Source organism: Chionomys nivalis, chromosome 18 (assembly GCF_950005125.1).
Source record: "Chionomys nivalis chromosome 18, mChiNiv1.1, whole genome shotgun sequence".
Classification (NCBI taxonomy): domain Eukaryota; kingdom Metazoa; phylum Chordata; class Mammalia; order Rodentia; family Cricetidae; genus Chionomys; species Chionomys nivalis.
Window position 1 is genome coordinate 15,232,823 of NC_080103.1, and position 101,116 is coordinate 15,333,938.

General features: G+C 46.1%; 2 protein-coding genes across 4 annotated transcripts; one reads left to right on the forward strand and one right to left on the reverse strand.

The window, feature by feature from the left end:
* Positions 1-25,970: 25,970 nt before the first annotated feature.
* On the forward strand, positions 25,971-35,020 carry Trim45 (tripartite motif containing 45). The gene is made up of 6 exons (XM_057793484.1): positions 25,971-26,788; positions 28,499-29,232; positions 30,802-30,931; positions 31,713-31,827; positions 33,633-33,759; positions 34,770-35,020. The coding sequence occupies exons 1-6, from the start codon at positions 26,301-26,303 to the stop codon at positions 34,916-34,918; spliced, it is 1,743 nt and encodes a 580-aa protein (XP_057649467.1). The 5' UTR covers positions 25,971-26,300; the 3' UTR covers positions 34,919-35,020.
* A 6,827-nt stretch (positions 35,021-41,847) lies between these two features.
* On the reverse strand, positions 41,848-74,603 carry Ttf2 (transcription termination factor 2). 3 transcript variants are annotated; one of them, XR_009058694.1, is made up of 24 exons: positions 74,573-74,603; positions 74,377-74,479; positions 72,101-72,187; positions 68,989-69,055; positions 67,397-68,326; positions 66,570-66,684; positions 66,135-66,317; positions 63,866-63,993; positions 62,826-62,907; positions 61,116-61,235; positions 59,731-59,881; positions 57,449-57,554; positions 55,722-55,903; positions 54,942-55,095; positions 54,598-54,689; positions 53,803-53,885; positions 53,112-53,245; positions 52,112-52,282; positions 49,575-49,633; positions 48,382-48,532; positions 47,182-47,264; positions 45,343-45,417; positions 42,918-43,199; positions 41,848-41,886 (listed from the first exon to the last, which is right to left on the reverse strand). XR_009058694.1 is itself a non-coding variant. In XM_057794228.1 (23 exons), the coding sequence occupies exons 1-23, from the start codon at positions 74,598-74,600 to the stop codon at positions 43,055-43,057; spliced, it is 3,429 nt and encodes a 1,142-aa protein (XP_057650211.1). In that variant the 5' UTR covers positions 74,601-74,603; the 3' UTR covers positions 41,903-43,054. The 3 variants fall into 3 exon arrangements, 2 of the variants coding, with proteins under 2 accessions (XP_057650211.1, XP_057650212.1); XM_057794228.1 differs by lacking the exon at positions 41,848-41,886 and having other exon boundaries at positions 41,903-43,199; XM_057794229.1 differs by lacking the exons at positions 41,848-41,886; positions 74,573-74,603 and adding an exon at positions 73,853-73,993 and having other exon boundaries at positions 41,903-43,199; positions 74,377-74,440.
* Between the last annotated feature and the right edge of the window lie 26,513 nt (positions 74,604-101,116).

Sequence of the window (101,116 nt, forward strand, 5' to 3'; positions counted from 1 at the left end):
ACAGTGGGCATCGGCTGCTGTCTCTGGATCCTGCACAGAGAGCCCGATCTCTGCACTGTGACATCATTCAGTGAACAGTTGGCAAGCAGTGTGAGAGACTCTCCACGGGATTATCTTCAGTCACGGTACTGCTGCGGCCTCTCCCTTCATTCCGCCACACAGTAAGTTTGGCTCAAAGGCTGCCTGATTTCCATTTCAAGTTTTCTGTCTCTGGATTTCCATCTCATGATCATGTCTGGACAAAACACAAGTTAAGGCAACAGAAATAAATCTTCCTCGAAACACACAGAGACTTCTGGGCTTTGGGAGTTCCGTTTGTTTTTAGGGTGCTAGAGATCAAATCACTGAGCTATACCCTAGCCGACACAGAGACTTTTAAGAGAAAAATGAGGCAATGTTCTTTGAAATGAAGACTTAAGAAACAAAGCTTGGATGGACAGAGAACACTTTTTGCCAACTCTCTCCCCATGCTCATGTGTTGATCACTATCTCCCTGGACTTTGGATCATGATGTCTGTATTACATTTTTGTTACAGAAAGCTTGAGACCATTCTAGAGAATTATTAAATACACATGCCCTACACTGCTGTCTGCCTGGTCTGTCACAGAAGGTGAAAACAGAGAGATGGATGAAAAGTCTATAGGACGTGATCTAAAGATCAGCACCTCCCACAGATGCTAATTGGTTAAATAGGAGAGGGTGGGAGTCTGTGTGGACTGAGTGTTCTGGGGAGTTACTTAAGGAAAATTCTACAGGCTTACACCAGCCTAACCTGTGTCTATCGGGGAAAATAGTCGTGGCTCTTGATTTGAAGTAGATAAATTCAGAGCACACACACACACATGTGCGTGCATGTGTGTATACATATCAATTGCACTAGCATCACAAAAGACAGCTCCTTTTTGTGAGATGGGGTCTCTTCATGTAGCTCTGGCTCTCCTAGAACTCACTATACAGACCAAGCTGGCCTCAAATTCAGAGATCTGTCTGCCTCTGCCTCTCAATTGCAGGGATTAAGGGTGTACATGACCATTCCAAGCAAGACAATGCTTACTATTGAGAAACTGCGCAATTGGTAAAAACAAAAACAAACAAAAAAAAAAAACAAAAAAAAAAAAGTATCAATGGAGGGGAAATTTCCAAAGGAAACCTAGACATGGATATTTATCCCTTTTTGTAATCGCAGCTGAGTCCCAACATACCTTGTGTAGAAAAGGACGATAGGCTTCTGTCACTAACAGAACAGCTGAGACGAGTTAGGAAGGATGTATCTTGTTCAGTTTTAGGAGCCTTGGCACGTGGTTGGTTGACACTGTTGCTTTGGGCCCGTGGGGATATGAGTTTGTTGCAGGGAGCAGACAATGAAGCAAAACAACTCACCTCATAATGACTGTGAAGCAGAGAAAGGCTCAGGCAAGTGACCTTTTAAGGTCACACTTCCAAGGGCCTAAATTCCTCTCTCGGCCCTACCTCCTTAGGCGTCACTATCTCTACTGGCTTCAAATACTGAAAATTCAGTCTTTATTTAACACATGGACTTGTGGTTATATTTCAGAATCAGAGACCAAAGGTGAATCAAAGTGTGAAAGTAAACACTCCCATGGTCTTGTCTACATTCAAACAGCACATGCAGTAGACAACAGATAATATAGACCACAAACCAGAATATGGTATAGACTACAACCACCTGAAACTGTTCAAACCTAAATGAGCTAAAGCCAAAACACATTTAAAGGAATAAACCATTCTACCCTCAAAGTGAGTCATGAGGGTTAAGTTTGGAAATCAAGTGGCCTCAAACGCTCAGGTGCTGAAGGTGTGGACCCCACCTGGTGGCACTACTGAGTCGTAGTTAGACCATGAAGAGGCGTTCATCTATCCATGCGCTAGTGCTGAAGGGGATATTAGGAACTAGGATCTAGCTGGAGGAAGCAGATTCCAGGGAGCCTGCCCTTATAGGGTATGTTTTACCCCCTTCTTCCTTCCTATCTTGCCATCTCCGCATTCTTCTGGGAGGTCAGCTGTGATGTTTGACCAGTCGCAGGTTCAAAGCAATAGGGCCTGGAGCTAGAGAGATGACTCAGCAGTTATGAGCACAGGCTGTTTTTCCAGAGAACCTGGATTTAACTCCCAGCTCCCACAAGGCTTTACAGCCTTTGGTAACTCAGTCCCCCTGGGTCTGATGCCCTCTTTCTGGTCTTCTGGTCTCTGCAGGCACCATGCCCACATGCCTTGCATAGACACACAAGCGGGCAAAATGTCCAAATAAAATGATACTTAAAAAAAAAAAATCACTGATCTTGGGCCACCCAGGTGCCTCAGTGGTAAAGAGACTTCCAGCAAGCCCAAGAACTTGAGTTCAATCCCTGGGACCCATGTGGTAGAAGGACAAGGAGCAAGTGGTCTTTTTACCTCCACGCGCATACCTCTGACTATGCATGGGTACTCCCACACGCATACAAACACATTCATTAACTAATTAAATTTTTAAACAATGGGACTGAGTGACCAAGGGATGAACTCTCTGAAATTATGAGTCAAAATAATCCTTCCTCTTCTTAAAATGTTTATGCCAAGTATTTGTTACAGGAGCAAAAGGATGAGCACCTACGTGAGCTGCCCACCATGCCCGGGTTACAAGAAGACTCAGGTTACGTGCATAACAACTCAGATCTGTGCATTGAGAAATGTGTGCAGGTCATAATGAGGTCATAATAAGACCTTTGCTTGCGTGGATGGTGATACCTGTAATTCCTACAGTCCCCCAATCATGCATCAGAGCACTAGATGTGCTAATTCAAGCTGTCTTATTTTGTGCCTGAACTGCTTTTGCTGCATCGTTCCCATACATTTCAATGTGGGAGGGATCTGTAGAAATAAATAGACTATTCTTTCTTCCATCTTTAAATTTCACCTACCCTCAAGGAGCAGCAAAAACTCTTTCTTCATGATTCAGAGCAGGGCAACACGCGCTGTCACCCACCCTCTGGTCTGTGTCATGTCACACAAAAACAGCATCTGTTCCTTTCATCCTTCTGCACACAGGCTCCCTTGGCTATGATGACAAAATAAGCACAGGGGACCAGGCAACCTTTGGAGGGGTTGTGACATAAACAAGGTCAGACAAACATTCCCTGGGAAGGCTCGCGAACTTTCAGACGCTGGAGCACAGTAGCTGGGTCAGAGCCTGGAAAGGGAGGTCTGCAGCTATTACTCCAGGAATCCCGCCTACCAGAAGACATCACTACTCCAGAGGATGTCAATCATCTGACTGTTTCTTCAATTTTTTTTCTTTTACATTTTTCTGTTTGCTGGGATTGGAGAAAACGTATGTGCCACTAACACACGGAAGTCATGGGCAGGAATTTTCTCCTTCCACTATGCGGGTTCCAGGGATCACGAGACTTAGAGGCATGACCTTTACTCCGTGAGCCATCTCACCTGTCCTTTGTCTGACTGTCTATAAAACACAATTTTGGGGGCCAGGAGAGATAGCCCTGAGGTTCAGAGTAGTTGTCGCTCTTGCAGAAGACCAGAGTTTGGTTCCAGCTGCCTGTAACTACACATCCAGAGGATCTGACACCCTCCTTGAGACTTCATAGACATGCACACGTTGGCACACACACACGTTAATTAATATAATAAAAAATTATGTCTTGACTTTGACCCTCACTTGGGTCATTCCAGTTCAAATCCGATTGCCTAGTCTAAACATTATTCTATTTTCAACCACAGTGTCCTTTACTCAGAACTCCAAACATAACCATTTCATGGGCACTTTGGTCCCCTACAATTTTCCCTGAACAAGAGAAAAGTGCTATTTAATGAAACTAGTCTGTTGCTGTTCAAGGTACACCAGGACCATGGCCATTCTCACTGGTCTTTTATACTAGCAATTATCCAGGTTCCTTTGTAACCATCCACATCCACAGGGTAGGGAGAATTATTTCATGATTGACAGAGAAATTTCTAGAACTTTATGGTATTTGATATGATGAGTGAAGTATTTCAGGTTGTCATATATGACTCCAGTCAGAAGAGCCAGGACCCTTGAGTAGGTGAGACTGAACATGTGTCAGGGTTGGGACAAGAAGACAGAAGTGTCAAGTGAGAGGCAGCATGTGTTCCCAGGGGATCCATCACATCCTGCTAAATAAGGCTCCATGAGAAACCACAACCTTGTTCCGCTTCTTCCACCTTCTCTCTTAAAACATTTTCCCGATCTACTGCTCTCTAGATCCGGCCTACTCTGTCTTTCCACTGTTCTTTCTATTATCCCCTTATTCAGACCCCCAAAAGATGCCCCCTGATTCCCAGTTACACAGGAGAAGGCGTTGGAACACTCTTTGGGTCGCTTCGCGTACCACACTCCCTCAAACATCATTTCTCTTCATTGAAATCGAGTGATGAGAATGAATGGTAGACATCACAAGGCTTTCAGCTAGTCCGGGATGCTCGAGGGCATCACAGCTAGGGAACTTTGATTCTCAGCAGGGAGATCTGGGACGCTTCCAACTGTGTGTGCGTGCACCACAGAGTTAAGAATCACCGTGTAGCATGAGGTACACTCAAAAAGACTGTGTCTCCTGCATAAACATGGAGTTGTTATGGAAACCAGACACAAATAACCATCTCTACAGGAGGAAAGGAAAGCAGCTACCTGCTATACGCCAGCATCGTATTTCTCCCATCCCATCTTTACCATTCGGTCCTAGTAATTATCTCCATCACCCTTTCACTCAGGATAACAAGCCCTGAGAATGTAAGTACCACCATGATTCCACAGTCAACAGGCTAGCCAGAATTCAAACCGCTATCATCACAACCTAGTTCTGAACGAGTTTAAGAATGTACAGAGGGCCTGGTAAAGTCTCAGATGTCATATAAATACTGGACTTCCATATAGTTGTTTGCTGTAAAGTGTGGGGAGCTGTTGAAAGTTCTCAGTTTTATTCTCAAGATAAAGAGAATGGCTTTATCTGGAGCTGTCTGTAAGTGCATGCCGAAAGGACTCCGCATCCTAGCACGGGGATGCTCATCTACAACATCATGAAAGAGCTGCGTTTCTCACAGTAGGATGTAGGGAAATAGAACCAGCCAGATGTCCGTCAGCCCATGAGTGGGTGATGAAAAAGTAATATGAATGCGCAAGGGAATGTTATTCAGAAGTGAGGAAAAACACAGTGTGCTGGAACACCCATAGATCTAGAAAATACATTAAGTGAAGTGACCCAGACTCAGAGAGGCAAACATTGCATGTTCTTGTTCATATGTGGATCCTAACTTTTAATGATTGTATGTATGTAGATATGGGATGTGAGCATGAATATTGACTGTGAGGCTGGATTAGAGACCACGAGAAGGAGAAAGAACTATTGAGAATGGTGGGAAGGGCAAAATGACAGAATATTAAAGAAGAGAGGCTACTGGGGGGGGGGTAGGTGTAAGGGTGTGGGGGTGCAGGATATGGAGAAGGAGGAAGAAGAACCCACAAAAACAGATTCAACGTGACTGTTCTTTATTTAAACGCTGTGGGTATGCCTGAGTACCTGTGAACGCCCATGGAAGCCAGAAGGAATTCTGTTGGATTCCCTGGAACTGGAGTTACAGGCAGTTGTGAGCCCGGTGTGACTGCTAGAAACCAAATCCTGGTCCTCTGCAAGAACAGCCTGTGCTCTTAACTAGAGACCCATCTTTCCAGAACCCAAAACAGATTCTCTTTGGAAAATACCATAATGAAACCTAAAACTGTGTATGTTATTTATTTTTTTAATTGAGAGAAAGAAAAGAGGGCCTCTCTCTCTGAAGGAGGCTGCGCTGGTTCCCAAATCATGCCCACTGCTCCCCCGCTTCACAAAAGGGTTCTCTGTGAACCTACAAGATGCTCCTGACTCCCTCTAAGACAGTGATTCTCAGCCTTCGTGATGCTGTGACCCTTTACACAGTTCCTCATGTTGTGGTGAGCCCCATCCATAAAATTATTTTTGTTGCTGCTTCATAACTGTAATTTTTGCTACAGTTACGAATTGTATTGTAAACATCTGTTTTCTGATGGTCTTAGGTGACCCTGTGAACAGGTCATTCACCGTCCAAAGGAGGAACCACCCACAGGTTGAGAGCCATTGCCCCCAGGACCGCCTGTCACATTTTCCTCGCTGTAATGGGTAAGGACGCACACAGCGAGCCAGATTCTGCGTAAAGATCCTTAGCCTCAATGAATCATTTTGCTTAGTCTACCAAGCAGAGTGTGATAAACTAGGTGGCTTAAACAACAGAAATGTGTTTTTCTACAGTTTCAGAGTTCAGGATCAGGGTATGGGAAGCCTCTCTTTGTCTTGCTGTCATCTGCCTTCTTACTGTGTCCCCAGTGGTCTTTTCTCTCTTGGGGTGCACCCCATACCTCTTCTGACCGTTTTTTTTAAGACTATGTGTTGCAAGGTATCCCCAGACTTGTGGGCATTACAGGTGTGTGCCTCCCTCCCTCCCTGGCTCTCGCTCTTCTCACGAGAATGTCAGACACCCTGGACTAGGGACAACATATATGCCACCATTTAACTCAATTGGCTAGTTAAAGGCTTTTAAAGTTTAAAGTCACATACTGTGGTATTCTGGGAGCTAAGAATTCAGCGAATAAATTTAGGGAAACAATTTAGTCAGTAACATTCATGCAAGTGTGTGTGTGTGTACTAATAAAATCAACCATTATAAAGTGTTTGAACTGAACAAGATAAATGAGTATTAGGAATTAGGCCAGCAAGCATATGAACAACCTTACTATATTTCCTCTGTTAGACCAAGAATAAATGATTAGTGTTTGAACAGTCGGCAACAGCAGAGAGCCTGGTCTACCAGCCACAGACTCCAAGAAGGTCAGGGGACATCTGAGGAAGAGAGCACAATGACTCAGCAGGCAGACACAGCTGAGGGAGCTAAGTGGATTAATGGCCTTCCCACACCACTGGTTACTATTTTCAATGCGACAAAAGACCACTGGTCATGAAAAGATGAAAATACAACCCGTGTACCTCCAATTTCAGAGCAAAAGAGCTGTGTTGCAGGAGAAGTTGGGTTCCATGTGGGCAAACCAAATTGCAGTTCTAAGGCTGTCTTTGGATAACAATGTTTCTTTCTTGGGCTCTCAGAAAGGAAACTGACTTTTGTTACTGCTGTTAGGTTTGTTTTATCTTTTTATCCTTTCTTTACTCACTAAGTCCTTGAAGATGAAGAACATGTAAGGTCAAAGTCATACAAATGAGACACAAACACACGGACCAGAGTGTGGGGCACAGTGAAGTAATAAAAGAGCTGAGCTTGCAGCAAGGAAGATGGCCCAGAGGCAAAGGCGCTTTCCATACAAGCCCAATAACCCGAGTTCAATCCCCAGAACCCATGTACAAAGCCAGATGTAGTGGCGTGCATCTGGAATCTCAGCAGATGGAAGGTAAGATAACAGACAGACAGGAGAATCAGCCCAACGCTCCCCAGGGAGAACCCTCAGTCTGTCAACACTGAGACCAGCAAGGAAGACCTTGTGAGAACAAAGCAGAAAGTGAGAACCTCCTGAAAGTTGTCCTCTGACCTCCACACACATGCCGTGGCACCTGAACTCACACACACACGTGCACACACACACACACACACACACAAGTGTGGTTTTTAAATAAAGGAAAAGCTACTAGGAGGGAAAACTCACAACTAAATGGGAAGGTCCAGGGCAACTCTGTGGCACTTGGGTTGGACGTTGGAAGAGGGCAACTGAGCTAAGTGATTTGTGTAACCACCCTGGCACGAATGAAGATCTCCTAGAGAGACTCATGCCCTCCCTTTGGCTACTAGACTATGGAAACAATGAACCCCAAGGAAGTGGAATTTCCTTCAGGGATCCCATGCTGGGAAAAGGAGAAGGCTGACATCAGAGGAGAAAGGCACACCATGGTGACAACTTGTCAGACAAAGTGAAATAAAGGCAGCTGTGGAAGGGACTTGACCAGGACTGTTCCTATGTCTGCTTTCTGCCGTCTGTTTAAACTAAAACTTGTATCGGAACCCCAGATGGACTTGGAATGGTCACTGGACCTCTTTATCACACCCAGTGCGAACACACTAAAATCTTTCAGTTTCTAATATTACTTGACTTTTTGTTAACAAATGTTTTTTGGTTTGTGGCTGTACATATTTGTATGTGCGTTCACATGTGCACACAGCTGTGCATGCATGTGATTTGGGATCCAAGGCCATGTACTTGAGTTACAGTGGGATCATAAGGAACTTGTTTCAAGAAGAGAACAGCAAGCATTCACTAGACTTGGCTCAAAATGAATGAATGAAGAATTCTCAGCCTGGCACAGGACTTAGTCTGATCCAGTACTTCTGCCTGGTCCTCTGTATGGCCCTAAGAGGAAACAGGAAGACTTCCCTGGTTAGTTTTGTTTTTGGTTTTTTTTTTTGGTTTTTTTTTTTTTTTAGCTTTATTTATTATGTATACAGTGTTCTGTCTGCATCTATCTCTGCAGGCCAGAAGAGGGCGCCAGATCTCATTACAGATGGTTGTGAGCCACCATGTGGTTGCTGGGAATTAAACTCAGGACCTCTGGAAGAATAGCCAGTGCTCTTAACCTCTGAGCCAGTTCTCCAACCCCCCTGGTTAGTTTTTATTACCAACTTGATACAACTAGAGTCACCTGGGAAGAGGGAACCTCAACAGAAGAATTGCCCCCATCAGATTAGCCTATGGCCATGTCTGTGAGAGACTGGCTTCATTAACCAATGAATTAATATGGGAGGGCCCAGTCCACTGTGGGAGGCACCACCCCTAGGCGAGTGGCCTGGCCTATGTAAGAAAGCTAGTTGAACACAAGCCAATACACGTCATTCCTCCCCGGGTTTTGCTTGAGTTCCTGCCTTGACACCCTCCCCCCCCCCATGATGAATTGTGAAGTGTAAGACTTTATTGACCCTCTGCCCCTACACTGTCTTTTGTCAGAGGACTTTGTCAAGCAACAGAAAAACAAAGTAGATGTTTGTGACTGCAACTAGGAAATGGAAGAAATCGCTACTCTTCTAGGTGGCCCCCCCAAAAAAATCTATCAGGGCTCAAGACAGGTGAACCTCAACTTCTCTTAATGTGCAAAGAAACTTGAGTGTGTATTTTGGCAATTTATATCGTAGAGAAAAAAATACAATTCTTCAATTAACCTCCCTAACCGCAGTTACTTGTGTGTGCCCAACTCCTCAGCCATTAGTCTTCCTCTTGAGTAAATACAGGATGTTGTACCTGAGGTATATCAGGAAAGCAATGGACTTCACCTCGCCTCACTGATTTCATCTGAGGAATGGTGAGCCTGGAATCCTGCTGGTGAAAAATGAAAATGCAGCCCGAGTTCTGCCTCTATCTTCACACACAGGGCGTGAGATCTGGGAAATTGTACACTTGAGTTTCGTGGGCCCTAAATAGGATGGATATGTCTAAAAGTCTAGAAAACAAAAAAGAGCGGCTCTTACTTTACCAGTGCATTCGGGTTTTTCTTTACGTTGCTCTGTTAGCAGGCTATGGTGATTTGGACACAGGTCTGGTTGCTGTCTGTGTACAGGAAGGTTGTGAGACCTCTCTGGATTGAGGCCTGGTAGAAGGAAGCCAGGCAACTGCAGACTTGGTCAATATTGGCTCTTTAACTCCTCCCTCTCCCTCACCCAGCTTCCTAGCTGCCACCAGGTAAAAAGACTTTCTCTGACACACACTCCTGACGTGAAGCGTTGGCCACCACAGGCCAAAGGAGACGAAACCAGGGACCACAGACTGAAACCTCTGAACGGGAGAAGCCAAAGAAGCGTTTCTCCTTGGCTATCTCAGACCTTTGGCTAGAGTGGTGGAAATCTAATGTGTGGAGCTAATACTATCAACCTTACAGTAACCATGAATATGTCTTTTTATATATTCACAGTTCTGTATCTTTATTGGCTTCATGTAAGTGTCTCTTTCACTGACCTCCCAGTTCTGTATCTTTATTGGCTTCATGTAAGTGTCTCTTTCACTGACCTCCCAAGTCCTGAGGCAGAATTACCTAGCGTTCTGTCTCTGTAGCCTCCACCCCCTCTTCCCCTCCTCCCCACTGGCGCTCCTGCAGAGACTGCAGTACAGAGAGGCCTGAGCAGAGCTTTGCCGGGGTAGGAGCCCTGGGTCTTCCTGGCATTGGCAGGCATATTTCACAGAGACTTTTACAAGGATAATAATGGGGAGCTATTTTTAATATTTTATAAAAGTCTAATGTGAAATACTGTTATCAGCAGTAAAGCTTTACAAAGCAAATAAAAGAGTTTTTTCTTATTTTGTCCTTTGGAATGGAATTATATAAAACAACCATGCATTTCATAGAGAAATTATTTTGGTTTTTTTTTAAAAAAATGAAGTCATGAAATCCCGTGGTGAGCCGCTAAGGTCAGAGATGAATAAACCATAGCCTTTGCCTTGTAGACGCTCACAACGCAGTGAAGTTAGACAAACTGATGTGTAAGTGTGACGTTGAAGGGAGGTTGCTTGTTGGTTCCCGGCTGCCCGGCAAGTTTAGACCCAAAATAATCACACAGAAGCTGTATTAATTAAATCACTGCTTGGCTTATTAGCTCTAACTTCTTATTGGTTAACTCTTATATTAATTGAACCCATTTCTATTAATCTGTATATTGCCATGTGGCAGTGGCTTACCGGCAAAGTTTCAGCATGTCTGACTCTGGCGGTGGCTCCATGGCTTCTCTCTGACTCCGCCTTTCTTTTTCCCAGCATTCAGTCTAGCTTTCCCTGCCTACCTAAGTTCTGCCTTGCTATTGGTCCAAAGCAGTTTCTTTATTCATTAATGGTAATCACAGCACACAGAGGGGACTCCCACATCAGTGTGATGATGTAGGGTAGTTACAATAACTGAAATAGCTTTGGGAGCATAAGTTAGACATGCGTGGGGTTGGGTGGTCATGGAAGACTTCCTGGAGGAAAGGGAAATAAAAGATTTCTGGGAAACACCCAGGCAAAGGGTGTATGAAGGCCAGATGGGAGGTTCCATTTACACGGAAGCAAGTGTGCGATGCTGGAGTGTGAGAGAAGTTGTGTCCCGCGGGGCCCCAGACAGAGCAGGGCAGGGGTGAGGGAGAGGTAAGTATGCGATAGCATTTTACATCAACTTTATCTGAGAGGCCATCTGAGGGTGCGCACCCAGGACTCGGGAGCCTGAGGCAGACGATGGCATGTTTGAAGCCAGCCTGGATTGCACAGTGAAACCCTGTTTCAAGGTAAACAAAGAAAACATTTGGTGAAAGAGTGCAATAAAACCCTACATAGGTTTTACCAAGCTACTACAGGAGAGAGAATATAAGTGAGCTGGCCGTGATAACTATGTTTGGTGAGACTTTGACCACCCATCATCGCTCCCTCTTCCTCACGGCTACTCCAACAGGAGCCCAGAGCAGAACTGCAGTGCAGAGTTCAGAGAACTAGGGCACAGTACAAATGTAAATGTTTCCATATATTTTCTCTGTTCTATACTCTTTCCTCTTCTTGGGAATTTTGGGGTATTAACTGGTTTAAATGACAGGGCACAGCTGTTCTCTGCATGCCCCAGGAATGTCTCTGAGGAGCATAGGAAGCCGTGCCTGTCAGCGTATCATCATCAACCCCCAGGAACACTGACCTCAGCATAGGACAGTGTATCTAAGATATGCTGTATCTGTGTTTGTACTGTGGATGTGTATAAAGGCACAGATATATATATATATATATATATATATATATGCTTTATACACTGAGAGAATAGATCTGTTTCCACCACCTGCAAAAAACCACCTTTTGCTCATTTGGGCACAAAGTTGTCCCACTGAGAGCATAGGAGATAAACGGATTGAAGGCGAAAGAAGAATAAATCAGATTATAATGGAATGAACTCCTAGTCCAGGCAATTTCTAGAGGCAATACTAATATAAACTATGTAAGATTTATTCTAAGAGCTCTAGCGCATGTCTTTATCTGCGAACACTGTTTCATCTCTTCCCTTTAAGAGTGTTCTCCTGAACACAGTCACAAGGGCATATTTCTGTGTCCCCAAAGACCCAGTGCAAGGAGATGGGATCAGTCAATGACCACCTAACCCCAATGCAACAATTTAACTGCCTTAAGTGTCACTGGGGAGGTGGGAGCTGGAAGATGGGGAAACACACCCATCAATTAGGGGCAGCAGAGGAAACAAAGCAAGCAAGACAAGTCCTTAGAACAATGCCCTGTGTAGGGGACAACAGAATCCAGGCAGGTGTTAAAATGGAATGTTGTTTTGAAGCTAACTCTACTGATTGTGTGGTTTTGCCGAAGCCCAGGCCAGAACTGCCCAAAGAAGAATTTGTTGGAATTTATTGTGGGTTTGTTTTAGTAACCACCTTTAAAGTAAAGCAGAACAAGAAGAAACGATTTAAATATTGATTTTATTTAGTAGAATTTTATTAAAATCTTACCACTTTTCGATACACTCATATAAAGAAACATCCTTTGGAACAAGACAAAAAAAAAGGGGGGTGGGGCAGGTATGGAGGTGCATCTCTTTAATCCCGGCACTTCTGGGTCAGAGCCTGAGAGGGGTCTCATCCAGGTCAGGCTGGTCTACAGAGTGAGTTCCAGAAAGGGGAAAAGAGGAGGGGGGCGGGAGATGGAGGCTGGAGAGAAGAAGGGAGAAGGAAGGAGAAGGTAGTCATCAAGCCATGAGATTACCAAGCTGTGAAACAGCGTGAAGGATCCGAGGACACGAGGACAATAGAGCGGAGGCCATCAGAGTGAAAGGCTGTCTATTTGATTCCCACTGCATAAAACTCTGAAGAAAAAAAAAAGGCAAATCAGCAGAGCAGGTGGTTGAAGAGCCCAGTGGTTGCCAGGAGTCTGAAAAGAGGTCGCAAAAAAAGAGATGCAGCACAGGGGGCTTCGGAGACAGACACTGTGCTGGCTGAGACACGGGGTGCATTTGTCAAAACCTGTGGAAGGTGCAGCACCAATGTGAACCCTAATGCAAACTGTGAAGTTCAAGTGACAGCACAGTGACTTCAGTTCACAGACAGCTGCTAACGCACGACCATGGTGCAGGACACGGATGGGCTGTAGTTAACGCACTACCGTGGTGCAGGACGCTGATGGGCTGTAGCTAACACACCACCGTGGTGCAGGACGCTGATGGGCTGTAGCTAACACACCACCGTGGTGCAGGACGCTGATGGGCTGTAGCTAACACACCACTGTGGTGCAGGACGCTGATGGGCTGTAGGTAACGCACTACCGTGGTGCAGGATGCTGATGGGTTCCGGTTCACAGACAGTAGCTAACAGCACTACCCACTACCGTAGTGCAGGGCGCTGATTGGCTGTAGCTAAAGGACCACCGTGGTGCAGGACGCTGATGGGGTGAGGGGAGAGCGTTCTTATGTGGGGAGAAATATAGAATCCGCTCCAGCTCTTTGAAAATGTTATGACTCAGGAGATGGCTCAGTGGGTAAAGTGCTTACCTTGTAAATGTGAGGCCCAGAGTTTGGGTCTCCAGCACTTACATAAATGCTGGGTGGATGGGGAGCCTGCTTGGCTGGATGGGTGAACTGTGGGTTCAAGCAAGAGACATTGCCTCCGTACATAAGATAGAAAGAGAGCGAAGACAACATGGGAACGCCCTAACGCTTGTACACACACATGCAATCATGCACACACAGACAAGTTTATACTGGAAAATTATGAAAATAAACATAAATATGTATCATTTCAACATGCAATCAATGACATACTTTACATCCTCTTTTTCCATTACAAATCTCTGAAAGTCAGCACTTACTTTATACTGTGTATCTGAATTTGGAATAACCACATTTCAAGTGATTAACAGCTGCATGAGGCAACTGCTTCCCACATGTTCCCACATCCGAAAGCGCGGGACTGGGATGCGGCTGTGTGGAGGAGATGCTGCAAGGATGACTGTGTGGAGATGCTGCAAGGGTGGCTGTGTGGAGATGCTGCAAGGGTGGCCGTGTGGAGATGCTACAAGGGTGGCCGAGTGGAGATGCTGCAAGGGTGGCCGTGTGGAGATGCTGCAAGGGTGGCCGTGTGCAGATGCTGCAAGGACCGCAGCTATTCCTCCCAACTCTCTGACTCTAACAGCATTGCTCCAGGCCACATACAAAACAGAGAAAGTGCTATTTGTTCAACAAAAGTAGCTTCCAAACCAGCCTGTAACCCTTTCCACCAAGACTGCTGCCTCTCAGCCCCTCAAATATGCGGCAGTACCAGCCGGTATCTCACCCCAGGTCAGCACTATCACAATCTACACCAAACATTTTCTTAGGAGATTTTCAACAGAGCACCATGGAGCCCTGAAGGAGAGACAAGCTCTGTCACAACAGAATTTCTGCGAAGTGGCATGTATTGCTCGTTAAATAAGAGAAGAAAATGGGAGACGCTGCCTCCGTACAAAAGACAGAAAGTCCTTCCAAGTCCTACATACTGTGCAAATAAATGACCATTTTATTAAAACGCGGCGCGGATTTAAATGCTTCCTAGGAAATAGGTACTTAAGAAAAAAATAGCTGCCGTCAATCTAGAATACATAACTAGGCTTTGCCTCAGCAGGTGAAGGGGATTTATATTTTCTTGCAGCTGGGAACATTATTTATATTTCCCACCGACACCCCTGGAACTAATGTATAAACGTCTCCCTGTACCGTGATGTATTATAATCTACTCATGCCGTAAATGCTGTTCCTGAGCTGTGGGCGACGGGCACTCGGAAAAGTTAGCTGTCATTTGTATGAGAAGAGACACAGTATTCCATCACAGCCTGGCCTGTTATAGTCATTCTCGGGTCTCATCGCTCAGAGAAATGAGGGGGAAAGACACGCATTTGCTAACCATTTTAATAACTCTTCCAAAGGAAGGGGGGAAGAACCAGAAGGGGGTTCAAGTGTAAAATCAAAAGCAGCGCAGTCTCACAAATCCTGCAGAGACAGCAGCGTGGCGTGAATGGCGTGCTGTGGCCCTTGTGTGGGCGTGTAGGCCTGCACATACATTTGGCTTATAGTCAGAGAATCCTTATGGAATGCCTTACCCTCACCTGAGCCCTCCTCTTTCAAATGAAGGACATTTTAAAAATTAAACAAAATGTTAGGTGCACAGTTCGTTTAAGTGAAGATGTCTTTGTGGAAATTTCAAAAATATTTTCCATTTAACCTTTACAAATTTAATATTGATGTATATATTACTTAATATAATATTGATATAATTGAATAAAATGACATATATTGGATTTGCTTTACCTTTTTTTCTAGCAAAGAAGCAAAACAAAAGATGGGGTTGTATACTAAGCAAGAGGGACAGAATTTTATTAGCCAGTAAAGCTGAGCACTGGGAACTTTATTTATGAGTTCATTATGCTTTTCCTTAGAAAATTTAGAAATCATTCATGGTAAGTTTTTACAGTATGTGGATTTTGTTTTGTTTTATCAAGACAGGGTTTCTCTGTGTAGTCCTGACTGTCCTGGAACTCAATCTGTAGAGCAGGCTTGTCTCAAACCCAGAGATCCACCTGCCTCCACCTCCTGAGTCCTGGGACTAAAGGCTTGTGAGATCACTGCCTGGCTAATATATGAATATTTTTAATAAAGAAAAAAGTTAACTAATTTCTCAGATTTCAGACTTGGCGTAAGAGATATGTTAGTCATATGTATTCTTTTACATTGTTGGCTTGCTTAGCAAACATACATATTTTCTCAATAACAATGTATACTATTCACATACACACATACATACATACATACTCACATACACACACACATGTGCACACACGACAATACACATATGCCTATCCTTTGGTATTGTGAAAAACTGGTTCCAGGACATCCTGCAGATACCAAGAGCTGCACACGCTCAAGTCCCTTGGATAGAGTGATGCAGTGTTTGCATATCACGTGTGCAGCCTCCTGTGTAGTTTTAGACTTCTCTAAATTATTTATAATATCACACAAACAATATAAATGCTAAGTGGTCGTTGAATTGTTTAGAAAATACGAAACAGCTATATATGTTTAGTAAGACTGAATAATTTTTTTAAATTTTAATTTATTTTTACTTATACCAGTTTTTGTCTACGGATATATTTATGTTCACCATGTGTATGCCTGGAAGCAAGAAGAAGGTGTCAGATCCCCTGGAACAGGGTTTACAGATGGTTGTGAGCTGCCATGTGGGTGCTGGAACCAAATCCAGGTCCTTTGGAAGAGCAACAAGAGCTCCTCACCACTGACCCACCTCTTCAGCCAGAGTGATTATTGTATTGATTGTAGAGCATAAAGTTTTCAGTACGACAATTACATACATGTGTTTTGTTAATATTCATCTCTTCTATCAACTCTTTATCCTGCCTTCTCCTTCCCTCATTCCTTCTTCATATTTCTCTAGTCATGTCTGTTTTTTTCTGTCTTCCACATATGAGGGAAAGCATACAATATTTGTTTGTTTTTTCTTTTGAGATATACTCCCAGAAGTGGTACGATTGGATTATATGAAACTTTTGCATTAAATTTTTCAAGGAGCCTCTGTACTGATTTCCACAGTGACTGAACTAAATTACATCTCCGCCAGCAGTGAACAGAGTTCCTTTTGTTTCCGTTTGTTTGTTCGTTTGTTTGTCGAGACAGGGTTTCTCTGTTTAACAGTCCTGGCTGTCCTGGAATTCACTCTGTAGACCAGGCTAGCCTCAAACTCACAAAGATCCCCTTGCCTCTGCCCCGAGTACTGGGATTAAAGGCATGTGCCATCACCACCTGGCCAAAGATTTATTTATGTATTTTATACATACGAGCGCTCTACTTGCATGCGTGCCTGCATGCGTGCCAGAGAAGGGCATTGGATCCCATTATAGGTGGTTTTTAGCGGCTGTGTGGAGCAAGCTCTTTTGCCAGCACCCAAAAAACAACATGGAGACTTCTTACAATTAATTCTATTGGCCTTAGTTTAGGCTTATTCTCAACTAGCTCTTGATTAACCTGCTTCTCCTAATCTATGTCTGCTATGTGGTTTTTACCCTTTTCCTCAGTATGGAACATCTGAGTTGCTCTGAGTCTACCGGTGAAATCCCCCACCTAGATTCCTCCTCCTCTTCCTCTCTTTCCCTGGAAATCCCACCTATCCTCTCCTGCCTCGTTATGGACCATTCGGCACTTTATTACCCAACCACAGCAACACATCCTCACACACAATATCCCACAACACATGTGGGTGCCGGAATTGAACCCAGGTCCTCTGGAAGAGCAGCCATCTCTTCTCCAGTCCCCTTGTTTTCTTAATGATTAGCCATTGTGACGGGGATGAGACCCCCATCTCAATGTAGTTGGTCTGTATTTCCCTGATAGCTGAAGGTGTTGGACAGTGTTCATGCATTTGCATATAACATGGGTGCCTGTGTGCATCAGTGTGCATATCTTCATTTAAGAAGCTCCCGTTCAGTTCAACTGCTCATCTATTGACTGAACTAATTGGTGTGCTGTCTCTTTTTAGTTCTTTATATATTATGGCCATGACTCCCAATAGATAAATACTTGGCAAAGATTTTTCTCTTATTTTATGGGCTGTCTCTTCACTCCATTGATTGTTCTTTTGCTGAAGAGAGGCATTTTAATTTACTATACCTTTGTCAGCTCTTGCTCTTATTTCTTGAACTATTGGAGAATCCTATTCAGAAAGCCATTGCTTACCCCTAGATCTGGAATAATTTCCAAAGTTTCAAGTCTTGCGTTAAGGCCCTTGGATTATTTGAGTCGATTTGTGTACAGGGTGAGTGACAGGGATCTAGTTTGGATACCTAGACTTCATTACCACCACTTTTGCTGGAGGCCATCCCTTTTCCGATGCATGTTTGGTGCCTTTCTCGAGAACCAGCTGGTTGCAAGCGCATGTGCTTCTATCAAGGTCGTGCATCTCTGCAGCAGTACCAGGCTGCTTTTGCCACCTTGACTGTAGTAGAGTTTGAAGTCAGGTCTCGTGTCACCTCCGACATTACAATCTTTCATCAGGGTTGACTTGGGTGTTTGAGATCTCTTATTTTAGGATTAAATATTCTCTTTAGGTGAAGAATGTCACTGGAATTTTCAAGAGAACTACATTGACTATATGGCTTTTTGGAAAGGCAGCCGTTTTAACAATATCAATTCTGCCAACCTATGAGCATAGGAGGTCGTCTTTGCCCATATTGACTTGCCTTCCTGGTGACAGAACTGGGGGAGTGCTCCTACCAGCCTCTCCTAGTAGCCTGACAGAAATCTAAGCCTTAGTTTCAGTTCACTAGAATGGGACAGAGCTGAGCAGGCAGGCCTCAGGAAAACCACAACTTATGGGTGACCATCAGCAAGCACCCCCACAGGCCCTTCTACTGGCTCAGCAAGCCCCCAAAGTCCTTCTGCTGGCTAAGCAAGCCCCCAAAGTCCCTCTGCTAGCTCAGCAGACAGTTAGCTCTCACCAATCATCTCCCAGACCAATCTTTCCACCACCAATTCAACTCCAGATTAATCCCTCCTCTCTGGAGTTCCCCTAAGTCCACTTAAAAGGAGCTTGTGACCTCTGGGGGGTCACCAAGTGCCACCCCAATGTTGAAATTAATAAAGCATTCTTGTTATTACATAGGTGGCTATTGGTCTTCTTTGAGGGCTTCTCTCCGATCCTAACAATGGCAAGGAGCAAGCCATAAAACTAGTCATCTCTAGACAGATAGCTTAGTGGTTAAGAGCAATGGCTGCTCTCCCAGAGGCCCTGAGTTCAATTCCCAGCACTCACATGGTGGCTCACAGCCATCTATATTGGGATCTGATGCCCTCTTCTGGAATAAAGTCGTACATACAGAGCACTAATATCTAAAATAAATAAATAAATCTTTAAATCAAACAAAAAAACCTAACCAGGGCAAATGTGTACCACACCAAAGGTACAATTTAAACCGCTAGTTTTGAAACTAACCTTGAAAGTTGGCATATTTATTAAAGTCAAGAGCTGAAGGGATCCTAAAAGGGGAAGCTGTGTTAAGTTAGGATGTGGTATTTACTAGGAGCACAAAGCACGCTTTTGTGCCCAGTTTTCAACATAACAGCAGGAGCGCTCCAATCTTGATGAACAGCATCATCGCCACATGCAGCATGAAACCTGACTTCTACATGCAGTGTCATCTTTATACTGCCCGATTTAGTCAATTATATATATACTGCATGGAAGATAAACGTCTGTGCAGCTAATATAATAAAAGAGCATTTGCTCGTGTTAAAAGAAAATACATAATATCCTAGATACCTTTTAAAAACATTTATTTCCAAGAAAGGTGGATAATGGGCTCCAGTTGTGATAAACATATGAAGCTGAGCTCAGAGACAGGCATGAACAAGTTTACAATAAAGTGCACATGGTCTAAGGATCACTTACGATGGACACTTTCTGACTATGTCAGCTATAGGCTAGTGGGGGCCATGATAGACACCTGTCAAAGGAGACAGGAACAAAGGATGAAGTGTCATAGACAAGACAGTAAAGACTCTTTCTGTAAGGGCAGCTAGATATGTAACATGGAGCTGGTGTCTTGTGTGCTTTAATCCAATCCTCTCCTCTGGGGAGAGCCTGAAAAGTGACATCATTCTAGGTAGCTCATCATCACCTTCTCAAAGTGGAACCGCTGCCCATTTATCACCAAGTGTCTGAAACGGGGGACTGTTTATACTCGCTGCCTCTCATAATTACATCACCTCCTCGTCTAGTCCTTCCTTCGTCTCGTCCCTCTTTCCTTCCTTTCTTTAATGACCTTGAAATGCTGGTATTCCTGCCCCCACCTCCCGAGTGCTGGGACTATTGTCAAATGCCATACCCAGCTCAGCACAGTGAATTTTTAAGTAAAAGCCAAATCATCTGGAGCTCACTGTGTCCTGGAGCCTATTCGACCCTTCCCTTCTCTCAGTTAAAAAAATAAAATAAAAAGAGCCAGGTGAGCGTTACCAAATTTATTGGTGCTTTTATAGAAGCTACTTCCACTAGATGGCGTTGAAGAGTTGCATGTTAGGAATTAGGCCGCGCTAACAACTTCAGAAAGCTGAAACCGATCTAGCTGAAATCAGCAATACACTTCCCGATGGTGTTTGTCCTGATATTATGAGTTTCTAGGTATGAACCACGAGTCTCAGCCACTTATTTTATTCACTTATTGGACATGTTGTGTTTCGGGCACTGTAGCCTATGTTTGCAATGCAGCAGTGAGACAGGAGCCCATGTGGTTAGAAGTTTGCTTAGCAGTCCAGAGAATCTGAGTTCAGTTCACGGCCCCTACACTGGGTGGCTTCCCAGTAACACCAACTCCAGGGGCTCAGATGCCTCATGTGTACGTACCCAGACACACACATCACTTTAAAATAAGAATAAAGTCTTTTTAAAAGGCAGAGAGGCACAGTGGTGGCAGCAGGTAGCATCAGGGGAGGGGATAGAAAACGTGATGCAGCTGGCAGTGGCGGTGCACACCTTTAAACCCAGCAGCGAGGCAAGTGGATTCCAGAGAGTCTAAGGCCAGCTGATCTACATAGCAAGGTCCGGACCAGCCAGGGCTAGATAAGAAAAAAAAAAAAGAAAAGAAAAAGAAGGAAATTGGGTGCATACTGTCTAGTGTGGTTTCCTGATGCTGTGATAAAACACACACACACAAAAAAAACAAAAACAAACAAACAAACAAAAACACGGTGGGAGGTCAGGTCAGGACAGGAGCCGGAGCAGAGACAGAGGCAGAAGCCATGGAGGAACAACGCTGCTTCCTGGGCTTACTGGCTTCTTCTCCAGGCTCACATTCAGACACCATTCTTAGACCTCCCAGGTACCCCCAGGACCACCTGCCCAGGAGATGCGCCACTTGCAGTGATCTGGGAACTCCCGAATCAATCACTTATCAATGTTTCAGACTCACCCACAGGCCAGTCTGGTGGCGGCATTTTCTCAGCTGAGGGTCTCTCTTCCCAGATGACCCAGTTTGTGTCCCGCTGACATAAATCTCTCCAGCACACACGGGTAGCACACAGCAAAGACGCCATGAATGGAAGGTTCCTGGGGAAGTAGATGTCCAGAGACGTGGGCAAGCTACATAACCAGAGTAGGGAGACCGGTACAGCTACTTTAAAAGTTTGAGGCTCAGGTACATGCTGTGTGGGGCAGGGGCAGGACAAGAATGAAGTTGACTGCCCAGGTAAGGCCATGATAAAATCCCGACTCTGGCCCTCTACTATGATAAAATCCCGACTCTGGCCCTCCACTATGATAAAATCCCGACTCTGGCCCTCCACTATGATAAAATCCCAACTCTGGCCCTCCACTATGATAAAATCCCGACTCTGGCCCTCCACTATGATAAAATCCCGACTCTGGCCCTCCACTATGATAAAATCCCGACTCTGGCCCTCCACTATGATAAAATCCCGACTCTGGCCCTCCACTATGATAAAATCCCGACTCTGGCCCTCCACTATGATAAAATCCCGACTCTGGCCCTCTACTATGATAAAATCCCGACTCTGGCCCTCTACTATGATAAAATCCCGACTCTGGCCCTCCACTATGATAAAATCCCGACTCTGGCCCTCCACTAGTTCCTTCATGCCACCCCTAGTGCCCCAGCCTTCTGCTGTTATGTAAACACACCAAGTATGTGCCTCTCGGTAAGCAGACGCTTCCCTGGTCTGAAATACTCTCCTTTCAGTCACGTGTCCATGTCACTCCTTCACCATTGAGTCTCTGAATTCACAAGTGGATGGTGGTACCATTAAAAACAAAACAAAACAAACAAACAAACAAACAAAAAACCGGTCCACATGAAAGAACTAGACTAACGCTTTTTCTATATTCCCCCCTCCTATAACAATCAAGGGAGAATGAGGAGGCTTTAGGGTGAGGGTGGGGCTAACAACTTAAATAACAACACTGAAGGGCTAAGCAGAAGAAAATACACTGTGGGTGAAGACAGGATGGTCAGAGGGCAAGGGAGGGGGAGGGAAAGCTTCAGAAAGTTGCGTTTTAACCGACAGCAAAGTCAGGCAAAGAAGAACTGAAGAGAAGCACACGGCATGTTGCCAATGCCATTTGTAAAAGGGCCGTTTCTGAGGAACGTTGACAGCAAATGCCAGCCTGCTCAACATTGGGGGTAAGAATGAAGGAGAAGAACTCGAGGAGCAAGCGTAGACCGTGTTTATGTTACCTTTCTCACTGCGGCAAGCGCACAGGAAGCAAGCATTTGCTTGGGCTCACAGTTTGAGATGCAGTCCATCGTGGTGGGGAAATATGGCAGCCTAGCGGCTCTCAGCCCCGGTAGGGATACAGACTGCTTCTCACATCTGGGCAAATCAAGAAGCAGAGAGTGTGGTGGAAGTGGGTCAGCTATAAAACCTCGAAGCACCCTGCACTGCCCCACCCCACCTTGCCCATAGAAAGATCCACCAGGAAGGAAGGGATGAAGACAGAAGCGGATGGGGCTGGGCTTCAGACTGGAGGTCTCAGGACAAATCAAGGAGGTAAAGGGATAGTGACTGATGGAGGCAGGTGTAATGGCGAAAGGCATGTCCACCAGAACCTGTTTCCCTGTCTACACGTTCACTGTATGTGTTGGATGAACCAAGTAGCCTCAGACCCAGAATTCCTGCTCCTCCAATAGCCCATCTCCTTCCCTGACCTTCCTGATCTCCTGATAGGTCATCTTCTCTTCTTGGCTTTCTGACTTCAGTACACAAAGCTTCAGTCAACAAGGCTTAGCATGGCTTTACAATTAACCTGGAAGAGCAGATTAGCTATTCTAAAAGAGGAAGTCAAGAATGATCCCGAAACTAATGTGGTACTTGAAGTGAGAGTGATATGCAGTAAGGTGTTGGCAATGGGAATGGAAAGAAACTGATGCCTGCCTGGATCTGGGAAATGAGAAAGGAGGCCAAGAGGACGATAAGATTTCAGGCTGGGAGGATGAGCGTCCCCTCGGAGAATGACGTGTGACAATTTGGAGGGCGGAATGTAATGAAGAGAGAAGCCCAGAGTAGAGAAGTCCAGAGACATTCAAAGTGGGGACTAAGGGATGGGAACATACTTTGGAGCAGACACATAAGTTCCAACAGACACTTAGGACAAACACTTGGGGGAGAGATCGGCCAGCACTGGACTTAGAGGTCTGGGACTCAACTCTTTAAGAGGAGATATGGACGGGAAAGCTACAGAACAAAGTGGAGGGGTGGGGTTAACAGCGGAGAGTATGGAAGCCATCCCACCACACAGCACGGCAAACACTAAAATGATCGAGTACTGAGAAATGTCTGACAATATCGTCCCTTATGATCTGCACACGAGGAGAAAGAAGAAATTGATGATGAGACCCAAGGTTGCACTTGAAGAAATGCACCTAAGTTAACTAGCTGAGGGGTCCTGGACCGAGGGACGAGTTTTCCTGCAGAACTCGGTAGAGAGAACATGAAAGGGACTGCCCGAGGGCGGGATCAAAACAACAACCAGTGTCGTGAGAGAGGCAGAGCAGAGGCATAGACTTTTAGTAGACCATGAAGATGTTCTCCAGTTGGCCCCATTTTCTCCCTCCCCAGGAGGCAGGTAGGTGCTCCGCGTGAGGGATTTGATGTGTAAGAAGTTGAGAAGGTAGAGGTGACTGCAGCAGAATCTTAGACATGACATCATGTGTCTCCGTCCCAGATGTTAGCGCAGGTGGACCATTAGACCTCTTCCAGGCTGTTCTCTCAGAAGCTGTTAGAAGATTAAATGAGACAATGCATATAAATTATAAAGCAGTTCTCAAAGAAGAGAAGTTAGAATGCCCACTGTGGGAAGTGTGACCCGGCATGAATAAGAGATGAAACCAAGTATAGCCAAGCATCAAGGAGGGCAAAGGTCAGAGCAAGAGGACACAGCAAAGCCAAGTCCACAAGACTTCTTGTCATTTGCTTCAGGATACTGGAGGGGAGCAAGAAGATTCAGCCAGGGCAGTGCAGAGGACGGAAGGCTGGCAAGCCTAGGTAAGGGCCATTTTCATTTCTAGGACCTACATAGGCATCTTACTTTGGGGGGTCACGTGACTTTTATATAAAAGTGGCTTTTGATAGCCGGGCAGTGGTGGTGCCTGCCTTTAATCTCAGCACTTGGGAGGCAGAGGCAGGCAGATCTCTGTGAGTTCAAGACCAGCCTGGTTTACAAGAGCTAGTTCCAGGACATGCTCCAAAGATACAGAGAAACCCTGTCTTGAAAAACAAAAAAAAAAAACAAAAAACAAAAAACAAAACAAAAAAAAAACAAATAAAAAAGTGGCTTATGAGTCATTCACAGATATATTTTACTTACTGTAAAGTTAGAGCCAGATCTCAAGATTACCACGATAAAGACAAAACCAGACAATTTTTGGTTGTGTGTCTGTGTTTCTGTGTTCACACACATGTGTTAGAGAGAGAATCCAGAGCCTCACACATACTGAGCAAACACTCTTATAAGTGAGCTACAGCTCCAACCCAACATATTTCAGAAATAGCCAGATGATCTTTCTTTTTTAAATTTCATATTCCCACAGTTTGGGACCCTTTCTAGAGTCCACACTTCATAAAAGCATAGGTTCCGACGGCAGGAATACAGTATTTATCTCTAATAAAGAGGTCCCTGAAACCAAGGGAAGGTTGTAAACAAGGAAAGCAGCGAAGCAGACAGAGGCTTACACTACTAAAGAATGAGAACAGTAGCTGTTAACGAGTCCTGTCATTACCATTTTTAGAATTCAGAGATCAAGGTCTCAGTGCCCACGTGTAGGAGGCAGCTACCACATGAATGATTCTTCAAGGAGACAAAGAAATAATAATGGTCAGGTACAGGTGTATTCATCTTCCTAACTACAAAGTTGTCGGGCCTCACTGACATGCTCCACTGTCCCATTGTGACCAGTCAGGAGGCCCCTTGATTGTAAAACCAGCTGCCAAACTTGCTCTGCTTGTCGTCTTCCCACACCCTCTTCCGTTACTATGGAATTCTGAATAAGAAGTATCTAAACTCTTAGGACATGCTCCCTCCCACCTTGGACCGGTGAATTAAAAGCGGCTAGCACCCGGGAAACTCAGTTGAGCTCCAAAGGGCAGCCGTTCCATAAACTTTTCGTTTAGTCTTTCGGACCAGAGCCGGAGGTTCCCTTGCTATGGAAAATGCCAGAAGCTAGCCAGCTGCGGGGGTCCTGGTACCCAGCACGCTAGACCTGAGGGATCCCAGGACAGAAGAAAAAAAAAAAATGCTCAGAAGACTGCGCAAGAGACCTAGCAGGGTAACCCCTGCTTCGCGGAAGCCTCTGTAGCCAAGGAGAGGCCGCCTACAAGTTCCAGCATGCTTCGGGCTACACCTCGGCGGACTGACAGTACCGTGCACCAATGGGAGAACCCTATATGAGGTTGGGGCGGATCCCGTTCTGCGGCACTCAGCGAGGCTTTTTCAAAGGTCCTGAGGCCGCTCTGGTGGCCAGAACTCATCTTCGTGACATGGTGACGCCGACCACACTACGCCGCTCACTCCCAGACTCCTCTTCCTAGCCCTTCCTGCTGCCATCCCTTGGTCCCTCTCATGCCGCCGCGCGAGTGGCCAGGCGAGGATGTGGAACTTGCTAAGCTTATTGGATAGCAGTGGTGTCACTCTGGAGGGCCGCGTGGGTCCGAGCGGCGAGGCCCGCCCCTCTCGAACGGTGATTGGACTCTTCGGAGCCTACCTGGGCTGGGATTGGTGCGAGGTGGGGCGACGGCTCTGGGGCCTTCTGGGCAGCCTAGGGAGGCGGCAGCACCAAGCGCCGCACCCTGGGAGAGCCGGAGGACCCTCTACCTCATCGCCCGGGGCGAGGGCGCTTGTCGCGTGGTGGGGGTGGGACCAGTGGGGCGGGAGGGGGGTGGCCGTGGAGGACACGAAATGCAGGGGTCTGGGTGGTGGTTGCAGGACTAGCTGGGGACTAGATCTAGAAACGCTTGCGAGGGGAACGTCTTGGGTGATTGAGGAGGGCGTGGACGTGTCTGGTGTGGGATGCAGTGGAAAGGAAGGGCTCAGCCACAAATCCCGAGTAGCTCTGTGGATGGTTCCTCAGAGACACCCTCTTCCCGGTTGCCCTTTTATTTGGCAACACGAGAGCCCACATGCTCTCTGTTCAAATTCTGGGAACTCTGTCTCTGGGTGAATTTACCCTGCATTATAGGACTCCCCAGGGCCTTTTCTGATACTGGGTACAGACGTGGGAAAGATGTCAGAAAACAGGAAGCCGCTTCTGGGTTTCGTGCACAAACTCCCCGATGCGAACGCACCTGGGAACTCAGGCAAGACTCACTGCCCTTCGTGTCTGGGGCTTTTCAAAGCCCCCAGGCTCTTGCCTTGCTTGCACACGGTGTGCACCACGTGTCTGGAAAAGCTGGAACCGTTCTCAGTAGTGGACATCCGTGGGGGTGACTCAGACACCAGCTCCGAGGGGTCCCTCTTCCAGGAACCCAAGCCACGCAGCTTGCAGCCGCAGGTTGGCATCCTCTGTCCGGTATGTGATGCTCAGGTGGACCTGCCCTTGGGTGGAGTGAAGGCGTTAACGATAGACCACCTGGCCATGAATGACGTGATGCTGGAGAGTCTGCGCGGGGAAGGCCAGGGCCTGGTGTGTGACCTGTGTAGCGACCGAGAAGTAGAGAAGAGGTGTCAGACCTGCAAGGCCAATCTCTGCCACTTCTGCTGCCAGGCTCATAGGTAAAGAGGGAACACCCCACCTGTTGTGGCTTAAGAGTGGAGTGCAAAGGTATCAAGGCACAAATCCCGTGGTGGGCAGGTCAAAAGGAAGGCTTTCTCAGACACTGTCAAAGGGCAAAAACGACACAATCACAAGCTCTAGCGTGCAAGTTAGTACAGCCTCACGGGTTTCAGTTTACAGAGCACATTGGGGTTCCAGCACCAGCTGCTCCTCTGTTGAATACGCAATGGGTGCTGGAGAGACAGGATTACCGTGCTGGCATGGACCTTGCCCTCCACCTCATCTGATCATTGTAAGATCTCTTTTACAGAAGGACAGACACTTATTTCACCCCTATTTATTAAAACAGAAACTCAGCAATATTTTGTGCTTTGCCAAGTTCCCATAGCTGATAAGAGCATAAGTGAATTGAGTCCTCAATTCAGACCTGGCTCTTCTGTGCTCTTTTTCCTAAAGGCATGCCACCTTCTCGCCATAGGTATTGACCCACTGTGCGTTACCTCATACCTCTGTACCCGGAGAGCAGGCTGATAGATGCTAATTGGGGTATTTTGTCGTTTATCACACGCAATGAATTTTGTTAGATCATTTGCTCTCTGTCCCCCTTTCTCCATCCCACTCTAGTGCATCAGAATGGAAAAACAAAACAAAACCCTAAACAGGGTTTTCAGATTAACCTAGCGCAGTTTTGTTTTCCGGCCCTACCAACACAACAGCTGTCTTTGCTCCCTATTTTGAACTTGTGCGATCATCCCCCACGACTGTCGCGTTGCCAGCTCAGCAGCTGACACATCTCTGCAGCCACACTCGGACCAGAATAGGCATGGACGCTTGAAGTTGACGGGAATGTCACCAAGAAACTCGACAAGCAGTCAATGCGTGGTCCTAGGGAATTCCCTGCGTCCCCTAGGAGGCTATAGAAAAGAGGAATTAAAGAGCGCTTTGATTTTAGTGCCCATTGATTTCACTTCCTCCTAATGCTCATGACTCTGGAGGGAACACCTGGCCTGTCAATGTACGTGATGTAGGCGCTGACCAATGGAAGTGCTTTACTGAAATGTTACTTAAACATAAAGCGTGGCCTTGTCAGTGCTAGCCGCCTGCTTTCCTTGCAACGTAGATCCATCTGGCATGGTTGTCACTTGGTGCTAGCCTTCCAGCGTGCTTTAGGAAGTGGGCTGTGGCTCTTCAGACTTAGCACCAAATTAACTTTTTTTTCTTATTGTTTTTTTAAAATATTTTTTATTTATTTATTTATTATGTATACAATATTCTGTCTGTGTGTATGCCTGCAGGCCAGAAGAGGGCACCAGACCTCATTACAGATGGTTGTGAGCCACCATGTGGTTGGTTGCTGGGAATTGAACTCAGGACCTTTGGAAGAGTAGGCAATGCTCTTAACCTCTGAGCCATCTCTCCAGCCCCCACTCCCCGAATTAACTCGTGAGAGTTTCTCAGAACATAGTCTCAGCATTGTACCTTTTGAATATTTATCCCAAGCCAAGTCCAAGTATGTATGTATTGTGTTCTAAACGACCACCCGTAGATAGGCACGGGGCTCAGTATAAAAAAATAATGAAGCAAAGAGGATCCTATAGTTTGATATTAGACGTTCTAAGTGATATGACTCAAATCTATTTAACTCCTAGAACCTCTTTGCCACACTGTCCCCCTCTAGAGTGATTCCCTCATGTCCCGCTTCTTCCCAGGCGGCAGAAGAAGACGATGTATCATACCATGGTGGATCTGAAAGACCTGAAAGGCTGCAGTCGGGTTGGAAAGCCCATCCTGTGTCCTGCTCACCCTGCGGAGGAGCTGAGGCTGTTCTGTGAACTCTGTGACCAGCCGGTGTGTCGGGACTGTGTGGTTGGGGAGCACCGGGAGCACCCCTATGACTTCACCAGCAACGTCATCCACAAGCATGGAGATTCCGTGCGGGAGCTCCTGAGAGGCACGCAGCCCCACGTGGAGGCCCTGGAGGAAGCCCTGGCGCAGATCGAAAGCATGAATCGTGGCCTCCAGGAGCGAGTGGAGGCCGTGGCGGGCGACGTCCGAATATTCTCTGAGGGCTACATCAAAGCCATCGAGGAACACCGGGACAGGCTGCTCAAGCAGCTGGATGACATACGGGTCCAGAAGGAAAACTCTTTGCAGTTGCAGAAGGCCCAGCTGGAACAGCTGCTGGCTGATATGCGGACTGGGGTGGAGTTCACCGAGCACCTGCTGACCAGCGGCTCGGACCTAGAAATCCTCATCACCAAGGGGGTGGTGGTCGAACGGCTCCGGAAGCTGAACAAAGTTGAGTACAGCACCCGTCCGGGAGTGAACGATAAGATCTGCTTCTCTCCTCAGGAGAAGGCCGGCCAGTGCCGGGGCTATGAAGTCTACGGGGCCATTAACACCAAAGAAGTTGATCCAGCTAAATGTGTCCTTCAGGGAGAAGGTAGGGACGCGTTGCCCACTGACTTTGAGAGGACAGTGCCCAGGGATATGATCCTTAGAGGCTGGTGAACTGTGGCTTGCTGTCTGGGGGTGTAGCTCAGTTGGCAGAATGCTTGCCTACCTTGCACACAGCCTGGGTTTGATCACCAGCACCACATAAAACTGTGATTACACATCCCTCTAATCCCAGCTCTTGGCAGGTGGAGGCAGGCGCATCAGAAGTTTGAGGACATCTTTGGATGCATAGCCGCTTTGTAGCCTGCCTGGGCTATATGAGACTATGTGTCATAAAGAAAAAAGAATGAGCTTGTTGTGCTGGGAGTACTCTGTTTCTGACCACTGACCAAGAGAGGCATACTCATTTGAAAGGCAGCAGCTCCCTGCCTTGTTATTCCTTCTTGGTCTGGAGTGGGCTGCGGTTAATACTGGGGTGAGGTTTGAGCCTGTTTCATTCCAAAAGAGCAGAAGCTCCCGAGAACCGTAAGGACCATGCTTTGGGGTGGTAGAGCTTGACCACACCCACCGGAGATAACAGCACCGACCAGGCCGAGGCGAAATCTGCCTGTGTATAGACACACATGGCGGCTCCTGGTGCCTGGGTGCAATGCTGAGGGTCACAGAGCAACGAGGAAAACAAAGTCACGCCGTCCTTTCTTCCTTACCATTTTAGATCACACAAACTTTTTATCATTGGTATTTCAAGGAATTTGATAGGTCGAGGTCTTTTGTTTGTTTGAGACAGGGTTACTGGGTAGCGCTGACTAACCTGGAGCTATGTGGAACAGGCTGTCTCACAGAAGTCCACCTGCCTCTGAGTGCTGGGCTTAAAGGGGTACATCACTAGGCCCAGCTAGAAACGGTTCCTTTCTACCAGTGTCCTGTTCCTACGGGAAGTGTGTTATTTAGACATATTCCACAGATCAATCCTGATGGGAAATTTGTATTCAAGAGTTGCCTTTACTTTAGCAAGGAATTTCTAGCTCTTTAGAAGTCACAGATCCCCCTGAGAATGGCCTTTCCCAGAAGGACCCACCAAGAAGGGCACACATACAAGTTCAGGAGTTTCCTAGACCCTCCATCGGCCCCTCCACAATGCCTGGTAGTTCACAACCTGGGACTGTGAAACCTGTTTCCTCTGCATGCTGGCCTTCAGACTGTAGCCAGTAGGTGGCCCCCGACGCCTTGGCAGTAGCTTCTGAGTTGCAGGGGCTCGCACAGCAGGGAAGCAGCAAGCTAGATTGCAGCATCCTCTTCCTCTCCTAGTACGACCCAGGGCTTGCAGAAGGTAGTTTTGAGGATACCGGTCTATAGGTCTAAAGGCTTTCTTTGGATTCCTAGATTAATCCTATATTTGCAGTTTCCTTAGGGGTAGGGTTAAGATGCAGACTCCCGTGTGACTCGAGCAGCTGCACGAAGCACGTACCCAGGCCTCCAGGAGTGTGCCCATCAGTATGGCCTAGAAGGCCGGAGGGAACAGGCTAGTTACTAGGAAGCATAAGCTTTGTTGTCTTGACTGGGGGTAATGACACCTCCGTTTGCCTGAGCGGTGAGCACTGCTTGTCTTTTGCAGATCTCCACAGAGCTCGAGAGAAGCAGACAGCATCTTTTACCCTGCTTTGTAAGGATGCCACGGGAGAGAGCATGGGCCGGGGAGGAGACAACGTCCAGGTCGCGGTTGTCCCCAAAGATAAGAAAGACAGGTGTGTGTTAAACTTACCATCTGTAGTAGGCAGTGAGGAAGAAAGCAGGGCCTTTGAGTTACTGGAGATGTAACCGGACTCCTTCATCATAGGATTCCGTAATGCCATGAGAAAATGATTAGCCGAATGTGTCCCCTTTGTAGGTTTTATGGCTTAGCTCAGTTTTTTCTCTCAACATAGCTGCCCACTGTCCCCAGACTGTCCTCATTCCAAACTTTGAAATGGACAGAATTTTTTTTGATGTGTAACAGAATTGTACCCTTTTTTTAAAAAAAAGATTTATTTATTTATTATGCAAACAGTATTCTCAGTATTCTGCATGTATGCTGCAGGCCAGAAGAGGGCGCCAGATCTCATTACAGATGGTTGTGAGCCACCATGTGGTTGCTGGGAATTGAACTCAGGACCTTTGGAAGAGCAAGCAGTGCTCTTAACCACTGAGCCATCTCTCCAGCCCCTGTACCCTTTCTTAAACCTAGTATTTTCCCATTAAATTGTCCTAGGAGTGTGTTTATATTTTTCCCTCTGCAATTGGTGTAAGGAGAAGGGCCACAAGGCAGGGAGTACAACAGAGACCCGCAAAAAAAGAGACAGGAGCGCTCTAGGTTCTCAAGATGTCGGGCCACGGTGGAACTGACGCTGCTTACCTGCACCTTGAGGGACATTTACAGTTTATATTCGGTGTGAGGAATGTAATGCCACAGAAGTCCAGCCTCAGATGGGGACATCTGGAGCAGCCTCATGAGAGGGGATGGCCCTTTGAACTCTTACTTTCCTTCAGCCCTGTCAGAACGGTGGTCCAGGACAACAAGGATGGATCGTACAATGTTTCCTTCACCCCCAAGGAACCTGGGGTCTACACCGTGTGGGTCTGCATCAGAGAGCAGCACGTGCAGGTGAGGAAGGCCCCACGCTGGCTGTCAGCCCAGGAGCTCTCATGGGTCTCTCACGGGACCAGGCGTCGGGGATGACATAAACTGTCCCTTACTGACTCTGTAGTAGAGGGTGCTCATGGCCCTACCCCCACCCACTGTTTCACCCGCTGGCGGTACTCTGCACTTCATTCTCCTGGTTAGTCTGTGGGGATTCTCAATCCAGAGAAGATGTCTTGACCACAGGGGAGTAGCAGACACACACACACACAGTCAATAGTTCTCAACCTTTCCACACTGTGAGTGGGCCACAGTAGGCAGGGTTACGGCTCCTCCTGTCGTCTGCCCAGTCATTTATCTGCCTACCCATCAGTACACAGAACATATGTGTGCCGTACCATGACTTCAATCCCCCCCACAAGTAGGAATAACACTTCTTGGTTTAGGAAGTTTTCAAATCTCTGCTGATATTGGAGCAATTGTTCCCTCAGCCAGAAAGCAAGGTGATGGCCATCAGCATCACTGTGGCCACGTTAACCATGTGACCTGTGCAGTAGGACGACATTCAGCACCATTACTGCTGATCTAATCGTGTCGGGAATGGGCTGGATGTTTTTGCATACTTCACTTCAATTTTCTCCAAAGCCTACTCAGACAGACCAGTCTTGCCCCGATAGTCAGTAGTTCTGTAACCAAAATGGGAATTTGAGCCCATTCCTTAAACTCCGGGTTGTTTTGCTTCATTTTGTTGTTGTAGAGATGGGGGACAGAATATTGTTATAATCTGTAGGCTGGTCTACAATTCACTGTGTAGCCAGACTGGCCTTGAACCCTTGATCCTCTCACTCAGGAATTACAGGATGTGCCAATCATATTTGCCACCAGGTTCTTTTTTAGAAAAATCGTGTTTTCCAGCCTCCCATTACTGTGACAAAATACCAGAGCTATAAACTTAGCAGAAAAACAGGTTTATTTTGGCTCATAATTTCATAGGTTCAGGCTATGGATCTTCCCTCAGAAGAGGGCGACTTTGACATTGGGAAGTCTCCTAGGATACCAGGCTTCCACAGACAAGGTGGCTCTTACATGGGTACAAGAAAATGACAACACTTAATAAACAGTTGTGTTTAATGTAAGAGAGAAATTAAAATTCAAGTTACCCTTGAAGAAATAGCGGATAGTTCCTAACTCGAGACTCATTAGTCACACATCCTAAACCTTTCTGTCTTCCTTGCACTCTCACAGTCCACCAGTACGAGGCTGGACAGACAGATTTGTGGTGCCCAGGGTCTAGAGGTGGGAAGGAAGGGGCTAGCTCTGGGAGACATGTGACTGAGAAGCTGCAGAAAGTGCTGCACGTGCCCTAGCTTGTGGTTGTGGCAGCCCAGTAACTACCCACGAGACGCCTCAAGACTGCAGTCAGTCACACAAAAGCCTGAGTCAGGATGGCTGGGGGGTGGGGGTTCCACTCCCACATCACTCAGGGCTCGAGGGAGGCAGAACCCATCCAGCTTGAGCCAGACCCGAGCTAATTAAGATGTCACTGAAAATGAGGCTATGGAACTGTCTTCAGTGCCCAGAGGCTTAGGAGATGCAGTCAGTGCCCTGGTGTAATGTCGTGACTCTGGTGCATGGCAGAAGGCGACACACATCTGAGTCAAGTCTCACTGCACTTGGATTTGTCCCATCCAGCCGAAAAGTCCCTAGCCAGATACCTTTCTGCCCTGCATCCTTGTCCCTCCTGTGACTCAGAGCCTGCTTGTCATGCACCCATTGGTGCTCAGCGCACCCCGCTGATACCTGAGGTGCTCTTGGCCTGCACCCTTCAGGGCTCACCCTTCACCATGACTGTGAGGAGAAAGCACCGTCCGCATCCAGGGGTGTTTCACTGCTGCACCTTCTGCTCCAGCGGAGGCCAGAAAACTGCACGCTGCGCCTGCGGAGGCACCATGCCAGGTAAGCATGGTCGGTGGCCTCCAGCCTGCTTGCCCATGCAGCTGCAAGGGTCCTTCCCGTCTCTGCCTCACAGCTACTGGGCAGGGTGTTCTAGAAGTCCAGCCTCATGTGTCGAGGCAGGACAAGGAGCTTGCACAGTAAGCTTCTTGCTCTGAATTGAAATGACAGGGTTCAAAGTTCGGCCATCTTTCTGGATACAATTCACGGTACACAAGCCTTGTGACCAATCCACAGGCCTCTCGCTTCTCTGTGGGATTCTCCGATTCAGTCTGCACCTATTCTAGCAGTCTGAGCACTGTGGAATGCAGACCCACCCCAGATCATGAAGAAACCTTAAATGGGGAGGGTTAGGGGAAGGGATGATTGAGCAGCTTCTGACTCTCGGGGAGGCAGGATCTCCAGGCAAGAGATCCAAATATTTTTTAAAAAGTTATTTTCTCCTAGAGCTGGGAAGAGGCAATCTTGTGGGTAATGGCTACTCTTCCAGAAGACCCAAGGTCAATTCCTAGTGCTCACATGGGGGCTCGCAACTGTTTATTACATCCAATCCAAGCGATTTGATGCCTTCTTCTGGCTTCTGGGTACCAGGCACACATTACACAGACATTCACAGAGGCAAAACACTCACATACATAAAATAATAAAAAAATTTACACCATATCTTTAACAGTGGCCCACAAAATGGGCTTCTGTGCCCTCTTAGGCAATCAATCCAGGATCTGTCTTCTTTTGCACTGATCTACCCTTCATGTCATTCACTACATGCAGGGAAGACCCAAATAGCTCATTTAACAGTTCAAATGTGAGCTAGACCATCTTCAGGCTGCACGTTGGACAGTTTTGAGAGCCTGGCCAGTCACGATGCCTCGATAGTTCTGGCTCCAGTGGACGAAACAGGTAGTTCCTTCGGAGAACTCGTCACTGCCTAAGTCTGAGCACTGCCAGGTTTCACCTGTGTAGCAAGAGCTGGGCTCTCCTTTCAGGCGTTTCCCTCCCTCTGTATCATGCAGGTGGGTACCTCGGCTGTGGCCATGGACACAAAGGACACCCAGGTCGTCCGCACTGGTCTTGCTGTGGGAAGTTCATGGAGAAGTCTGAGTGCACCTACACAGGTGGGCAGAGCGCACCGAGGAGTCTGCTGAGGACCGTGGCCCTCTGACGATGTACTGGGTACAAGTTTAGCCAGGTAAACCTGAAGCCAGCATTACTTCAGATGTGCAGAGGACCGAAGAGCTTGAGTAGTTCCAAAGAGACTGACAGAATTAAAGACAAAGTGCTTTCTCTAACCTAAGAGTTAAGTGGTTTTTTTTTTTGAGTATGTGAGCTTCTCGTCTATTCTGCACTGCTCTTCAAGGTGGGCTGATGATCTACTCCATAGGAGGCTCCTTTCTGTTTCATACAGGTATGAAGGTGGGAACATAATGATCATGGAGCAGAGAGGACATTCTCTCCTTACCTTCCGTTGTATTACAACCTCTTCGGTTTATCCCTGAGCTGGAATTTAAGTGCTTCTCTCAGAGAATGAAAACCCTTTGTCCCAATCACTTGTTAGTATCTGTTCAGTGGTTTTTCCATGGTTTGTGACAATTATAACATGACTCTGTTGTTTAGCTAAGAGCCTGGGTGCTGATCTGTAGGGCACACAGTAGCCAGTTACTAAGGAGGATGGTGTGGAAAGATCTCACCCATCTGTTCTTCTTACACCAGATGCTGGAGAGTCCTCCGTCCTCACAGCTCTGACAGTGGAGAGTTTCTATATCCAGCCGAAAGCACTGACTCTGCAGGTCCACCCTAGCAGCTAAGAATTCTGGGAAAAAGACTTAGCAGGGCCTCAGCCCCACTAAGGTCTTCCTTGCATACACTTTGTGTGTTCTGGGATCCTTGGCTTCTCATACAGCAATAAACTCAGCATATATTAAATATAATTACTGAAAGATTTCTTAGGAAGTGGTGACTCATTGGAGTGGTCACTCGGTGATGCAAAGGAGGTGACATGTTTAGCTGACAGCTGTGAGGTCACCACACAGTACATTTCCTTTTTGGAGCTGCTACACTGTAGTTACAGACATGAAGATACTAAGTTTCTTCCTTTTCTGGAAGCATTACCCTTTAGCCCTCTTCTGTAAGCCAAATCTGATTTTCCCAGAAAACATGGTCGCCCATCACCTTAAAGGTTGTTGATTGTTCTTCACGGTTTGTCTCTTAAGCAGAACCAGTGCTGCTTTGAGATACTGGTTTTGCCGTACTACCTCCCCGAGGAATGCCTGGCAGAATCTTGGGGATACAGAACCTAGTAGCATCTAGTGTGGTTACGGGTCAGACTGTTCAGTGCCTAGGATAGCTTTCCACAGCAAATGGAACATGGGACACCTCCCGGAAGTGTCCTCTTCATGTCTGATGAGGCATCACTCCTGCCCTCTGCTCGACTTCCTTTCCCGTCTCCTCTGCTCATCCTTGCCTTTCCCTGTCCTCTGTACCCCCAGGAGAGCTGAAGAGCAGTTCTTCCATTTCCTTCCTGTTCCCAAGACCTCATTCTGTCACTTAAATACCGTTTATACACAGTGACTCCTAGGTGCCCCCTAGGTCTGCTCTCTAGATAATTGTGTCCAATGTCTCACATCACATCTCCTTTGTGTGTGCAGTAAGCATCACATTTAAATGACTTCCAGTGTCTAGTTGTCACTTCCTCCTGCCTGCCATCACCAAACTGCTTCTCCTGTAGTCCTCCCCTGCACTTCAAATGCACAAGTCTGTCCTTAGGTTGGGAGCCCTGGAAACGTTGTGCGTGCACACACCGCATCCAAGCCACAGGAACGGCCACCAGTTTTCCCTTAATGCCTTTTCCCCTTCCACTATGTCCCCCAGGAGAGAGCCTCTCAAAATGTCCCATCATTCCGCTCAGTACCCTCCGGTGGCCTCCCATCTTACTCAGAACAAAGCCAGCATACAATGCTTCATTCTCGTTACCATGTATGACCATCATGGTCTGATCCATGTTCTCTTTCTGGTCAGCACCTGCTGTCCCCGTCCAGTCACTGTGACCCTGGCGGGTGTTCCTCAGACTCAGGCAGTCTTATCTTGGAGCTCTTACAGTCACTGGCCCTCTGTCTGATGTGCCCTTCTCAAAGATGCAAACCTTCATGATTCGCTCTGGTTTCTCCGAGTTTCCGCTCTACTTTAGCGTCAGCTCCATCCTATTAGTGAGCTCACCACCTGCCCTGTATAAAACAGCAGCACCCTACCCAGGAGAAGACCTCACCCTGCACAGCTTCATGTATAATATACCTCCTGGAGACTTTGAGCTCCCTGAGGGCAAGGATTTGACTTAGTAACTGTACTATTCCCATGCGGGGCAGATATTGGCTCAAAGTAGAGACAACATTGTATTGATTGAATAACAATAAAAACCTGTAGAATTTTCCATTTGGCTCTACTTAGTATGTTTTCATGACTTAACCATATGCCAGTTGGGAAAATGTCTTAACCTTCTATCAAACTTGCTGGATAAATTCTGTGCACCCAAGGGACCAGCCTTGAATTTTCCAATTACCTCAGACATCTAGGGAGTCTTGGGCCATGAAGGCTCTCGGATTACATCATCTTTCCCAGGTGTCTCTGAGGCAGCGCAGAACGTTGCAGCAAAGCTCACGAGCCTCCCTTGGCGAGGCTGCAACAACCGGAAAACTTTCTGTGGTGAAGCTGCATCACTATAGGAAATTTTGATCCCGGGGGCCCGTCTAGGCCCTGGCCAATACCTAGGTCACTCAGCAGTATAGCTGGCAACAATTCTGTTAACAATATTGAAAGCTCCAGCGGGGGCAGGAGGGGGGCTCTTCCTTGGCTTGGCTTGTACACTAGGGTCTTAGCTCGATGGAATCCAACTACTCAGACAACCGAAAGATCCATGGACAGTCAGAGCGGTCTGAAAAAGCCCAAACTCCTCGGCAAGGAGAGAGGAAGTGGAGGCTCTAGGGACTGCCCTACGGTACAGTGTGCTTCAGAGCTTTGAGCTATGCATACTGAGACATCAAGACGCAGCTCTATGATGTCAGTGATGCGGATGCTGTTAGAGCTGAGGGCAAAGGCCGTCCTCTGGGATACTGTCGTCTTGGAAAATAAACACCCTTATATGCGCCAGCCCACCCATCCTCTAACCTCCCTGCAGTCACTGTTCAACATGACACCAGGGGATGTGTACCTGCATCAGGAGTGGCTGAATGAGGAGCTTGTCAAATTAGATCAGAGGAAGAGGTGTCCCACTGTGTGCCAGTTCCTCCATATTGAGAAGGCATTCCTTCGTCACTTCCTCAGAGCTCTTACAGGTCAGTTTCTGTGACGATCCCTTCCTGCTACAAGGTCCTCTACCACAGCTCTTGACACCAGGTGACAAGACCTTCTTGACACCTCGTCCCCCTACCAGATGCTTAGCCTCAGGGAAGTAAGCTTCTGCTTGACCTTGCTTCCCTTTACGAATGGAGTACTCAGTAAAGCCTTGCATAGTAGGTGCTTGGTATGTATTTCAATTAATGTACAAGTAATTGTGCAACAGAAGCATTTCCCATCTGTCTCAGTTGGACTTTCTATTGCCGTGAAGAGACACCTACCGTTTCAGAGCTTCAGCTCATTATCATGGTGGGGCATGGTGGCATCCAGGCCGATGTGGTGCTGGAGAAGTAGCTGAGAGTCCTACAGCTTACAAACTGCAGAGAGTTACACTGAGCGAAGCCTGAGCGAAGGAACCTCAAAGCCCGCCCCCTCATGACACACTTCCTTCAACAAGGCCACACCTCCCAATAGTGCCACTCATTATGAACTAACGGGGGGGGGGGGGGACGGGGACGGGGACGGGGACGGGGACGGGGACGGGACACACAATTACATTCAAACTGCCACAGCATCCTTCTTTCTTACACATCTCCATCTATACTCCCATGATTACCCTCTTGGTGTAGGAAATCTGGCTTCACCTTGGAGTCCTGCAAAGAGCCATTTCTCTGAACCAGATACCCAGGAGGAAATACCATTGTGTCTAAGAGGCCACAATGAAGCATTGGAGGAAGAGATGGTGCTATATGCCTAGCACTTGGGAAACAGAGGCAGCCTCAGTTGCAGGGTGTACAGCAAGACCCTGAATAAAGAAAACAAAAATACTAACCCACATGATCGCTAAAGAAAGGGGTCACACCCCATAAAGGTAGCATTTTGCCTATTGCGGTTCCCAATTGCATATCAAGAGGAGTCTTGGAGTTTGACAGGGCCTAGAATGTCACTCGGCTGTGGTGTGTTGCATGCTTTTTTTGATCGACATTTAAGAGAAAAGTCAAACATAAACATCCATGAAGGAAACACCTTGTAATTTGATGTTTAAGAACACTGTGTTTGTGACAACTGTTGAGACTGTTCTGCCAGCTACCACTGGGGAAGGGCAGGGCAGGTACTGAATCCGAGGCCATGGACGAGCGCTGCTTCCTTGCTTGCTCTCCAGGGCTTGCTGATATTGCTTCTTATAGAACCCAGGACCGCAAACTCAGGGGGCACCACCCGCAGAAATCATTAGTCAAGAAAAGGCCCCACAGGCCAATCTGATGGAAGCATTTTCCATGATGGCCCTGGTTTCTATCAAGCTGGCAAACTAAGCAGCGCACAGCTTCAAGCCCTAAAAAGATACAGGAAGAAAAATAAAGCTGATCTGCAAGCACAAAGAGAAATAATAGGCAATTTGAATTCTTAGGCATATAATCCATATTCAAGTGTTCTCATCAGTAAAAATGGAATTAGGGCTAATTAGAAACAATGTACAATAGAGTCCACAACTTGAGGGACGGGACGGAAATGCAACATGCCTGCCATTGGGAGGAAACAACCATGGGATGTGCTGTCTTGAGTCTTTTCTGCCCGTGTTCCATGGCTGCGCCCATGTTCTGTATGCTAGCGCTTCTAGCACCGTCCCGGAGCGCTGCTAGGGCTTCTGTATAGCACTTCAGCATGTGGAAAGGGCTTTTACCTCAGACTGTTCATGGCCAGCCCCAAAGTGGGCAGGCACATGTGAAAAGAAAACTGGAAATGGAGGTTCCTGCACAGGCTTGGTGACCCTGGCAGAGCTTAGCACGCCCCTCAACTGGTCACTGCAACGTGAGGTGATGGATGCCCTTGATTAGGGTGCAAAGGCACCATCTTACCAAGAAATTGGTTAGTGAGCCACTCATGGTGACAAATGCCTTTAATCTGGTACTCAGATGGCTGAGGGAGAAGGGTTACAAGTTCAAGATCAGCCTGGGTTAAAAGAGACCTTATCTAAAAAAAAAAAAGAAAAAAATGAAACAATACCTTGACTCTTATGAACTAAAATGAACATATAGACTGAGGCACAGCCCAGTGATACAGTGCTTGCCTAGTATGCATGAAGCCTGGACTTGACTGTCAGTGCCCAAAATATAAACATTTAAAAAGAAATAAAACAGGGGCTAGGAAAGTAGCCTAGCAATAGAATTCTCAGTATCTAGGCCCCCTAGATTCAGCCCTCCAGATCACAGAACAACAAAGTAAATTAACCTGAACCTGAGGTGGACACCAGAAGGCCACTTACAGCATTAACTAGGATTTAAGAACACCACTGGCGAACTCTGTTCCATCAGGTGGTTGCACATTTCCTGCACCCACAGACATCACTGGCATCCCACTTTGGTAGGAACACTTACCTACCTCAGGCAATTCGGAAACTTTGCTGGCTTGCCATCAGAACAGGAAAAATGATGGGAAGTCTCTAAGATATCAGGAAAAGTCTACTGAGAGGTATTTGCCGATGGGCTTTGAATATAGCTTAGAATCTCTGTATTCTCCAAATAAAGACTCGGAAGACTGAAGGTTAGGACTCTATCTCAGCGGTGCTTGAAGTGGGTATTCAGTGCCCACCCCATAGGTGGACATTACTGATCTGCTTGGCAAACCATGTGTCCCCAGGGTAGTATGTGAGCTCTGCTAATTCATACACCATCCAGACAAAAGGCTGTGATGTCCAAGGGACCTGGAACTAACCCATGGAGAGCGGTCAGCTAATGACGGTCAGATGTGGACACGCTTGCTGAGGGCCTTCTCAGGCCCTCCTTCTCAGGCCCTCCTTCTCAGGCGTCTCTATCATACTTTGATCCTGTGACTTCAAAAGGGATTTTACTGCCTTCATTTCATTTTATTAGGAATCTCATTGTCGCCGTTACGTTATGAAAACAAGGTCCACCTTACAAATGAGGGAGCAATACATAAATTTTTAAAACCTCCTATTAACTAGCTCTGCATCCAGCTATGGTGAGAGCAGAATTCGAGCACAGTGGAAGTTCCAGAGTTGATTTCTTCCCACCAGCGTACATCGTCGCTGCCTACTTTTACAAGGGGCCGCATTTCCTGCCACACTGACTGGTGAACATAAGGGCTTGTGCCTTTACTCAAGTCTGACAGAAAGATCTATGGCCCAAATTAAGTTCAGAAACTGTTCTTTCTGGACATGACAGGCCACCACACACATGAACTCACAGTAGCTGTGGCTTATGCATAAGATCAAGCAAATCTGAGCATGGATGGAGGAGGGCTTTATAAATTCCCACCCCATAGCTTAAGAGCTCTTGGCAACTGATGGCTGCTAGGGGAGGGACAGTGTTAGTTTGCATCAAGGATGCTGTCCCTCCCTCCCTCCCTCCCTCCCTCCCTCCCTCCCTCCCTCCCTCCCTCCCTCCCTCCCTCCCTCCCTCCCTCCCTCCCTCCCCTCTGCTGACCGCCAGTGCTCCGGTGCATGGCCCTGTGTCCACACTGTCACACTGAGTAGTCTTGGGTTTAGAAAGAGCACATCATGTTGGGAGGGAAGAGTGGCGGTAAAGGATGTGGTATGAAGGTCTCAAACAACATTTTTTTAAAGGAAAGAAGAGAACCCTGATCTAGTGGCATCTTCCCTTCAGCTCCCATTTCCAGCAGGCTGCAGAAACAAGAGCCATTTAGAAAGTTGCACAGGCTAGCCTATTTCCTTACATTACTTCTCTTCACGCTCCCCCACTACTACTCAGTAATGTGGATCTCACCTGCAGCAGGCAGTCTCTGGATGCTCCAAGGAAAAGATGGCTTGGGGACACAGCATTATCTCTGTGACATTGTTGAACACATTTATTAGATGATACCCATGATAATACAATGTGGTAGAATGGTATAAACTAAATAATATAATAGTAAATGCTAGCGGTAACAAAAATTGATATCAACGTTAAATAATACAAATACTACATGATAGAAATCCTCTGATACCAATGGGAACAAATACTAAATGATTCAGTGATGTCACACTGATGTTGATATACTGCTAAATGAAACAATGGCATACAGGCTAAATGATAGAGGCTAGATGATACATGATAAATACTCAGTATCTGTTTAAGTACAAAATATCCTGACCCCAAGCCCGAGGAGCTGCCTGGATTCATCCAGCCAGAGATGACTGGCTGCAGGCTCTTCCCTCTTTTCTGCTCACAGAGAGGCTTACGAGGAATAGCCTGCCAGCAAGAAGACAGCACAGAGCCTACATAGGGAAGGTGATTAAGATCAGGTCTCCAATCAGCTGAGGTGGCAACACAGGGCTCTGGGGCTGTTTGACAGACAGGGTCTCACCATGTAATTAAGACTGCCAAAGAACCTCAGACTCAAGAGCTGCTTGCCTTTGCCTCCAAAGCGCTGGGATTATAGGCATTTGTCACCAGGCTTGTGATGACTTGTTGAGCTTTACCAACGCATTTGTACAGTTCTTCCAGACTTATCTTCCCAGACCATCTAACGCCAAAGCTTTCATTGGTTTGGTTTGGTTTTTTTAAAAGACTTGGTCTCACTCTGTAGCCCAGGTAGGCCTAGAATTTACCCTGTAGCATAAGCTGGCCTCTAACTCACAATCCTGCCACAGCCTCTTGAGTGCTGGAAATATTATTGACTAGGACTGGCTTCCAAAGCACTTCTGTGCTTTGTTTTGAGAGTCTCTAACTCAGGCTGGCCTGGAACTCTCCATCCGCTTGCTTTACAAGGGCTGGGATTATAGGCATGCGCCAACATGCTAGGCTCAAATCTGAAATAACCAACTGGTTTCTATGGCACACGTTAAACAAGTAGAGTGATAAACATGATGGACTAACCAGTTTAACATGGTGGCCTCCCCTCGATCACTGGCATAGGAATATGCCTCAGTTTAGGTAAAATGAGATCTAAGGCTCCAGGATCATGAAAAAGCACCACCCCAGAGCCTAGTGCACACCAGCACCAGCAGAGGGAGCTAGATGCCAAAGAGGATCTTGAGGTCAGCCAGTGTGAGCTTGGTGACAGATGCTCCAGACCCCGATAGGACTTGTTTGGCTAAATCTTTCTTTTTTTCTTGGAGCTGTAAGATCTTCTCTTCCACTGTGTCCTCACAGATGAACCTAAGAACAAATGATAACAGACGTGAGTCCAAGCGGCTAACCCATGCGCGCATTCGGAGTTCCCTCTCCTTCAGCTGTAAAGGAGATGTTTTCCCGGCACTTGGTGAGAGCAGAGAATCCACGCACCTTTCAAGTGTGTCCATTTAAAGCGATGCGCCTCAGACTAACTTTCTGAAGTGAGGGTCACAGCATTTCTATCTAAAATGTAGAGGCCCGGCTTTCACTCAAACTCTATTTTGACAAGGTCAGAAGGGCCTCAAAGGTCAAGATCCTGACAAGTGTGTGTATGTTTAAGTGCAATGTCTAATTTCTTAGCTAATCCATACCATAACCAGGCCTCATTCAAGTGCCCACTAAGTATGAATTTATATATACATACACCATGTCCTATAGGAAGTGACAAAAAAGGGTGTAGTTTTTTTCCTCTGTAGGAGAAAACAAAGATATGACCACCCAATAATAATAATAAAAATAATAAGACAGAGGAAGTGGTACGGTGGCAATGTGTCCAGGGTACGAAAGGCAATCTGTGTAGGTCAGTCAAGGAAAGCTCCATTGGAGTTAACTCTTAATGTGTGGCATGCAGGATGACCAGGGGTTTGCTGTATGACATGGTGGTGTAGGCACAGCATCCCAGGGAATGAGAACAGGGACAAACTGTGGCTGAGTTTCAGAACACGGTATGTTTAGTTAAAGAGCATACTCTCCAGGCAAGTCTGCTGGTAGCAAAAGTTCAAGAGCTCTAGGCCAGGTCCTCAGGTATCCCCGTCACACCTAGACACTGAGAGTAAACGTACAGGAAGTGAGCCATTGAAGGAGTGCCATGTCTCAACAGACATCAGTTAGAAAGAGCCCTCTGCTGGCAATGCAGAGGGCAAGAACCAGCGAGCTGTACAGGGAGCGGGTGGTAGGGGTGGGAAAGAAAGGATGGTTAGCAGTTTAGAAAATATAACTGAAGGCCTGGCCATGGGAAGAGGGACAGGAAGGAGTTTAGTTTCTGGCTGTACAGCTAGATAAACAAGCACCATCCATATAGATAATGCAAATGTCTGTACTGAGGCAGCAGGACGCACACATTTCAGACTGGCATTTTTATCCTGGAGGGTGTAATTATACTTGTAGCATTCACTTTGGTGTCTGAACGCACAGGATGAATGCAGACAGATGAGTGCCTGCCTGCTTAGGTTTAGATGGCTAGAGGGATCTGGATACCCAGGTTGGAAGTTTAGAAGACAGTGGAACTAAAAATATAGATTTTAGATTTAGTGGAGGAAAATATGGAATGAGCATAAGACAGGAAAATTAATATTCACTGCATGTGGCAAATTTTGGAGGTCACTAGTGACCCTCAACAGGGACAGCTCATAGAAATGGGTGGAAGGCACTTCATATAAGACTGAGGAAGGGTGGAGGCAGGCAGCACTGACTGTGACCTCTGAACTCTTCACTAGACCCCTCATGCAAAGAAAGCAAAAGAAGGGCCATGAGGAGAGTAGACTGCAGCAGAGGGGCACGCTCTGATGTTTCCAAAGCCATGCAGGCCCCAAAGAGGAGCGCTCTGCAAACAGGCTGTGTGTGCCTTCAAAGGCAATGTCAAAATCAGAGAGGGGAGCACTGTGCCAGATTAAAGCATACAAAGTCACGATAACCAAATGCTACACAGGATGTGGGAAGGACAGCATTGGGAGAGATGAAACCGAATATGGATTGATCAGGCTTTAGTATTACACTGACGTTAACATTCTAATGTTGATCACCTCTCTCTCTCTCTCTCTCTCTCTCACACACACACACACACACACGAGCTTTCTGATAATTTCCTTGCAACTTTTCTGTATGACTGAGACTACGCCACACTGAAAGGTAAAAATGTCAAGCGGCAGTGGGCAGGAGCGACCCCTCCGCAGCTGTCTCCTCGGTGAGCGGTGGCTTGTCACCATACTCGCTTCCTTCTTGGCCCTGACCAACAAGATTACCTCAGATTGCTTCAGATTACTTCTTCCCTTCCTGACCAGTGACCCTGAGGTGTGCCCGCAGAACATCATTAGTGCGGGGTCGCCACACTTCCTAGTCTATGAAAATACTCCCCAGAGAAGGCTTTCATGAAGGAAGATGCTGAGAAGGGCCTGGCGCCTCTGCTTACCTGTGTATGACGACATCTTTCTCCTGTCCTACTCTGTAGATTCGGTCACATGCTTGGTCTTCAAGTGAGGGGTTCCTGTTAGAGAGGTGTAACTCAGAAACACCAATATTGCACACAGGGCTGACAAACTACCGCCAAGGCCAAATCACAGCCCATTTCTGTATGCTTCTTTAGCTAACAATAGGCATTACGTTTTCAAAGGGGTTTAAGAAGACAACATGAATCTGTAATAGAACTGAGAGGTGGGGGTGCACACCTTTAACCTCAGCACTTAGGAGACAGAGGCAGGCAGATCTCTGAGTATGGGGCCAGCCTGCTCTACAGAGCAAGTTCCAGGACAGCCAGGGCTACAAAGAGAAACCCGTCTCGAAAAACAAATACGCAACAGAAAACTATGTGCCCTGAGAAGCTGAAATGCTTACAGAAGTCTGTCAACGCCATTCTAGAAGGAACTGACCTAAAAGTTACCCTCTGCTGAGAAACTGGGAACAGGCTTCCAATGTTCTTAGCACTGTCATGGGTCAGTCCCTGCAAGAGACGGATGTGGACAGGACTCCTATCCAGTCTTTACCAGCGATGACCAGACAGATCTAACAACACCCTCCACACTTCACAACTTACTTGGAAACAAGAGCGGGTTTATATTCTCAAATATTTCTTTCAACTTTAGTGTTCAGTGAGGTCAATAAAGAGGTAGAACTTGTTCTCTTCCTTATAGATTCTCATTCTCAACTCTAACTGGACCTCATCCTTCCTCTTTAGAATCTGAGTACTATCTCTCCATCTCAAAACTGGTGTCATTCCTAGTATGTTTTTCTCACTTCTGTGTATGTGAAAAGCCCAAGTAAACCTATACACATTCTCCACAAAAACAGCATTGGTTGAGGCTGAGTGGAGAATTAGACACATCATCCCAGAAACAGCAGCGCCTGGAAGAAAGTATGAAGGTGCAGGCCTAAAATCGAAGCGACTTCAGTAGGCAGAAGAGCATAAAGACCAGGCCTGCCTGGACTACAGACCAAGTTCAAGGCCAGCTTGCACAACTAGTGAAGCCCCACCCTATCTCAAAGTGAAAAGTGAGCTGGGATCAGTATGTGCAAGGCCCCAGGCTCAGTTCCCAGCACTAAAGAACAAAAACAAAGCCCTCCACAGCAACCTGGTCTGCATAAGTAGAAAGTAAAAAACTGGCACTGTGAGTTCACTTAGCAACACATGACCTCGTTTGTCTTGTGCCAAGCAGAGCACGCACCAAGGCGCTGGCGCCACACACAGTGAAGCCCAAGGCTGGACATAAGTGTTTCTATCAGTTAGAAAACCCCTCTTCTTCTTTCTGGTGTAACAAAGGTTGAGACTTCCTTGGCTCCTCAACTATGTCTGGAAAATAGTATTCTAGGGACATCAAACTGAGCAATGTAGCTCTTAGTCATGAGAAAAACCTGTGCTCCTCTCTTGTTTTGTAAGACAAGGTTTCTCTGTGTAGCCCTGGCTGTCCTGGAACTGAAACTTGCTCTGTAGACCAGGATGGCCTTGAACTCACAGAGATCCACCAGTCTCTGCCTCCCGAGTGCTGGGACTAAAGGCATGTGCCACCATATCCGGTTTCTTATTTTTTCCTGTGTTCCTCATTTTTATGGGAAAAAAAAGATGTTAGATTTTATAAGAAGTTAGTGAAGAATAAAATCCATGAACTACTTGGAAGTAGTTATTAAATGCCCCAGCAGGTCTTACAGGTCACTTAGACGGCTACACAGAATGTGTCTACGACTCCCTAAAAGGGCACACAACCTATGAGGTCAGACAGCATAGCAGGGAGAGCAACTCAAGGAAAACCCTGGTTACCAGTGCATGTCCAAAAGGAAGAGGTGGTTCCCTCCGGTCAGGTTGAGTCCCACACCGCCAGCCAAGAGGGAGATTAGCATGACCTGCAGAAGGAAACACTCTATCAACTTCCGCACACTTGGTCTTATAATCATCTGCCATAGGCTGGGTCTTCAGCGCTCCAAAAGCCAGGTGGCAAAGGCTTGGTCCCCATCATGGTGCTAGACCAGAGGCGGTGGAACTTTATGGAATTGGTACTACTCATCTTCAGGACATTGGGAACTTTCTTTGGAGGTTGACCAACCATGCACTACTGAAACCTCCAAAAACACAAACCAAAAGCAGCCCCTTCCCTCTACGCCAGGTATTTGTAGGGACAGAAAGAGCTAACCAGCATCTTCCCATCTCTAGTTCAAGAAGATCAAAACACAAGAAACATGTTCTTTTCAATTCCCCCAGTGTAATGTTTTGAAACATTAAGATGCCCTTTCTTTCTTTCTTTCTCTCTCTCTCTCTCTCTCTCTCTCTCTCTCTCTCTCTCTCTCTCTCTCTCTCTCTCTCTCTCTTTCTTTCTTTCTTTGAGACAGAGTTTCTTTGTAGCTTTGGAGCCTGTCCTGGAAGTAGCCCTGCAGACCAGGCTATGCTTGAAGTCACAAAGATCCGCCTGCTTCTGCCTCCCCAGCGCTGAGATTAAAGGCGTGCGCCACCACCACCAGCTAAGATGCTATTTCTTACATTCATCTTTGAAAAAATGCTCACATTCCCACAGAGAGTCGACCTCACAAAGCAGTCTGCCAAAAAACATGGACACTATAATTCAGTTCCTTGGGGAGGGGGTCAACTTTGCATTAACCAAACTGTGACTAGTTTTAAGACCATGCCCCCCACACTAAGTCACCCTTCCTTCCTTCCTCTCGACTAGTGCTTCCTGAATCCTTACCTGTTACACGGCCCTGTTCTGCATCTCAGTCAAAAGCCCACAGACCTGCCAAGGCTTCCTCCTCTACAGAGATTCCCCTGATCACAACCACGCCTGCTGACTCTTCAGTTTAGTCCTCGTAGGTTATTCATTCTAGAGTACTCTGGTGAGGACCCCAGTAAATGTCTAATAAATGATAAACATCTGGAAGGATCAAGACAATATTTTTGAAGTTGAGTTGCTACATTACGCTGCTTTATAACCGAGACCAATTGCACGGGTCTGTGGGGCCTAGTTCATACCTGAGGCTCCCGGGAGTGGTTGAATGCCTCCACCAAGTCCATTCTCTGTTTGGGGTTGACGGAGCCATCAATGGTGGCATAAGTCAGTCCGTGCTTCTTGAGGTGCAGACCTACCACTTGCAGCATGCTGGTCCATTGAGAGACAATGACACTAGGGGAAGAAAACACAAGCCACCAAGACTATGCAGTCTCCTCTGCAGGCTGCAACACCACTAGTCTCAAGGTTAGTTCCAAAAGGCACATAAGGAGAATCCCTGTTGTTAACGGGAATGGTTACGAGGTGGAGCCTGGGGAGGCAGTCCTCTAAGCGGACTGCAGAATTCACCTCTTCCTCCCTGCTTCCTGATTGACATGCGACTACTTGTTCTGACATGTGCCCCTGGTAATGCCATTTGCTCCGTCACCAACAGCATAAGCCAATGGGACCATCTCGTAACTAAAGCTTCCAGAGCCATACAATCTGTCTGCTTTCTAAATGTCTCCTGTGAGACCTTTCATGGTAGTGACATGAGCTAACATGGGCATACATTTAAGGTCACGCTTCAGAATCCTTCCATCTATTTCTGAGCTTCACTCTCACTTGGTGTTAGTCAGAAGAACAGGACTGCCTGGGCTAAAGTGAGGATGCCTCCAGCTGACTTCTGTTTGGTGCCCTAGTGCTCATCCAAAAACCTGTTGTCCTGCAGAAAAGGGCCACGAGCTACTTGTCCTGTGGCCACCAGAACAGCTGCTAGGTTGCTCACCCCAAGCATGTCTTAACCAGGGCTTTAAATTTTCATAGAGAACTACTTCATACATGTACATGCAATCATGTAATACAGATGCATCTCTGTGTGTTACATATACATGTGAAGGCACAGCAAATGACACATGAACCCACTTGACTGTAAGCCCAGCGTACGCAGCTCAGTAGCTGCCCACTATGCTCCTCCCTGTTGGATGTCCGAGCTCTGGCTCCCTGCTTCCCCTTCCACGCTTCTGTTCCTTTACTCTTTCAGATTCCTACCTTACCCCGATCCGCAGGGGTGTGGTAAACCAGGGACCCCGGTCAATGCACATCACAATATTTCAGATATAAATTATAGGAATTCATACCATAACCTCAGTGCTTTCTGCAGGGCATGACTCAAGCTAAGACTTGAGAGCATCGCAAACTTCAGCCTTCCTTGTATTCGTAGTGAAATGGCACTCACCTCTTTTGGAACCCTGGGCTTTTTCGGATTGCCTCCAGTTCTGCCAGCAGAGAAGACACCTGGGAAAGGTCACACAACACTGCAGTTTGAGCCATTCACTTCTGTCTCTTCTCTCCTGAATTAGAGGTATTTTCCTGGGTGGCTTCTGTGCTTCTGGCCTGGCTGTCCATCACTCGGCTGCGGACAGAAGCTATTTCTAAATGTAAGCAGGCTGCCCTCCTCTCCATGACTTCCCACTGAGGATAAAGTCCAAGGCCCCTCTGACCTGCCGGGTCCATCTTCTCTGACCTCTGCTCATTCTTCACTAAGCCCTCCTCAAAGGACATGTCAATCAAACTGCAATTCTTTACTCAATAGGCCATACCTGGTTCCTCTATTTCAGAATATCATTTTCCATGCCAGCCTAATGTCATTTTTTTGTATAAAATTTTTTTTTCTGATTTTAATTAAAATATAATTACATCACCTCCCCTCAACCTCTCCCACGCATTCCCCAATTCCCTCTCAAACTGATGGCCTCTTTTTATTTATTATTGTTATACACACACATAAATATACCAGTATAACCTATGTGGTCCATTTAGTAGATCTTGTGTATATGATTTTAGGGCTTGGTAGGTTTCAGGCATTAAGCTGGCCTGCCCTGTCATCTAGCAGGATGTACCCAGGCAGTACCTTGGTCCTAGTCTATATGCAGGCACAAAAGGTCTCTTTAAGAGACAAGCTTCATCTACTCCCGCTCTTTCTTTCTGCCATTTATTTCTCTAAGGAGGCAGCTTTCTTTCCCTCTCTGTCTCTCTCTTTTCTTTCTCTTCTCTCTCTCTGCATCTCTGTCTCCTGTTCTTTCTTCCCCCATTCTCTTCATCTCAGTAAACTTTACCCTCAAGCTCTGTCTGCATGGTGTATTTGTCTCCCACCTGGGGTTCTAATCCACCAAGGTCCCAGCTCATGCAGTACTCATGACAGGGCTGACTCACAACAGGACTGGATAACTAATTAGGGGTCACATCGCTGGGAGAGACTGCTCCATCTCTCAGCAGCTGTCCTTGGCTGCCTATAGTTCTGTGCTGTGACAGGACCCTGTGAGATCTCTCTCTGCCACATTAGTTTGTCTATTTGGTACTGTCATTGTTCAGGGCTTAACTGGGTATCGTGGGTGTCACCTTTTGAAAGCCTCCCTAACTTAAGTGTGGGTCAGGTGTCTACCACATGTTCCGCTTTTGTCTCTACTGTCCTGGTTCTGATCACACGTCACAGTCATTGCTTAGCCATCATCCTTTACCCCCAGTTCATCAGCTTCTCTGAGGAGCTGAACGCCACTCATCTGGCCCACTCTTGTGTTGCTGGCCTCTAGAACATGGCTGGAAGAGGGAAGGCTCTAGCTAAAAGACACAGAAGAAAGCACAAGAGCTCTGCTGCCTTTGAGCTGCTTCCTGCCCACACGAAGCCCAACACGACTAGAATCTACCAATGGGCTCGCGTTAAGAAGCTGAGTACAGGAAAGGCCATAGCAGCTAACTCTAATGATGCCAGAATATACAATCTGGTCACATTGAGAGCTCTTACTATTCTTCAGTTACTTATGGTAAATACCTAGGTCCATGTTCTAAAATTTTAGCTAAGGGAAAGCAAGATGCCTCAGCAGGTAAGAGTGCTTGCTGCCATGCCTGACAACTTGAGTTCAATCCCTGGGCCTCACCTGGTAAAAAAAAAATGAGATCTAGCTCCCACAGGCTATCCTCTGATTGCCACAACTGACAAGGAATGCACACAAAAATAACACACGCAAACAGACAAACAAAACACTTTAGATTTTAGTTAAGAGGCGCATTTCTCTTTTGGTATGATTCTGTTACATCAGTGACTTCCTTTCTAGTTCACATCTTTAGAAAAGCTTTGGTAAGAGCGGCTGAGGTTGGGAAAGGAGCTTAAGGTTGGAACAGAGAAAAGCAAGCCCTACTTTAGGGTACGTGGAGAAAGCAGCCCTACTTTAGGGTAGTGGGCTAATGAAGCACACTGTTAGCCAACAGAGAGGCAGGCCTCTGGTTGCAGCATAGCTTTGTCTTCCTATAATAAAGCCCTTTAGCCCTAAAAATCTTTTATGAACTAGAGCTGAATGACTAACGAAGTCGGCACTCTGAGAAAACAAGACTCCCTGAAGGAAGCCATCCGACAAGTCGGCACCACTGTCGCTGGCACGCTAGTCTCCAGGGCCATGTCTCTGCAGTTTGCCTTCCAAGCTTTCCCTGCACAAACTGCTCCTTCAGCCCCCGCTCCTAGCATAAAGTGGCAGCCAGTATTCTGTGACAGAGACTCTTCCTTGATGAGAGCTGTCCCAAATCACTCTCTGAAAGCCCACCGTGAAGGAAGGCCTTAGAGTTCTCTGACAAGTGCGGCCTGAAGCCCAGAGCAGGCTCTAGAAGCCGAGGCCTCACTTCGCTCTCACCTGCTCGTCCCATGTGCACAAGTGAGCTACTCCAACACAGGCAAGAAAGGTAAGTCCACCTTTCTGGAAAGCACAGAGGTGACGAACGTACCTTGGTGCTCCTTCGTGTGTTGTCAAAAAGCTCCACCTTGAAGGATGTGCCATTAAGACACACAGTGGCTGACGGCTCTGAGACCTCGACTTGGGACAGGGTCAGAGCGCTGAGCTGCTCTTCCAGGGACAGGCTGAGGCCTTCACTCTCCAGTTCTGTCGGGTCCAGGGCCTTGGAAGAACAGAGAGAGGGGTGGGAATGGGACAGAAGGTAGCAGCTTTCTTTCCAGCTGATTTCTAACACTCAAGAGCAATGTATCTTTTTTACCTCTGATACTATGGAAAAGGCCCTGCCTGAAGCATGACCCTGAAGGGTTTCACCAAGCTCAAGCCTGTCAGCCAGGTTACATAGTCATTCTGCTTTCACAGTTCCTGCAGCTGACAGTCAAAGGAGGAATGCCGTAGTGAGGATTCTAGATACGCCTCTGTCTAGAGTAAAGCTCCCTTTCGGTTTGTGCTTGAGCGTTCATAAGCCTCAGGACTGACCGACAGTCACCACATAGGCTTATGACATTCGGTGACACCAAAGCATTCACAAATGGATTCCTTAACACAACGTCACTCCCTGGTCTAAAACAGCATGTTCCTAAAGCAAACAAACAAAAAATGATAAAAAAAAAAAAAAATAAGTAAATCCGTTGCCATGAAAATCATGAGAATTAACAAACATTTATATAAAGTATAAGAAATGAGTCTCTTCTCCACCCATTAAAGTCCTGCAGATCAGCGTTTTCCTTCACTTGAGAGCCTGGGCCCCGGTTATGGTGGACTCCAGAGGTAACAGCAGACTGTAGCAGTGGTTCTCAACCGTCCTCAGACTGTGACCTCACGTTGTGGTGACCCCAATCATAAAATTATTTTCATTGCTACTTCATAACTGTAATTTTCTACTGTTATGAGCCATAATGTAAACGTCTGTATTTTCTGATGATCCAGGCAGCTCCTGTGAAAGGGTCATTTGACCCCTAAGTTGGAACCCATGGACCAGCGTGTTCCCTCACCGACTTCAGCAGAGAGAGGTGGCAGCAGCACTGGCGGAGTCGCAGAAGCTGGGACAGGACGTGCACGGTGCTGGGTCTCTGTGAGTCTGCTGGAGTGGAGCACGGGAGCACACTGGACTCAAACTCCTGCGCCACTTCCAAGAGAGAAGACAAGACCCCGGAAACAGGGCAGGATTTAAAATAGGGAAATCTGGGAAGAACTGGGAACTGAGTGAGGCTGGTTAGCCTGTTTTTGTTCTGAGATTCAATAATTTAGCTGTGATACTTTTTAAAGAAAAAGTTTTTGGGGTGCTATGTGTGCCATGGTATGCACGTGGAGGTTAGAAGACAACCCTAAGGACTCAGCTCCACCCTCCTTCCACTACATGGGCCCCAGGGATTGAACTTGGGTTGTCGGGCCTGGTGCCCAGCACCTTCATCAGCTGAGCCTTCTTAACAGCTTTGTGACATACGCTCATCGAGTCAGATGAAGTACTGGGGTTTTCTGTCGCCTTGCCTATATTTTAAATAATGCAGATTTAAAAAAGAGAAAGAAGTCCTTACATTTTGAGATCAGTGTACTTGCTTCCGGCTTAACGAGCTTTGCTAACATGTAGTCTCTCTAGTACCTGGGGCCCATAAGCTGTTTCTGCTATTTTAACGGCTAGTAGTCCCCTTTCAGTGGCTACATGTTTGAATGTCCCTGGCTTACCTCTACTGAATGGATTATCAGGGCTTCTTCCAGGGTGGCTGACTCTTCCTTCGTGTCTCTTTAGATAGGACTGCAGAGCTGACCTATCTCAGAACAAGAAAGGAAATACACATATTACGGTCACTAAAGCCAGACTGCTTACAGCGGCTGCTACTTAAATTGGAGCAGGGTCTGGGCAAGTTATAGGATGCACTGGTTAAATAATGCTCACTCAGCTCACAGCAAACAGGAGCCAGAGACAAAGCAATAATCAATTAGTATCATTATTTCCAAAACAAAACTTTTGAAATTGGTAGTAAGTATAAAGTATAAGAAGACAAAACCATTCTTGGAAACGGAAAGTACCACGCAGAAGGGAGCAAACGGAGACTCCGGGAATGACAAGAGTTCTGGAGAAAGTGCAGAGAACAAACAATACCAAAGATCACAAAGCTGTTTTTGATTTGAGATCCAGTGAGATGCTGGGTGGCAGGTTAAAGGTCAAAGAGAGTCATTATCCAAAACAGCCCCCAAAGAGCAGAGATTCTGCAGCTTGATTTCTATGTAAACAAACCAATTCAAAGTCGGGTCAAGAATCTGCCTACAATGTGTATGAGAGACAGAGAAAAATCAAGGAGAAGGGAGGGAGGAGAAAAGGCAATAAGAAAAAATGCAGTTTGGAGGCTTTCCGGAATATAAAGATGTAACATGTTAGGATCATACGTGAAACTGAAGGAAACCTAAGTCCAGACTTCTCCCCAAGCCAAGAAAGGGAAAACCAAAGCACCAGAGAAGGTGCTTCTTCACGGCACCCACCTGGACCTTGCAAGAAAGACGTCATAAACATCCTGTTCGTCCTCAGAAAGCTTTAAATGGTGCAGCTGAGATCTACGCTGGGGCAGCGGCACCTGGAATGGGAGGAGGAAGCTCTGTAAACCAACGGAATCTTCAGAGCAGACGCCTAGCACACTGGCCCTCTCATGCCAACCTCTGGACAGCAGCTCCCTTCTCTGGAAAGGACTGTGCCAACACAGCATCGGGGACTGCTCTAAGGAGGGTCTCCTTAGAAGGGACAGGCTCCTGACACAAGGCTGGTCTACCTGAGGTCCTGGTCACCCTCCTTCCCTGGCCTCACTGGGGATAGGCAGAAATCTGGTTACCAAAGGTTTACCGGTGGAGTCCAGCTGGTCTTTCGTTCTCCTCAGCAAAAGGCTCCTGGTTAAAATGCTTAACCGTTCTCCCCCTTTCATCGAACCATTGTCAACCTGACTCTTCCAAAGACTGAACTCATCAAACGGGGAACAGCGGAGAAACCTTTTGTAGAACCAGGAAGAGCAGGGAGAAGATGGAATTAGTGTTCAAAGTAAGACACAATGAAAACAAACCAGAACTGCTACCTCTGTCACCCCATCCCACCTGAAAATGAATTCCATAGCAATGTCTAAGGCCAAACAGACACATGCCAATCAGGAGAACGACATTGTAAAGATGTGCATTCAACATGAACACTGAAAACAGTCACCACAGGACATACACAGCTAGAATTTATTACTAAAGCATCAATGTTAGCAAAGAAATGCCAAAGCCTTTTATGGGCACTTTTGAAAAGATAAGCATTTTGAAATCGGCATTCTTTTCTGTTTGCAATCCTGCCCTTAGTCCAAGTATTTTAAAGCAAAGTAGCCTAAAACAGTCACTACTGAAGAACGGTAGCTCAAGCTGCTCTGTACTTTTACATAAATATAAAATACTGGTATCAGCCTGTGAATTGACAATACTTTCTCATGTGTATCCATTCTTTCCCTTTAAAGCTTGCTACCTGCTACACAAGACAACCTGGACACACACACACCAAGCTTCATCATTACACGTGAAATAACGATGAAGGGTTGCAGGCTAGGGATGGGGTTCACATTAATGACCCCCAAGAGGTCACTCACTTCAATAGTGAATACATATCCAACAGGTTGTTCTGAATGGGGGTTCCCGTGACAGCCCACCGGGCTTGAGCTTGTAGCTTACACACAGCGATGGATGCCTGGACTCGAGGGTTCTTCACGTTATGAGCTTCATCCAATATGATTCGAGCCCAGACTACCTGAAGCAAAGGTGCTGAGATGCCCTGGAAGAGACAAAGTAATAGCCAACACTAGTATGGGGACACGCATGTTCCTCAAGGAGATGAGGGGACACGACCAGTAAGTGCTGAGCACCCTTGCAGACCCTCTAATTTGCTTAGACCCTACCACTGAACTAAGTTCAGAAACCAAGGGCGAACTTCTCAAAAAGTTCAAATAAATGGCCACTTAAGAGTCTGTCTCTGAACTTAAAATCCCAAGGGTAAAATGCTTTGTAGTCTGAGTTTTCATTTATTCTTTCAACCCAGATTCAGCAGTATTAGCAATGTTTGGCCAGGAACACACTAGGTAGAAGGCTGAAAATTCACTCGCTCATTAAAATATATCCACGAAATTGACTACAAGCCTATTTTCAGTTGTAAGATGCTAATCCAAAAATATAAAGGCAGGCTCACACCCTCAGGGGACTCAAACTCCAGCAACAGGGAGAGATGCAGGCAGAGCATGAAGAATACAGAAGTCACTCACTACCGGGTGGAGCAAGTCTGCTGCACCAGGACTTCCTCTCCTCCCCATCCCCCCCAGCTGAACAGCCACAACCGAGTGAGCACCAGGAGCCAGGGAGACTCATCCAAACGATGAACAGAACAGTGCAAAAAGGCTTCCAGAAAGGCTTCCTGAAAGCGCTTAGGGAAGATGCACCCGAGGAAAGGGGGGTGGGTAAGCAGTATATCCAGAGAGAACCAGCCGGTGGCAGGTGTGATGGTGTGCAGAGTGTGCAGTGCCATGGGGAGGGAGCAGGTGAGGAGAGATGAAGGCCAGAGAGAGGGCAAGACTGGAAGGTACCTGACATTATGTAATGGAATTTGGGGTTTATCTCAAGTGCCATGGAAAGGCACTGAGGTTGGTTGTGAGCTGGGGAAATATTCTATAAATCGCCCAAAATAGAGAAATCCTCACAAAATTATACAATAAAGCCTGCACATCAGCCACGAGTCCCTGAATCTGCCTGCGAACTAAGAACTTTTCCAGGTCATCCTTCAGTCTCCGCCCTGTAGCCCTATTATTTGCAAGGCCCTTTCTGGAGGCAGAGAAAAGGCAGGCAATACAGGGTAACACACATTCACTAAACTAAACTAAAATACAAGAGAGTATACCCCCACAGAGCTGAAAACAGCGAATGAGACTCTTCTGCATCCATGTGTGATTATCACTACCACAACTACAGGGCATGTTCCTTTAGTCCTAAAAACAGCTGAACTCTGTGCCAAGTACTAATTTATCACTGGGTGCTTGGCCAGGTTAAGAAAGAGCAGTGGGAAGAAAGACTCGTGTCCATAGGTGGAATATCTGGAAGATTCTTCTCCTTGCAGGAAAATACCTTTGCTATCTCTCCCATTAGACTATGTGTGCCTCCACCTCCACTTCCCTGGCATCCTAAGCCTCACTTCCTGGGTATCCCCAAGCCTCACCTCGCTGGCATCCTAAGCCTCTCCTCCCTGGCATCCCCAAGCCTCACCTCGCTGGCATCCTAAGCCTCACTTCCCTGGCATCCCAAGTCTCTCCTCCCTTGCATCCCCAAGCCTCACCTCCACACTGAGGTTTGAACCTGGAACCTCTCCCTCTTGCTTCGTTGTGGGAATCTCCTTGGCCAGAAGGCTGTAAGTAGTAATAACGATGTCGTATGTAGAGAGCCTGCATGGATACAATACAAAGCAAACAGTAAACATTCCTCCTGGAGCCTGCCACAGGTAGAGTTGACTTCTTTATAAAAAGGCCCAGGGAACTGGGGAGAAAGAATAGCTCAGTGGTAGGGTGCTTGCCTAGTATGCTCAAGGCTCTGGGTTCAACTCCCAGTACTGCAGAAACAAAACATAGGGCAGGAAGAAACGAAAGCAGAACTGACACTGAGTAATTATGTCCTTGGTACACACATGCACTCTTCCTGTCCCTCTATGTGTATGAACATATGAACTATGAGGCAGGTTTTTCTACCAAAGTTCTCTACCTCTTACCAATGTGACCATTTTTACTATAGTATGTTCACTGTAGCCAGAGCGCTTCCCATCCAGTGAGTTAGAAAAGAAAATCTCTAGCTGCAGTCACAGTAAGTCTGCAGTGACCTGGTCAGAACACAGTAGGGCAGGGCTGGAAACTGATATCTAATGATCTGAGGCGGGCGATGCCAACGGTCCCTTCTCACTACCACTTTACAACAGGTCTGTGAAAACCCATCAACTCGGCCTGGGTTTCCGAGCTTCACTTAGTAAGCGTTCAGCTCACCTCCTACAGACAAAGGCTCCTAGGAAAGGCAGGAATCGTATTTGAATAGATTTAATATCATGTACCTCAGAGACAGCAATAAACTCTTTAGGTGTAAAATGATACACCTAATTCCAAATGGCAGTACCGTCTATGAACCCTCAGCATAAAATATGAGTGACTGATGTCTCTGAGGACAAGCCCGTTGTGCTCAAAGTGCAAATCAAGTGAGCTCCAATTGTTTCTAAGGCTTCAGAGCAGAAGCGGGCGACAGCAAAGGCTGCATCCTGCCAGGAGTGCACTGACCATGACAACAGGTGTGTTGTCAGATTAAGGTCAGACTCTCAAGACGGCTCAGGTTAGGAGTACTTGCTGCTATCCAGCACACTGCGTGGTTCGAAACTACCAGTAACTCCAGTCTCAGGGACTCTGATGCCCTCTTCTGGTCTCTACAGGTACCTGCATGCATGTGGTGCACATACATAACACTCATAAACATTAAATAAACACATCTTTAAAAATGAAAAAAATAAACAAACCTTTAAAATTAAAAAAATATTTAAAAATAAAAGTCACCAATCTGGTAATTGACCCCTGGATGACAACTGTACAGTCTTGGGGGACACAAGATATCCAGTAGCAAAGGCTGGAGAGCGCCCACATGGGAGGAGGAACAGCAATGCTCTCATCCTTGGTTAAACAGCAAGTATTTGCCTCAGATTTTCACATCCCAGTTAAAAACAGAAAACAGTTCCTTTCAATTAACAGGCAGGAGCCGGGCGGTGGTGGCGCACGCCTTTAATCCCAGCACTTGGGAGGCAGAGGCAGGCGGATCTCTGTGAGTTCGAGACCAGCCTGGTCTACAGAGCTAGTTCCAGGACAGGCTCCAAAACCACCGAGAAACCCTGTCTCGAAAAAACCAAAATAAATAAATAAATAAATAAAAATTAACAGGCAGGTCTAGATGTCGTTCAGTGGTAGGTGCTTACCCAGAATGCTCCAAGTATTCAATTCCCCCACCCCACCTCTGCATTGGAAAGAAATTGAAACCAACACCTCCAGAACCAAAGATACAAATTAACATCTAGGGTGATCTTTTCTCCTGCCCAATCATCCCCTTTCAAGAATTTTAACTTAAGTCTAACAATTCTGCACCTAAAACTCTTAAGTCTAAACTTTTGGAATTGTTTATGTATGAAAATGCAGCATAAACACTCACATACCCACACGGCCTATAGTAGGTGAATGACAGATGCTACCGAGACAGCACGGAAGACCAGGTGCTTCCTTTCACACTCAGGGAAATGGAAAATGAGTTCTAGAATTAGACCTCAGTTCTCCATTCCCCAGGGTTTAGCAGGGGATGTGGCTGCCACCTGGAGGCAGCTCAGGCACTACAAGCCACTCACACCGGCAGCTTTGGCCAGGGAGTGAGTGACCAGCAGGCAGCAAAGTAAAACCACTGAACCGAATCTGAGTGCACGCTGTCTGACGAGGAGACTGAAATTTTCCACACACATCATTAGCCCTGACAAAGAGGAACGGGCAAGCAGAAAGGCAAAAGGACTCTTAGATGGGTTGCAGATGCGTCCAAGCACTCCCGACTTACACTTTGGCTTGCCGACTTCTGTTTGGCCCATGGTAGAGACAGATTCTGAGTTTGTTGCTGTGCACACGTTTCTCTACTTCATTCTTCCAGTGATGGATCAGGGAAGCGGGGCAGACAATTAGTGTTCCATTGGAGGTAAAAACAGAGGAGTCTTGAGGGGGGGAGAGCAATAACTAGTTATATTTATTGAACAGCCTTGAGCAGTAACTTCTTCTTGACTGGCTTTATCCCTTCAATCAATATTTTTAACTACTGTTTTATTTCTGCACAAAGCAAACGGAATAGGAAATGGAAGCAAATTTAAACCAAAGCACTTATTTATTTTCTCCTATAAAAATGTAGATTCTGAGTGTAAAGACAGGGAGGAAAGTGGGCAGTGTGTGGCTGTCTAAAAAGTAATGCTCTTTCACAGTGGCCAGAAGTGGAAGCTGGCCTTTTCCTAAGGCCTCCTGAGATGATTAACTACAGGGAATTATTGGTGTTTTTCCCATGAAAATCTTAATTTAATGGACTTCCACATTAAAATATAAATACAAGGTCAGGCGGTTATGGCACACACCTTTAATCCCAGAACTCGGGAGGCAGAGGCAGGTAGATCTCTGTGAGTTAGAGTCCAGTCTGGTCTACAAAGTAAGTTCCAGAACAGCCAAAGAGCTGTTACACAGAGAAACCCTGTCTCAAAAAAAAAAAAAAAAAGCCACAAAAAATAAATTAATTAAAAAATACACATATATATACGCACACACAAAAAACTACGTGTAAAATAGAGCCCATATGTAAATAGAAAAAGCCTTTTCCAAGTCAAGTCAATGCTATTTGGAATCATCTAGTGACACACACTGTTCCTCATCTCCACATGTGCTGTGTGCTGCACAGCAAGGGTGGAGGCCCAGCTGCAACAGTGTTTACCATGGGCCCTGAGAGCAGAACGCATCCTTCTACCCACACAGCAAAGCAGGACCTGTATTTGTGTTCACAGTAATTTACAGCATTAACAGATAATATATAGCATCTTCATGAAGATATGTTCTATTCAATGATATATATTCATTCAATTGTTGAACATACTGAGCATTTTGAATATTCACCCTTTAAAAAGCACATTAATTTGGATCTACCTGAGAGTTTATTCCCACCATCAACAGAAGACAATAATTACTGTTTTTGAACTAACTCTTTTACCTCCAGAAAACTTTTTCTAAGTTTAAATAAATGGTGGGGGGGAGTCATTAGCTGGCATATTCAGCATTAAAAAAACACACACACACAGGAAAGTAGCCAATGTGGTTTTCTAACAGATTAATTAGATGTTTCTTTCGTGGCTTGAAAATCTCCCTCTGTTGGTTCAAATAGGGTTGGAAATGGCAGAAGGGGCTTCTATCTACCATTCTTGGAAAGCCACGCCACAGTCATGCTTTTGTCCTCTGCCTTGCTTTTCTCCTGATTCTTCTTGGTTAGGATGAGTGCAATCATTGTCAGGGTTTTTCCTAAGCCCATATCATCCGCTGGAAAATAAGACACAGAGAGTCAACACAACTTCAGAAGACTCCTCTGGCAGAAACTGACCCACTCCTTATCCCTACCCGCTCCCTGCCCCAGTGGGGTCTTTGCTTTTGCAAAGATGATCTGCTATTTTATATGGAGAGCTAGGTCAGACACTCAGAACGCAATAGTTAGATCTTGCTCTACCCCAGTTTCTCTGTTACAGTGGCATTTTTCTAACAGTGGATTGAGTGACTCTTAGTTCCATGTCGTTTGGTCTTTCTGTTACTTCCAAAAGCAGCAATGTCGAGCTAACATACCCTATCACCTACTCTACTGATGCTGCTACGGCTCCAACAGTCCGCCATGCACTTCTTTTATCTACCAAAGGCCAGAACTGAACACATTATATACATGCGTGTGCGTGTGCATATATACATGCATTGTGTGTGTGCGTGTGTGCACATGAGCGCATCACATACCAAGACACATGTGTGGAATGAGTTTTCTCATTCCACTTTTTACATGAATTCCAAAAATGAAGCTCAGGTCAGCAGACTTTTACACGTGTTGGCTGCTGAGCCAACTCACTAGCCCTGACACTGTCTGTGTCATGCGCTGTCCCTGTACCAGTCACTGAGTTTACCTCACTTATTCTTCATACCTCATGTGACACACAGGCTCACTCAGGTTGCTAGGTTCATTCAAAATAATCATTGTGCTCAAGCAGAAGTAAAATATGAGCACATGGGCTAGGATTCAAGGTCTGCTTCTGCCACAGCCCAGGAGTCAGTGCGGGCAGCCTGTCTACCGACCTGAGAGGCCTGCTCCCAACGTTAGGTTAGGCTGCCCTTAGCCTTTGGAGGGAACATGTAAGGAAGACTCTCACATTTCAGAATGAAGGAGGGACTCGCTCTGCCCATACCATTTGTATATGATGTGGTTCTGTGCCAAACACTGCCTTTCCTTCCGAAGGATGGAACCTTGGTGTCTACTGGGATGAAACAGCCTATCTAATGAGCTCCTGGAAAACTCCCGTGGGCACTGAGGTTCCAGAATGCTTTGATGGCTGGAGACATTCTCCAACCCACTACCTGGATGTAAGTGTGACCCAAAGACTGCTCCCAGGATTTTGTCCCGTGAGCCTTCTGCGGATTTGTGGAAGTTACCGTCGTGGGATGGACTAGATGTTACGGGTTCTACTACAGATCTCCGAACCCTGGTCACACAGACCTGACAGTAGGTGGCCTTAGCTTCCTTCAACACTCACAGCAAAGTCATGACCAGTTTGATATTGTGGCAATGGTCTGTGTTCCTGGAACGCAGGCCCCCAGTCTCATGTTCCACAGCTTCTAGAGACTGTGGAGCCAGCAAGGAATAAACCCTCTGCTTGTCAGAGGCAGCTAACGGTGGCTGCCAATACTTCCTCTGGTATCTGGTAGGCTTTGTATTTTTAACCAAGTTCTTAACGTTTCTACACTTTAGCTTCCCATCTGAAAACAGTGGACACACCTTCCTCACAGTGTTGTGACATTCAATGAAACAATGCAGCCAGGCTAACCTAGTGCTGAAGAATCCCGCAACTGTTGGCTCTCATCAGAACACAAACTTACCCAGAATCCCTCCTTGTGGCTTCTGACTTTCCCGCCACAGTAACCATGCCAATGCCTGCTTCTGGTGGAGAAGCAAAGGGACCTGACAAAAACAAGTCAAACGTCAGACTGAATTCCTACGAAGGCTATGGCGGACCCTGGCTTCAATCCACTCTTCCTTCATACAGGGGAGCCCCCTGTAGTCTAGCTGTTGCTACAAGCCACTGTTTCTCCCATCTGCTACACTGATGCCTTGGCTACGGCTAATGATTGGCACCTCTAGTAGGAGGGACGCTCCTGTCCATGTCTCCACACCCACTAAAAGCCCATGTTTGTCTTCTCAATTAGAAGTCAGGTTTTTTTTTTTTTTTTTTTTTTTTTTTTTTTTGCAACCAAACCTCTGATGGCCACTCGGCTTTTACCAGCCTTTCTGTCTTTTTCATGATCCTTATATTTGACTCTTCTCTCTGCCTAACAGCCCAGTATGGAACGCTGGTCACAGGTTGTTGTAGCCCTTGAACTAGTGACTTCCCCCCCAGTCCTTCTGTGTTCCCGGTTCCCTTGCACTCTGGGAGAGTATGAACTTCACAAAGTAGCCACAAGTGCAGAGTGCATCTTGAGCATTCACACCTAAGTTCACTTGCCAATGCCAGGCTCCACTGCAAGGGCTTCTCCTGACTCAGGAGCATTACCTGCTCCCCCAGTTGAGGGAGGATAACAGCCATTCATCATTCATGCATACCACTCCCTCACCACCACCTCACTGTCCTGGGTTGTTCCTATCCTCTTTGCTCTCTAAATAGCTGCAATTTTTTTTAAGGCATAAAAGTACTTACTGACCCAGATGATGTTTCCCTTATTCTGAGTTCCTTTTGGACTTTATATACGTGGCCTATGACACACTGCAGGGTGCTCTTTATCTATCTAGGGTCACATTTGTTTTGTGTACCTCCATCCCCAGCAGATCATGACAAATAACAACCAGCAACTAAAGGAGAAGCCACTAAGGCATTTATCTGCAGGATGCTGGACACTCTACACTGCTAGTCTTCCTGGCTCACCTTCAAGCCAGCTGGGTCTTCTGCCACTGCTGTTTCACCAGGACAAGACTCCAGTGACCGATGCAGTTCATCAATGGCTTCACTTGTGATCTTCCATACATTATAAAGGCGACGTTGGTTCATATTGCCTGTGAACAGACAAGCGTTATCCAAAGATGTCAAGTGCCATGACCCGAGGGATGAGGATGAGTGCAGTTGCGTGTATAGTAGAGTATAATGCCTGCCTTGTATACATGGATTTGATCCGCTGCACCATACAATATAAGATACATGAGACCCTGACTCTCAAAAAAAAGCAAGTCAAGTATCATATTCTGGATAGAGCCTCAGAAATGTAATTATTTGCCAAATGATGGATCTGTATTGAGTGAAAATTCCTACCCCAAGGCTCTACTGACCTCCCAAGCTTCTCCACTCCCATTCTGTTTGCTTAATCACATGAACTATAATTTAGAATAGAACAATTTCTAATCCTTGTCTAGAGCTGAAGAGCGTACTCGAGGCCTTGGACAGGTCAGGCAAGCACTACCACTGAGTTACATCTTCAGCCAGGTCTCTGGGTTTTGATTATCTGTTTTTCAGTTCTGAAAAGGAATGGACAAAAAGGTCATGCTGGAAGCAAAGGTCTCTGGGTTCAAAGACGAAAAGCCAGTGAGAGTAAAAGCTATGCATGAAGTCCTCTGTACAGACAGAAAGTTGATCCCTGAGGTGCAGGTCACCAGCTGACTATGTATCCTAATATACTGTTTGCCCTCTCATCCCACAAGGAGAGCTACCCAAGCTGTTCGCACTTCTGGGGGAAAAGCATTCTGGTACAAGGTTTCTAGACAACAGGAAACTTTAAGTTCTAAAATGCCTTAAAACTCTCTTATTAGAATTCTTTCCAAGACTTATCACATGTTCTTTTACCTCAATAACCTGCAATAATTTAAGGTTTCTCTAGGTGACTTCGTCACTGTCCTGGAATAACGAGCAGCCAAGACTGTTATGCTATGTGAGCATGTGCTTTCTCAACGCCCCTAAGTTCAAACACCACCCCATCTATTAGACACTCCCTAGCAACGCTGCCCTTCAAGGTTTTAGGGCTCTAGTGGTTCTCACTGGGAGAGAACTGCCTTTGCTGTTCTAATTTCTGCCAGGCCGCTTCCACTCCCAGCACCTGACTGGTAAACCAAGTCTTCAGATAGCACAGTGAAGACTGGGAGCTGGGTGTGGAGGCACACACCTTTAGTCCCAGCACTTGGGAGGCAGAGGCAGGCGGATCTCCTTGAACGCGAGGCCAACCTGGTCTACATAGCAAGTCCCAGGCCAGCCAGGGATACACAGTGAGACTCTGTATCAAAACATAAAAAAACAAAAAGCCAAGACTGCTTGGGAGCTGCAGAGTTGTCTGCAAAGTTCGCAATGGAAACTTAGCTAACTAGGAAATTATTGCTTTCTGTGTGTCTGTAAATCATTGGCCACCATTCACACCATTCTGTTTCTGCTTCAGTGCAAGCCCCACCTCTCATATGTGTTGCGGGAGGTCCTTCCGCTCCTCCAGCCAATAGCCGCTGAGATACCAGCCCATTGGGGCGTGGTCTCTCTCCCTTTAAAAAAGCGGCCACTTTCCTCCTCGCTCTCTCTTACTTCCTGCTCTGCTTCTGGCGATTAGACTCCCTTCCTGATAGCGCAGAGGGCTGTTGTCTGGGACGGTGATCTGTAAGTTTTTTTCCCCTTTAAATAAATAACCATTATATTAATCATAATTCCAAACTAGCATGGGATTGTTTGTGACTCACGCCTTCATCTGGCACCCAACGTGGGGCTCAAACCCACGACCCTGATATTACGAGTCTCATGCTCTACCGACTGAGCTTCAGCAACTTCTCACTTGTCAGGGAGAACCTGGATATTCACGGCAGCCAGCGTGCCCTAAAAAAACAGATCCTATCAAACGAAACTGGCCTCTCAAGTTATTAAAGGACAGATTAAAACCACAGCTGCTGATCCACCTTCCTCATAATAAGCTAGTTTTCACACATATCACTATCCTGTGTGCCAACCTCTTGGTCGGTGGATGGGCACATGGTATAGGCAGTAAGCAGTCCCTAGCCTCAGAGACCTAAAACAGCTGTTCCAGGCTCTACAGAAAATCAAGGTCTCTAATACATGTGCAACTTTCTGTTAAAAAATGGCTGCCCCTTCTAGTGGGCACAAAGACACCTGCTAGGTAGCACATAACTACAGCATCAGCTTGTCACAGTAGGGTTGAATCCTCGACTCTCACCTCTTGAGTACTGACTTGATCCTTCAGGAGTGCCCTGGCAGCCTGCCTTTAGTCCTAAAGAGCCTGCAAGCTGGCCATCCTGAGTGGAAAGGGGCTGCGGAGGCACGGAGCGCAGAGGGTCAGCAACGGTTTTGGTGCGGTCACTCTGCTGTGTTTCCTGAGAGCTACAGTGCTCCTTAGCTCCTGCTCGACAGACAAGGGAAGAGCAGATTAAAGCGAGAGAAACAAGCAGGGGCAATGCAGATGCAGTCAGGGGAGGCTTCACTTCAACTGTGCTGAGGTCACAGGAAGTAGGAATGCTTTTATAAACAATAGGATCATTAGAAGAAAGCTCAGAAGCAAACACTAAAACAGGAAAAAAAGAGAACACAACTTTTATCAAAATGTCTCTATCAAGTTCACAAGCACGGAGTTCTGGGGCAAACCCCGTCTTACCTTGCTCTGGGGAGAGAGCCAGGGCACTGATGTCATCCTCCAACGCCTGGATTTGCTTCAGCAACTTCTCACCCTTGTCAGGGAGAGCCTGGATATTCACGGCAGCCAGCGTGCCCTAAAAAACAGATCCTATCAAACGAAACTGGCCTCTCAAGTTATTAAAGGACAACTTCAGATTCAAATGGCTTAGCATGCTGAAATTCTAAAAATATCTTGTAATTATGAATGTAAAAACCAGGATTAAAAAGCTAAACAAAACCCCAACTAGCTGCCTAAGCCTAAACATAGGAAAGGCAAGTATTAAACGGCCACCTAGAGAGCCCTCTCAGGAAGCTACTCAGTTCTGTGAGGGTCTTCCAGCTGCTCACACCCTAGCCTCAGGGCGGTGCTTCTCAATCTTCCTAATGCTGTGGTGACCCCAACCATAGAATTATTTCCATCGCTACTTCATAAGTGTAATTTTGCTATTGACATGGATCCTAATGCAAATATCCAATGGTCTCAGACGACCACTGTAAAAGGGTCCTTCCATCCCCACCAGGGCCGTGACTCACGGGCGAAGAACCACTGCTTCAGAGACAAAGCACAAGTCAAGACTGGCCTGCCTTCTTTTTTTTTTTTAATTTTGTTTGTTTTTAATTATATGTATTTATATGTGTTTGTGTGTGAGTATGCACATGTAGATGCAGGTACCCAAGGAGGCAAGAAAAAGGCATAAGATCGCCTGGAGCTGAGGTTACAGGCAGTTTTGAGTCACCTGATGTGGGCGCTGGGAACCGCACCAGGGTCTTCTGCAAAAGCAGTATAACTATAGACCCAACTCTCACCTTCTTTTGTCTCAGCTGTGTTATAAGGTTTGCACGCTGGGCTGCTGGGTCAGAAGACTCGCCCTTCTTGGAGACACCTGAGGCAGCAGGTATCTGTCTTTGCACACACTGATCAGAAAGGTAAAGGTTCCCCCTCTTCTGTGAGTCCACAGGCAAGTCAAAGAGAAGTGGGGACTCAGGCCTACTGGATACACCATCTTCTTCCTCACTGTCATCGCTGCTGGAGACAGCATAGCGGACCTTCCTCAAGCAAAGCCCAGAAGCTCCTTCCCAGGAGGCCTGTGCTCCGGGGGCATTTGTCCCTGTTCTGCTTTGGGCCTCCCCATTCCTGAGCTGCTCCCTGCTGAAGCGTCCTTTCTGGGCCTTGCTTTTTGGGTTCTGACCAGGAACCTTCTGAGGCAAAGGATGGATTTCCTTTCCTCTCAGAGGTTCTGGCATGTCTGGGACATCTCGACTCTCACTTTCTGACATCTGAGGAACCACGCATGTTTGTTGAAGCGCATCTCCATGGCCTTGCTTGGAAGCCATTCCTTCAGTCTTCTTAGTTTGGGACTGAAACTTTGCTTTTTCCTCTTGTTCTTTCCTGACACCGCCAGACTGTCTTTCTGTCACCAGGTCAGGGGAGGGGTCTTTCCTGACACCGCCAGACTGTCTTTCTGTCACCAGGTCAGGGGAGGGGACTTTCCCCACGCTGCAGTTAGACTTGGGTTTCTGTTCTTTCTTTTGATCCCAGGGCTGGTCTTCGTTTTCTGTCAGCTTCTTGTCACCTGTCTTTTCCTCACCTTCTCCTGTGACCAACTGCTTCCAGAGAGCTGCTTTTTGATTATTAAGCACCTTAAATGGGTTTCTTGGCTGGCTGGGAGAATGAGAAAATAACTCAGATGCCTGTGGAGGCTTGCTGGTTCCATGATGTTCTCTAGGATTAGGATCCTACGGACAATGAAAACAGTACACTGTAAAGGAAAACAAGGCCACCCTTCTGTCTAAAATGCCTTTTTGGAGGAAATGGAGACACAGCAAACACAATCCATGCCTAGTATAACTTCTGCAGGTAAGAAAGAATGATGTCAACTTCACAACAAATCTGTTTCTCTCAGTGCCTTGTTCCTTCTCTGTACAGGGTCACTTCTTGCCCAAGCCAAGCACCTTTACAGGCACACGTGTACCCCTCCCTCCCTCACAGACCACACTTCCCAGGTCTAGTCCCCCAGCTCTGCACATGAGCAGGGCCTCTCCTGCTCCTCCTCTCATAGTCTAGGAACCTTAGAGTTACATTTAGGTTATGTCAAAATCAAGTAAATACTGATCTTTAAAAAGATGGGGACGTTAACCTCTTTTTCCTAAGTAGGAGGATTCTGACTACTTTTAGGACACTGGAAAACCCTTGTGTGAAATGGGGCGGGAGGGGCAAATGATGAAACTTTGCCCATTGCAGTGGCTCTCTGAATAAGCAGTCACACAGCTCTTCAGGGCTTTCTCAGAGGCAGTAAGATAGACACCAGCAGTTCCTAAGGGCTTGGGGGTGCTCTCTGTCAAAGCAGCTCACTACCCTGTCTTAACACACCACACAGAAAGCAGATGGGTGATCCTACCTGCCACGGGACGTTCCCACACCAGTGCTTCCCCTCCGCCTTACTTCTAGTGCACCGGAAGAACAACCTAGTAGAGCATAAAACACAAATGGTTAAGGCTACAAAAAGTCTTTTAAGAGTTTTTTTTTTTTTAATTTTTAAAAAGGGGTTTTAATTTTCTTTTTATGTGTATGAGTGTTTTGCCTGCATGTGTATATATGTGTACCACATTCATGCAGTGCCTGTAGAGGCCAAAAGATGGCACTGAATTCTCTGGAAGTAGTTACAGGCCTATAAGTGCTGTGGGTTGCCTATTATGAGTACCGGGAATGGAATCCGTGTCTTCTGCAAGAGCGGTAAGTGCTCTTAACCACTGAGCATCTCTCCAACCCCCATAATTTAAAAAGAGAGAGAGAGAGACAAGGTCTCACCACAGTCCGGGTTGACCACATCCAGAAATCTGGATTCAGGTCTTCATGCTTGCACAGCCAGCGGTTTACCTACTGAACTATCCCCCCAGTCTTTGCAGAAGACATTTTTTAAGCGCTGGAAGGTCAAGAACAAAAATGATACAATAACCAGACAGTATGAATAGGTTTGTTCTTTTTATTCTGTATGAAGAACAAATGAAATGGAGAAAGTAATCAGCAATGGCTGCTATAATTAGAAACAAACAAACAAACAAACAGACAGACAAGCAAACAAAAGAACTAACCAGATATTGTGTGTACCAGAAGGGAGGTCACAAAGCTGTCTAAAAAAGGAAGTTGCCAAACAAGAAGATACCAGCAAGCTAGACATTGCATCACACAGCTGATTGTTCACAACCTGGGGCTCAAGACCATCATCATCACCCTTCCGGACTGAAGGCGGGGAGGGACACACTGAGATGCATGAACAGCAGAGCTTGGCCACTCCAGCTCTCTTCAGGCAGTTTTTCTCAGTGTAACTGCACTCAACCTCACCATCTCAGCTCAAGCTTCCCTTCAGTGAATGTGGTGTTTGGAAGTAGCTGGAGCTGGGTTTGAACCCCTACAATCCCACTTCACAACTGTGGGAACTCAGATTCCCTTCCTAACCTCTCTCATAGCAGCCTTGCATCTACCTTGTAAAACAGTTACTTATAATCAATCACAGCAGGTGGGCATGGAAGACAAGGGGTAACAAGGTGCCACACAGCTGCCATTCTGCGGTAGCTATTATCTCAGCTGCCCCTTTCCTCCACTGTGTTCAGTTTAGAATCTCCAAGGTTCTTTTAATGCAAATTAGAAATCCATGGATTGCCTTCTACCACCTGGAGGGGTGGGTGTTTCTGTATCAAGGGGTAGGAGATCTTAAGTGTCAGGAGGACAAGACTGCACCAAATAAAGATCTACCAGCCCCACTCTACTAACAGAAAACAATGTTTTATATATATATACATATATATATATATTTTTTTTTTCAGGCTAGGGAGATGGCTCAGTGAATGAAATGCTTCCTTGTAAATGTGAAAACTAAAGTTCTGAGCCCCAGCACCCACATAAAATCCAAGTGAGTATGGCAACCTTACTTATAGACCCCGCATTCGGGAGGCGGAGACAGAGGGTCCCCAAGACAAACTGTCTAGCTAGGCTTGCAGAACCGGTGAGCTCCAGAGTCAGTGAGGACCCTGCCTCAGTAAGTAGAGTGGAGAGTGACCAAGAGAGTCACTCAACATCAACCTCTGGCCTCTACACACATTTACACACACCCACATACATACAGACATACATATCACATATCCCCCACATACATATAAACAACAACATTCCATTTACATCAGGATTAAAAACAACCAGAGGAACACATTCAGTAAAATAAGTATGAGAACTTTATAACGGAAATTATCTAAAAACACTGAGAGGAAAATTTAAAGCCATACTACACCACGCTCACAGACTAGAAAAGTCAATATTGATGTCTGCTCTCTCAAAACTGATCTCTATAAATTATGCAACCTCAACAGTGTTGTCTGTAGAAACTTAAGGATTTGAATCTATATTTGACATGCAAATACAAGGATCCCACAAAGCCAGCACAATCTTGAAGAAGTTGGAAGACATACTAGTTTACATAATTAACCATGCAAGAATATGTAAATGAACCAATGGACAAAAATTAGCCACCTTAGACATTGACCCAAACTTAGGATCAATTGATTTTTTTTTTTAAAGAAGGATTTCAGTGTACTTGGGTTGGAGACAGAGACTTAGAATACACAAATTCTAAATTACACAGACTATTACACAAAAACTACCATGTATGTATGACCCCTGCCTTCTCAGCCAACCTTCTGTCTTCAAGTCTCCACTGAAGCGAGGGCCGGGGTATAGTCCAGGGGCAGAGTATGCCTTAGGTTTGATTCCAACCAGCTGAATAAAGAACCACCAAACCGAACATCTGCAGTTCTCTGCAGTGGTCATGCTACTTCATGCCTTGGTACCCCAGTGCAACACATGGAATGCCTGGGAAGTTTCTACTTACATTTTAAATCTCACGGCAAATAGCATCTCTCATTAATATGGACTTTCCCACCCTTCCCAAGGGAAACTGCACTTTATTGAGTACTCAGCATGGTAGATCTTTGCCCACTTTCTATTAGCAGAATTGAAGGTTGACAGGCTAGTGGGTCAATGTTATTAGCAAGGGGACGGTTGTGGAAGAAGAATAACAACACAGCCAGTAATCCAGAAATCACCATCGACTTCTCGGAATAACTAGTCGCTCAGCATTTAGCACAGTGGTTCTCAACCTTCGTAACACGGTGACCCTTGAATACAGTTCCTCATGCTGTGGTGACCTCCAACCAGAAAATTATTTTCATTGCTACTTCATAACTGTAAGTTTGCTACTGTTATGACTCGTAATGTAAGTATCTGATATGTGACCCCTGTGAGAAGGTCGTTTGACACACACACACACCCGCGCCAGGGTTGGAATGAGAACCCTGACTTAGGGAGCGACAAGTTAAATGACGCTGAATATGTGCAAAAATAGCTTGTCTTTCAGTAATGATTTTAAAAAACAATCAAAAACATATCTAGCTGCAACTCTTTCAGATGAAAAAAAAGAATAAAGGAAATGCTTCTAGATGCTCCTTACGGACACTCACCTCCATTCTTTCTTGTCTTGTGACAGAGACAAGCCCTGAAGCTCTACCGCGAAGTCCTCATGCAATAAACAATGAGAAACAGGAATACTAGAAGGGCAAAAACATTGTTAGGAGACAAGGAATAGAAGCCAGCAGTCTGAAGTCAGATCCAAACTTGAATTCTTACTTTTATTGATTTATTTGGAGACAAGGTCGCACTGTGTAGCCCTGGCTGGCCTGGAACTCACAACCGAGACTAGTCTGGCCTCAAACTTTCAGCAATCCTTCCTCTGCCTCTCGAGTCCTGGCTCACAAACATGTACCACTACAGCCACCCAGCTACAGATTTTTACACTAAGGATTTACATGTGGCTTGTAAATCTCACACATCATTATCCTTGTAGGTCCTAAGGAAAGGATCCAGAGTCTCTCTTTCCCTACTTCCTAAAGCAAAGCACGACAGTAATTGTTTTCCTTCACGACTCAGGAGTTTAAAACTGCCTGTTACATGACGTCTACACTGCAACACTCCCAGGAATGACTTGTAGTCTAAGGCTGGCCATAAGGGAGACTCACTGGGAATTCTCCTTAGGTTCTCACACTGCCCTTTACCCATCAATACCCTATTAACTGTCCCTGACTGCTACTCACTTACCTACTTCTAACAATAATCTACTAATTTGCTTCTTGCCTGGCATAATTTTTTTTTTTTTTTTTTGGTTTTTTGAGACAGGGTCTCTCTGTAGCTTTGGTGCCTGTCCCGGAACTAGCTCTTGTAGACCAGGCTGGCCTCGAACTCCCAGAGATCCACCTGCCTCTGCCTCCCGAGTGCTGGGATTAAAGGCGTGCGCCACCACCGCCCGGCTGGCATAATTTTTTAAATGTCCTCCTAGCTTCCAACAGAAACACATGAACCACACTCAGAGGGAGCAGGTTATAGTGAAGGTCTAAAGCATTCTCCTGTGACCTATGAATCTGTTTTCAGCCTGCAGTCTGCTGTCAGACACACCTCAAGGCTCAAGCGAAAGTACTGTCCTAGCTTGTATTGCATGCACCCATGAGTGGCACTCCTCCATGTATGAATATTAATTCCCACAGGGCGACAGGGAATGCCTTTGATCCCAGCATTTGGGGGGGCAGAGACAGGAGAATCTCTGTGAGTTTGAGGTCAGTCTGGTCTACAAAGCAAGTTCCAGGATAGTCAAGGCTACAGAAAACCTGTCTCGAGCAAAACAAAACAAAACAAAAAAATGTTAGCTTTGTTTTTAGAGGTCTTATTCTTTATTTTCTGTTTAGGGGTATTTTGTCTGCATGTCTATACACCAAGTACACGTTGTGCCTGCAGAAGCCAGAAGAAGGCATCAGATCCCCTGGAACTGGAGTTACAGACATTTGTTAGTCCCTGTGTGGGTGCTGGAAATCCAACCTTGGGGTCTCTGGAAGAGCAGTCAGTGCTCTTAAATGCTGACCCATCTCTCCACTCCCCAAGAATATTTCCCTTAATTTTGAGCCAAACATGTTAAGTACCCTTGATGCTTAATCTCTATAAATATGAGCATACGTGTGTCTCACAAACCTCAATATATTTAGAAACTAGAAATAGTAAATTCTCATGCAAAACGGAGACATCATACAACTCATTCTAGCACTCATACCCATTATAAAGTTATGATACTGAAGAAAATAACTTTGATCTACCAACTTCAGCAGACAAGAGAGCAGGAAGAAATGTCAAAAGATGCCGCAGTTTAATTCCTTAGAGAACGCAGATACCTGGCATATGCGATTGTCACGCTTGAGGGCAGTATTAACTTTCCTCGCTTTGGAGAAGCCTGACATTTCCAGGTCTCAGCCTTCGCATCCATAGAACCCGAGCTGCGCATCGATCTTTGACGTTTCTTTCAGCGCTGCTCCCTAAAGAAACGGGATCTCTCTGGAGAACTACTCCCTAAAGACACTGGATTATTAACTTCACACCACTTCGATGCAGGAAAAAAAAGCAGGTATCTAACTCCTATCGTTTTTAACCTCAAACAATAAAAAGGGAAACCTAAAAGGGTGCAAAATTAGCGAATTAATTCCCACGTCCACTGTTGCCTACGCTTTCTAGAGAGCGCAAAGGATGCTGGGACAGAGGGGACCGGCTAAGTAAAGCTAAGCAAGGCTAAGTAAGGTCCGACAGGGGACTAGAAACTTGAAGCTGAGTCTGGAAGGATCCGAATATAGGAGGAATCCGCGACCCAAAGACGTAAGCTGACCAGGCTGGGTCACTCGGCGCAATCGGGCTCCAGACTTACTCGGTGGCCAGCACGAAGCCGCACGTGTTCGTCCGGCACACATAGAAGCTCTTTCCCTTATTCGGGCCATCGCGGACGCCGGTCTTTAAGAAGCAGACGGTCCCTGAGGAGATAAAAAGGTCAGCAACGGCCACTCCAAGGCAGTGCCACAGGCCCGTGAGGGAAATCCGAAGACTCGGAAGACTCGGAGCCTTACCGTGCTCCGGACACTTTACCACTTCCATGACGCCAACTGACCCGGACTCGCCGGGTTTCCGCCCTTGACTACTCCCTCAGAACGCTCCGCCCAGCGTTCGAGCCCCGAATCCGGAGAACCAATCAAATGAGAGATCCTCTCACCTTCCACCAATTACAGCCGCCCTCAGGCTTGGCGCACGCCGAAATCAAACTTGGAGTGAGGGGGCGTGGCCGAGGTCGATGGAGGACCCCAGATGGCTCCCGGGCCTGGAAAAAAGCAAGATCCAGAGAGGCTGAAACTGGGCGATTCCCGAGTAACCCGTGAGCCCTTGACGCAGCCGAGAGAGCCTGAGCCGCTCTCTTGCTCGGGAAGTAGCGGCTGTGGGCGAAGACACTTAAGTTTGAGGCGACTTAGAAACGGGAGAGTCCCTTAAAACTGCGGAAATGTATTGTCTGTAATAGAGCAGTGGGGCCCCGGACAACCTTTAAGTAAGTGTAGCATCGTCCCCTCGAAGTCCCCCAAGATCGAAGAGGCCTGAGGGCTCGACCTCAGAACAGCTGCTGGGAGCTCAGCTCCAGGCTCTGCGTCCTTTGGACCTCAGAACTGCCTCTGATTATTGTTGGTGAGGTTCTTAGGGCCACCTGGTGTGCAAGCCCGGTGTCTGAGAGAAGAACCGGAGGAAAAAACGAGCCTCTCGTGCAGGCTAATTTTATTTTGTGTGTTTTGTATTGTCAACCCTTTTGAACTTACTTTGCATTTGTAGTTTAAAACTCGGGAGTGACGTTAAAAGAATATTGCATTTGAAATTGTAATCAAGAAGCTGAGTGCTTGCTGGCCAGCCTGGTTTACAGAATGAGTTCCAGGATAGGCTCCAAAAGCTACAGAAAAACCGGGGTGACGGGTGGGGTGGGGGTTGGGAAGGATTGCCGATCGTTCTTGCAGAGTTTGGTTCCTAGCACTGCTTCTGGCTGCTCACAACCAGGCCTCCACGGATTCCGACACTTGTTCACACACAGAGACACAGACACAGAATTAAAAATAAAATAAATCTTTAGAAATTGTAGGAATTTTATTGGTGAACAGAAGGAGAGGAGTGACTATCGGAGTTTGCTTGCAATAGAGAAGGCTTCATATTTATGTCTCAGCCCTGCAGAGTGCCACACACAATGAGGACAGAAAAGCTGCGGTGTCTAAGATATCTGGGCTATATGAAGAATGTAAAATTTTAGGAGTCCAGAGGAGGGGAGACAGACCCGAGTTCTTACTTACTAAATAGCTTTTTTGGTGCCCCAAGAGGAGTAGGTGTTTGAGAAATACAAAGTTCATTTAATGCACATATTTAAAACAACTGTTCTAACCACAAGGGGCTTACTGAATGGAGAAGACTGAACCAGCCTATACCCAGTGCTTAAATAAATATAAAATAATATTTAAATGTCAAGATGAATGGAGTCAACAGCAAACGCTGAAGAGCTGGAGGAAGATGTGAATTTCCAAGTACATTCAGTATGCCCACAGTTCTCCAGTGAAATTTTGCAAATAGGTGAGTGTTCTCTTTATTCCCAGATTGCAGTCCAAAGATCTGTCTGTGCATGTGAAATAGGTGCTGCTTGAGGAGATGGGGGCCACAAATGCTGGGCTTGCAGGAAGAGGACCCTGGTGAGTCTCTCTTGCATAATCTGATTTTGAAACAAGACAAAATGGAGGCCTCAGACATGGCATTCCAGAGAAATCTTTTCCTCTGCCACTGCCCCTCCACAAAGGTCCAACTCAGCAGACATGGACACAGAAAACTTCCAGAAAGGGAAACTGTGTCTTCTGTAAATTTAGGATCTGCGAAATCAAAATGTTTAGACCCCAGGTCATATTAATAAGGGTGGGGGGTGGGGCAGTGAGACAGCTAAGCGGATACAGGTTTGGTGTATATATATTTCATATGTATTTTTAGCCTGAAAGCCTCTGGAGAGACCTTGGAGAATGAGCCTTATAAATATCTCTTCTGAGTTGAGAGTGTAAGTTTTGGTTCTCCTGATAGCTTGTTGTACTCAGAATGAATGCTTAGAGTAGCCCCTAAATCTAGATGTTTTAAATGCACAGGTGAACAAGCCAATACATTATTTGAGTGTGGGGCTGACTCAAACTCACAAGCTTATGTTGAAATTACTCTGTAACTGGACTGTGCCAAAAACAACACTAAAACTAAAAAAGAAAAAAAAAGCTATTTTTTATTTATTTTGAGATAGAGTCTTAGAATTGTAACCGTCAAATAAGTGAATCTTAAGAGATTTAAATTAGGCCTCAAGAAAGATTTTTTTAAAGATTTACTTATTTATTATGTATATAGCATATTGCCTGCATGTATGCCTGCGCACTAGAAGAGGGCACAGATGGTTGTGAGCCACCATGTGGTTGCTGAGAATTGAACTCAGGACCTCTGGAAGAGCAGCCATTGCTCTTAACCTCTGAGCCATCTCTCCAGCCCCAAGAAAGATGTTTTTAAACATGTGTAAGAGATGTTTTTAAACATGTGTAAGTGGTGCCAGAACCTTCCATGTGGAAAGCGAATGGTAGATATGTTCACATCCTTAGGAACGAGCCTAGGGGTTGAAGAACTGGGTGGTGGAAACCCTTTCCTTTCGGATGGTGTTGATCTCTTTCTCTAACCTGTGAAATAAAATGCAGGGCAGTACATGCATTTTCATTCCTGAGGAGATGGAAACAAATCTGCCTAGCACTATGCTGCCTAACATATGTGAAACTTATTGGGCCCCCCCTAGATTCTGGAGGTTAGAGGACCAGCCAAAACAGTAACCCCTTGACATCCCTGCCAGCATCGTTTAAAAATATCCAGCAATTTAAAATTTCAAGTCATTTGTCAGATTCTCGTAGTTCTGCGAGTCTTGTTTATTACATATGTGTTCAAATGTGATTCTCCAGGCAGCTGTCAGTTCTAAGTTTCCTATTTTGTGGGAGTTGAGGAAGCAGTGCGGGGGGGCCTTGAGCATGGTAAGTACTGAATCACTAAGTACCACCCTGCCCAACACCCGATTTTATGAATCTCTCAGCCATTTGGATTGTCGTAGGCAACAAGCTGAGTACCTCATTCTAACTGCCAGGGAACAGATCTTTGCTCTGCAGCACGTCCTGAGAAGGGAAGTTGTCAAATCTCAGCTCTCTCTGAGGAATGTTCCTAAGGAAGGGCTTTTACCGAATCACTACATTTAGTACTCACTACTACCTTAGCAACACGTGTTCTTTACTGCCCGATTTAAATAAAGACTTAATGATAGCCAGGTCTGGTGGCTCGCCTCTAATCCCAGCATAAACAAAGAGGGCTGGTTGCCTTGCAATCCTGGACTAGACAGAGAGTACCAGCCTAGCCTAAATTATACAGCAAGACCTTGTCTCAAAATGAGTGATTAGGGTCTTGCTACAGCTCGGGAGGGAAAGGTATCCTGTCTTACCGGGGAGTCGGGCTATACCTGAAGTTGGGGTGGAGGGGGATAGTCTCTCTGCTCTCTTCCACTAAGGGAATGTCCTTGCAGAGCTGTTTCTGCTGCTGCTCTGCTCAGTTACTTCTTCTTCCAGCTGCTAATGGAGAAATCCCTGCAGAAATGTAGCCATCTCCTCAGGCTCTATCAACAAGTTACTTCTTCTGCTCCACCCCTAAGGGAGTTTTCCACCAGATATAACATAACTTTTTTTCCTGGTTTTTCTGTTCAGCCCCCCCCCCCCCAAAGGGAACATCTCAGCAAAGTTTCTTCTGCTCCATGCAGCTGGCAAAAGGAGGTTTTCACCCAAAACTTGTTTAAGAAAGAGATTTATCACCTTTAATCCCAGCACTCGAGAGGCAGAGGCAAGTGGATCTCTGTGAGTTCGAGGCCAGCCTGGTCTACAAGAGCTAGTTCCAGGACAGGAACCAAAAGCTACGGAGAAACCCTGTCTCGAAAATCCAAAAAGAAAAAAAAAAAGAAAAAGAAAAGAAAAAGAAAGAAAGAGATTTATTTGGAAAGGAGGAGTCCAGGAGTGTGGTGCCCCTGCCAGCATGGGAAAGTACAGCCAGCAAATAGGGCTTCTTAGGGGTGGAGTTTTCCCAAGGAAATTTTCTGCTCACGGATTGGTCAATTTTCTTGCTCGGGGATTGGCTGGTTTAGTTGTTTAGGAGCAAGTTGGCTCTGGTTTCAGGGCCAAACTGTGTCTCTTTCTTTTTACTTTTTGGCTCTATTTTCAGGGTTAAGGCATATTTCTTTCACTGTCTCAGGTTCTAGGGCTAAAGTGTTTTTTTTTTTGGTTCTGGGTTCAGGGCTAAAGTGTTTCTTTTCACTAGCTCTGGTTTCAAGGCCAGGGTAGTTTTCTTTGGTTGTCCCTTTTATGGTACAGGTCTTGTCTCTGTCTGTCTGTCTGTCTGTCTGTCTGTCTGTCTCCCTCACATGATTAGTGTGCTAAACTAAAGTTTAAACATTTTAAATTTTAAAGGCATTCAGTGACTCAGATATTTCACCCGCATTTCATCAAGCATTTGGGTGTTTGCTACGGCATACAAATCTAAGAACAAAACAAAGGGCCTGCCATTTTATAAATCGTCACTAGGTGGCAGCATATTAACGTGAAAGCTATGCAAAAGGCCAACCTTCCTGTGTTTCTTTTTTTGTCCCTGCGATTTCCCCAAATGCGGGGAAACTGGACTGCATGATTTGTGGTAGTGGGGGACTGCGTTCGCGCTCTCCCCTGGTAACACTGGTGGCAAATAAAAGGTTTTTTTAAAAAAACAAACAAACAAACAAACAAACAAAAAAAACCCATGTACTGCTCACTCAGTTTCATTTTGTTTGGTGCCTTCCCAATACATGAGAGTTTTTAACTTGTCCTCTGACAAAGGCACAGTCAAGAGGATATGGTGAGCAAAGATCTTCATAATTGGAACTGTCAATCAGTTTGACAAATGCTTTGGTTGTACCAAAATTTTGCAGTATTAGATTCCAAGTTTCACTGTTCTTAAAATATGATGCCAAGAGTTGCTCAAAGCCATTTTTCTTCTCCTTGTAGTCAATTCCTTGTAATGTTGTTTTTTTTATGTATAGAGTTGCATTGCCAACTGGTTTTGGAACATTTTTTGTGTATAGTATAATGCGTATGTGCAGATATACATGTGCATATGTGTGTGTGTGTGTGTGTGTGCGCGTGTGTGCGCGCGCGTGCATGTAGAGGCCAGAGATTGGCATCAGATATCATCTAGTTGTTCTCCACGTGGCTTATTGAGGTAGAGTCTCACTGAACCTGCATCTCACTGGCTGAACAACAAGCTCCAGGGATCCACCTGTCTTCTAAGGGTGCTGGGGATCCAAACTCAGGTCCTCATGCTTACAGGACAGGGATTTTACTAACTGTGCCCTCTCCACAGTTCCTCCCCACAGTTTTAGACCTTTTTTTTTTTTTTTTTTTTTTTTATCATCCTGAAAATTCCATTAACCTAGTGGTCTCTGTCTCTAAATTTTTGCCTTTTGAACATCTTATATAAATGGAGCCAGGGAGCTTGTCAACTGCCCCTCTTCTTACACGATGCCTTGGAGGTTCATCCACGCATTTGGTGTAGCAGTGTCCTGCTCCTCTTTATGGATGAATACCATTCCTTTGTACTCATTTGCCAGTGGACAGACTTGTGCATGTCTGTCCCTTTGGGGTCACGGGAATAATGTTGCCATGAACGTTGACATACAAGTCTCCACATGGGCTTTGTTCTTATTCTTCCTGGGTAGATAATTGGGAGTGAAGCTTGGTCAAATAGTGAATTAACTTCTTTTTTTTTTTTTTCGAGACAAGGTTTCTCCGTGGCTTTTGGTTCCCGTCCTGGAACTAGCTCTTCTAGACCAGGCTGGCCTCAAACTCACAGAGATCTGCCTGCCTCTGCCTCCTGAGTGCTGGGATTAAAGGCGTGCGCCACCACTGCCCGGCTCGTGAATTAACTTCTTAACAAATTGCCGAATCACTTCCCAAGCTGGTTGTGCCATATTGTTTTTCTATCAACCGTACCTGAGGCTCCCCCCTCACCACATCCTCACTGGCCCTTGGTATTAGCTGTCCTTTTTTAATTATTGCCATTCTAATAGGCATAAAATGGTATCTCACTTTCCTTTTTATTTGTATTTCCCTAATGACTAATTGATGTTAAATTCTTTATCATGTTCTTTGGGGGCCACATCTCCCATTTCAAATGGTCTTGAGAAGGCTTTTTCCATTAAAGGTTTATATGGAAGTTAAACCAAAACCAAAGTAAAAGTGGCATTAATCCAAGGACATCAGAGAAACAATAATGATTTGTATAATGTTACACATCAAAATTGTTTGTGTACTCTGACTTAAATCGTGCCAATATTTGGAGACATCAAACTATAAACTTTTAAAGCTCCGTATTACATGGCTCTGTTTCTCTCCCTCTGGGAAGTTGGCTTGGCAGATCTGTGCTGTTTTACTCTCTATAACTAGCATGCATTGCTCTTATGATTTAAAAAAAAAATCCAATAACACCATTAAAAGCAACCACACAGGAAGATATGACAAAGAGAATGTACCAGAATGATAACAATCATGGTTGTGTAAGATGGCAGAATTTGAGATGCCCTCCCCATTTTTCATTCCCATGTAATGTCATTATACTGCCATGGAGTGGCCTTGGGATAAGATCTCTGTGTCTCCCCCATAATCCTTTATGCCTGCTCACTTCTCAGCCTGGCTATTGAACCCTATCCTGTAATCAACCGCTTCTTTTCTGATTCTCTTCATTTCCTCCCACCCTCTTCTCATTGTCCAATTTCATCCTTTGAACCAAGTCCTTTCTCCCTTTTGCTCATCTCCAGGCTAGTTATTTTGCATAATTCACTATATTCTCAACCCCAATTTCCAGCATTCCTGAGAAGCAGGAACGCTCCTCACTGCTTCCCTAAAGCCCCAACCAAGCTACACAGAGACGACCAGGACAAGAAGGCTGCTGTGGCTGTGTACAGTTGTCCTGCATTACCTTTCCTCTGGGTCGTGACACGCTGCACTTAGACACAGGCTCTCCTGTTGGGAAGGAACATGCTACCCCATGTTCTGAAGATTCACCACCTCTGAGTCTCTCTGCACGCTGGGATCTCAGTGGCCAAGACAACCTCCACAGATCTGGTGATGGCTCCCCACACCTCCTTCCCGGGTTCACGTAGGCTCTGGAAAGAGCAGCCTCTGCGTTGCGCTACTGTATTTCAGAGCAGAATGCTCTTAAGTGGTTCACCCACAGCTGAGCACTTAGCGTTATGTATACTCAGCTCTTGGACCAGTTATGAGTCTCTGCATTAATGGCTGCCCACTGCAGAGAGAAGCTTCTCAGACCAAAGTTGAGAGCAGCACGGATCTATGGATATACACAAGCATTTGCAGTACGGTGTGACAACGTGACCATTTGGAAAAACAACAGCAGTAGAGTCTCCCCTATGGCATATGATCCCCAACCCCCCCCCACACACACACACCCCCGGCCATGGACTTTGGACCAGGTTTATAGTATCAGACATGAAGTCTTCCCTGTGGATCAGGCCTCATAGCCGATCAGAAAGCATGCTATACTATGTCACCAGTGGGCACATTGTTCCAGGATGGTTGGTATTGTAGCATGTAGGATCCAGCGCTGGGCAAGATCATTGAGGTATTTCTTCCCCAGCAGCCTGCATAGCACCTGCTGGCACTGTTGTAAGCTAGTCAGCAGGGAAAACCTTTCCTGGTTAGTCTGAGACTGATTTCTCTATGTCCAAAGCGAGTGTTATCTTCAGCAATGGGATCTTACCACTCAGGTATGATGAGCAACCAAGAGCAATGGATTTTTTTTTCTTGGGTTGGAAGATCATAGGTTTCCATATAGTTTCTCACGCACTGTTCATGTTGGTTAGTCCTTCTGCCAACACCTCCCTCCAATGCCTCCCAGTCCTTCCACAGCGCATCATCTTTGAGAAATTGTGATTAATCCCCCACGGGCAACTTGTCCTGCTCATACGCACACAGGTGTGAAATTATGAACCGGGATAATGAGCAACCTACCAGTGGCCGAGTCCTCAAAGAACAGTGACTTTCCCTCCGGCAGCTATCAACTACCAGTCGCTCATCCCACAGCAGTGGGACCTCAGCCTCCTCCCCAAGTCTATGTTAGACTTTTGATTGGCTCAGTCTTGTGTAGGAAGCACAGCTGCTGTGCATGAACGCATATACCAGCCAGGTCATGACCCAAGTCTGCATGTCACAGTTCTTCTCCCCTTTGTTGCCTCTTCCTTGAAGTTCCCTGAACCTGGGCATATACCCAAAGGACTTACATCTTACTACAGAGATGACTACATATTCATGGTCCTTAGAGCTAGCTCCGTATAGTCACGATTGAGGCACTTGAATCGATCAAGTTGCCCATCAATTGACAAGTGGGTAAGAAAAATGTGGTACGTATAGACAGTGGAGTATTAATCAGTTGTAAAGAAAAATGAAATCATGATATTTGCAGGTAAATGTATGGAACTGGAAAAATTTTGAGGCTTGCCAGGCCCAGAAAGACAACCATTGCATGTCATCTCTCATGTATGGAGTCTAGCTTTAATCTTTTATATTTTTAACCTGGGGTACATGTGGAAGCCAGGAAACGAGAAACAGGCCACTGGAGGGTGGACACTTTAAGAGAGGGGAATAGTAAGTAAAGGGGGCGAGGAACAGGAAAAATGAAAGTAGAGAGAGGGAACAAACAGTTCAGCACGGAGGAGGGTGGGGTGGGGAAATGAGGATGAGCGACTGGCAGTTGATAGCTGCCGGAGGGAAAGTCACTGTTCTTTGAGGACTCGACCACTGGTAGGTTGCTCATTACCCCGGTTTATAATTTCACACCGTGTGCGTATGAGCAGGACAAGTTGCCCGTGGGGGATTAATCACAATTTCTCAAAGATGATGCGCTGTGGAAGGACTGGGAGGCATTGGAGGGAGGTGGTGGTGAATGGTGTGATCGATATACATTATAGAAATGTATGAAACCTTCAAAGGACTCAAAGAAACTTCCAAAACTAAAGTATTCCTCAATACACTGTAACTTTTAAAATGCATGGTTGATCCTGCTATTTCTCTGAGTAAAACTCCCCAGTGGCTTTCTCTTAAAGTGGAGAAAGATATAATCTTCCCCTGGGTTCATAGGATCTGGCCCAGCCCACTTTTCCTTCCTACCCACTGCAATCCGCCACCTGCTTGCCACATACTTACCCCATCCGCCTTCACTTCCTCCACCAACAAGCTTCCCTTTGCCCTTAGGCCTCTGCTCATCCATTACCATCAGCCCCCACTGCTTTTCCCAGTGAGGCCCCGTCTCTCACCCCTGAGGTCTCGACCTAAGCATGACCTCCGCCACACTCGCCCTGTGGACACCTTCACAGAGCCCTTTGGGCTGCTGTTCTATCCCACATAGCATTACGCACATAGGTGTCTGTCTGTTCGCTGTCTGTCTCTTCCATTGACTATACATAAGTGCCAAGATCAGAAACTAGTCGTGTTCAGGACTCTAAATACAGGTCATAGAAATTCAATACATGTCTGTTACATGTGTGGGTGAAAGCAGAGTGGAAGGACCCTTAAGCTCACTTAGTGTGTCCTCTGGTCCCTTTCACAGTATCCCTCAGGGATGTGGCACAGAAACTGGTCACAACCAGTTCTCCATTATTATCACATGCTGGTGACCTCTAATGCCTGCTGAGAAGGACGCATTCTGTCTGCAGTGTCCATCTTTGTCATTTGCAGTTACACGAGGTAACTCCATTAAGTCTTCTCTTGTGTCACTTGGAAATATTCTCGTGTGACTCTTTTCATCCTCTTCCCATAGCTTCCGCACCTTTTTCCTCCAGAGAGACCGTTCCAGCTGCCGCAATTCTCTGCCCCCTCAGCAATCTTTTCCAAGTGATATTTGCTTCATTTCAGGCATCTCAAATGAGACTACTGTGGAATAGTTATAGCCTTTATCTTGGCTCTGACCAGTTTATTAGATGGCTCCTCCTCCCCCGTTTCTTTATAGCAAATACGTCACGCTAGTAATTTATATCGAGTGTGCAATCAACCCAGACCACGGCTTTCATCTTTCGCACACGGACTCAATATACCCAGTGCATCTAATTTACTTGAACTTAACCATGGGTCCTGAATTTCAACTTGTTAGTTTGATCTGTCCTTCCTAGCTTGTCCAGATCTCTTTGAATCCTATTTCTTAGGGCTGACTTATTAGAGCTACCTCCTGAGCACTTGACAGACCTAGCCTCTTTGCCTTCAGCCTTGTTGTCTGTAAAAATGCCGAGCCAGGCAGAACATTCCTCCCGGTAAACATGACGCCATAATCGTCCAGTGTAGAACGGACTTACACAGTGTTCACTCTATTGCTGTTGGTCATGGATGCTGCTCTCTTATCCCCTTATTGATCAGAATTATAGCATGGAAGAAAAAGAAATGAGGCTAATATGGCCTGGCTCTTTGTTTTCTTTTCCTTCCTTTTCTTTTCCTTCCTTTTCTTTTCTTTTCTTTTCTTTTCTTTTCTTTTCTTTTCTTTTCTTTTCTTTTCTTTTCTTTGTGGTGCGTGGCACAGGAAAAGATCCGAGGCCAGAGCAGGATATGGCTCTTCAGGACACAGTTCTCGCCTTTTTCTAGGCTGGTGGTTCATCCGGCCACATTATCTCCTGTTTTGTTGCTTTGCCTCACAACATCTCTCGGTTCCTGCTCCTGACCCGTCGGCCTCTTCCTTCCTCTCCCTTCTGGTCTTCTCTCAAGGTTCATGGGCATTTGGATGAAGGCTAGGAAGAACTAAGTAAGGGGTTTGCTACATGGGCTCGCAGTGAGAAGAGCTGATTGTGGTGAGACCTGAGGCGAGCTCCTTACGGACCACAGTGCAGAAGTCCTGTTGAACCCCACGGCCCAGCTCGCCTCACTCATCAGTTCCTCTTTAACACTTCCTCACCCTGTTTCCTGGACTGACCTTATGCCATCTTAACTGGAAGCCAACAGTCTTGCGTCCATACAGGAGACACTGTCTCCTGCCCCCGCCCCTCCGCGAGGGAGGCAGTAAAGCCACCTGAGCTCTGTGAACACTGGCTGCCTCTGCCTCTCGGGAGATCTGAAGGACTTCTTCCTAAAAGCTTGCGGTTGGCTTCTCACCACTGGGCCCATCCAGAGCTCCCTGTGCTGCTGGGCGGGAAGTGTGGTTCTTCCCCTGTGGGCTGCGGGCTGTTGTTTCTGCTTTCTTGCCCCGATGAACTACTGCCTTTGCGTCTTCCCTTCCATTCCCTCTTCCACTCCTGCTTGCTTCTCTCCTCCCTCCCTCACCCACGACACTTCTCCTTCAGTGCAGGGCAGATGAAAGCAGCATTGCTGAGGGCTGCGGTGGGAGCCGTGGCATCCTGGTTCTCTGTGTCCCTACCCAGAGCTTTGCGTGCGTCCTTAAGCAATCCCTCTGCATCCCTAAACTTTTTCATGATGACACCATTCCTGCCACTCCAGTAATTGCTTATTTCTCAGGGAAGAGCTGGAGCATGGCTAAGTGGCAGGTGGGGACATTTTTCTCACTTCACTTGACTGCTTTTGCTTTTAGGTTGTACATGCTATGCATGTGTGTGTGCGTGCATGCATGTGTGTGTGTGCATGTATATACTTATACAATAAAACATACCAAACCTATAGCGCTTAAGTAATTTACTTGCACTGAAAAAATGTTACCAGACTTGAAGAACATTCGCCTGGGGTAAATACAGGGCAAGCAGCTCATTGATTATCCTGACAGTTCTGGTATGGCATTGTGTTCCCCGCAGTGCACACGCTGAAGCCAATATATCGGTATTTGGAGATGGGGCTCTAGGGAGGCAGTTAGATTTCGATGAGCTTCTAAAGGTGAGGCTCTGTGGTGATGCCCTCCTCAGAACTCACAATATGGCTCGGGAGAGGACCCAGTGGGTAGAGCATTTACCACATCAGGGTGAACCCCCAGAACCTAGGTTAAACACCAGGTGCAGTAGCACACTGTATTACTGCATCTGTAACAAATAGTACTTCTCCAGTGAAATGGGAAACTGAGGCAGGAGAATTCCTGGAAGCTTGTGGACCAGCTGGTCTGGCATATGTGACCTGCTCAAGCAAGATGCAGAATCCAGTACCCATGCTGCAAATAAAACACCCTGCTCAAGCAAGATGCAGAATCCAGCACCCGTGCTGCAAATAAAACACCCTGCTCAAGCAAGATGCAGAATCCAGCACCCGTGCCGCAAATAAAACACCTGCTCAAGCATGATGCGGAATCCAACACCCAATGCTGTTCTCTGACATTCACAAGTGTGCCGTGGCATACACGTGTCTGCACGCGCATGTGTGTGTGTGTGTGTGTGAGAGAGAGAGAGAGAGAGAGAGAGAGAGAGAGAGAGAGAGAGAGAGAGAGAGCGCAAAAGGTGTTCTGTTTGTCTAGAGAGCATACCGAAGAGGAAGGTAGCTCAGCTCGTCTGCAGGTCGGGAAGAGCCCTCAGCTGACTGTGGATCAGCCCCTGATCTAGGATTCAGGCTTGAGATCTGGGAGGAAATACATTCTGTTGTGTCAGTCAAAACGCCTCCGGTGTTTTGCTCTGGGCCCAAGCACACCAATACAAATCTCCAGACTAATTGTTTACTGTCTTCCACAGCATATATTTCCACGTACAATGTTTTCCAAATGTGCCATTCGCACTCAAAGCTACATGTAAATTGAATTAGCTAATTAAGGCAGGTATAACGTATCCCAGGATAGGAGTCTCCCCTGACTCCATTTCTTATTATTTTCCATGCATTTATATATCTTTGCTTTGAACTCCTGGGCTAAATCACACTGGCTTTTCAAAGTGCCCAAACCACACTATCTCGATGTCCCTCCATCCCTTTGCCTGGTAGGCAGATTCTTTCCTGAATCTTTCCTTCCATTCTCCTCCATGACTGAGAACAGCAATCCTGCTCCGTCCTGTTTTGTGCCTGAGTCTACCCCTGTGTTCAGATCCCACATCTTGCTCTCTGCAGAAGTGCGCTAAGAACTAAAACACAGGTAGCTAGCGTTTCCTCTTCAGGCGTAGAAAGCATCCAATGAGGAGCTGCTCAGGGATGGCAACAATGCCTAAGGACCGTGACTGTCGAATCCCTCACTTCCGGGTCATTTCAGCCTCACACCGATCCCTGTCAAGTCAGGGACATTAGCTTCATTCCCTGGATCCTAAAGGGGCAAAAGATCAAAGTGGCTGCTGAGAAGAAGTAGTTAGTAGCCTCACTGAAGCTTGCCTCTTGGTGAGGGCCCTTGTGTGAAGGACAAACTACTAAATGGGCGGATGCCACCTAGACCTATGTTGACGCACGGGAAGCATGATGATGGGTGGCACTCATTTCATGCTTCGCTGAATGCCTTTCCTCACTCACGCACCACAGGTAAATGTATAAGCACCTATGCTCCAGGACCCGACGCTGGGCAGAGCGGGAAACCCTTGCTCTCATCGGAAGCTGAGCCCCGCCGCTTAGGCTGCTTGCAACTCCACGCGTCTTCCCTCAGCAGAGCTGTTCTCTGCGTACAGAACTGCTGTTTGTCAGTTTTAGGGCTTAGAAGGCATTTGAACCAGGCTTGAGGGAATGCTGGCCGTTCCGATATCAGCCCCCTTTTATTGAGCAGGTGGTATCTTGAGCAATGACAACCAGAAGACTCTCAATTTTCTGCAGCCAGCGGGGTGGTACGAATGGCTGCCGGCAGACAGGCCGTTAAACAACACGAAGACTCCCTAAAGACAGGCTTCAGAACTTGTAGTGCCTTCCTTCAATGACAGGCGACCATCCCAAAACTCGCTCTCCCGTGTCTGTTTCAATTGCTTCCTAAGGCAGTGCTGAGTGACCATGTACTCAACATGGGCTGAAAGGAACGATGAGGAAATCAGGCCCGAGTACAAAAGGCTCCCCTGTTCCCCCAGATGAAATTCATCTCTCTCTGACGAGCTAGCTGGCACTTAGAGGGTCCTGAGACCGATCATTGCTGTTCTGCCAGTGTTCCTCTCGTTCCTCTCGTGTTACTTATGTCTCTCTCTCTGTTCGTGAGCGGGTGGACTCTCTGCAGCCCGCCAAAGCACACTGTGATGGAGAATACCGCTTTTGGAGTCATAATCCTTAGTGATCATAAAACGGAAGTACGTTTCCCTGCTTTATGCTTTCTGATGGATAACTCCGTGTGTCAACTTGACTGGGCTCAAGAACACCAGGATAATAATACAGTGCTGTTCCTGGGCACACCTGGGAGGGTGGCGCAGGAAGAAGCAGGCAGGTAAGCCACAGAAAGATCGGCCCTGTGGGCCGGAGAGTTGGGTCAGGGATTAGCACCTGTTGCTCCTGCAGAGGACCCAGGTTCAATTCCCAGTACTCACATGGTGGCTCACAACCATCTGTAACTCCAGTTCCAGGGGTTCTGACACCCTCTTTGGGCCTCCATGATCACCACACACACCCCAGGTGCACATAAATACATAAAGGCAAAACATTCAATACACATACAATAAAACAATAATCTAAAAAAAAAATTTTTAAATAAAAAGATCAGCCTTCAAGTTGGTAGCTACAAACTATTACCATCACAGATAGAGCAAGAAGCCTGAGAAAGAGCAAATCTTCTCTTCTTGATGTGGAATATCAACCCTCTGTCCTTGAACATCCAACCTTTTGGTCCATGGGGCTGCAAGACCTACAAGTCTTTGTCCTTCAGTTCTCAGGCCTGAGGCCTCGGTGTGGGAATCAGCTATCAGCTCCCCTCGTTTCTCAGGCCCCTGGATTCTGATTAAATCACACCATTTGCCTCACTGGAGCTCTGGCCCCATGACTGTGTGGAACAATTTCCAGAATAAAATTCTTCTTCCATCTCTGTCCGGCTCCTGTTGTGTCTGTTTCTCTGGGGAACCCTGACTGATGCCATGTTCTTCCCAGTGTTTCACAGAGTCAATTTTTCTAAGCCGATGGTAGCTACTAGGAAGTAAATGCTTCTTCCACTTCCCTCTTTGTCGAGATAAGGAACTTTGCTAGCAATTTCTGCATGCCTGGCTCGTAGTGCAAGCTTTGTCACACAGTCAGGGCCACAGGATGCTTAGTAAATATGTGTATCTCATCATTTCTCTTTTATACTAAAATTCTACAATGTTGGCCATCTATTTGATTCTCAATTTTCAATTTTAATGATATTTTAATTCGTCATTTTATCGTATTAAATGTGAGGTGATTATTTTAACATATTATTTCTAATTCCCTAAGCGTAATTTACTAGAAGCATCCTCTCCTCAGTGCAGCAGCAGCAATAGCAGAAATTAGGTAAATGCATATGTGTAGATTTATTTCTGGTCTCCAGTTCTGCTCTGTTGGGTTCTTTCTTTATATGGACACATTTCAGATGGTCTTAATTATTGTATTTTACAGAATTTCCTGGAATCTGATTTTGCAGTTCCTTCAACTTCTTTTTTTTAAACAAGTTCTTCTTGACTCCGAATAATGTGTATTTTTTATTTAGTACTAGAATGAGCGTGTTGATGCCTAAAAATAACCTGAGATTTGAGTCAGGATTCCAAGTGTGGCACTAATGCAGTGTAGGGCTTGACAAGTATTTATTATCAGCGGGGGTTGGCCGGTGGGCTTCTCTGTGCCTTGCAGGGTGTTCAGAGAATACCTGGGCTCTTACTCACTAGCACTTCCCCAAGCCATGACACCAAAAATGTCTCCATGTACCACCAAATCTTCACCAGGGAGCAAATCTGCCCCCGTCCTACACTGCTAGCAGCTGCATTACATGAGCAGATCAACTCAGAGATAACTGACGTGTTAATGATGCTGAGCCTTTTAACCATGAAAATAGACTCTCTAGTAGGTCTTTTTCAGCTCAGCAATGTCGTACTTCGAGTTTTAAATGTAGAATTCTTCTACATATGTCCCTAACTTTGTTCCAAGGCATTTGATACTTTATTCTATTATAAATGTGATTTCCCGAATGACTTGGCATCAAACTACAGTTCTTTTTTTTTTTTGTACTGATCTAGACCCTGATTGGAGTTTCCTGCAAATGTAATCAAGTCACCTGTAAATAAAGGCAGCTTTATTTCTGTTTCAATCGGTTTGCTTTTGATTTCTCTGTCCTGGTGTGTTGTGAGGTAAGCCCACCAGAGATCCCCACATGGAAATCTTTGAGAGGAGAGGAAAGTCTTTACTGCCTGTAGCGACTGCGTGAGTAACTTGCCCAAATCGTACAGCCCCAGGCCTCACAGCTCTTTGTCTTTTGCGCACAAAACCTGCATCTTGATTGGCACACTTCAGGTAGCACAAAGCATAACTTAGGAAACCAAAAAGCCAGACTAGTTTAATACATTAAGGGACTTTTTGCTGGGGGACTTTCTTGGAACTATGGACTAGGTCTGATTTCGCCAGGGGTTGGGGTCTTCATGACGGGTTTTATCTGCGTGGCATCAGTAATGTTAATGTCTGGGGGCCTGTAACAGGATTGAATTCTGGTATTCAAGAGACGTAGTGCCAGTTGGCATCCCAACTCACTCCTCACAGGCAAGAAGCACTCAAGTTTCTGTAAGTGGATGTGACACCCTTTGTGAATTTGAGGACATTCCCCTCATTGTCTCTGTTCTGAGAAATGTGTTGGACATGAGCCCTAGAAACCACTAAATCTTTCCTTGCACCTACTGAGATGATGAAGAATTTTCTCTAAATTCTGTTAACACAATGATTTACATAAATTGAATTTTTCATGGTAAGCCGGTTTTGCATTTCTTAATAAAACAGGCACAGTGGTAAATTGCGATTAGATCGTGGTTGATTGTGATTTGATGTGTCATTGACGTCTACAGAGCATAGACAAAATGCTTTTTATGCTTTGCTTTGCTTTGTCTTTGAGGCAAGGCCCTAGTATGATCTTCTTAGAGTCTAAGCTGGGCTCAAACCTGCAATCTTCCCGCCTCCACCTCCCTAGCCTGGAGTTAGAGGCATGTAGTACCATGCTTGCCCTTTTTCCTTTCTTTCCTTGAAACAGGGTCTCCCTATGTAGCTGAGACTGGCCTCGAACTCATGGTCCTCCTTCCTCCATCTCCCGAGGACTGAAATGACAAGCATGTACCTTGACACCTGGCCAAAGCAATGATTTCCTGAATAGCACGTAAAACATAGCATTCCTATCATTTTTGTTCTCAAAGCTACTGCACAAGCAAAGAGATACCCTTCAGGAGTATGACACCAGAGTAACAGGATAATCGAGGAAAAGAGTGAACTTTGGTGTTTTATCCTTTCCAGTGTGTGTGTGTGCATGTGCGTGTGTATGTGTGTGCGTTCACGTACAGGTGGAAGCCAGAGGTCAAGCTTAGATGTCTTTCATCAGGAGTGGTCCACCTTGGCTTTTGAGACTGGGTCTCACATTGGCCTGGGGCTCACTGATTCAGCTTGTCTGGATGACCAGTGCGTGCCAGGGATCCACCTGTTTCTGCTCCCCAGTTCTGGGATTCCAGGCACATGCCACCAAACCAGACCAGGCCTTTTTTGTTTCTTTATGTTGGTTCTGAGACTGGAACTCATGTCCTCAAGGTGAAACCTTTACCATCTCAGCTATTTTTTAGCCTCTCCACCATGCTTTTTAATGTACTAAAATATACAAAAAAAGATTGCTATTCTTCCTGTGTAAGCGCACATCCTAGTGATCTTAAGTTCAAGTATATTGTTGTGCAATTACCACCATTCGGCTCCAGTGAGTCTTTCATCTTCCTAAATCAAAGCCCTCTAATCAATTAAACAAACATCCCATATTACTTAGCCCGGGAAAGCAGTATTCTGCTTTGTGTGTCTATAAATTTGATTATTCCAGGTACTTCTTATGAATGAATGAATCATATACCATTTATCCATTTATGTTTGGGGTGCTTCACTTACAATATCTCTAAGGTTCATTCATGTTGTAGTATGTGTCATAATGTCCTTTCCTTTAAAGGATGGTTGATATGGGGTTCCCCTCTGTATGCTGTGAATACCATTAGTTAATAAAGAATCTGCTTTGGATCTATTGAAGCGCAGAATAGGGCAAGGCAGGAATTCCAAGCAGACAGAGGAGGAGAGAGTAGGTGGAGTCAGAGAGAAGCAATGTAGTTTGACAGAACCTTACCAGTAGACCACAACCATTTGGCAATACACAGATTGATAGAACTGGATATATATATATATATATATATATATATATATACATATATATATATATGTATATATATATTCTGTTAATTTATTCATATATCCATGGACATTGGATTGCCTTAGACATTAGGCTATCATGAATGCTGCTGCTATGAACATGGGTGCAAAAAATCTCTTCATGTCCCTGCTTTCAGTAATTTGGGTATAAACTCAGAAGCAAAGTTACTGGATTATATAGTAAAGCTATGCCTACTTTTGCAGTAGGATAATGTAAATAGGGTAAGGAAAGGAAATGAAAGGCATTGCCCTATGCTGTTTTACATTCCCAACAATGGCACCCAAGCTTTCCACCTCGTGTATTATACAAAACCTCATCTGTGATGTGTGATAGACCTACTTTTGAATGATAAGAAAGCAAAGGAGCTGGGCATGTAGCTGTGATCAGTGAGCATAGTCACAACCTTGAGACGCAGCTTTGATGGTGGAGTTTTGCTATCTGCTGATGGCCTCGGGATGCAATGCAAGACTGCAAAAGGCTGAATCTGTCCTCTGAAGTCTTTTAATTCTTTGCACAATTACCTCATATATTACCTTGGCTCTGAGTGCCTTTAAATAGAAATGCATGTTCCAAATTCCTCTGTCTGCATTACTCCCTAAGGACTCTCCTCAGACAAATTGTTTTCCTTTTAATTTACCTGCTTAAATCTAAGCTGATGATCCTTGGTCTATAGTATTATCGTACCAAGAGCTATTAATGGTATGTGTTTCAATTAGGGACTCATTGCACACATACGTGTACGTGATATCAAAGGACACACACTGCTCTTGTCATAGTATATCTATCTGCTCTATGTGCCCAGGACTTTGTTTTGTCTTGTTTTGTTTTTGTTTTTCAAGGCAAGGTTTCTCTATGAATAGTTCTAGCTGTCCTGGAATTCACTTTTGTAGACTGGACTGGCCTCGAACTCATAGAAATGAGGCCTCTGCCTCCCAAGTGCTGGGTATAAAGTTGTGCACCACTACCACCTGGCATACCCAGGACTTTCAAAGATTATTTTCTGTTCGTAGAATTCCATGAAGCACAAATCAACTGTCCTTGACCTCTTCCTGCAGCTGAGGAACTCCTGTGCCTCCTGCCTCCACCTTCCAGTTGCTGGGACTACAGTGTGAGCCCCTGATCCTCCTGCCTCTACCTCCCATGTGTTGGGACTAGTGTGAGCCTCAATGCCCCGTGTTCACAGTGATTAGTGTTATAACTAATAACTAAAGTGTTGAAAGTCCCTCATATTGAAGAATGGCTTACTCTGTTCTTGGTCAAAGGGAAGGTTGTCAGCTGCAGACTCACACCAGTGATAAGGGGCAGGTTCCATGTTATAGGGTCTTCCCATGTAGTGCTATGCATGACATCAGAACATATAAAAAAAATGTTCCCTGGCCAGGGTCCCAGGTGGAGAGATGACTCAGGAGAAGAGCTGGGGCAGTCACAGCCTCAGTTTCCAAAGAGTTTGTAGGGGGAGTAGGGAGCTCTTTGAGATTCTGTCTTGTATCACATACCTCTCTCTCTCTCTCTCTCTCTCTCTCTCTCTCTCTCTCTCTCTCTCTCTCTCTCTCTCTCTCTCTCTCTGAATACTAGCAGTTTGAAAGAAAACAACCCCCAAAGGGAGTGGCACTATTAGGAGGTGTGGCCTTGTTGGAGGAAGTGTGCCATTGTGGAGGCAGGCTGTGAGGTCTCATATATGCTCAGGATACTGCCCAGTGTCTCTGATCACTTCCTGTTGCCTGCAAGATGTAGGACTCTGAGCTACTTCTCTAGCATCATGTCTGCCTGCATGCCACCATGCCTCACGGTGATGATAATGAACTGAACCTCTGAAAATGCAGGCCATCCCAATTCAGTGTTTTCCTTTATAAGAACTGCTGTGGTCATGGTGTCTCTTCACAGCAACAGAAACCCTAACAAAGATGCAAACAAAAGAATAAATAGCACAGCTTTCTCCTTAGATGTTGTGTGGGCCTTAAAAATATCGAGGTCAATTGGTCGGAATGACAGGAAAGGAAAGGATTTTCACAGTGAAAGGCATGCAACCAGAAACACAGATGGGCCTGGGTGAGTCATTTGTTGTTGATGGAACACAGGTTACAGAGAAGGGACCAGAATGAGATGAGTTATCCAAGGATCCTGTTACTGGATGTAAGAGCCGAGTGGAAACTCTCCACCGTCTGCGCTCAGAAAGAACAGCCTTGGGCTTTCGCACGCTGGTGATAACAGCACATAAACTTAGGAATCATGGGCTTTTCTGATCTTCAGGCAAGCTTTATTTATTAGAACACAAATGAAATGCCACTTCATAGACGTGAATATAAAAAGATAAATGGAGACAGACGTGATGGCAGATACCCATAATCCCAGCATTCAGGAGGCTCTGGCAACAGGATTATAGTGCTGGGCTAGCCTGACCTACATAGAAAGATCCTAGCTCAAATAAAAAGATGAATGAAAAACCAGTTGAGATAGCAAACGTAATTGTCTGCTATTTCTATACATACTAAGAGAAAATTAGGTTAACATATATGTATGAAACTAAGAAGAATCTCCGGATGTGCCATTGTATTCAACAAATAAATATTAATTAGCTACTTTATGACCTTCACTTAAAATTTCTTTTTTTCCCCTCCTCTTTATTTATTTAATTTTATCTATCTATCTATCTATCTATCTATCATCTATCCAGCTGTCTATCTAACTATCTGTTTATTTATTTTTAGTATTTGAGTCTTGCTATGTGGCCCAGGTTTGCCTAAAACTTGAAATTTTCTTTTTTTTTTTTTTTTTTTTTTTTTTTTTTTTTTTTTTTTTGGTTTTTTGAGACAGGGTTTCTCTGTGGTTTTGGAGCCTGTCCTGGAACTAGCTCTTGTAGACCAGGCTGGTCTCGAACTCACAGACATCCGCCTGCCTCTGCCTCCCAAGTGCTGGGATTAAAGGCGTGCGCCACCACCGCCCGGCAAACTTGAAATTTTCTGATTATTTTGTTCTACACTTAAGACATTGACAAACTTGATGCTGTAGAACTCTAAAATGACTCTGAGGTCTCTCAGTGCTTTCCCCCTCCCCTGGGAACCAGGACTCTAACAACTACCTAAACACGTACCGAAATGTTGGGAACTTTCCATCTCCCTGAGTCCTTGTGAATGTTCTCCAAATAGAACTCAGTTATTGGAATAGGAGCAAGATAACCCTTAGGTGTTAACTCACTTCCTGATGTTTTGACTCAGTCCCTGGGAAGGGGGTCAAAGTAACCCACAGATGTTTCCCCTTACCCTGCCTGATCTGGCAACCGCTCTCCCGCCCTGGCTCAGACCAATCATTGCTAGTAGCCCTTCGAATCAGCCAATCCTAGAACTTGAAGAAAACTCCCAGACCCTCTCCCCTTGTTTCTGTGGCTTTTTACTTTAAAAGTAGCCTGTACCAGCTACTCGGGGTCTTTCTGGCTTCTCGAATGCTGAAAGACCCTGTCACAACAGAATTAATTAAATCCTCATGCTTTTACATCAACTGCGGTGTGAGAGTGTTTTCTTGGGGCGACTCCTCCTTGGTAATTGGGCTCTAGGGTCCAACAGATGCCATCTCCGTTATTCATGGCAGGAAAAATGAAGGTTGCTTTCCAGTCAGCTTCCCTGTTTCATTTTGGTGCCACCGCCATCCCAGCTCAACTTCAGCCAAACTCTTCCCTGGTTATTTTCACTCCCTGAGCACTCACTGTCCCTTCCCTGCTAAGCAGTGCTCACTGGCTGGCCGGTGGTCACCATAAAAGCATCTGTGGTCACCTGAGCATCTCTGCACACTTGCAACCCCCTCCCCAGCCACCTCCATGGATGTGATGCTTGAAGCAGCCCAGAGTTACTGTATACATCGTGTTTCTCTTGGGAGTCTCCTCTGCCTGGAGTGCTCTCCTCAGCTCAACTTTTTATTTAAAGATAGGCTGTTACTTTGAATGCTCAGTCAGATAGCATTTCCCTTATGGCATTTCTCTCATTTCTAAGGGGTCGCAACACTTTAGTGCATTGGGGGTAAAATGAATACCAGGACTGCCATCAAAGGGGACACAGACAGACACCTTGGAGCCTGTCTGGTGATGGTGTAGTGTCCCCTCAAGCAGGCTTGCACAACCTCCCTGCAGGAAGCAAAGGGAAAGAGATGGTCAAGAGGTCAAGTACACAGTACTTGAGGTCATAGGACAGGAAGTGGAGGGATGAACAGGATGGTCCAGACTGATCAGTGTTTAGGTGTTACAAAGGGGATATTGGGTAATTGGTAATAGAGCTGTTTTCACAAGAGAGCATAAAGTCAGAGAGACCTTTATTTGTCCCCTTAGAGCTGAATGTGATGGAGACAGAAAGATGGTCACTGTTGCCTACCCATCTCTCATGCTCCATCAGCATCCCAAGCTTCAGGGAGTCCATGGTACCCAACTGAACAACAGAAAATCATAGGGGAGAGACTTCGCTTGTGAGTGCGCGTAAATCCTCCGCATCCTGAAGCAGCCTCAGATATATTTGAAGGACACTGTTGATGGCTAAGGCCCTGTTGTAAGCAAGCCATGACTAAAGCCTGTAAAATCTGAATTACTACTATTGATTTCATTTCACACGAGCACAGGTATGGCCTGAAAAAATCGAGACACAGTGACATTCATTTATGATTTGAAGGGGTTTAAAACCTATTTATAAGTTGGCCACTGAGACGTGAACAAGCTGCTTCCTTAGCTCAACTATTTTGGACAGGAGCTGTTCCTTCCACTGAGGACCTGGTCATGGGAAAGAAAATAAACAAGCCCCTGTGTCTATATAAGCACCCACTTTGAATCACTGAAGTGGGTATTATTATCATCAAAATTTCACCTCCTAAAATAGTGTACAGTGTTGGTGGTAAGAGAGTCTAGAACAGTGGTTCTCAACCTATAGGTTGCGGCTCCTTGGGGGTGGTCAAACAATCCCTTCACAGAGGTCATTTATCAGATATCCTATGATATCTGATACATTATGATTTATGACAGCAGCAAAATTACAGTTACGAAGTAGCAATGAAAATAATTTTATGACGGGGGGGGGGGGTCACCACAACGTGAGGAACCGTATTACAGGGCTGTTGTGTGAGGCAGGTTGAGAACCATTGGTGTAGGATATCTCACTAAACCTAAAGTTTGGTTCTTGCTCTTCTTCACAGTGCTAGTTGATCCTGGATAAATCCTAACCTCTCTGAGCATCAGTTCCTTGTTTGTAGAAAGGAAACAATCTCTTCTGTGTAGGATGCCAAGAAACTCTGATGTGAATAAATTCTGGACAGTCATGAGGAATTAGCGTGGCCTGCATCTTCTCGCTACTGTATCCATCTTTAAAAATGATGAGAGGAGCAGCCATGCCTTATTCATCTCCGTGTCAACTTGTCCTGCTGGGAGAAGGGTCTCAGGATAATGGCGGAGTTCCGCAGGGTGGCGAGCTTTCCACCCTCACTGCTAGCCTGCTCGGGAGGACCCTAACTGCAGAATGGCAGGACCAAGACGCCAATCCTGAGAGCCTAAGACTGTTTATTAAGCCAACCAAATACACAACAAAGGAAGATAAACTAGGTCAAACCAAGTGTTGCGGGAACATAACACACGGCTACCATGGGCAGAACACTAACCCGAAGAGACAGAGGCTGGAAAACCGGCCCTGGAAAGGGTCAGAAAGAAATTATTTTAGGCTTCGTAGGTCACATGGTGTTCTAGCTTTTTTCTGTTCTGTGATAAAGCATTCTGATCAAAAGCAACCTGGGAGGAAGGGTTTGTTTGCCTTATACATCCAGGTCCCAATCCATCACTGAGGGAAGCCAGGGCAGGAGCTCGAAGCAGAAACTATGGAGAAATGCTACCTATTAGCTCAGTATCTGTTTCGTTTCCGGAGCTTCCTTACACAGCCCAGGCCCACCTGCCTAGGGATGGCACTGCCCACAGTGGGTTGGGCCATCCTATATTAACTAACAATCAAGAAACCCACCACCCATAAGCATGCCTACAGTTCAATCTGATCTAGGCAGTGCCTCAGTTGAGGTTGATTCTTCCCAGGTGACCCTAAGTTTATGTGAAATTGATGATAAAAATTAACCAGCACACGGGGTCTCCTTAATGACCTCCCATTGTGGTCATTTCCTCACAAGGGCAGCCATGCATGGGATGCAAGGGAATGAGAGTGACTGTATCCCCGTAAATTGTACTTAAAGCGCACGCGTAAGGCTGCATCCGGCCCTTGGGCTGTGGTCTGCCAATCCCGGAGATGCAGGCTTCTCTCATTGCCAAAGATTTACAACAAAGCTGAAAAAGAAGCCAGGTGAGAGCACAGAGGAGGCAAGCCGCAGTCACGGAGCACAGGAAAGGTCCTCCACCGAGGTCAAACGCTAAAACAAACAAGGGCACAACTGGGGAGAAGTGTCCTGGAAAACACATGCTACACTGCATCAAAGCCAGTTTTAGTCAAGATGCTCCAAGCCTGGGTTGGGGAGATGGCTCGATGGGGGAAGCATCAGCTGTACAGGCAAGAGTTCAGATCCCCAGGCCCCCATACAAAATCAGAGGATGGTAGCACATGTCTGTAAACCCAGCTCTGGGCTGGTGTGAGTGGGCCCAAGGCACAAGACCAGAACATCCTGGTGTTTCATTGGGCAGCCAGTCTAGCCCAGAACAGGTGCGCTCCGGGTTCTGTGAGAGATTCTGCCTGGAGAAAAAAAGGCAGAGTGGAAATTGAGGAAGACACCCCAATGTCGACCTCTGGCCTCTACAAATATACTCATAGGTGCATCTATCTATACGCTCACACCACACACACACACACACACACACACACAGAGGAAGGTTTGGGATTGTTGGACCAACAGTGCGATGTAGCTTTAAGGCACTCCTAGGTGCTGTCAAACCCACATACTAAAGGGAACATCCAGAATGGGCCCGGCAATGCTGCTATGGGGGTGGGCAAACTTGAGTCACCACCTTTTAGCCTGCCACAGTGATTGACAAACAAGGGGTGTTTCAGGGACATACTTCCCCCGGCTGCACTCTGGCTGAAAAAGTTTGGTCTCCCTGTCTCCTCTAAGAAGGTCTGTCCTGGGTTCAACGGAAAAGAAGTAACACCTGAACTTGAACTTGAAAGGTAAAGAGGTGGGGGAGGGTATGTTAGGGGAGTACTCCAGGCAGACGAGATGGGAAGTACCACAGTGTAGACCATGAAGGATTCTCTGGCCATGGTTCAATTCAAATACAGGTTTCTTTCAGGCATGGTGTCACAGAGACAGACAGATGTCTGTAAGTATAGGCTAGCCTGGCCTACCTTGTGAATTCCAGGTCAGTTAAGGTTACATAGTAAAACTGTCTTAAAAAAAAAAAAAAAAAAAAAAAAAAAAAAAAAAGCCTTGGGAGCTGAAGAGATGGTTCAGCCGTTAAGAGCACTGGCTGCTCTTCTAGAGGATCCAGGTTCGATTCCCAGCACCCACATGGAAGCTCACAACCATCGTTCCAAGGAACCCATTGGCATCTTACTCCTGCGTTCTGGCTTTAGTGGGCCCAGCTTGCGATGGTGCACAAACATACATGCAGGCAAGTTACCCATACGCCTAATAAAATGATTTTTTTTTAAAAGGCCTCTACAAATGGGCGGGGGGCGTCATATTTCCGAGGAACTCTTCAATTTCAGTGTTCTTTTCACCCCACCTGGGAGAGAAGACGTTAATGTGTTGGTTGTTTAAGAAAACATTTAGAATGTTTCGAAGGAGGCTTTAGAGGGAGCTGGATTAAAGAACCAGCAGGTCTATGGTGGGAGTTCTCACAGCCACTGATAATCTGCTTGCAAAGGAGCAAAGGAACTAATTATCTTTGGAGAGGACTGTGTGCCTGGTAAAATAATTAAAAATAAATGGCTCTCCTTAGAAATGCAAATTACCAAGTCCTGAAGAAACCCTGGTGGTCACATAGACAATAAATAGATGTGTTATCTGAGGGCCTTTACTTGATTGATTTTCAATTCTGGCTATAACCAGGCTGAACAGGGGAAACAGTTTTTGAAAGCTTTAAACCATGACACCTCACCCTGGAGACCCTCTGGGGTACCATTAGGGACCTGCCGCTTCCCCTGAGTTCTAACTCCGCTAACATGAGATGGGATATTACTGCAGACACCTCTCTGAAGTTCTTCTGAAGCCCATTCCTCCTACGCAGTGCTGTCTGTCTAAGGCATTAGCCAAGCACCACTGTGGTGGGCTAGGTGAGGCGAGGGGGAGATAGGAGGTCTTGGGTGCTAAGTAAAACA

Coding starts and splice junctions, on each gene's coding strand:
- Trim45 (XM_057793484.1), top strand. CDS start 26,301: ATGTCAGAAAACAGGAAGCCGCTTCTGGGTTTCGTGCACAAACTCCCC. Junction 29,233..30,801: donor ATGTGTCCTTCAGGGAGAAG/GTAGGGACGCGT, acceptor TGTCTTTTGCAG/ATCTCCACAGAGCTCGAGAG. Junction 31,828..33,632: donor TCAGAGAGCAGCACGTGCAG/GTGAGGAAGGCC, acceptor TGCACCCTTCAG/GGCTCACCCTTCACCATGAC.
- Ttf2 (XM_057794228.1), bottom strand. CDS start 74,600: ATGGAAGTGGTAAAGTGTCCGGAGCACG. Junction 68,327..68,988: donor GTGGGAACGTCCCGTGGCAG/GTAGGATCACCC, acceptor CATTGTCCGTAG/GATCCTAATCCTAGAGAACA. Junction 45,418..47,181: donor TTCCTTTTGGACATGCACTG/GTAACCAGGGTT, acceptor CCTCTCTAACAG/GAACCCCTCACTTGAAGACC.